This window comes from Protopterus annectens, chromosome 9.part0, assembly GCF_019279795.1.
Source record: "Protopterus annectens isolate FY-2018-M chromosome 9.part0, PAN1.0, whole genome shotgun sequence".
NCBI lineage: Eukaryota > Metazoa > Chordata > Ceratodontiformes > Protopteridae > Protopterus > Protopterus annectens.
This window is the reverse complement of record NC_056743.1, coordinates 912,708,253-912,852,431: the sequence shown is the minus strand read 5'-3', so window position 1 is coordinate 912,852,431 and position 144,179 is coordinate 912,708,253. Positions and strand designations below refer to the sequence as shown.

General features: G+C 42.0%; 1 protein-coding gene across 1 annotated transcript; it reads left to right on the top strand.

Moving 5' to 3' along the window:
* The first annotated feature begins 31,400 nt into the window (after positions 1-31,400).
* Positions 31,401-130,103, top strand: LOC122810605 (uncharacterized protein K02A2.6-like). Its single transcript, XM_044082181.1, is given in 4 exon segments — positions 31,401-32,244; positions 32,350-32,758; positions 32,760-35,259; positions 129,876-130,103. Coding segments are annotated over 4 exon segments (3,981 nt in total).
* Positions 130,104-144,179: the final 14,076 nt, after the last annotated feature.

Below are 144,179 nucleotides of genomic sequence, written 5' to 3'. Positions count from 1 at the left end.
AGATATTTAGAGTGTCATATCACAATAGCTTTATTTTTTTTAGCTTAGTTAGTCAGGGAGAACAGGTAAGGATGTAAGGAGAGGATTATGGCAAGCTGACAAGGAATGAGTTGGCTGAGATGTGCCATGCCAAAGGACTGGTGCATGCCAACCTGACTAAAGTAGAAATTATTGCAGTCTTAACCACACCTGCATCACAGACCAGCAACCAGGAGGACAACTAGACTGGTCTTGGGGATGTACAACTCTCAGAAAATGGACGGTTCACCTTTGCCACAGAGGACTTAAAAATATGTCTGGAGTTAAAGAGACTTGAACTGGAGGCCAAACATTTAGAACTAGAATCAGGAAAGATTGGAGGTCAAAGCAGAATCAGCAGAGGGACTGTGGCATTTGGAATTAGATTCAGCTGAGAGACTGAGATGTCTGGAAGTTGAAGAAAATGAGAGGCAGAGGCAACATGAAAAGGAAATGCTGACAGGCTCATGGAGGTAATGGGGAAGGAGATAACCAAACCCCAGAAGCAATAAAAGGTCAGTACATTTCTTCCACAATTTACAGAGGGCTATAATTTCAATAGTTTTATTTGTATGTTTGAAAGGGTATGTAAATAGTATAATGTTGACCAAGGGGTCTGGGTATGGCTCCTGACCCCCTTATTCCATGGTAAAGCTGTAACTGCTGTTTCGAAATTGTCCGATACTGATTGCTTAAATTATAATAGAGTTAAAAATAGTTTTTAGAGTATTTTAAGTTAATACCTGAAGCTTACAGAAGAAAGTTTCATGAGCATAGATGCAAGAAGATGAATGTTAGTGTGAATATATTGCTGAGTTAAGCACTTATTTTCATAGGTGGGTGAGTGGGTGTCAGATCACCACTTTTGAAGGGCTGGCAAACCTTTTGGTGAGGGAACAAGCCCTTAACACTTTACCAGTGGACAAAATAATATGGTTGGCAGAATGTAACACTAGAGATGAGTTGGGGAAAAAGGGAGACTTATACCTAGCAACAGGGCATCACTACACAGGAAAGGGATACCCAGTGCTGCACATGGGTCTAAGGGAACCTATGGTGGGTAGCCTAATCCTACCCAACAGAGTCTGCCAGTAACAGGGGAAGCCACTAGTTCAGGTACACAGCCAGGAGCAAGGGTTAAATGTTTTAAATGTAACTAGTGGGGCCATGTAGCATATAGATGTCCACGGAGGCAAGGTAGGGAACAAAAGTTAGGGGAGACAGTAAGTGGGAATGCCAGAATGCCAACAGTAAGTTGTCTGGAGATAACAAGGCTACCAAACTACCACAAGAGGTTCTATTCTATCTTAGTAGATGCAAAACAGGTCACTACTAAGAGAGACACAGCCTCTGACCAAACCATTGTAAAGCCTGCAATGGTTAAAGAGGAGCACTACTTGCTTGGGTAGTCTACTCCAGTCAGAGCTTTAGGAGGGACCCTATTCCAAATACCTTTGGCAAGGGTTCACCTTGACTGGGAGGGTGACAAAGGAAGCAAGCAAGTAGGTGTGCTTGAGGATATCCCTGCAAATGTCCTGATAGGGAATGATTTTGATAATGCAGTATCTTGTGTGCATGCGGTTGCACACAGTCAGGCTTGGAAACGGGCATGTGGGTCTGGTAGCCTGGGGGGGACCCTGACAGACCACACACTTGAAGCCAGGACTGTTGATGTGGTTACTTCAGAGAGGGAGCTACCCTGTGGCAGTGAGACTGAAGGTGAGCCACAATTGCCAGTGGGTACTAATGTTCCCTTGGACAGAGTGACTGCAAGGGCAGAGGTGAGTAGTAGTAGTAGTAGTAGTACCCAGGCTGACAGTGAGGCACCACTGTCAGGGGCTACTAGACTTCCTGTGAAAAGTGGAGCTGGGAAGGGTTACAAAGAGAGAGTTGAGGCAGGCTCAGTTCTCAGACCCTACATTACAAGATTTGAGGGAGGTAGCCAAGGAGGTGCCTGATTCTCAAGGAAAAGAGGAATCTGTATATTCGGAAAAGGGTTGCTGTATAGAGAATGGACCCCTGAGGGAGGGCTAGAGGGTGAGGTAATACGGCAGCTGGTAGTGCCCACAGCCTACTGTCTGGCACTTCTAGCCATAGCCCATTACATTCCCTTTGCAGCTCATATGGGCATAAAGCATACCAAGAGATGTATTATGCATACATTTTATTGGCTGGGATTTTCAGGGATGTAACAGGGTAGTGCAGGACCTGTGAGCAGTGTCAAAAAGTAGGCAAGGCAGGAGACAAGGTTAAAGCCCTTTTGATGCCATTGCCTCTGATTGACGAGCTGTTTCAGAGGGTAGCTATGGATATTGTGGGGCCTCTGAGTACCCTAATTTCCACAGGGAAGAAGTATATCCTGGTGCTAGTAGATTATGCTACCAGATACCCTGAGGGAGTGACTCTTTCCTCCGTCAAGGAAAAAATGTGACAAATGCTTTGTTAGAGATTTTCAGCAGAGTAGGTTTCCCAAAAGAAATACTGACTGACAGAGGTGCCAATTTCATGTCAGACCTGCTGACTTAGCTGTGGGAGCGCTGTGGGATGAAGAACCTAAAGACCACTGCCTACCACCCCCAGACTAATGGCATGGTGGAGAGGTTAAACTCTACACTAAAGACCATGCTACAGGCATTCACAGACCAATTTAAGAGAGAGTGGGACAAATATTTGCCCATCTGTTTGCTCACAGAGAGGTGCCCCAGGAATCCATAGTTTTTTCACCATTTGAGTTGCTGTATGGGCATAGTATGAGGGGGCCTCTAGATTTGATTTGTGATGAGGGTGAGGGGGAGTGTGAATCCCACAAGGAGTCTGTTGTGGCATATGTCCTAAACCTCAGGTCAAGGATCAAGGAACTCATAGGCCTGGCCCAGGAGAACCTGGCAGAAGCCCAACAGCAGAAAAAGGTCTGCTATGACAGGAATGCTCGAGCCAGAGAGTATGCTGTGGGCCAGCAGGTTATGGTTCTCATTCCTGTCAGACACAATAAGCTGCAGGCAGCTTGGCGGGGACCCTTCAAAGTGGTAAGGAAGTTCAGTGATGTTAACTACATGGTAGAACTGCTCATCTGGAGGCAGGGCACAAACTGTACCATGTTAACATATTGAAACCTTACCATGACAGGGAGGTCCTTGTGCTAAATATTTGCAGTAGAAGGCAGGAGGAGTCTGAGGGGGATCTATGGCTACAGGGAGCCAGCCAGCAAAATCCCAAGTTACTATGGTGGAGCCTAGGGTTGCAGGCATATGATATGACAGTGCATCAGTGTACTGGGGTCAGCAATGCCAAGGCAGCTGGAGTCTCAAGACAGAGAAAGGGGTAATGTATTCCCAGATAGGCACATCCCTGTCAAGCAATGTTTCTCAAGGGTCACTTGAAAAACTAGCTTGAGTCTTCAAAGGGGTGAAGAAGTGTGACAAAAGTGATACTGCCAGCACAGCTAGCTGGAACTTTGTAAATAATTATATGTCATTGGTGAATATTGAAATTATTTATACAAAATGCTTGTGTTACAAATGTATTAGAACTATATGTTATGTGTATATCAAACTGCTTGGACAGATGTGTGTGTTGAAAAGGTATTTGTAGAGTGCTGTGTTTGAAATGTAACCACAGTGTGCCCTACTGGAAGAGAACAGAAATGTACCTGTACTACTATAACTGTGTAAATATATATACTTAACAGAGAAAACAGGAGGGTTAACCTCAGTCCAACAAACTTTAGAAAACTATCTGAAATTAAATTACTTTATAGGCTACGCAATAAAGAGGCTATAGCTAGAAATACAAAGTCTGTACTAACAAGGTTTCTGTATTGTCCTTGGAGTGAACTAATTGCTACTTTTGAAGCATGAAGGAATGCAATTTTTATGACTTCCAACATCTGCCAAAGATCTGAGGAAATGCCCTTGCCTGTATATTTTACAGGTAGATGCTAAATGCTGCCAGCTTCTAGCAATGGGGGGTTTGGCCTAGGAACTACAAGTCAGATGACCAGAAATGATGTCATTCTACAAGCTATCCCAGCAGTAATATTTTAGATATGAATTTGAGAAGTCTCTTAGTGAGACAGAGCATTCTGCATTGTCTTGGACCTGACAACAACAAGATCCACTCACCACATCTGCCTTGCTCTAATGAGGTAAGTTTCTAGGGACCAGTACAACTTGCTTAGACACAGTCAGGAATATAGTGAAGCTTAGTTTAGATTTTATTCTTCTTTATTTGTGTGAGCCTGTACTGCAATGTTATTTTAAATTATTATAAATATTTCCTGTGTTTTTTAACTCTGATGTCACTGTAAATATATATTTTGTATTGCCTTGTTCTTTTATTATTTATTATTTAAAATATTTAAACCTTTCATTGTGGCTGATCTGTGTAGCAATATTTAAGTTTTGAGAGTACTTGCATATTTATTTGGTGACACTGTGTGGGCCACTCCTAAGAGCCTTGCTCTTGGTCAAACTACCATTTGTATTAATATTAATATTACACAGTAGGACTGGACACCCTTTGTTAAAGGCCTTAAAGTAGCTGATAAGGAGTGACTGATGACAGCGAAAACTACATTATAGTCTGGGCAAAAGGGGGTATAGCTAGTAAACATGTGCCAGCCTTTCCTCAGTGTGTGTGTGTGTGTGTGTGTGTGTGTGTGTGTGTGTGTGTGTGTGTAAATCACACCACAAAGAGTGTGTGTGTCAGCTACTTGGGTAGAGATACGATGCACTGGTTGGACAGAGAAGGTGCTGGAGGTCTTGGCTTGGACACTCAGCTGAGATCTCAACTCTATTCCTGTGCCAGTGGGGAGTCTTATTGGGGATCTGAAGAAAGAGGGAGAAACCAGCCCTGGACTGACTGTGGTCTTTGTGTGCTCTTAAGGGAAATTGCACTTGATGCGGAGAGCTACATCTGGAAATACTGTGCGTGGACTTGTCATCCTCAATGAATATCATCCACAGGTGCCAGTGGTGAGGATTGAAGCTCCTTGATTACTGGTCCAGTGGTGGGTCATCACACATAGAACCATGTATTCTCCTTCAGTAGACCCTTTTGTGGGGCAGCTGCCAAGTCCCTTTTTAGAGAGGCCAGAATCTCCTTCAGTCTTTTTGGTACCTTCCTCTAGGAGGCTGATGGAAGTCGATGTTGTGAGGTTGGTGGATCAGCTCCTCATGGTGAGGGGTCTTTCAACTTCTTACCAGGCTTCACTCCCTTCTAGAGATGGGGACTATTCTCCCAAGGACTCTGCTAGACATTCCTCCTCTGACCACTGCTGCTTTAGAGACCTCAGCTCCAATTTCCCTGACTCTGGCTGTCATGGTGCTGACAGCTCTCATGTCTTCAGCCCCAGTCTCTGCCCTGAGTTCCTTGGTTTCTTCAGAACCGATGGAGTCCTAGGGTCATAGCTCCATAATGTTGTTTGTGGGTTCTTCCTTGGCTTCAAACTTGATGGCAGTTTCCTTGGAGCAGGATGGGACCATGGTTCCAAGGTTGTCTTTCCTGGTTCTGGTCTCCCATCCCTCTTCGGGGGGCCTGCCTTTCAAGTTATAGAGAGGGCCTTGGCATCTGCAGTGTCCCAACTGGTTTCTTTCCCATCGGAGAATTTTCCTACAACTCCCTCTCGACCAGAGCTTCCACCAACCTTCACACCAGGATAGTGAGCACTAAGCTACAGATCCCCTGTAGAGGGCCCCACCTCTTCTGATTCCTCCTCAGATGCTCCCACTGAGAAGATACCTTGGAAGAGGTTGTGTAAGAGGAAGCATCTTGATTCCCTGGAGGAATATTAAAACAGAGAGGTGAGTGGAAGTCCCAAGTCCCATCCTCAGAGGAGTCTGTGTACCTGCAAGCCTTCGGTGCTCACCCATCTACCTCTTGGGTGACCAAGCTGCCTGACAATCTTATTAAACTGATCGTCCAGCAGGCATGGAACCCCCCTGACTCCGTAGAGCCAATCAGCTGGAGATCAGATGAAATCCTTTTAGCTCCAGAGGGCCAGCAACACTGGGCCAAAGGTTTAGTAGTGGATGCCATGGTGGTTGCAGCAGCCACCAAAAAAAAAGTAGCAGAACAAAGTTCCATTGTTCATTCCCCTAACCGGGAGTCTAGGGTGATAGACAGATTTGGGAAGTAGGTCTACACTTCTTCGACCTTTGCCTTTGTAGCCTTTGAATTTCTTGGCACATTTCACTAGACTTCAGAGGGATCTGATCAAGGAGCTCTCAGATACCCTCACAGGAGCTGTGTCTAATGAGACACAAGGTAGCCTCCCAGCTTGCCACCCTAGACTCTATTTTTAACTCATCCATTAGGCTTATTGGACAGGCAGCCAAAGGGATGACTAGGGCAGCTGGTTCAGGTGTAGTCATAAGGAGGCATGCCTGGATGCACTTGTTTAAGTTTGCAGAGCCATTCAAGTCTTCGTTCATCAAAGGTCCATTTGACAGATCTTCCCTTTTTGGTCCCAAAGTGAAAGACAAATTAGCCAGGTATGAAAAGGATAGAAAAACTCTGTCTGCTATGGTTGTATGTTTTTCTGCTCCCCAACACTCCTATTCCAGGAATCATACAAGTGGAAAATGTGGTTAAAGATGATCCGAGGCCCTTTCCAGGACACACATGGTAATGACTCCCCCCAGGCAGAGGGGGGAGCTATAATGGAAGATGCAGACCATGCGGCAGAGGTGGCCCACAAAATCAGGATTCTAGAGATTCCTTCTCAGGGAAACCCTACCAGCACTCCTGAAAGGAGGCCAGATTGCTTGCCTCTGGAGGCAGTTGGGGAAGACTATCCTTACACCCACTAGCCTGGCAAAAGATAACCACAGATGCTTGTGGTTCTAAGGATCATTACCAGAGGTTACTATATTCCATTTGACCTTATCCCAAAACTAGGGAAAAGATCCCCAATGTTCCAACCAATCAGAGGGATCAGACAGCTCTGGAAAATCAAAAGCTGCTAGAAAAAAAAGAGTCATCCAAAAAGTCCCGCCAGACCAGATAGGATCCAGATTCTACTCAAGGTTCTTTTTGGTGCCAAAAAAGAGAGGGGACTGGAGACCAGTTTTGGATCTCAGTGTTTTGAACAAGTTTGTTCAACAGACAAAATTCTGGATGGTCATGGTTCAGGCTATTCTTCCCTTCTTAGGAAAAGATGATTGGATGTGTTCTGTAGACCTCCAGGACGCATATTACCACATAAAAATGGATAAATAGTCCAGGAGGTTCCTCTTCTTCTGGCTGGGAGCGAGTCATTATCAGTTCCAAGCTCTGCCCTTTAGTCTCACCACAGCCCCCTGGGTGTTCACCAAATGTATGGCAGCAGTAGCAGCTCACCTGAGACTGCACAGATTTCGAGTGTTTCCATATTTGGATGACTGCCTTCTTACCACTCCCACCAGGCATCTACTCGAATAGACAAGACATTTCACCCTAAGTATTTGCTCTTATCTAGGTGTAATGGTGAATCTTGCCAAATTTCAGCTAAGCCCAAACCAACAATTGGAATTCATAGGAGTCTTCATGAATATGACCTCTTGTATAGCCTCTCTTCCTTTTCACAGACTGCAGAAAATAAGATCACAGGTAGACATCCTTCTCTCCAATGACAAGGTTCCCACCTCACTAGTTCTACAGGCTCTGGGATCCATGGCAGCGGCCATTTCTTTAGTACCACTAGGAATGTTCCACATGAGAATCCTACAGTGGTTTCTATCCTCCCAATGGTCATCTGAAGTACCAATCATTGCAAGAAGGATTTATCTTGGTGGATAGAATCCCAGGAAAATCTTTTGGGTTGACCGTTTGTGTCTCCTCATCCTCAGGCCATAGTGACCATGGTTGCCTCCCAGATCAGGTGGTGGGGAGCATTTTAAGGGAAGGACTGTCCAATGCACTTGGTCCCCAATAGAGGCCAATATGCACATCAATTTTCTGAAACTGAGGGCAGTGCTCTTAGCATTGCAAGCTTTTCAAACTGTTGAACCACTAAGAACGATTGCAGTTCAGTCAGACAACATGTCAGTAGTGTGGTACATCAACAAACAAGGCAGAACCAAGTCTTACTCCTTTGTTGAGAAGCCCTCATAATGTAGCAATGGGTAATCTCTTCAAACTGCTTTCTGGTAGCAATGCACATCCCAGGGAGCTTGAATGTGATAGCAAACTAAGCAGATGCATCTTTCTGCCTCATGAGTGTTCTCTCAATTTCAGAGTGGCGAAGAAGATTTTCCTTCACTGGGGCCAGCCTTGCTGCAACCTATTTGCATTCCCCCAGAATACCAAGTGCAGCAGCTAGTTTGCCTTAATCCCCCCTCAGGGGGGAGTCCCCAAGAGATACTATCCTTTACAATTGGCCCTTGGGACTACTCTGTGCCTTTCCCCCTGTTCCTCTAATACCCCTTTTCTTGAAGAACTCCATAAGGTTGAAGAGCAAAGTGATTCTCATTGCTCCATTTTAGCCTTGGCAAGTCTGATTCCCCTTTCTTTGGCCTTATCTACTTCAACGTCCATGGACTCTGGACCCGGATCCAGATCTCCTGTCCCATCCTCAGAGACTAGTTCATCCCATCCTGAAAAATCTCAAGCTTACAGCTTGGTTGTTCCATTTCCATTAATTGCCAGGTGAAATAACTTATCTTCCCCAGTTCAAAACATTTTGCTAGCTTTCCATAAACCTTCCACAAGGAGACTCTACCTCAGTAAATGGAAAAGATTTTCCATAAGTGCAATAACAAACTTGAATCTTCCTCGGCACTAGTTGAAGAGGTTTTGCAAATTTTGTCTACGTTCATCAGACAAAGAGCTTCTTCTTCTACCATCAGAGTTCAGTTTGCTACTATTTCTAATTTCCATAACAGTTTTGAAGGACAATCCCACAAATGGCAACCTTTGGCTTAGTATATGAAAGTCCATATTCAGTTATTTAGTTTCTATATTTCAGGACTCTGCATTGTGAGTTCCAATATTTCAAATGGTTATCATTTCCACTGCTTTACTACATACTGAGCAAGTCACTTTGTCAGACTAAAGTTATTCAGCCACCCTGACAAAATGACACTGTGTGTAATGGGTCTTACCTGATGATTAAATAAATAAATTAATTAATAACCATTTACAGTGGTTTATCACTCAGTGCAAATGACTGGAAGGTTTATGAGAGCCTCATGATGTTGTTTTTCCCATTCCACACCTGAGCATTCCTAACTCCAACATTACAGTCCTTCTGTAGAGAAGACAGCAACAGTAACACACAGCTGTCTTCCCAGACAGTGCTTGTTCTCTTTCTGAAACCCTTGTAATGGATGGTGGTAAATGTTTTACAACCTGTAACTTCAATCCTACCTCATGTGCCATATTTCCTACCTTAGTGATGTCCTTGACTTACTACAGATCTCATTGTACCATCTTAATTTATGTGGAACTCTGCTGCACTCTAACTGTAAAACCCTGATATTTTTTGAAGTGACAAACAATCCATGTATGTGTAGATAGGTGCCTTAGGATCATAATGTAAAACCCTGGTATTTTTTTTCTGCAACAAAAGTTCAGTTGACATGTAGGTACCTTTTAGTTTCCATATTACAACTTAATTTTTTATGCTTCTTGGTTTGCCGGTGCCACACACACTCAATGAACTAAAGTGCACATTCTCATGCAAAACTGTTTCAGGATACCTTGATTCTCTCTGAATGCTGTTAAAGATTTTATTTATGCATTTATTTATTTTCCTCCCTGTGCTATTACCAGCTCCTGTCCTTCATAGGGTCTGCCAGATCTGTCTTAACCTGTCCTTATGGACTTAATCTGATGAACATTTGTGGAGGTTGATGAGGAGATTGAGGATACTATTGTAGCATCATACTGCTTCCAGGAAGTATGCCTTGTGAGCTCTACTATAGTTTGCTTCAGGAGGTGCATGTGTTCTTCTGCACATGCACAACCTCCTGACCAAGCAGTATACAGCTTGCAGTGCTGAGATTGCCAGGCTCCTAATGTTTCTATTGAAATAAGTCTAGGCTGACTCCTGCAGCCCCCCCGATGAGTGAGCTGTTATCGGTTGCTTACTTCCATCTTTTTCTGCTCAGCCTCAGTAGTTTTCCGGGTCTATATTATAACATTGAAGTCTTAAAACTTTGAATGTTATAATATCGACCCCAATTCAGTGAACGCTTGAAATAGCGAAGCTGCAGAACACCAAATATTTTCCTAGGGAAAGTATTTGGTGGGCCGTTTCTGTGGCTTCGCTATTTCCTCGACTGTGGTGCGAAGGTGATGGACCGGGTTAAGGTAAGTGTGCGAACGGACTGAGGTAAGGTGAGTGTGTGATAGTTAGGGACCTTAGGGATAGGGAACGGGTAAGGTGAGTGTGCGATAGTTAGGGACCTTAGGGTTAGGGAGCGGGTAAGGTGAGTGTGCGATATTTAGGGACCTTAGGGTTAGGGAGCAGGTAAGGTGAGTGTGTGATAGTTAGGGACCTTAGGGTTAGGGAGCAGGTAAGGTGAGTGTGCATTAGTTAGGGACCTTATGGTTAGGGAGCAGGTAAGGTGAGTGTGCGTTAGTTAGGGACCTTAGGGTAAGGGTTGGGTTAAGGTAAGTGGATAGCTAGTAGTGTATGTACGGTTTAGTGTAGGGTTCTGTGAAGTGTTCTTCTTCTTTCGGATTTTCCCGGTTAGGGGTCGGCACAGTGGAACTCCAGTCCGCTAATGATTGGCAGTAGATTTATTTACAGGTGCCAAGGTACCAGCTCGACGCCCAACCTTCAACGAAGGCACGCCCATTCTACGCATGTCTTTCAAACGCCACTTAACTATGGGGAGGACATGCAGACTCCACACAGAAGGCGCTCCAGCCAAGAATCGAACGGGAGAACCTCTTGCTGTGAGGCAACAACGCTACCACTGCACCATCCCAGATTTTGGTTCTGTGAAGTGTGTATGTGTGGATTATGTATTTTGGTGTGCTTGTGCTGTGTGTGTGTATTCTCGGAACAGCAAATTTTTTCCCTTGCAAAAAATTTGCTGTTCTGAGCGTTTGAGTATATCACATTTCGAGATTCCAAGGTCAAGCTTATGGTGTTCAATATTTTGGAATTTTGATAATGTGATATAAACCCCTAATTTCCATGTCGTTTGTTGCACACAGGTCATCTAGGACACAGTCAAGGCTTTATCCCTCAGCGCCATCAGTCTGGGTTTGTTTGTTTGTTAACTGGATTAGAATACTGATCCCATAGACCTTTTTCAGTTTTTACAGACTGAGTCACCATATTAACAGTTTAACTAGAAGCACATAACACATTAACAATAAGGAAGTTGTAGCCATAAATTTCAATTTAGCAATAAGCAAATTAACTGCTTATAGTTAAACGCTTGCTAATTATCAAGAAGATAAATGCACTTTAAATCAATCCCTGTGTAGTTATATGGATAACTAATTGACTGAGAGACAGAACCTACACTGTGAGGGTGGCAAGCAATACCTCAGAGTGCATGAAAGTAACCAGTGGGGTATCACAGGTTTCTGTATGTGGCATATTCTTCTCTGATCTCCAAATCAAAAATCAGGAACTCTGATTAATCAGATTTGCAGATGATTGTAAACTGTGTGCTTTACTTGAATTACTTGCTGATATGCAGAAGTCACAAAGTGAAATTACACATGTTAATAGGCAACGTGTTAACAATGGGCTAAAACAAAATGCTTAACAGTGCAATATTGTTGCATTTGGCAAATGTCTACTCAGCTTATAGTCTAAAAAGGACCCCACTTCAAGATGAAGATACTATGAGAGACCTTCAAACATGGATAGATACCTCCTTGTCATTTGACCATTATGTTGCAACTGTGGTGAGGAAATCCCTCGATGTGGCACAGCTGATCACATGTGGTATTTCCTTTAAGTCCAAAAAAGTCCTGACCCCTCTGTATTCCACACTGATCAGGCCCATCATAACATAAAATACACATTTTGGGATATATCTTACTAAACATATCAAGCAGTTACAGGGACCCCAATGGTTTCTAACCAAAAAAACGATCATGGGACTAAAGGACCTAAGTCATCAGGAGATGCTGAAGGCTTTGTACCTGTATTCAGTGTCCTACAGACTCCTGATGGGTAATCTGTGCCTTGCATTACTGGCCATTAGGGATCCATTAGTCCAAGACCTGTTATTTCTCCACAAACAGTCCTGTGAACACTAGAACCAGAGATCTGAACTTGTTTCATCAAGTACATAAATTACAGTGGAGAGACAGATTCATCATGGCTACCCCTTTTCTGGAACAAACTTCCTCTCCAGATCAAGCAATGTGGCACACTGTCTTCCTTTAAGAAGGAATTAGACAACTGGATGGAAATTCATAAATTCCCCTCTAGTATGACAGACCTAGCACTTCTTAAAAAGGCGTTAATGTTTAAGGGTGAGTACTGGCAAGGCATAAATAGCCATATGGCCCAGTTGCCTTGTACATTCTATGATTCTATGAATTAGCAACCTATATGCAAAACAATGGTTTTAAAATTTAAAGCAGCATATTAATTTACAGTATATACAGAATTCCCAAGATATGGAAAGACTGTAATTTAATGAAGTTAGTATCATGCACCTGGTCTTCTGTTTAATGCTTCTTACTGCCAATAAGGCTAAATTATTAACCAGCTTGTTTGAATTCTGAGTAACCAAAAAGGAATTAAAACCTCTGCTGGTTCCATTGACAGATGAGTCAGAATAAAAGTATGGCACATTTTAATGAACCAGTAAACAATTTTAAAAGTGAAATATATTTTTATTGTAACGTATTGGCTGGCCTATTGCAAAATATTATACAATTATTTCCCATTTTTATATTCTGGGTAATAATAACTGTTCCAACAGATCTGTATGTGTTAACAACTTCTCAACTGAGAATGAAACACTCCTGTAAACATAAAGCTTGAACATTTTTAGCTTTGTAACACTTTTGTTGTTCCTCTGAAAGTATTTTGCTGCTTTTTTTATGATTCTCCTGCCCACAAGGGCAGGAATTCTTTTGATGTTTTTTGTTCTTTACTAGCGTCCCAAGTGGCATCTTAGAGTTCCTATTAAGGCTGCTTGTGAGTATTGTAATCTGAAAGGTGTAGTAATTCTGTCTTCTCAGGTGCATTTAAAATGTCTGCATGGAATTCTGCCCTTCCTTATGTAGCATAGTGGTTAGGGTGATTTGCTATTAATGAGGTGCTTCCTGTTGGTATGGTGTGATGCAGTCAAGTGGTGCACTCTTGGAATAAGAAGGTGTATCTAAGACACTCTGGGTACCTAAGCTCTTATCACATACTGTGCACTGCTCTTCTATGTAGTAAACTAAGATGTTAATGAAATTGCCATATTTACTCAACTAAAATACCTCAGCATTCTATTAGATTCATTTACCCTCCATGCAGAGATGATAACAAAGCCTATCACAGCTAATACTCAGTTAAGAATGACACATCTGTTCTTACCAAACACCCAGTGTGCCGTTGCTAGGAATGGATTAATTCCCAGAGTGCTCTGCCTGTACTCATTCTTTAGTCCATCACCTATAATCATACTTCTCAACTGTACAGACTTTCCCAGAATGTCCACATCTTTGCCTAACATTTTTGGTCTGTTCCTGTGTAAAGCATTGAAAATTAAAGTCACTAAATAATGACAGAAGTTTGAGTTTCAGACTTCTTGTCCATCAGAAAATGCATGCTAATGCGAAAGCTGTCATTCTATCAACTTTCTAAGTTTATGAAAGCAGTGTGTCCCTATTTTTGAGCTTTTGCCCCCACTGTTATTTTTGGCTTTGATTACATTTCTTGTGCTACGAGTTTGAGAGATATGCCTATAATGGAAAGATTCAAATAACAAAAATAGGATTTATGTTTGTTCTTCTAGCCGACAATTGAACACAGCATTGTGATTTACTTAAGAGCTTCCATGGCTACCTGTACAAAGCTATACAGCATTTATTCTCATTGCCACCTCTTCAATTTTTTTTCACTTGGTCAATGCCCACCCCTTAAATCCAAACTGCTTATTAGAGACCCATCTTAATTGCTCAGAGGCACCCAACCAGATGCCATATTTCTCTCAAGGCTTTGCTTTAAAACAGTAATTAGTGAATGTGCCTTCTCCATTTTGGTGCAACTACATGGAACTACCTTCCTTCAGAAGTAAACTGTTTAAGCACAGTGAAAAGTTTCAAAACTAAACTCAGACAGCATCTACTCAAAGTATGTTTATGTTCTTACAAGTTCTTCTAGTGGAATGTACATGGTTTTGCTTCAGTAGCTGACCTACTACAATCTCCCTCTCGGGTATTCTGTCAACACGTGCTTTAGAGTCTACCCATGTTTGCTGTAAATAATTGTAAGTCTGTAACTACTTTTTCCACTCACAGTTCTTATGTTATGAAGGTACTTGTATGTAATAAAAAGACTGTACACAAGTCGTGGATGAAAAGAGTCTAATAACCAACCCACCCAGTTATCAAATTGCAAATACATAAATTGTGACAAACTGTGTAAAAGTTTTTTTTATTTTAGAATTGTTTTAACTGAACCAGTATGTAATACCTGTGCTCTGCAAGCTCTGCTTGGGTAGCACATAATGCTGAGTAAATCACCTTTTCAGTGCAAAGCTCCTATGTCACTCCTGAAAACAGGTATTTTTATCAAACAGACAGTGACAGAGTCATTAAGGGCAAACAGTAGCAGACATTTTGAGTAATCTATGAAACTTCAGTTATAATAGAAACCATAGTCTCTCAAGACAATCTTCTAAGGAGCATATGAAATTCTGTTCCCCACCATGGTATTTCAAAGTCAATATTTCATACCAGTTCCTGAAAGTACAATTTAAAGGACCACATGTGTAATTCAGTAGTCCCAGAGTAGCTTCCATATCAGGAAGGTTAATTGTGAAGTCACTGTTATCAGAATACTGATGGTAGCCTGAGCTTTTTTTTTTTATTTTATTTTAATAAAATATTTATTGCAGATTGGCCAGCTCAGTGGTACAGATGGAGAAAGCCCTCACTATGACCCAGGTGACCTACTATCGAGAAATATCCCAGGTATGGGAGGAGCTTGAGGGAAAAGAGGAAATGTGTAGCTGCAGCTGGCTCACCAATGTTGGTGGGGGTGTGGGGGGGTGGCCCACTACTATAATGGCCCCAGCAGAGAGTGGTGTAACTGCAGAAGTGTGAAGGGTCATGGTGGGAACTTGCTGTACACCAACAGTGAATAGCACTGTAGCCAGAACCACCATATCCACGATGGATGAGATCAAAATGTTAATATTAAAATTCCCTCCTTCACTGCATTTTGCTGTACCTTTGCTATTGGGTAATTCCCTATTAATCACCTGTGCTGGCCTTTGCTATTGGGTAATTCCCTATTAATCACCTGTGCTGGAGATATGAAGCCAGATCCTGAAAATGCTGGGACAAAGGCAACTGTGTTGCAGTACACAGAGTAGTGGGGGACAAACTTCCTTCATGCCTACCTGAATGCAGATCCTAGGGGTCATCTGTAGTTAAGCTCAAGATTGTGAGATGTCTGATGGTTGGCAAGCCTGAGGAGGAAAAAACGACACAGGAAAAATATTTGTTACAAATTAATATGACCCCTACCCATTTCGCAGAATGTTGTGACAATATACATTTTGGAGGATATGATATGCATCTTGTTGTAATTTTAGATTTGAAGAGGGTCATATATAGCTGCTAATGCAACTGTGTAAATATGAAAGTTGCTGTAACTGAAAGCATTTTCATGGAAAATATTTCTGCTGATCTATTTAATCTCAACACTTATTCTTAAAGAGGTGGGAGGGCTGCTTCCTCAGTAATGCCAGTATGATTTAATGGTGCTTAAATTAGACAGTCGTGTGGATGCTTTAGGTTCAAGTGGAAGAAACTGGAATAGATATTAAATCAATCTGCCTCCCTCAGTCCAGGGAGCTGCGTGTACTATTAGGCGGGTGATGAAACAGAACATAAGCTGATGAGAATAAAGGTGGAATATCATCCAATGAAAATGAAGTACAAGGACATTAAAAACAGAATATTGGAATTTAAAACAGCTCTGGATTATAGGAAACTGCCATATGATGTAGTATGTGAAAATAACCTTTTAACCCCTCAATAATATCATGATATTTTTGTCTACACTAATTATCTTGGATTCTGATGCAGTAATGTATGCAATAAATGTGTATTTGTGTAGTGTGTATATATATATATATATATATATATATATATATATATATATATATATACACTACACAAATACACATTTATATAGGTCTACTTCATATAGTCGACTTACCATTTCGTTGACTTTCACATCATCGAGACCACACCTGGAAAATTATATTTCCCTCCAGGAAAGTAATCACTTGGCCACCAATAACTAAAATAGAAACATAACACAATTAAACCCACTGAAGTGGGGGGCTGCACCCCCCACACCCCCCAGCTAAACATACCAACCCCAGAGATCGCACAACAGTGGAGAAAATTGCAGAGTTCACCATGGTGGCCAAGTGGTTACTTGCTTCTCTGTAGATTCTGCTTGTTTTGTTTATGTCTGCTTATGTTTTCTTAGGCTGTTCTGGTTTGTTCCCACTCCCACATCTCAGACATGTACTATCCTTGTAATTTGCCATTGATGTACGTGCAGTAGGGTTGCCACCTTTGGAAGACACAAAAAACTTGACAAGAGCTCCACAGATTGTCCTGCCCATTTCAGTGAATAAATGTACATTACTTGTCTTTCAAAGCTAATAATCATGCTAGCAATAGTTTTGAGGAAGCAGTAAATAATATGTCAAATGCAACAGATAAACAAATGCATAAACATTCTACAAATGTTAAAAGATATTTGTAATATTGTTTTGGGAAATAGTTTGTTTGTTTAAACTATTACACTAGATAAGCATGGAGATGGTACAGTTGTGTACACTTACCATAAATGTAGGTGTTTGAGTGTATTCACTGTTGCAGTCATCACACTTGGGTTATCCTGCCAGGAGTGGCCCTCAGTCAGCCCGAATATCAGAGGCTTAGTATTTCTGCATCGGTTGCTGTCATTCCAGGACTGACATCAGGTCGTCAGTGGTATAAAAACAGGCAGCTGACGCCATTACATCAGTTTTTCTTGCCACAAATTTCAGGATCCCCCAAATAGGGAGCTAAGTTATGGTGGAGAAACACCACCAGTAAAAAGTAAATACCAATAGCCCTGTAAGGAGTGAGGAAGAGAGAGAGAGAGAGAGAGAGACAAGGGGCCTGGAGGGTAGGAAACCAGGACTGCAAAAGTGAATACACTTGAACATCTACATTTATGTTAAGTGTACACAACTGTACTATGTTCTTCACGATTCACTGTTGCAGTCATCACACTTGGGTTGATTCCCAAAGCTGAAGAATGGGTGGAGGCAGTCAAGAAGAAGTGGGGCTGGCTAGTATGCCCTTATGGACAGCAGGGACTGGACTTGGTTTTGTGCCTCTGCCCACTGGTTTGGAGGAAGGTCTGGGAACCCTTTTGGGGTTGGCAGTGTGTGGAAATAAAATCTGCACCCCTGGGATACTATGTTGAGGACCCATCAATCGTTGGTGATGGAGGTCCAGTTTTTTGCATGGTGGGTAAAGTTTTCTCTTAGGGGCACAAGCAATTGGGCAGAGGTGAGGGGAGGAGTTGAGAAGTCATTGTGAATTCTTCCCATAAGAGGGTGGCTTAGCACTCCCTGTTTTAGAAGTGGAGGTACTCCATTGCTTAGCTCTCTGCATACCCTGAGACTGTAGTCTGGATGGTCTGTTTCCCCTAGGTCTAGTTTGAGGTGGCCTTGAGGGGGCTGGAAAGGACCATTGGAGGCTGCACCTACAAAAAATCTTTGACTGTCTGCGTAGACTTAGCTTTTTCTTCCATCTTTTTTAAAACCTTTTCTGCTTTGGTGCCAACCAGATTGTCCTTGTTCAGAGGTGCGTCCAATAATTTTGATTTGACATGGTCTGGCAAGGTCTGCTCTCAAGCCAGGCATGCCTTCTGAGCACAGAACCTGTGACTGCTGCCCTGCAGGATGCTTCTAGGGTGTCAAACCCACATTACAGAGTATGCTTCCTGACTTGGCTTGCAGAGTGCATAAGCTCCTGTAATTCTTTATTTTCTGCACAGTCAGTGAAGGTAGATCATTTTTGCTTAATAAGTTCCATAGTATGTTGCTGGTATTTCAGCATGTGGAACTGACAATTTAATGCTCTAATGGCAAGAGTTGCAGAGGTGTATACTTTTCCTCATCTGTCTAAAGCTCAGGAATCCCTGTCCATGGTGGGGGGGGGGGGAGATTCTTAGCTGTAGTGACTTTTATTCCTTTAGGTCCTTGGGAGATGACCTCTGGGTCAGCAGTAGGATTTTTGAAAATAAATTTTTTGAGTCAGAGACTCTGTAGTACCTATCAGGTTTCCTGGGAGTAGGGGGCAAAGTATCAGGAGTTAGACTGGACTCCATTAAGACATCATCCACAACATCCAGAACAGGAGGGTTGGCTAAGGGTCTGTGCTGTGGTAAGTCTAAAAATTCCCTGAGTCTCTTTTTGGACTGTGGATAATCCTGGCATTCCCAATGGAAATGCTTTCTCAAAGTATGTAGGGTTTCACTAAAAGAAAAATCCTCTGGAAGGGAGGCAGAAGGAATGGATTCCTCTGCAACTGAATCCTCATAGGCAGATAAGGGCATGTCTTCATAATCAGAAACCTCAGAGTCGTCGGACTCTTGGTCAGATAAAGCTGCTGCGGACAAGTCTCTTTTTCTTTTAGCAGGGGAAGGTTGGCTTCCCCTAATCAGCATGATCAGGTATTCTGCCATTTTAAGCATCTGTGATTGTGGCAAGGATGCAAGCGCTTGGGTTTGGGTCGTCGTTTTTTTAGGCTTAGCTCGTAGTATTGGCCTTAGAAACTCGGTAGTTTTAGAAAGAACTGAAGATGCGAAAGAAGTCGTCGGTTTGTGGTGAATATCGGTAGTGCAAAGAACTTCTTCAGAAGCCGGTGCCTGCACAGCGGCTCCAGACCCATCCAAGGTAGAGACATCTGTAGGTTCCATAGTCAAAGAAGAGTTTCACGGCATACCGGACTCCGAACGGGTCTTGGTAGCAGCCTGTGAATCCATTGAAGTGGGCATCAGGGGCTGCGAATGTGCCTCACTGAGTACCGGTGAACTGGTGATTAGCTTAACGGAAGCATAGTTGGCAGTTTTGGACCTGTGTGGTCTGTCTCTGTCTTTATCCTTATGTTTTTTCGGAAGATCGGTAGTCGGATGGCTTACCGAAGCCATTTTGGAAAATGAAGATTGAGAACGAAAGTATTTAGCTGCAGTAAGGGCCCGACGACGAATAGTTTGGGTGTTGAACAAAGCACAAAACCGACAACGAGGTACGTCGTGGTCTGGGACTAAACAGGTGACGCAGTAAGAATGGAAATCTCGGTGTGGTATTTGCTTTCCACAGGCGAGACAATTGTTAACTTTTTCTGACATCACATAGAGCAAGGAAAAAGGATCCTCAATGGGGTACTTAGCTTTAGAAGACTTCAAGATGATTCAATTTCAAAAACGAAAACTCAGGTAGCGGCCGACTGGCACTCATACGAACTGCTTCTGTTTTGGGCTTATCGGCAAGAAAGACTGATGTTATGGCGTCTGCTGCCTGTTTTTATACCACTGATGACCTGACATCTGTCTTGGAGTGACAGCAACTGATGCAGAAATACTAAGCCTCTGGTGTTCAGGCTGAATGAGGGATACCCCAAGCAGGATAACCCAAGTGTGATGACTGCTACAGTGAAACACGAAGAACATCTAAAAAAAATATCATACTAAAGAAATGAGGAAAGAAAAAGAATGACTATTTGTAGGTAGTTTCCTGAAATGTGTACTTCACATTTATTTCTGAATCCAGGTTTTATTAATATCTACAATATTGTTTATCCATCCATCCGCAAGCTTTTATTCCCATTTTTGTAAATGGGATCAGGGTGTCACTTCAACAGTGGCAATCATCCAAAGCCAATATTCACAGTGTTGGGTGGCACTTTCAAGCCACAAATTCAGACTCACATGTATGGCCAGTTTAGAATTTCCAGTCCACTTGCTGCAAGTCTTTGAAATGTGAGAGGAGAATGGAGCAATCGGAGAAAATCCATGTGTACACAAGGAGGGCATACAGACTCTGTATAGAAGGCCTTCCAGGTGAGAATCAAACTGTTAAACCTCTTGCTGTGAGGTGACAAATATACAGTGTCACAACAGATATCGTGTGTGTGTGTGTGTGTGTGTGTGTGTGTATATATATATATATATATATATATATTATAATCATTACAATACTATTTATACTGAACATAAAAAGTATATATAATATTACAACAAAGAGCATAAAGTTTAACTGGAGGAGAGAACCACTATTCCACTTTCATAAAAAAGAATGAGGAGGAAAAAAAAACAGAATGCTCAGACTTTTTGTTTACTTCTTGTAAGAGAAAATGATTCATGTGAAGTTGTACTGTCTCGCCGTTCATTCTTACAGATGGGTTTGGAGCTGATCCTTGGCTGCGAGTTGGTCTACTATAAAGCTCAAGGTCTTCAGACAGCTCAAGGCCAAGTAACTATCCCATGATACACCTGGAGTTACCTCAGATCTAGTTTGTCACTGCAATAGATCGGAGGTTCTTCAGCATAGCTCGGGCCAGTAAAACTTTATTCTAAAAACTTTTTCTAATAACTTTGTTAATTCCAATTCTTAACTTTAGCTTCTTTAGCATTTAAGTCTCTTTAGAGTGTATTCCTTGGTGTGCCTTTTCATATTTAAATATAGCTTTTGGCCTTCGTTTTTTTCTAAAGGCCTTTATAATTAGTGAAGTTAGTGTAGTTATGTAGTTCTTGTGTGCCTTTGATAACTGACATTTTTGTCATAACTTTTTGATATTTAGAAGTGCTTGGATATATAGTTAAAGTGTGTGTGTGTGTGTGTGTGTGTGTGTGTGTGTGTGTGTGTGTGTGTGTGTGTGTGTGTGTGTGTGTGTGTGTGTGTTTAAAGTGACACTTTGTCACAGGATATTTAGCCCAAAGTTTTTGTCAGGGCTTATTTCAATAGTTTTTGGGTGCGTCTTTAGTATATTGTAGTAGTTTTTCACTTCATACTGTGCTGTTCATTATGGCTGACCAGGATAGAGATAAACATCCTAAGTCAGGTTTCAAAAAATGTCCAAATTGTGGACAGAAAATGTCTTTAACAGATAGCCATGTTAACTGTCTGGGAGCCTTACACCTTCAGGAAAGTTGCTCCATTTGTCATTCCTTCTCTTCTAGGGTCCTTCAGGAGAGAAAGAGAAAGCTAATTGATAGAGGACTATTCAACCGCCTTTTCAGGAAGCTTTGATTGACCAGAACATGTCTAGTAAACCTTCAAAGTCTTCCAAGACTTCTACTTCTTTGGAAGTAAAAAATAAAAAGAACTTCGACGTTGGCTCCACAGCCCTCGGAGCCTAACATCTTGTCATTTCTGAGCCAGTCCCCAGTCCTGGAACTGGTATCTGAAGTGCCTAAATCACCACTCCTGCAATCTGTACCTCCGTCCATCCACTCATCTCGGTCCTCGATATGCCTTTCCAATTTGGATGTGGATCATGTGGTGCAGAAGTTGTTACAGGCAGTAGCGTTTGCTAAATTGTTATCGTCTTTGACCCAAAAGGTTTTGGAACTGAAGACTGTTTTGTCATCTATTACTTTTCCTCCTCCGAGCCATACCAGTCCTTCGGAGCCAGAGGAGTCAAACTTGATGATTGCTGAGCCTTTGAAACTGACGCCTGTTCCAGTGTCTTTGGTCCCGTTTACTCAAATGCCCTCGGCGCCGATTGAGGAGTCTAGGAGCCGACACTCTCTGGTCGGGTCCAGGGAGGCTAGTTGGACTGACTTGTCAGTTCTGATTTTGCCTCTCGGGCTTTCGATTCGGATGAGCGCAGCTCCTACCTCTGGTTCGGAGCCCACTGTCCTAGTGCCGGGGGTATCGATGGTTTCCTCGGATCTATCGGTCCCTTCTCATAAGAGCAGAGGTGCCTTCGAAGCCATGAGGAGAGTTATGTCTCCTAAGACATCTATGACTTCAAGTCCGGCTACCTCCTCCACAAAAGCGCCTGTGTCCACTTCTGCTTCACAGATCCTTTCTAAGCATAGAGACCCAGAGCCTCAGGAAGCCCTATTAGGTGGCCCCTGCTCTTCCGAGACCTCACCAGAAGTTCCCACTGATGAGGTTCCCAGGAAGAGAATCTGTAAGAGGAAGCATTAAGACTCCCCATAGGAGTCTCTCACATCTGATACCAACTTGGGTCCCCACGGTCTCCGCTGAGGATATCTAATTTGTTGAGATATTAGAAATCATTAGGTAGAGGGGAGACTGACAGTCCACCAATCCTACTGAAGATGAGTTGGTTCTCCTGAGGGCTTTTGAGTCTCAACCCTCCAAATCCTGGGTGTCTCCGCCCTTCGATGAGCTTATGGAGCTGGTCTCATGAAGGGCGTGGGAGTCTCCGGACACCATGGAGCCTGTCCCCAGGAGGCCCAATAAATTTATTTTTGCCCCCCCAAGAAAAGTCCTTTCTTACCAAGGGAGTGCCATTTGATGCCATGGTGGTGGCGGCAGCCACCAAAAAGGATATTTTGGAAACTTCTTCCTCTATCCAGCCTCCTAACAGAGATTCTAGGATCATGGATAGATATGGGAAGCGCATATACAGTTCAGCGACTTGTGCACTGCGTTCACTGAACTATCTCACCCATTTTACGAGACTGCAAAGAGATCTCCTATAAAGAGCTCAGAGGTACTCTTTAGGGTACAGTAGCTGCAGGAGCTTCAGATAAAGTTGCCTCCCAGCTTGCTACCCTCAATTCCATAGTGAACTCGTCCATGCGCCTCATTCATATGCAGCTGATGGAGTGAGTAGGGCAGCGGGTACAGGAATTGCTCTTAGGAGACACTCCTGGATGCGCTTGTGTTCCTTCATGGAGCCCTTTAAGTCATCCTTTGTCAACACCCCTTTTGATGGCTTGTCCCTTTTCAGGCCCAAAGTTAAGGAAACTTTGACAAGGTGTGAACAGGAAGGAAAGACTCTGTCTGCCATCGTGGTCCGTTTTTCCACTCCTACCAGACCCTACCCCAAGGGTCAAAGGGAAGGAAAGATGTGGTTCTGAAAAGCCCAAGGATCCTTTCAGGACACACATGGTGAACTCCCCTCCAGGGGCAGAGGAGGGGGCAATAATGGAAGATGCCGCCCTCGTGGCAGAGGGGGGGGTCCATAAAACCAGGGCAACAGAGATCAGTTCTTTGGGAAGCCCTACCAACTCTCCTGAAAGGAGGCCCAACTATCCTACTCTGGAAGCAGTCAGGGGTTGCTTATCTTTGTATCCAGATGCCTTGCTCAAAATAACAAATGACAACTGGGTACAAAGTATAATTTCCAGAGGATATTTCATTCCTTTCGCCACACCCCCTCCATTAATAACAAAAATCCCAGACGTTCCACCCAGTTAAAGGGAAAAAGGCAACAGTAGAGGTCCAAATGTTGCTAAGAAAAAGAGTCATCCAACCAGTCCCAGTAGACCAGATAGGATCCGGAACTTACTCAAGATTTTTTTTAGTTCCAAAAAAGACAGGGGAATGGAGACCTATTTTGGACCTCAGCAGACTAAACAGATCTGTCAAGAAAGAGATGTTCCAGATGGTCATGCTTCAGTCAATACTTTCCTTCTTAGGGAAAGACAATTGGATGTGCTTGATAGATCTCCAGGATGCATACTACCATATAAAAATGGCCAGATCATCCAGGGATCATCTGCACTTCGGGCTGGGAGCCAATCATTACCAGTTTCGAGCCCTGCCCTTTGGTCTCACTACAGCCCCCAGAGTGTTCACCAAATGTATGGCAGTGGTCACGGCTCACCTGAGGCGTTTAGGATTCCAGGTGTTTCTGTACCTAGACGATTGTCTCCTCACCACCACCACCAGGCATCAGCTTATACAAGCCAGGGGCACCACAATTTCTCTCTGCAGTCATCTGGGTATTACAATAAATTCAGAAAAATCTGCCTTGTTGCCATTGCAACATATCATTTTTATCGGAGCAGAAGTAGACACCACTATCACCACTTTGAGACTTCCAGCAGACTCTTACTACTCCATCAGCAGGTTTGCAATATCATATCCAAAGACTAGGCTTCAGCATCAGAAGTACTAAAACTGTTAGGCATGGTGACAGGTGCAATATTAGCGATACTGTTGGGTCACATGCACATGCGGATTTTACAGTGGCTGTTATTCCCTCAATAGTCTTACCAAGAGCTTCCAATGTCTTATCTCATAATGATCACAAACACATGCAAAAAGGATCTTCAGTGGTGGTTGACCTCTCTTCATGTAATGATAGGTTGTCCTTTTGTTCTACCCCCACCAGTGGCCACAGTGACCATGGACGCTTTCCTGATAGGGTGGGGGGGGGGCATTTTCAGGGAAGAACAGCCCAAGGTACATGGACCGAACAGGAGACACATCTGCCTATCAATGTCCTGGAAATGAGAGAGGTACTTTTAGTGTTGCAGTACTTCGAGGATTCTCTTCCTCTGGGAAGTATTGCGATTCAGACGGACAACATGCCAGTGGTCTGGTACTTGAACAAACAAGGAGGAACCAGGTCCTACCCCCTTTGTTGCGAGGCCCTAAGAGTATGGCAGTGGGCTACATCCACCCAGCTCTTCTGTTAGCAACGCACATCCTGGGGAAATCCAACTTGATAGCAGACAAACTGAGCAGAGCAATTTTGTTGCCTCTCGAGTGGTCCCTCAAGAAAGAAATAGCGGAGAGAATTTTCTGCAGGTGGGGCCAGCCTTGCTGTGACCTTTTTGCCAACTACATGAACACAAAATGCAGAAGCTACTTTGCCCTCATTCCCCCTCCGGGAGAAGCCCCAAGGGACACACTTGTACATGATTGGCCTCCGTGTCTCCTCTATGCATTCCCACCAATTCCCTTGATACCCAAAGTATTACAGAAAGCAAAAGCCCTGGGAAGGACCATGATACTAATAGCCCCTCATTGGCCTCATCAGATTTGGTTCCCCTTCCTTCTACTTCATCAATTGGAAGACCCTTGGATTTTGGACCCAGTACCAGATCTTCTGACCCATTCGTCGGGGGATCTTCATCTCTCTCTCTTCAGTCGCTGAAATTGACAGCTTGGCTGCTCCAATTCCCAACATAGCCAGGTTCCATAACCTCTCTAATGAAACATAGCAGATTCTAATATCTTCTCACAAATCCTCTACTAGGAAGCTATATCTTAGCAAATAGAAAAGATTTTCTATATGGGCCTCTTAAAATAACATTGATCCCTACCGAGCCCCTATTGCCTCCATATTAGAGTTCTTGACTATGCTTTTCAATAAAGGGGCTGCAGCAGCAACAATTCAGGTTCAGCTTGCTGCTATCTCTAATTTTCACCTTGGCTTTGAAGGATTGAACATAATGTCACAAAGACTATCCAAAGCCTTTCTCAAAGGGACTTTTCATCTCAGACCACCTGTGAAATCCCTTTATACCCCTTGGAATCTAAATTTTATGCTTTCATGCATTATTCTCCCACCTTTCAAAGCAGCTTCCTCCTGCGATTTGAAATGTTTATCATGGAAGACTATCTTTTTAGTAGCCATCACTTCTGCCCGCAGAGTGTCAGAACTTCAGGCCTTGTCCATAAAGCCTCCTTATTTGATTTTTCCATGCTGACAGAGTCTCCCTACGAACAAACCCTTCTTTCTTGCCCAGAGTTTGTACTGAAACTAATCTGAAGCAGATTATAGATTTGCCAGTGTTCTTTCCCTAACACACCAACAACTTAGAGTACATGCTGCACAAGCTTGATGTTCATAGACAACTCCGATTTTACTTGGATAAAACAAAAGATTTCAGAAAATCAGAACAGCTTTTTGTTTCCTTTGCAGATTCCAGAAAAGGTATGCCAGTAGCAAAAACAACACTGTCTAAATGGTTATCTGATTGTATCACATTTGCTTATTCAGCTGCTAATATGCCCTTACAACACAAAATTAAGGCTCATTCTACCAGGGCAGTGTCCACATCTTCTGCCTTTTCTGCTAGGCTTCCTATAGACAACATTTGTGCAGCAGCCACTTGGTCAAGACTTCATACCTTTATCACTCATTACAAAGTTGACAAGGCCTCCAGGGACAGGGCCTCCTTTGGGTCTACTGCCCTGAAAAATATACTTCCGTGATCCACCCGACAAAGATGGTGCTTGGAACGCTACCCATCTGTAAGAATGAACGGCGAGATATAACAACTTCACATAAAGAAATTATGTACTCATCATAACATTCCATGTGAGTTGTTCATCTCGCCTTCATTCTTACTACCCACCCCCCTACCCCCTCCAGGGTTTTTCGAGGACCAAGATACTGGATTCTTCCTGGTTGCTCAATCCTTCTAAAGCTTTCTCCTAAAGAGTGATAGAATGACATATGGTATTATTATACGCAGCAAACAATATCTGAGGTAACTCCTGGTGCATCATGGGATAGGTACTTTGCCTTGAGCTGTCTGAAGACCTTGAGCTTTGTAGTAGGCTGACTTGGAGCCGAGGATCTGTAAGAATGAAGGCGAGATGAACAACTCACATGGAACGTTATGGTGAGTACATAACTTCTTTTTATGCTTGGTCATTCCTTTTATGGTCACATTTCACATCACCCAGGATACCAGCTAAAACAAAAGATTATTCTCACAAAACAATTAAAATTCAAATCAGAATTTGAAGTCAAACAGTAAACATTTTGGGAAATATATTTCAGAAATATGTTAGCTCGTATAATGACCCAAAACACCTGACAAGTACACACTCACCAAAACAGAATTTTCTGTCAGATATCCTGATTTCCAGATTATCTGAAGATCCTGATAGGTGGTGACCATAGCATACAGTGTCTTGCTCATGTGTGCATGTGGAGATGAACTGAATTCCTGTCCAGGATTACTTCCCTGCTTTACACCTGCAGAGTGCCAGGATAGGCTCTGATTCCTGCATGACTGTGAACAGGATAAACTGGGTATTAGAAAATGAATGAATGAAAAGAAAGCTAGATTCTCCCTTGACCTAGATACAGCCTCCAAAATCACTGCACTGAGACAACAACAAATCAACCCTATCACTGTCCATCTTGATTCTGCTATAAACAGGAGATAGAAGAGTAATGAAATATCAAGCCATATGAAATAACTTTGTTTTTTAACTCATTCATTCCAATCATACCTCTCAACCTCTTAAAACAAGAAATCTGGACAAAGCCATACATAAAAGTGGGACAAAGGCCCAAAAATAGGGACAATTTTTAAATATTGCTCATACTAACTTAGAAAGTTGGTAGAATAACAGATTTTGCATTAACATAAATTTTCTGAAAGGTATGAAGTCTGAAACTCAAATGTCTGTCATTATTTTTCTAACTTCAATCTTTAATGATTTGCCACTAATTTGCCAGAAAACCACAATTTTATGAAAAACTGACCAAAAATATGAGGCAAAAATCGGGACATTTTGTGAAAATCTGTATAGTTGAGAGGTATGACTCCAATGGAGATCAGGAAGTTAGCACTATAACTTCCAATGGGTGGAGCCTAAGACTTTTGACAGAATTAAATTATGTCCTCACATTTCAAACAAATGTTCATATCTCTGGAACCATAGGGGATATGAAAGAAGTGTAAATGGCAAACCTTTCAGCACAAACCATTTTTATAGTACTAGTGGGTACTTGATCTGAAACTGAATTTTATAAGTCACAGTAACTATTACATTTGTAATATTTTTTAAAACTTACAATATCTCAGCAACCACTAAAGTTACACACATACTGTCAGCAGCATTTTATTCACCTAGCCTAGCGCTTCCATATGAGGCTAGGGAGTTCTGTCTGTTATTTGGTTGTTGAGATATTTAGAAAAATGTGAAAATTATATCTATATAAATTAATATAATGAAAACAACAGTTAATATCTCTTTACCTGCACTAGACAGAGGTCAAATATGAATCCAATTGAGTTTCCCATCATGTAAGCTTCAAGATGAAATTTTTAAAAACCTTTTGCACAGAATGGTTTGGAATTATTGATGCAACTATGAACAAGCAATATTTGATGTCTAGAGGCGTCAGTAGGAGTTAACCGCAGATGCACCTGGAGGCGTCACTCGGATGTAATGAGTAAACTTTATTAACACAACATCTGAATAGCAGAAAACAAGACACATGCTTCAATATCTAATAATAACTATCAGCTTTAAGTAAAAAGAGCAAATCCACATGGGTGTTATACAATATATTACGGTTCATGAGTGCTTAAGAGCAGTATAATTGTCTGATATAAAAGCAGTCCAAGGAGCCCACTTCTCAGCTGCCATCCTGTTTAAAGCAGTGTCTTCTATGCACAGTTCATAAGAAGAAATCTCATCCATCAAAATAAGGATATCAGTAAAATGTTGGTGAGGACACAGATTTCCAGTGTTTAGTGATACATTTCTTTGCTTCTAATAAAAACAGATTTAGTAGTGTAATAAAAGAACTTAATGAGGTCGACTGAGTACAGTCCACCAGGAATTCTACTTCTGAGACTGAAACTTGACCTGGCCACATTACATATATGTTGAACCATTGTTTTTAAATGCCCTTTATTACAGGTCTAGCTAGAATTGGTAGCACGGCACCTAATATTCCCAAATGTTGTGATAGTGAAGATAGCACTTTAGCACAATGAGTAAGTCTGTTACATTAGTATTCCAAGTATGAGACTGAACTTGAATAATTCATCAAGAGGCTAGTCACTGTTGGTGGAAGTGCACATACAATGGCAGCTCTACTTTCCTGGAAGAGAGGTACCAACTGTCTCCAGTACTTTGGTAATCAGTGATGGAAGATGTATGCCACATTACCAGTATGCAGTTAATATGGTGGTGGAGAGACAATGGATGTCACTGCATACTTTGCCTAAAGGCAAGATCACTGACAGACATGACATATAATTGGAAGGTTATTATTACCAGGTATATATTCTCTCCTTAAACACCCAGGACTGCTGATCACACTGTCAGCAGTCTTATCCTAAGGGGTGGAGATGTCAGCAGGCTAACATTTATGGTGAAGGTCAGATGCTTTTGTTCTGCAATAGCATACAATGCCTCTGACAGCAAAAGCAGATGGTTACAGTTAGATGCCAAGGAGGATACAGATAAATATATAAATAAACATAAAAGTCCATAAATAAAACAATGCAGGTATATAGTGTCTCATTCTAGAGAAAATTTAGATAGCTAGATTCTTCCTGCATCGAACTGATGCAGAAACAAATATGTGCAATGTGACAATTTAAAAAATCTATTTACCACCTAGGCATGCTACAGTAATGCATGTGTATATATATATATATATATATATATATATATATATGTATATATATATATATATATATATATGTAGATATTCATGCATATATGCATGCGCTAGATGTTAGAGCATTTGCCAGTATCTGATAAGCAACCTAAGAAAGGAGGTAAAGATTAAATGGAAATTAAAATAAGGAGCAAGAAAAAAAACATATTTGTATTGCAAAAGCCATGTGACATCACAGAAGATCCAGTATGTAAAATGAGAATAATTATCCATTCAATAAATCTCTTACATAAGTCTGCACACTCAGACCTTATTTTAAATTCCATTTAGGAAGAGAGACTCAGTTCTGTTCACATAAAGACTGTGAGGGCGCACCATAGGCATCTGTGGTACAAGCACATGCAAACATGTAGACAGGTGTCTAAAATACTTCAAATGCCTGAAATTGTTAAATGACCCAAAAAATGTGAATGCAGTGTCTCTGGTCTGTCCCTTTCCTTGAGGAGCAGCTACATCAGAGGTAGTTTATTTAAAAGAAGGAGATATGGGTTTATTGGGGGCACAGCCCCCTGCAAAAAATGTCAGAATACCCACCCAGATGGAAGCCCAAGTGTATGCTTGACACTTGCATTCTTTACCTCATTCAGTCCTAAGCAGCAGGACACTAATTACTCCACTTGCTTCCTGAAGTCTTTTAAGCCAGTAAACCATTTCCTTCCTGCGGGGTTTACTGTGATTTATATGATTCACAATAGCTCAGAAGTGGTGTGAGTTACAAAAAAAACACAAAATACTAAACTTGTTTGTTAGATGATGACTACACTCTGGTGTTAGTATAAAAAGTCTGACTGTTGGCATTGAATTTATAGTGCAAACTTATGAAAGAAAAATGGTATTTTGCATGTCAAAAATGACTAGAATTATGGTCAAACAAAGGTTATTTTTGTAAGTGTGGAAGGCAGACCCAGTATCCCAGTATATCAGAGAATGGATTGTTTGTTCAAGGGCTTTTCAGTGATGTATGATGAGCGACTAGCACACTGTGCTTAGTTATACTGTACAACCAGTGCAAACAATGCATATAAATTTTCATAATATTATAAAACAACAGTATTAATCTAAAAAAAAAACTGTACACGTTACCTGACAACTATGAGTGACAAAACCGAGTCATAATGTTGTGGATAAGATAGCAGCATTTGTTTGGCTGTAGACCATACTGTTTTTACAATAGTAATTCTGATGTGAAAATATAGCTAATAATCGTAACTGATTTACTAAACAAGCATATCCCTGCAGACCTTCACATTACCTGTTTAATTTACATGACTGTTCTGACTGGAGTGCTTCTCAAACAATCTGGAAATATATTGCTGATAAGTATATTTCTTGGCACTTTTCAGAGTTCTGCATTGTCTTAATTTTTTGCCTGACTGAATTATTTTTGTAGTATAGGGCAGGTAATGTTGTTATTGTGCTGTAGGGGCGCTGTGGGGGATTAACAACATGTAGTGTTGGTTCTGTATTCTCTGGTCACTTGTTGGTTCCGTGTATGATGGCTATGGGGAAGATGTGAACATGTAACATGGGTGCGCACCTGGAGGTTCTTATTAAAGAAAGGCCTTACAACTCCAGAACCGTGTGGTCTCCTTATTTACCAGGATATAACATATTGGCGACGAGAGTGGGATGCCTCAGAGTCCGCTGAGAGTGAAAACGGCGGGGTGCAGTTAATGTCGGATGACGAAGAGACTGGGGCTGCCGGAGTTATGTCTGTTTCCATGTTAGGGTCGCTGGTTGCATATGACTGTCGGACACAGACCTGGGAGGAGTATTGTGAAGTGTTGGAACATTTTTTTGAAGCAAACCAGATAATGGACGCGGGCCGGAAACGAGCCATATTGCTGAGCTCGGTGGGCAGCAAGACGTACAGTCTGATGAGGAACTTATTGAGTCCTGATAAACCGGGGGATAAATCGTTCACGGAGTTGACGAGCTTGCTTCAGTCACATTATAACCCGAAGCCGAGTGAGATAGTCCAAAGGTTCAAGTTAAATTCAAGGACTAGAATGGCCAATGAAACGGTAACGGAGTATGTCACAGTGCTGAGGGAGCTGGCGCAACACTGTAATTATGGTGACAGACTGACAGAAATGCTACGTGATAGGCTCGTATGTGGCATTGCAGATGACCGCATACAACGCAGATTGTTAGCGGAGCCTGAGTTGTCGTTTGAAAAGGCCTTGAAGCTGGCACAGGCCATCGAGACAGCGAATAAAGACATTCGTGATTTACAACCAAGAACAATCGAGGGGGTTGGGAGCAGGAGTGCTACCCCACTGCCAGTGCATAAAGTGGTAATGGAGCATAAACCACAAGGGAAGTCTGGTCAGTATGCCTGTTACAGGTGTGGCGGTGAACATCTGTCACGGAACTGTCGTTTCTTAAATGAAAAATGTCATGCTTGCGGAAAAAAGGGCCATGTGAAGAAAATGTGCAGGTCAATGCCCTCTAGGGACCAGCAGAGAAAGGGGGAGGAAAAAAGCAGCATAACGGACAGAAAGGGAAACCGGAAAATAAAACAGCAGTATGCACACCACATGCGTGAAGGTACAGATCAAGAAACCAGGGAAGAAGAGGAAGTGTTTACTATGTTTAACATGAAAGAGGCAAGGATGGAAAGAGTCGATCCCATTACAACCCAGTTGGACTTAAATGGTAAAATGGTGCAGTTTGAAGTGGATACTGGATGTAGTGTGACAGTTCTGTCAAAGGCTGAGTATGGGAAGTTATGGCTAAAAGAAGCTCAGGAGCTGCAGGACTGTTCAGTGACTTTGAAAACATATACAGGTGAAACAGTTCCCACACTAGGGATGGCAAAAGTAACTGTAACACATAAAGACAAAGTCAAACAGTTGCCAGTCATGGTGGTGGCAGGTAATGGACCAAACCTGTTAGGCCGGGCGTGGCTAAAGGAGCTGGAAATGGGCTGTCTACAGCTCCATAAAGTAGAACAGCATGTGCTGACCTTGCAAGATGTGCTGGAGAACAACGAAGAAATGTTCAAAGAGGAACTGGGTACCTGGAGGGGTCCACCAGCAAAGATACACGTCAAAGAAAACGCAACGCCAAGATTTTACAAACCAAGACCCGTACCATACGCAATGAAGAAGAAAGTGGAGACTGAGTTGGAGCGACTCACCAAGCAAGGTATAATTGAACCAGTAAAGTTTTGAATGGGCGGCACCCATTGTTCCAGTATTAAAGCCAGATGATACTGTACGCATATGTGGTGACTACAAGCTAACGGTGAACCAAGTTTCGAAGCTGGAGCAGTATCCAATACCAACGGTGGAGGATGTATTTGAAAAGCTGTCGGGAGGTGAAAAGTTTAGCAAACTGGACCTCAGTCATGCATATCAACAAGTCGTTCTGGAGGAAGGGTCTAAGTCATATGTCACCCTTAACACACACAAAGGTTTGTTCCAAGTAAATCGTTTACCCTTTGGTGTTTCCTCTAGTCCAGCTATTTTCCAGAGAATAATGGAGGGACTGGTGGCAGGAATTCCGAAGGTGGCTGTTTATTTGGACGACATCCTGTTGACGGGTAGGAACAACCGCGAGCATCTGGAGACTCTGAACGAGGTGCTGAGGCGACTGCGAGAGGCTGGTCTGCGGGTGAAGCGGAGTAAATGTGCTTTCATGGAAAAGGAATCAGAGTTCCTGGGTTACAAGGTGGATGCATCGGGCCTACACCCCCTGCCAAACAAGGTAAAAGCCATCCAACAGGCACCTGCACCCACAAATGTTACAGAGCTGAAGGCCTACTTAGGCTTACTCAACTATTATAACAGGTTCCTACCAAATCTGTCAACGCTGTTAGCTCCTTTACATAAACTATTAAGGAAGGAGACCCTGTGGACGTGGCAGGAGGAACAGGACAGAGCGTTTGAGCAGTCCAAGGAACTAATGCAGTCCTCAGAGGTTTTGGTGCACTACGATAGTCACAAGGACTTAATTCTGTCATGTGATGCCTCACCTTATGGGTTAGGGGCCGTGTTGGCACACCGTATGCCAGATGGACAAGAAAGACCCATCGGGTTCATGTCACGAACCTTAACACCAGCGGAGTCAAACTATTCCCAGCTAGACAAAGAGGGTTTGGCTGTAATTTTTGGAATTAAGCGGTTCCACAAATACCTTTATGGCAGGAAGTTTACTGTTTGCACCGATCATAAGCCCTTGTTGTCACTGTTCAGCGAGATGAAAGCCGTGCCTCAGATGGTTTCTGCCCGCATTCAGAGATGGGCTGTAACATTGAGAGCTTATGAATATGAGATTGTTTATAAGCCCGGGAAACACCATAGCAATGCGGACGTGCTGAGCCGTCTGCCGCTACCGGGGCATCTCAAGGAAGAGGAAACGGAGGACCGAGTTTTGATGATGGAGGACATCACGTTGGTGTCAGCGAGGGAACTGAGTGAATGGACACGAAAAGACACGGTGCTGGCTCGAGTGTTTCAGTGGGTCCAGCAAGGCTGGACAACACAACAAACTGATCCAGTTTTTCGGCCCTATGAGGTGAGGAAAACAGAGCTGAGTGTGCAAGATGGATGCATGTTGTGGGGGGCACGAGTGATAATTCCGCCCCCAGGAAGACGTGCACTTTTACAACAGCTGCACCAGGGTCATGTGGGCATCACCCGAATGAAGGCCTTAGCACGAAGTTATTTCTGGTGGCCCAAGTTGGACCACGACATTGAAGTCGCTGTGAAAGAGTGTAACACCTGTCAACAACATCGCAACTCACCTGTGGCGGCACCACTACACCCATGGGAGTGGCCGAGTAGACCTTGGCAGAGACTTCATATAGACTATGCAGGGCCTTTTATGGGGGCAATGTTTTTGATAATAATGGATGCTCATTCTAAATGGATGGATGCCTACCCAGTCAAAACAACTACTTCCACCACTACCATTGAATGCCTGAGGAAGAGTTTCAGTAGCCAAGGACTACCAGAGACTATTGTATCAGATAATGCTTCATGTTTCATGAGTGGAGAGTTCAAGGGTTTTCTGGAAAAAAATGGCATCGTACATGTCACATCAGCACCATACCATGCGGCTTCAAATGGCTGTGCTGAAAGGGCTGTCCAGACCTTTAAAGCAATGATGACAAAGGCTGGAGATGGAAGTATGGCAGCAAAAGTGTCAAGGGTGTTATTCAACTACCGCATTACACCCCAGTCTACGACCGGATTGTCACCTGCCGAGATGTTGCAAGGACGGAGATTAAGGTCAACATTGGATCTGGTGCATCCAAACATCCGAGCTAAGGTGGAGAGGACACAGTGGAGGCAAAAAGAACATCATGATCGACGACGGAGAGAGAGAAGTTTCCTTGCGGGAGATGCAATGATGACTCGAAACTTCAGCTATGGACCTAAATGGATTCCAGGGTTCATTGTCAAGAGCACAGGTCCACTGTCGTACCAGGTGAGGTTGAATGGAAGTTTCTTGGTGAGGAGACATGTGGACCAGATTCTGCGGAGCGAACAGAAGAAGGACTTCATGGAACTGCAAGCCCCGGAAATACCATTAGTTTCGGGAGAAGGGCTCGCAGAGGCAGGAGGATCTCCAATCCTGGGTCCCGAGGAAGACCGCCAGGACTCGGAAGGAGAGGTTCCCGAGGACCCAACCTTTCCAGGGATGGACACACCTGTACCAGAGGTGGTAACTGTGACACCGGAGTCACCTAGTGTGGTACCATTGCGCCGTTCTAAGCGTGCACTGGTTAAACCTAGTTACTTGAAGGACTATCAGTGTTAAAAGTGCATGTATAGGTTAGAAGGACAACATAACTTGATTGCATGGTAACCGTTTAATAACTAGCCGGTTATTTAGAAATTAAGTGACTGGATGGATTGTTTTTTTGACTTGCTCCCTCGTTTCTCTTATGTAAGGAGGCGTATGTCACAGCTTAAGAGGGGAGGAATATAGTATAGGGCAGGTAATGTTGTTATTGTGCTGTAGGGGCGCTGTGGGGGATTAACAACATGTAGTGTTGGTTCTGTATTCTCTGGTCACTTGTTGGTTCCGGTGTACGTATGGCTATGGGGAAGATGTGAACATGTAACATGGGTGCGCACCTGGAGGTTCTTATTAAAGAAAGGCCTTACAACTCCAGAACCGTGTGGTCTCCTTATTTACCAGGATATAACAATTTTATATATTTGCTAACATTGTTTGCTGTTCTCTCATCTGTTCTGAAACTTGTCCCCCCCTCTCCCCTCTCCCATTCCTGTGGTGGTTTTAAAGTTTATAAAACTGGCCTAACTGATCATTTGTAAGTGTTTTTCAACTGTTGAGCTGTTGAGGGCTACACACTCAATTGATAGCCATTTTTCTGCTTTAAAGGTGTTTGTTTTACTGTATCTATTTTAATTATTGAAAAAAAATCCTATCTCTCTTCCTGTTTCCCCTTCTTTCTATAACCAGTAGAGTCCAGCTTTCAGATTTTGCTGAATTCTGGGCTATTTTGTAGTTTCTGTGTTGCTCAGACCTTACTAAGATAGAAGGAAGCGTCTCTGTTCATCAGTGAGATGGTGAGCCTTGAGCAGCCTATCTGTTGCTGGAGGAGTGGTTTCAGTTCAGAATTTGTAGATGTTCTTCGTCTCCCATTGCTGCAGTCCTGACATATGGGTATTCCGCTGTCCACCATCGGCCTGAATACCAAAGGGCTAGAACCGGCGTCGGTCATCGGCGCCCGAGACTGACGTCAGTATGTGTCAGTACAAATGCGCATGACCGACGCCATAACCTCAGTCTTTCTTGCCGCATGGTCCTAAGCAGAAGCAGCATTTGCAAGTGCCGTTCGGCATTCTGGAATTGTCGGTTTTCGAGTTTCAGACCGGAGACCAAGTTGGGCTAAGTACCTCGTTGGGGACATTTTTGTCTTTTTCTTGCCTCAGTATTGACGGATGTCAGAAAAAGTTAATAACTGTATTTCTTGTGGGAAACAGATTCCTCATAGGGATTACCATTCACTCTGCATTCCTTGTTTGGGGCCTGAGCACGACGTTGTTGGGTGTCACTTTTGTGCTACTTTTAACAAGCGTACTATTAAACGTCGGTTGGACTGTGCTAGGCTGGTGTTTGGTAAACGTTGTAATTATAACATGCCGTCGGATTCTCCGACGACTGGTTCTTCTAAGAAACGCAAAGAAAAGTCTTTGCGGTCCAAACAGGATGAGGCGTCCACTCCGGACGCCGGTTCTGTAGTACCACTGGCTACTTCAGTGGCTCCTTCTGAAAGTTTACCTGAGTCTAAAGGGGAGCCTTTGTTACTGCAGGAAGTGGCTTCTCCTGTGTTAGGCCAGGCTGAGGGTGCTTCTCTGATGTCAGTGGTTCCCTCCCCTCATAGGGTAGTTAGGCCTCCTCCTTCTCATAGGAGAGCCCATTCTAAGTCTAAGTCTGCCCCTGCTGGTGCTAGTCCCCAGGGTCCAGCTCCTAGGAAGCACATGTTAAAGATGGCTGAAGATTTGATTACTTTAATTAGGGGTTCTATGCCCCCCCCCTGTGAAGAGGCCCAGGGTAGAGACAGAGTTGGAGGGTTTGGTTCAGTCTTCCAATGAGTCAGATTCCTCTGTAGAAGAACTTCAGGATTTCCCTCCTTATTCTGATTCGGAGGCTGAGGACTCTACTCCCTCTGCGTCCCCTCCAGGAGATTTTTCTTTCTCTGAGACTTTGCATTCCATGAGGGAACATTTCAAATGGGAGGGCCAGGATTATTCTGATTCTCGTAAAAGACTAAGAGAATTCTTGTTTTTGCCTCAGCATAGGCCCTTGGCTATTCCCCCTGTACTGGATGTTGTTCAGGATGTGTTTTCTGAAGCTGCCCTTAACCCAGATTCTCTGCCTCCTGCCCCGGTTAAACCAAATAGATACTACAGGGTTCCGGAAGCTCACAAGTACTTATATAAGAGTCCTAGGGCTGATCCAGAAACTATTACTCAAGGCCCCAAAGGGGTTAGGGCTTCTGTGGTTAGGAATCCAGTTCCTCTGGACAAGGATGCTAGGGCCCTGGATAGGTGGGGTAAAAAACTGTATACCTCTTCGACTTTGGCTATGAGAGCTTTAAATTGTCAGTTTCATATTCTCCGTTATCAAAATTATTTGCTGGGCCAATTGAAATGTAAAGTAGATGCTTTAGCTGAAGGTATTGAATGTAAGGAGCTTCAGGATTTAGTGCATGCTTCAGACCACGTTGGTAAGCATTCTTTGCAGTGTGGTTTTGATGCTTTACAGGCTTCTTCCAGGGTGGCTGCAACTAGTTCAGTTATTCGTAGGCATGCTTGGCTTAAAGATCAGACCTTGTCAGAGCATGTTAAGGCTCGAATTATGGAGGCTCCTCTACAATCTGATGTTCTTTTTGGCCCTCCAGTAGAATCAGTTTTGAAAAAAATGGAGGAAAAAGCTAAGTCTATGCAGACAGTTAAGAATTTTTTACAGGTTCAGCCCCCTAAGTTCAGTAGGAATTGGCCTGCTAAGGGATGGTCTTTCCCCTCTTCGGATTATCAATCTAGGGGCAGGTCGAGGCGAGGTAGAGGTAGGGCTTCCTCTCAGGGCCCTGTTACTTCTAGGTCTTTGAGTTCTTCTACCCCTTCTGCTGGGGAGGGCAGGGGTCAGTCCTTTCGGAAACAGTCCCAATGACCCGTGTCTTCAGCTGCCGGACTCTGCCTTGCTGGCAGCCCCTCTAGGAGGAAAACTGAGACTTTTCAAAAGAAATTGGCATTTGGTTACCCAAGACAAATGGGTATTGGACATAATAAATCGAGGCTACAAATTTTATTTTCACACATTCCCTCCTTTCAAAGGTATGCCGGATGTGCCTCGTCAGCAAAGACTGGAAGCAAAGACTCAAATTTCTTCTCTGCTTCAGTTGGAAGCAATATAGGCAGTACCTTCTGCAGAAAGAGGCACAGGGTTTTATTCCCGTCTTTTCTTAGTGCCAAAGAAAGGAAATACTTGGAGACCAATTCTGGACTTGTCCATTCTAAATACCTTTCTGGAAATTCCAAAATTCAAGATGTTAACACTGCAACAGCTGTTACCTATGCTGGGCAAAGATCACTGGATGGTGACTCTGGATCTCAAAGAGGCCTATCTTCACATTCCTATCAGGCCCAGTTGCAGGAAATTCCTGAGATTTCGGAATGGGAATTTGCATTATCAGTTCTCTGCATTGCCCTTTGGCTTGTCTACTGCGCCCAGGGTATTCACAAAAGTCCTGGCTCCAGTAATAGCTTTTCTCAGGCTACAAGGAATTCAAATTTATCCTTATCTGGACGACTGGTTGATTCTGGGTCAAGGCAAGCGAACTTCTTCAACATCTGCAGTATGTAATGACAGTTTTAAGATGCCTAGGGTATTCTGTGAACGAAATAAAGTCCAGTCTAGTACCCTCACAAGAGATGTGTTTTCTGGGTGTGAAACTGAATACAGCTGCTCAGATGGCATTTCTTACCCCGGACAAACAAAGGAATCTTCACCTATACTTCCAACAGCTATCAGTAATGTCCAGGCTGACTGCAAGGACAGTCCTTCAAGCCTTGGGGTTCATGGCATCTTGCATTCTAGTACTTCCCAATGCCAAACTGCATATGAGGAAGCTACAATGGTATCTCAAAAGCGTTTGGACTCAACACTGCCACGATTTGGACACTGTCATTCGGATTCTACCTTGCATTCAGAGAGAATTTCTGTGGTGGGCTCAGGAATGTCACCTAAACAAGGGGCTCTCTGTGACCCAACCAGAGGCAAGTCAGATATTAACGACGGACGCCTCGGAGTCAGCCTGGGGAGCTCATTTCAGAGGGAAATGGATTCAAGACCTTTGGGCCCCAGAGCTACTTCACTTGCTTATCAACATGAAAGAGATGCTGGCAGTTCAATTTGCTTTGGAAGGATTCAAAAGCCTACTTCAACCAGGACTGGTGTTGATTCGAACAGACAACACGACTGTCATGTGGTACATCAACAAGCAAGGGGGAACTCATTCTTACCCTCTTTGCAGACAAGCAATGCTGTTATGGGAAACTGCTTTGAATCTGCACATCACTCTTCGAGCACAGTTTCTGCCAGGAGCACAAAATTCTTTAGCAGATGTTCTGAGCAGACAGATTGTGGATCCTCACGAATGGAAATTGGACCCTCAGGTATTTCTTCAGTTGACAATGGCTTGGGGAACTCCGGACATAGATCTGTTCGCTTCTCCTCTGAATTTCCAACTGCCACTGTTTTGCACAAGGCTATTTCATCCGAAAGCCTGGAAAATAGATGCACTATCCTTCAGTTGGAGCAACCTTCACGTGTATGCTTTTCCTCCTTTGCCTCTTCTTCCGAAGGTGCTGTTGAAAGTCAGGAGGGACAAACCTTGCATGATCCTTATAGCACCGGATTGGCCTCGTCAGCATTGGTACCCTCTGTTGAGGAGCTTGATTCATGTACCACCTTGGCCATTACCACAGATTCCTCACTTATTGTCTCTGGAAAACAATAATTTTCTCAATGTCAGGGTGCAATCCCTACACCTGACAGCCTGGCGCATTCTGTTTTAGAGAAGGAGGACCTTCAGCTCCCTCAACAAGTTTTGGATGTTATTTTGGAAGCCAGGCGTCCTAGTACTCGAAAAGTTTATGCGGGTAAATGGAAGAGATTTTTTCTTTGGAGTTCAGCTAAAGGCTTTGATGTCGAATTGCCTAATTTGAGTTGTACATTGCAATATTTGACTATTTTATTGGACAAGGGTTTGTCCTTCTCTTCTGTAAAAGTGTATTCTGCAGCTATTTCTGCTCACTATGATTGTGACCCAACTTTATTTTCACATCCATTGGTAAAACAGTTTCTTAGAGGGGCAAAGAATATCAGACCCCCACGGAGGGCTCCTACTCCTACCTGGGATCTTAATTTTGTTTTGGAAAAGCTGACTCTGCCTCCTTTTGAACCTGCAGCTACAGCTGAATTGCAGTTGTTGTCCTGGAAGACTGCTTTTTTATTGGCTGTTACTTCTGCTAGAAGGGTATCTGAATTACAGGCCCTCATGGCAGTGGAACCTTTTCTGATTTTTCACAATGACAGAGTTTCCTTACGTACTAATCCTACTTTTCTGCCTAAAGTGATTTCTAATGTGGCATTGAACCAATCTATACATTTGCCTACTTTTTATGCTAACCCCCAAAATGAAGGGGAAAAAGTTTTGCATTCTTTGGATGTACATAGGCAGTTGAGGTATTATTTGAGCAGAACCAAAGAGTTCAGAAGATCTCAACAATTATTTGTTTCTTTTGCTTTGACTTCACGAGGGAAAGCTGTCTCAAACAAACTATTTCCAAGTGGATTGGCCATTGTATTGCTTTTGTTACACTCATGATGGAGAGGATGTTCCGGCTGGGATCAGGCCTCATTCTACTAGGGCTACGGCCACTTCTACTGCTTTTTTGAGAGGGGTAGCTACTAAGGACATTCTAGAAGCAGCTACTTGGAGTTCTGTACATACCTTTACAAAGCATTATCATTTACCTCTTTATTCTAGGTCTAGGGCTGGGTTTGCCACTGCAATCTTACAGGGCATGTCAGCAGCTCCTCATGCTATTTAGTTGACCAGCCTCCCTTTTTTCCGTTGCTCTGGGATTCTACCCATATGTCAGGACTGCAGCAATGGGAGACGAAGAACATAGTACAGTTTTGTACCTACCATACATGTAGATGTTCGAGGATCTCCATTGCTGCAGTCCAATTTTCCCTCCCTCCTTCCCCCTTTTTCTTTTTAGGTTGGGGTTTGGGTGGTGTTTTTTGCATTCTGACGTCTGAGGCAAGAAAGACTGAGGTTATGGCGTCGGTCATGAGCATTTGTACTGACACGTACTGACGTCAGTCTCGGGCGCCGATGACCGACGCCGGTTCTAGCCCTTTGGTATTCGGGCCGATGGTGGACAGCGGAATACCCATATGTCAGGACTGCAGCAATGGAGATCCTCGAACATCTACATTTATGGTAGGTACAAAACTGTACTTTTTATTGGCCATTTTGGGCTATTTCTATCCCTTTCATTTTTCTGTTTAAAAACCCATGTTTGCGCGTTGTTTGCATTTGTATTACCTCAGCAAGATCCTGCCTGGGTGTCCTGCAGAGTTCTACAGCAGCAGAGAGAGAAAATGGAGGCTTTGAGTGGATTAAGTACCTCTGTTTTGCTTTTTATTGCTTATTTTCACCAGCCGCACTATTCAGAGTGTTTTTTATTAACTTTGCAACTTATTTGAACTGTTTTTTAAATTCTGATATTGTTTGCACTTTAACTGATCGTTTTTAAGTGTTTTTTCAACTGTTGAAGGCTACACACTCAAGTGCAATAGCCATTTTTCTGCTTTAAAAGTGCTTGTTTTACTGTATCTGTTTTAATTTTTGAAAAAAAAAAATTGTATCTCTCTAGTCATTTCCCGCCTTTCCATAACCAGCAGAGTCCGGTTTTCAGATTTTGCTGAATTCTGGACTGTTTTGTAGTTTCTGTGTTGCCCAGACCTTACTAAGATAGAAGGAGGCTTCTTTGTTCATCAGTGAGTATGGTGAGCTTTGAGCAGCCTATCTGTTGCTGGAGGAGTGGTTTCAGCTCAGAATTTGTAGTTTTATTGGCCAGTTTGGGCTATTTCTATCCCTTTCATCTTTCTGTTTAAAAACCTATGTTTGAGTGGTTTTTGCACTTGTATTACCTCAGCAAGATCCTGCCTGGGTATCCTGCAGAGCTCTACAACAGCACATAGAGAAAAGGGAGACTTTGATTGGATTAAGTACCTCTGTTTTGCTTTTTATTGCTTATTTCCACTAGCCACACTATTCTGAGCATTTTTTATTAACTTTGCAACTTATTTGAACTGTTTTTTGAATTCTGATGCTGTTTGCACATTGTTTTTAAGTGTTTTTCAACTGTTGAACTGTTGAGGGCTACACACTAAAGTGCAATAGTCATTTTTCTGCTTTAAATGTGTTTGTTTTACTGTATCTGTTTTAATTTTTGAAAAAAAAAAATCCTATCTCCCTACTCATTTCCTGCATTTCTATAACCAGTAGAGTCCAGTTTTCAGATTTTGCTGAATTCTGGGCTGTTTAGTAGTTTCTGTGTTGCCCAGACATTACTAAGATAGAAGGAAGCTTCTATGTTCATCAGTGAGAGTGGTGAGCCTTGAGCAGCCTATCTGTCACTGTAGGAGTGGTTTCAGTTCAGAATCGGTAGTTTTATTGACCATTTTGGGCTATTTCTATCCCTTTTATCTTTCTGTTTAAAAACACACGTTTGCACGGTTTTTGCACTTGTATTACCTCAGCAAGATCCTGCCTGGGTGTCCTGCAGAGTTCTACAGCAGCAGAGAGAGAAAATGGAGACTTTGAGTGGATTAAGTACCTCTGTTTTGCTTTTTATTGCTTACTTTCACTAGCCACACTATTCCGAGCATTGTTTATTAACTTTTCAACTTATTTGAACTGTTTTTTTAATTCTGATACTGTTTGCACTTTAACTGATCATTTTTAAGTGTTTTTAACTGTTGAACTGTTGAGGGCTACACACTCAAGTGCGATAGCCATTTTTCTGCTTTAGAAGTGTTTGTTTTACTGTATCTGTTTTAATTTTTGAAAAAAAAACAAACAAAAAAATCATACCTCTCTACTCATTTCCCACCTTTCTATAACCAGTAGAGTCCGGTTTTCAGATTTTGCTGAATTCTGGGCTGATTTATAGTTTCTGTGTTGCCCAGACTTTACTAAGATAGAAGGAAGCTTCTCTGTTCATCAGTGAGAGTGGTGAGCTTTGAGCAGCCTATCTGTTGCTGGAAGAGTGGTTTCAGCTCAGAATCTGTAGTTTTATTGGCCATTTTAGGCTATTTCTATCCCTTTAATCTTTCTGTTTAAAAAACAGCGTTTGCATGGTTTTGCGCATCGCGCAGCGCCGTTTAACTAGGGTTAAACTGTTACCGATTCCAGAAAGTCTGCTCTTATAATTTTCCCCTCAGAACTAGCCAGTTTTCTAGTTTTAGCACTCAAAACTGTTTCCTTGTGCTCAGCACTTGTCCAAAACTTGTTGCAAGCACTAAATAATCTACAAATTACTGTAGCACTCAACTTTCCTCACTTGCTAGGAGGAAAACAGTTTAAGCACCTATCCAGGCATGTCTAAGGGTCAGCTCCCGGTATTTTCCCCTATCCACCTGATGAATCTGGGCATCTTGGGGCAATGTAGCAATTGCCTCATGTACTCTGACAACCCTCTCCTCCTACCACCCAGCACTACAACCTGTGATAGATGCACTTATATAGCCAAACTGGAAGTCAAGCTCTCTCCAGCTAAGACTGTACTGGACAGTCAAGAGGAGAAGGTAAACACCTGCACCACACCACACTCAAAACATAGTCCATCAAAACCTACACCACCTAAACCCACACATAGTAACACAAAACACACACCTACAATAAAAATCTGCCCAAACAACAGAGACCTCCAAAGCTGAAATGCAAGCAACCCCCCCCCCCTAACACTACCCAAATGACAAACAGCCCACAAAATCAGTGTGCCACTCAACCTCAGCCCATAAGGCAAAACAACGTACCCAACACACTAGTCATAGGTGACTCTATACTCAGACACACTGATGTCCCACTCACAAGGCTAAACAAGGAGAAAGTTATGTCAGCTGCCTATCGGGTGCCAGGATCCACCACATAATGCAAGCTCTCAGGTCACTCCACAACAAGTACAAATATGACTCTGTCATTGTCCATGTTGGTGTGAATGACCTGAGATGTACCTCTTTGGACTACATGAAAAGAGACATGGAGGAGCTCTTGGATCAAGTCGCCTAGGCAGGTATGACTCTAGCCCTGAGTAGCATCCTGCCAATGCCCAGAATGATACCACAATACAAGGACAAAATGATTGACTTCAACAATTGGCTAAGCTTCTGGTGTCATTCTAAGCGGATCCAGTGTGTGTCTGCCTGGGACGATATGATCGACAGACCATGATGCTTTCTCAGAGATGGCCTGCACCTGTCGCCCCTGGGATTCCGGATACTGGCTAAGGCTCTTGCCACCCCTATAGTGCCTTTTTTAGGCAAGGTTCAAATGACAAACTCACCACCGTAGCAGGTATAAGCAAGCAAAATCTGAGGGTAATGCTACTCAATGCTAGAAGTCTAAACCTCAAAATGCACTCACTCGAGGCACTCCTTAAAATGGAGAGCATTGACACCTGTGTAGTGACGGAGACCTGGTTCAAGGCTCCAGAGAGCATCCCTGCATTACTAGGCTATAACTCATACCACACCTATCGACCATCTAACCTGGACTGAAACACTAAAGGAGGAGGCTTGTCCATATTCATTAAGGATATCCACACCTCCAGGATAGTTGCTCAACATAATGCATCTGAAATTATCCAAGTGCAACTAACACTGGGCAAGACTGCAATCCAGGTTGTAGCTTGTTACAGATCCCCCGCCATGTCCCAGGATGCCCACATCATGTTTCTTGACATACTGGGTATTATTAAGTTACAGCCCAATACCCTAATAATGGGCGATTTCAACTACGCCACCATCAACTGGGAAAACTACTCATGTACTAACTCATTTGATCAAAGCTTTCTGGAATTCATAAATTCCAATGCCCTGGATCAGCTTGTCCATACCCCCACCAGGGACAGCAATATCCTGGACCTAGTCATTACCAATATGGGCAACCGATGTTCCATGCCAGAGGTCAACTCCTTACTGATCAGATCCGACCACGAGCTAATCACCCTGGACATCAATATCCCGCCCCCACCCCATTGAGGAATCCACTGTAAAAAACTTCTGCAGAGCCAACTTCATGCTTTTTAAGACAGAAGTGGTAAGCCTCACAATACCCATACAGACGGAAAATAGAGGTACGACTGCTGAATCCTATACAAATGCACTGTATAAGCACATACATGAGTGCATGGATCATGCCATCCCTAACAGAACCAAGATGCTATCCTCCAAAAGAAGGAAGCCAATCTGGTGGTCCCCTGCCATAAACAAACTCTACAACAGAAGGAAGAAGCTGTTGCATACAAGAATAAAATCCCCTGAGTGCAGGAACTCCCTGGTCAGCCTCAGTAAGAAGCTGAGATCCCTCATAAAATCCTCCAAAGCTAGTAACAAAAATAAAATCTCCACTGATTCTAAAGACAGCCACAAAGCATTCTACAGCTATGCCAAGAATCTCAATGGCGACACTCAGATCTGCTCTGAGCTACAGCACAATGGCACTAGATATACAGAACCAACTGATATTGCCAACATTCTGGCAGATAGGTTCAGTGCAAACTTCACCCCCCCCCCACACCCCCCAAAGGGCCCATGACTATACCAGAAGAATGCAAAGCTGCTGTAATTATAGCTGCACAAGTAAAGACCGCATTCTCCAAAGCTAAGAACACAGCATCCATGGGACCTGACAACATCCCAGGCTGTGTTTTGCACGAACTACAGAATGAACTGGCACCCCACCTAAGTACCATGTTCAGTCATAGCCTCACTTCAGGCTTTGCACCTACTGAATGGTGTACAGCAATGGTTATCCCACTCCACAAAGGGGGTGCCACCACAGACCCCGGGAACTACCGCCTCATTAGCCTGACGAGCCTTGTCTGCAAGGCCATGGAACATATCATCTTGGAGCTTATAAAGAAGGACATAGGTAACCTCCAAACTCTGGACCCAACTCAGTTTGAGTTTGTAAATGGTAGATCATGTCTCCTAAACCTGATTGACTTCTTTGAAGCAGTCACCAGAAACGTGGACAAGGGTAAGGTGGTGCACACAGCCTATCTTGACCTCGCCAAGCCTTTCAACACCATCCCTCACTCTGGAATTATAGATAAACTCACCAGACTGGGCATAAATCCCTATGTCATAAGACTGGTAGATAACTGGCTCACTGACAGAACCCACACAGTGAAAGTAGCCAACTCCAAATCCAACTTCAGACCAGTGACAAGTGGAGTATCACAGGGCTCAGTCCTGGGTCCTCTCCTGTTTAGCATCTACTTCTTAGAAGTCCAGGCTAATACAGCAGGTCTTTGGCTAATGAAGTTCCCAGATGACTGCAAACTAGGTGCCATAATAGAATTGCCTAATGATGTGGACATTCTACAAAGGGGCCTCTCTGAGACTGAGGCTTGGTGTCAAAGTCATGGCCTCAAGCTCAATGCCAATAAGTGCATTGTCATCCCCTTTGGGAAAAAGACTGTACCCATGAAGTACCACATAGGCGGTAGCCTCCTAAACACCAAAAGTGTGATAACAGACCTTGGGACACAGGTGGACATTAGTCTCAATGTCATCCACCCCATCTTTTAAAATCTTTACCCTATGGGGAATTTCTTTGGGTTCAGCGGCTTTGTAATAATGGTCCAGATCTCATACAAGAGCTTAATATAACAGCTGAATTATTTCTTAGAAGGGGCTATTGTAATAAAAACTTATATGCCTTATTGAATAAGGTTAAAGGGAGCCCTAATAGGAAGACAGGTAGGTCACAAATTTGGCGACCTACTAATATAAAAAATAATAATACAGTATCCAATTTAAGAAAAAATTATGTAGTCACTACTTATGATGTTCTCTCCAATGAGGTAAAAGGTATAGTCAAACATTACTGGAACTTTCTTTTAAAATTTAAAGAACTCTCTGAGAGAATATGTAAAACTCCTATGTTTTCATACCACAAAGGGAAAAGTATTAAAGATATTTTAGTACATGCTTATTTTTCTACTCCTAGTTGTCGTATTAGTCCAATGCGTAGTGGCAGAACAGGTAGCTTACATCCTTCTAAGTTGGGAACTGCTGATTGAGGGCTCAGTGTCTGTTATTCTAAAAGTGTATTAATTCTGGTTTAAGCACTTGGGCATCAGGCCAGTTAGTTTACATTAAGAGGGTCCGTGGTCTGCACTCTTGTGGGAGGAGAGGCTGGACTCTGCCCTTCTGAGCTGGGAATTCCTGGTTAAAGGCTTATAGTGCCTGCATATTTGAACTGCTTCTTACTGAAATTGGTACACCTTGTTTGCTGTAGCATAGACTAGATCCAGGCCTGCTGAATCTAGCTTTGTTTGTATAACTTGAGCACTAATCCAGGCATTCTTTAAAGTATTCAATTGTATTTATTACTGCTTGGTAGTAACTTGATTAAAGTGTAGCTATCATTCTAAGTCTTTTGGATTAAGCACTTGGGCTTCAGACCAGTTGTTTTACATTAGGAAGGTTTGTGGCCTGCACTGTGGTGGCAGGACACGTAGCTTACATCCTTCTAAGTTGGGAACTGCTGATTGAGGGCTCAGTGTCTGTTATTCTAAAAGTGTATTAGTTCTGGTTTAAGCACTTGGGCTTCAGGCCAGTTATTTTACATTAAGAAGGTTCATGGTCTGCACTCTTGTGGGAGGAGAGGCTGGACTCTGCCCTACTGAGCTGGGAATTTCTGGTTAAAGGCTTATAGTGCCTGCATATTTGAACTGTTTCTTACTGAAATTGGTACACCTTGTTTGCTGTAGCATAGACTAGATCCAGGCCTGCTGAATCTAGCTTTGTTTGCATGCTTGTTATTTCCCTGAAACGCTAATTCCACCTAAAACGCAGCTTTTCAGCGCTTCTGTGGATCCCTAGTGATATCTGCATTGCTTACTGTACTTATTTCCTTGTTTCACTTGAAAGAAAGATACTGTTTGTCATTTTTGCATTTAAGTTACCTGTAACACATTGCATTTAAGTTACCTGGCACTTGCTCACTAAAGCAATTATATAAGTCAGCACTAAAAACTTAAAAGCACTACACCCTCACAAATTCCCCTTGAGTACCTTGTTCCCCAATGGCCCTTTTTTTCAATTATAAAGGAATTCCCAATACTATTCTAGCATGTCCAAAGGTCAGTTGTCAATCTCCTCTCCGGTTCAGCTGGTGAATCTGGGAATCTTGAGGCAATGTTACAACTGCCTCATGTACACAGACAACCCTCTCCTCCTCCCAACAAATTCCAACACATGTGAGAGATGCAACCATATAGCCAAACTGGAGGCTAAGCTCTCTCAACTCAGTACTGGCGTAACCAGTCAGGAGGAGAAGGAAATCACACTCACTACAATTCCAGTCTCACATAGACCTACCACGACAGTAAACTAAACACATAAACACACAAAAACATACTCAAAGGCTCTAAATAAAAATCTGCCTAAGCAGCAGAGACCTCCAAAGCAGACACCCAAGCAACCGCTACCCCAAAACAAAACACGTGCAACACATAGCTCACAAAGCCAGTGTGCCGAACAGTCACAGCCCTTAAGGCTAAACAACACACCTGATACACCTGTAATAGGTGACTCTATCGTCAGGCACACTGGCGTCCCGCTCACCATGCTGAACAAGGAGAAGGTCACGGTGAGCTGCCTGGCGGGCGCTAGGATCCACCACATAACACAAGCACTCAGGTCACTCCAAGGCAAGTACAAATATGACTCAGTCATTGTCCATGCTGGTGTGAATGACCTGAGACGTACCTCCCTGGACTACATGAAAAGAGAAATAGAGGAGCTCTCTGAGCATGTAGCCCAGGCCAGTATGACCCTGACCTTGAGTAGCATCTTACCCTCACCAAGAATGATGCCACAATATGAAGACAAGATGATCAATTTCAGCAATTGGCTTAAGTATTGGTGTCATTCAAAGGGGATCCAATGCCTGTCAGCCTGGGATGACATGCTCGACAAGCCACGATGCTTTGCTAGGCACAGCTTGCACCTGTTACCCCTGGGCTTTCAGATATTGGCAAAGGCTCTTGCTACCCCCATAGTGCCTTTTTTAGGCAAGGCTCAAAAGACAAACCCACCTCCATAGGTATCACAAGGGATAAAAAACTAAGAGTAATGCTACTCAACGCCAGAAGTCTAAACCTCAAGATGCACGCACTCGAAACTCTCCTTAGCATGGAGAACATCGATATCTGTGCAGTAACAGAAATCTGGTTCAAGGCTCCCGAGAGCACCCCAGTACTACCAGGTTATACCTCATACCATGCTTTTCGACCCCAAAACTTGGACCAAACCACAAAAGAAGGGGGAGTATCAATATTCGTCAAAGATACCCACACCTCCAGGTTGGTGGCACAGCACGAAGCATCAGAGAATATCCATGTGCAACTAACAGTGGGTAAAACTGCCTTCCAGTTTATAGCCTGCTACAGACCACCCTCCCAAACCCAGGAACCCCACTCGGCCTTCCTGAGAACACTGGAAAATATGAAGGTCTCTCCAAACACCATTATATTGGGCAACTTCAACTACCCAAACATAGACTGGGAGCATTACTCTAGCTCCAACACCCTAGCCCAAAGGTTCCTAGAATTTATAAACTCAAATGCTATGGAGCAACTTGTTACCACTCCCACAAGAGGGGAAAACATACTGGACCTGATCATCACCAACATGGGGACTCTATGCTCCAGACCAGAAGTGTATCCCTCACTGGTAAGATCAGACCATAAACTAATCTCACTGGATATTCACATCCCGACCCCACCCCTGCCCAGAAAACCACAGTGAAAAACTTCTCTAAAGCAAATTTCACACTCCTCAAAACTGAGGTGGAATCCTTCAAAGCCCCCGGGCCTGTGGAAAATATGGCCCAGACCACAGAATCCTTTATAAACGCATTCTATGAACACCTTCAGGAATGCATGGATCATGCAATCCTAAATAAAACCAAGACCCAATCCTCCAAAGGCAGACGTCCTGTCTGGTGGACCCCAGCCATAAACAAACTATACAATAGAAGGAGGAAGCTACTACATGATAGAGCAAAATCCCAAAAGGGAAGGCATCTCTGATCAGTATTAGCAAAAAACTACGGGCACTCATAAAATCGTCTAAGGCCAGCCTAGAGAGAAAAATTGCACAGGACACTAAGGATAATCACAAGGCTTTCTTTAGTTATGTTAGGAACCTGGGTGGGAATTCCTAGATATGCTCAGAATTAGTCCAAAATGACAAAAAATACACTGAACCCACAGACATTGCCAACATCCTAGCTGACAGGTTCAGCGCAAACTCCCCACCAAAAGGGCAAATATCTATCCCAGCAGAGTGCTGCCCCCCTGACATCTCAGATGTTCAGGTAAGAGCTGCCCTCTCCAAAGCAAAAAACACAGCATCAATGGGACCAGATGGTGTCCCGGGCTGCGTCCTACATGAACTCCAAGAAGAGCTAAACCCAAACATAAAACTACTGTTCAATCTCAGCCTTACTACAGGATATGTACCCAAAGAGTGGCATACAGCAACAGTGGTCCCTCTCTACAAAGGTGGTGCCTCAACGGATCCTGGAAACTATCGCCCCATAAGCCTGACTAGCTTGGTCTGCAAAGCTATGGAAAGGATCATCATGGACCTCATAAATAAAGATATTGGGGACCTACAGACACTGGATCCTACCCAGTTCGGCTTTGTTAAGGGCAGATCCTGCCTCTTAAACCTGGTCAATTTCTTTGAGACAGTCACCAAGGCCATTGATGAGGGGAAGGTGGTCCACACAGGTTACCTGGAACTCGCAAAAGCCTTTGATACAATACCCCACTCGGGCATTATAGATAAGCTCACCAGCTTAAATATAAACCCCTATGTCACTAGATGGGTTGCAAACTGGCTCAAGGACAGAACCCACATGGTTAGAATTGCTGGAGCCATGTCAGACTCCAAACCAGTTACAAGTGGCGTCCCACAAGGCTCAGTCCTGGGACCTCTCTTGTTCGGTATATATTTCTCGGAAGTACAGGCCAACACGGAAGGACTGTGGCTGACCAAGTTCACAGATGACTACAAACTGGGCACCATAATCGACTCTCCAGCCGACACAAGCATCCTCCAAAAGGGCCTCATAGAAACAGACAACTGGTGCCAGAGCCATGGCCTCAAGCTAAATACCAAAAAGTGTATAGTCATCCCCTTTGGCAAAAACAAAGTGCCCACAAATTACCACATAGGTGGTAATCCATTAAGTACAGAAGAAGTAATTAGGGACCTGGGGACCCAAGTTGATAGCAATCTCTCATTTGACAACCACGTGGCCAAAGTGGTTAGAAAAACATTTTATATAGCCCACCTAATCATGAAGGGATTCACATCTAGATCAGGGGAGGTCATTGTGCCTCTTTACTCATCCCTCATCAGGCCCATAATTGAGTACAATGCCCCTTTTGGGATGTACCTTACCAGACACCTGCAGCAACTGGAAAGACCCCAAAAGTACCTCACCAAGAGGATCAAAGGGCTCAAACAGATGCCATATGCTGCCTGGTTAAAGAAACTCCAGCTCTACTCAGTGGCATACCGCCTGTTCAGAGGCGATCTGTGCCTGACGTATAAAGCCATGTCCAACCTGGAATTAATGGACATGCTGCACCTCAGAAAATCCAAATCCCATCAAGCTACGTGCTCAAGAGACTTGAACCTCAGCACTGAAGTAAATAGGACATGCTGGAGGGACAGATTCATAACCCCAAGGCTCCCTTCACTCTGGAATAAAATCCCAGTCCAGGTTAGGCAGAGTCCCTCATTGACTCTCTTCAAGAGGAATCTTGATGAGTGGATGGGAGATCGTAGGTTTACCCCGGGTATCACTTCTGTGTCACTGTTAGACAGAGGCACAGTATACTAACCTCGAAAAAGGGCATAGCAAAATTAATTTAAAATGGGTGGCGAAAGCCAAACACACTCTGGCTAGGCTTATAAATGCCCTAGGGCAGATAGCCTAGTATGACCCTATGAACCTATGAACCTATGAACATACAAGGTACTAATAAAAACATATAAATAGAACTTAACTATAAACACAAAAACATAAAATATTCTCAGATAAAATCCAAAAGAAAATATGTGCTAAACAAAAGATTGTCTAAGTTTCAGAATAAGTTTAACACTATTAATTCAGTCCTAAAGTAATTTATCCATCTATATTCTATAGCTTCAGTTTTCATGATGACATTCCCTCTCTATAGTTAACATATACTTTTTGTAAGACTCTAAATTTGAACACATGTTCATTACCATACTGATTAATATGTTTATATAGGGCATTTATGTCATTACCCCTATGACTATCAGAAAGGTGTAATGCTATCCTTTCTTTGAGTTTTTGATTTGTCTTACCTATATAGAAACATGTACATTTCATACAATTGGCAAGAAAACTACATTATCAGTATTAAAAGTAACAAAGGTGTTAAACATGAACTTCTCATTAGTAATTGGATGCACAAAATCTATGTCAGGGTTAATATGCCTGCAAAAAGTACAATTAAAACATGCAACTGTATTTAGATTCTGATACACTGATTTCTCAGCTTTGCAGTATTCTATGAATAAAGTTTTATGTGCAATGATCAAACTGTTGGTTTCTTTTGGATTCGTTTAATTTTACCTTTTAGTCCATTCAGCTGCTTATTCTGGTTTCTACTTTGTTGCTGTTCTTTTACTTGGATACACAGTATGTCTCACATCTTATATACAGCCAGCCACTATTAGATATATGAATTATGGATACACAATCCAGGAGTCACACCGACTTGCTTCAAAGTTTTTTAATGGTGGGTGAGAACCCCTTTTTAGCCTTATCTTCTCCTCAAAAACTGGTATGATTGTTACACATTTGTCTAATACCAACAGAGAAGAGACTTTAAGAAAGTTTTATGCTCTAGAATCCACTGTTCACAGATATAAGAAATATTTTTGGAGGACTTGACAACATCTCTAATTTGTTTGTTTAAGCTAAAGAGGAATGTCTTCATCTGCTGAGCCAGTTCCTGCTTGTTGTTGGACATTAGTTTCTTTCTCATGTTGTATAATATATTTTTACTAGGAGTCCACCAGGGTGGCTTGCTTTTTTGGGCTAGACCTGGTTTTAAGCTGGTCAGGTACAGCCAATTCTGTACAACTGCTTAAGTGATTATACAGGGCATTGGTGTACACCTCTATATAGGAGTCTGTGTTATCTGTGTTCGAGGGGGCTTTGAAACTTCTTGTATCATCACTTAGTAGGAAGTAATTTGCCTTGGAAAAATTCTTGTGTTTTTGAGCTTTATGGGGTATCTGGTCTTATAATTACATTGAAAAAGACTGATTTATGGTCAGATCTTACCAGTGAGGACATCACACGGGGGGTGCAATGCTTTCCCATGTTAGTGAGTACTATGTCCATGACATTTGAGCCTGTTGTGGGTGTGGTGATTAGCTCTTCCAGAGTGTTTGCACAGACAAAGGCCAAGAACCTCTGAGCCAGCATGTTTGAAGTCATATCTGTTTCTCAGTCAATGGTAGGATAATTAAAATCACCCATGACTAACGTGTTGAGCTGTATGGCAAGTGACTCCAGTAAGTCCAGGTATGCGGTATGCATTTCCTGGTTCATGGTGGAGGACCTGCTGTAGCTATGATGTGGTAGGGGGCTTTGCCTGTAGTTAATTGGACATGGAGTAGCTCAAGAGAGTCGTACTCTTTGACCAGTCTTGAGGTATACTTGTCCTTAATGAAGATGGATACACCTTCTCCTTTGGTTCTTTCACTCTCAGTTTGTGGTCAGAACATATGGAAGGCATTGAAAACATGTATGGCTGGGGTGCTTTCCATGCCTTTGAACCATGTCTTGTTTACTGCACAAATGTCAGCATCTTCCAAAGTGAAGAGTGCTTCCAGGGAGTGCAGTTTCCTGATCAGACTCCTAGCATTAAGCAGCAGTACCTTGAGTTTAGAGAGGATTTTGTTATTTTGGAAGGTTGGTTATTTTGACACTGCCTACAAAAGGCACAATAGGGGTGGCTAATGCCTTTGCTAGTATCCGAAAGCCTAGAGGAGACTGGTGCAGACCATCTCTGGCAAAGCAGCATGGTTTGTCTACTATGTCTTCCCAGGCTGATAGGTAGTGGATCCCTTTGGTGTGATACCAAAAGCTATGTTAATTGCTAATGTCAATCATTTTTTGTTTGTATTGTGGCATCATCCTCGGAGAAGGTGGAATGCTGCTTAAGGCTAGGCATATACCTGCCTGTAACACATAATTTGAGAGCTCAGTCACGTCTGTCTTCATATAGTCCAGTGAAGTCCATCTCAAGTCATTCACCCTCACATGAGGTATGCCAGAGTCATACTGGTAGTTGTGGTTGAATGACCTGAGTGCTTGAGTGACTTGACGGATACTGGCATCTGATAGGCAGCTAATCGTAACCTGCTCTTTATCCAGCCTGGTGAGGGAAACATCTGTGTGTCTCACTATGGAGTCTCCGATGATCAGTATTTTAGGTTTTATGGTGTTACACCTTATGGGCTTATTTGCTGAGACACTGGTGTATGTGTTATTATGTGTTATGGTTTCTTCTTGTATAGTTGCGTGTGTAAGTGGTTTCCATTTGAAAGGCCTCTGATCTTTTGGTAAGTTACTAGTGAGTACCTCCACATTTGTGGGTTTATATGTTATGTCCTTATTTAGTGTCAGAAGTGTGTTTGCTGACAATTTGTTTGGCATTTGATTTGGCCTTATGTGAGAGTCTTGCCTCCAATTTCGTAATGAAAATACATCTCTCACATAAAGTATTTGTTTGTTTCAGGAGTAATTGGTGGTCAGTATGCATGAAACAATTGCTACATTGCCTCAAGATGCCCATGCCCTCAAGCTGGCCAGAGAGATGACGAGAAGGTGCTCATCCATGATAGCAGGTTCTTATTGTACATTTTAATAGGGAAGAGAGTGGGTTAATTTGACAGGACTGTGCTGGTCTCTCTGAGACTACAAGAGGGACCTATTCTTTGTATAGGATAAAGTTGATCAATAAGGCAATGCTGTTCAGAGCACAACTGAGTTCCTCTTAGAGCAGCAGAAAAGCTTGGAATGGTTTTACTGATAGCTGTTTAAGGAAAAACTGATCTTCAGTGTTTTTGCATTTATACAGGCCACTGCTAAGCACCGCTGCATGAAGAGCAGCACCTCACAAATGTGAGACTTAAATATGATTAAAGAGAAACAAGTTTTAAACTAACTAGCAATCAGGAAAGCACACAATTAAGCCTTCCACCAGCAATCCTCAACTCAGACAGGTTAGTTCAGCACATGTCTGCCACAAGGGTGCAGAAAAATATATTCTTAATGTATAATAGCTGGTTTGGAGCCCAAGTGTCACAAGACCACACAAAGTACCTACAACAGCTCTACAACTATCAGATACAATGTAATACAGTTCAATTAACTACTTAAAGTAGCAGTAGACAGTACAGTTTCTTTTTATAAAGTGTGGAAAGAACAGCAAATAGCTTAAGAAACTACTAAAATACAGTCACAATATATAAGAGAAGTGCAAAAAATACTTATTTTTGTTTTTTCCGTAATGGGCTGCTCCTGGTGAAGGCAGTTTCTAAGAGTTAGACGATCATACCGCTCAACCTCTTAGAGCAAGAAATCTGGAATAAGCCATAAATTAAATTAAGACAAAGGCCCAAAAATATTGACAATTTTTAAGTATTGCTCTTACAAACTTAGAAAGTTGATAGAACAACAGGTTTGACATTAGCATGAGTTTTCTAAAGGGTATGAAGTCTGAAACTGAAATGTCTGTTATTATTTTGTTCAGATCTAGGGCTCTGACTCCTCCCCTACCCATAATTTCCTTTCCAATTTTAAAATACTTCTGGTCTCGTTTGCCACCTGAATTGAATAGTCACAGGTCACTGATCTTGCTGATAGGATAAATCCTTTTGACATTTTTGTCATATAGCTATAGAGATAGGTATTTTTTTTCTGAGCTTTAGCTGCTTTGTGTGCCTTTTTTCTTTCCATATCTGTTTCCTTGGCTATTTTATTTAGGATTAAAAAATATTTGTCAGGGTATTATTCTGTATTTATGAGTAATTGGTAGTTTGTATATAGTTATCTTCGTAATAATTTAGAGTACTTATGGGGTATCTTTTAACGGTTACAGATTTTTCTAAAACCATAAGGTTAAGTGTGGGTGTGCATATCTGTACTTAGCACTTCCCTTTTTCACTAGCATGACTGATAAAAATTTCAAAAAATGCCTGAAATGTGGCCATAAGATACCTCCACAAGACCCTCACTCCCTTTGTGTTTATTGTTTGGGAGCAGCACATTTAGATACAGCCTGTGAGGTCTGTGCTTCCTTTGGGCCATGAGACCTTTCAAAGTAGAAGAGAACATTTAATTCTGAAGGGTCTTTTTCCTGTTCAGTTGAGCAAACCAGTGTGATCTCCTTCCCCATCAACCTTAAAAAGAAGGATAAAGAATTCTCCAAACAGAAAGAGTTGACTTCAGAGAGCAAGACTCCTGAGAAAGATCTTGAGGAAGCCAGAAAATGTTCTCCAGACCACCAGTTTCCATGGGTCCAGTGTAGAAAGTGCCAAAGCCTTTGGATCTGAAGCCTACATGGATCCGTTCACCTTCTTCTATGCTACTGTTGTCCCTGGAGCCAGTTAGTCCTCGGCTTTATTCACTGATACTCCAGTATCAGTCCAGGGTTTCTTCAATCACTTTTTCCTCCCATTCTTCAAAAAAACCTTACCAAAGCCAACATCAGCAGAATGATGCAGAGATTTGAATGCCAATACAGTTGGGCATCCTCTCGGCTCCATCCTCACAGTTTGAGCTGAAAACAGTGTCACTGATCACCTCACCGATGAGACTGTTGCAGGTCTGACCTTCAGAATTGAAGCACTTGGATCAGAACATCACCAGAGGACTGTTAATGACACCATTAATGTCTTTCACTTCAGCCCCAACTATCCCCATTCTTTCTTGACTCCAACCTTGGCGAATTGAGATGACTGTCAGAATTGAGGTGTCAAGGCTTGTGTTTGAGAGGACAGGTCAACTCTGAAACTTTCAGAACCCTCCCTCCTGGGGCATCATTTCTTGAAAGCTCAGCTCAGATGTTGGGCTCTGAGTCAGAGCATGTCTGAGCCTCAAAATCTCTTAGTTTTCTCCCCATTAAGGAGACTTCCTCAACTCCAATTTCCACTTCAGCTTTCTAGGCCTTCCAGCAGGTTCTCTCCCAGCCAAGAGAAGAGGTGCCTCTAAGTTATTCAGATCCAACCTGACCTCCTACTTATACTACTTCAGACTCCACTCTTTCTCATTGACAGGAACAGTCAGTCATCAAACTCCTCAGGGAAGTTCTGTCACTGAGCTCCCAGTATGATCCAGACCCATCTCCGGAGGTTCCCCAATGACAGGTCCATAGAAAACAGACTTGCAAATGGAAGCATTTAGATTAATCAGTGGAATCTGTCACAGAAGACACAGAGTTTGATGAAGGGGTGGGTTCCCCTAGATCCTTCTTCAGAGTTGTCTCCTTTGACAAAATTCTAGAAGTGATGAAAGAGAAAGGGGGATAGTCCACCGATACAGTTTCCCTGGCAGAATCCATGTTCCTGGAGGCTTTTGGAGCTTGCTGTTCTACAGCTTGGGTGGTCCCCCCTCCTGAAGCCCTCATTAATTTGGTGGCTTAGAGGGCCTGGAAGGAGCCTGATATAGCAGAGCCAATCCCTAAAAAAAACAGACAAGATTTTGGCTCCACTCAAGGATGGAGTTTAGTGGAGTAAAGACCCCCTGTAGATGCTGTGGTTGTAGTGACAGCCACAAAGAAAGAGCTCTCCTATGAGAGTATGCATGCCCACCTCCCTAATAGGGAATCCAAGGATCTGGACAAATTTGCAAAACAGACTTACTCTTCAGTGACCTTTTCCTTGAGATCGCTGGACTATCTTGCCCACATTACACTTTTCCAAAGAAACGTGACCAAGGAGATCAGCAATTCTCTTTCAGGAAATTTGCCTGCTGATATCCAGAAGAATGTGGAATCACAGCTATCTACCTTAAATTCCCATTCTGAAGTCTCCATGTGCCTGCTTTCCAATGCAACTGAGAGAATGGCTAGGGCAGCAGGTACTGACATAGCTGTACACTGCCATGCCTGGATGCGGTTGTGTGATTTTGCTGAAAGCTTTAAGATGTCCTTCATTAACACCTCCTTTGATGGTTCCACTTTGTTTAGACCTAAGATGAAGGAGACATTCACCAGAAGTGAACAGGATGGTAAGACTCTGTCTACTGTGGGAGTCCACTTCTCTACTCCTCAAAGAACCTTTTACAGGAATCAACAACTAGGAAAGAAGATGTGGTTCAGAAAATCACAGGATTTTAGCAAAGAAGGTTCCTTGGACATCCCCCATGGCAGTAGAGGGGTAATTAGAGGGGTACTTTTAATGGATGTTGCCTAGGGGAAGAGGCGGTCTGCAAAATCAAGGATTTCATGGTCCCTTCTTTGGGACATCCTTTCAATGCTCCTAAAAGATTGCCTGACTGCTGCACAATTGCATTTCTCTCTCTAGTTAGTGAGATTTGTGATTCTGTTACCTTGTCTACCGTACATACTTTTGTGTCTCAAATAAGCTGATTGTACAAACCAGGTCTTGTACCTCCTTTGGCTCTGCTGTTCTCAGGAACATCCTTTCTTAATACCACCCAGACATTTCCTCATGTAGGGAATCTCTCCCATCAGTTGAATCAGATGAAAATGGACAACATTGGATATGAAAGTTATGTATTCACTATAACAATAAATCCTTGTTGTCTTGTATTTGTCTTGTTCAACACCCCACCTACCCCCTTCCAAGTTGTCACCTGCTGTACCTTGAAGAATGGATGATTCTCCAGGAAAGTCTTACTACCGCAAACCTCAACAGGTTGGTTCCCTCTGTCCTTCACATGGGATCCCTCTTCCCTGTTTTGTTGCGTTGAATGTGATCTTTAGTGGAATTCTTAATGCTTGAAACATTTATTCTTATGTTAGACAAACTTGATCTGAGGTATTTTGAAGGTGGAAGGGGAATTGTGGGTAGGGGAAGAGTCAGAGCCCTGGATCCCAAAGTTTAAAGTTGCTGAATCTGGATCAGAGTCAGATCTGAGTCCCTTAAATTGAACCAGATGAAAATAAACAACACGGATCTATTGTTAATGTGAGTATCTAATGTACATCTCTGCATTATGCAACAGATTCAAGACAACATAATTATTCTGCTGTCTGGACTGTAGCCAGGAAATTTGTGAACCATAAAACCCATGGATTAGAGAGTATCCCACTGCTGGTTGGAATCTGTAATTACTACTGCAGCACTGCTTAAGTAGTACAAAGATCTAGAGCCCATAAGGTACTTGAGCTAACTTGTACTTTCACCTTAAATAGGAAAAAGCCTCTTTCATATTGGGATTCAGGGGAAGTTCCTCATTCTGGCTCCTTTGTTTCTGTCTAGATCTCGAATATTTCCAAACACTGAAGAGACCAAAGCTTTGACTTGACTTCTTCAGCTTGGGTAAAGTTAATAAATTTAACAAACTAGACTTATACCTTGAAGCTCATGTAAACATTCTTTTAGCTTAAGCCCTCTTACTCCTACCCATTTCACCTGCTTATTAGGAAAAACAGTGATAAAAACATCAAGCAGAGCAAAATAACTGGTAGTGGCTAGTGGCATTCTTCTCACCAAAGAAAAACAAAACATTTGCCCCGTGTAATGCTCTGCAAAGAAAAGTCAATGTCTGAGACTCACCATGACCGACTTATTACAGAGATGCTATTAGAAGGTCACCTGGATCTTACACTTTTAACATGTTGTCTCCCTCAACTACCACCATTACAAAATAGGTACTGCTAATAAACAGTCTTCTAGTATCCACTACTGAAATGTGCTCATGCTTAATTAGTTTAACTATCTGGGTGAACATGGATTTTTTGATGCATCTGTTTATTTTAAGCTTTGTAAATGGGTAGTATCACTGAGCCATGGGCCTTTTTACATGGAGAACAGAGTAGTACCAAGGACCCATGGGCCTTTGTACAGGAAGACCAGAGGAGTACAAAGACTCATGTGCCTTTGTGTATGGAGACCAGATGAGAACACAGACTTAATATAAAAGATAAATAAACAATAGTACATGACTGTTCTGGATGTACTGTGATTGCAGACCCATAAGTTACCATAACTAGCATACTGCAGATCAGTATACTGCTCTACCCCTAACAACTCAGATTACAAAGTATACTTCCTTTGAGGTCATGCAACCGCAGAAAAGATTCCTTTTACTCTGAGTTAGTGTAGTCAGTATAACAGCATAACTAATTCAGCTCTACTATATTTAATTTTTTTGGTGTTCAGTTAGATCAGCATATTCAGCATCAGCCTCTTCTGTGTTGGCAAACCAAAATAGACCCATTGTTCTGCAAAAAGTTACAGCCAATCTGCATATTATTACAAATACCTAAAACTCACAAAATGTTCTGACAGATAGAAAGAAATTAAATTCATTAAAAGACTGGACTTAGTCTACATTAGTGCAGACCCTATTATGCCAATACTTTTACCAGAAATGATTCCATTGTTGATGCATTCATCATGAATACGGTTAATATTTTCCCTTCCACCCTTGGCAAATATTCAGTAGTCACTTTCTATTGATTTACTAAAATAAAGGAACCACTACCTGCTATTGTGACTACAGATTCAAGAAACGCAGTGAAACCAGCCACTGCAGTAACCCTTTGAGATGCAGTTCTTAAATATTATTGAAGAAAGCAATTTCAGTGCTGCAGATGGCAATTTGCTTGAGGTTCTGACTTTTTCACAAGACAAATACTCCTGGTGACCAGAAGATTTAAGGGAAGCAACTAACAATAGTTAACCCAGAAATTAAGCAATTAATAAGACTCAGGAATGAGAGATGAAGTATTAGAATGTGAGCAATGATCTTCTTATGAAAGCTAGTTTCACACTCTAGTGAAACATGACAATGAAGGCTGTTCATAGGTTCATAGGTGTGTAGTAGGCTAATGGCCCTGGAGCCTTTACAAGCCTAGGCCAAAAAATTGCCCTGCCGTTGTGCCACCCGATGTTAGTTCACAGAGCCTCTATCCAGTAGGGCAACTAGAATGATTCCTGGGTTGAACTTTCTGTTACCCATCCACTCGTCGAGATTTTTCTTGAAGAGGGCTAGCGAGGTGCTCTGCTTGACATGAATGGGAAGCTTATTCCAGAGTATGGGCAGTCTCTGGGTGATGAACCTGTCCAACCAGCATGTTCTGTTGATTGTGGTAATGAGGTTGTGATTTCTGGAGCGTGTGGTGCGGGGGGGATCGGAATGTAGACGTAGAAGTTATCATCCTGAGAAATTGTAAGGTTACCTTACTTTCAAAATTTTGGACTTTCCGGACTGATATCAATACCCTGACTGGCAGAAGTCAATGTAGTACAGATTTTTAAACCTGTAGAGGTAAGCTCTTGCTTTTATGTATTTAGAAGTCTGTAATCCCCCGCTCCATTCACTCACTGTCTCAGTCACAGGTGTGCACTGTCCCCATATATGAAAAACAGTTAGCAACTCTTATTTACTTATGAAGCATGAAAGGGATCACAAAACTGACTAAAAAATAAAAATAAAGGTTATCATCACAGCTATAAATGAACAAGCTTTCAAGTTGACATCCTTAGGGATAGCTAAGCCTTTCTTTTCCCAGAGTGTATTTTCCTCCTTACAGGATGACCACATACTTCCGCACATTCAAAAATAATGTCTTAGCAGTGTCCTCCCGTCAGTGGTATTTCTGTTCTAGGCAGCTTCCTCTGACTTGCAGTGGAGTGAAATCTCAAGATAGTCTAAGAATTTCTCTTGCTTGCTCTTTTATCACATCTGAAAAGCTGTTACTAAAGAGAAGACAGCTTGCAGGGCATCTCTATTAAGTTATTGAGGCTCTAAGGAATTCCAGTTCTGTTGTTATTTACAGCTTCCCTATAAGGCCATAAATCCAATGAGTCTTTGCTTACTTTTGAATGCTTTGTGTACTTCAAATCTAATGCATAATTAAACATTTGAAAATATGTGCAAATAAAGCAACAGTTATAGAAAGTAGAGAGTCTGCCACAGGTTTGAGAATCATGTCATAAGTTTATGAGCTAGTCACTGTTAAGAAGAGGCACATTAAAGCATTTGATTGTTACAAAAAGCTCTGAAATTGCTTGCTGCAAAATGCTATTATTATACAAGATATCTGAGTGAGGATCAAGTATGCATTTCAAATGACATATTTTACTGAGAGCATTTCTACAGTTACTTTGACCTCTGCATACTCAGGATTGAAAAAAATACTGTGAAACTGCTGCAAAAAGAAGACATAAGAAAGAATAGAAATGAACAGCTTTACAGGACCACACACAATGACTGTTGTGAGGTGTATTGCCATTTATGATTGGCAAATAAGCTGAGTTTTACTAAAGCAGGAGCCTTAGCTGAGGGAAGGAAGGTGGGGGAGCCTGTCTGGGACAGGACCTGTAACTCAAAATTCCCACTTTATCTCAACTACTTACTCACACCTCAACAAACATTTTTATGGAATGTGTAGTTCATATGTAGGAAAACAAATCTGTAAGTCACATTGAGCCAGTCCCTGACACTACTGAGGATTTTCATTCCTAGCAGTATTTCTCATTACTTTCATTCCAGGTAAATGGAAATGTGATCAGACATGAGTCTAGGGCATTAATCTCATCAGCTGTGCCTCACAGTGCATTATGAGTAAGAAGCTGTTCAGGAAAACAAAATCATATCAGAATGTCCTCATGGGGGCATTCAGGGCTAGAAAAAAATATTTACAAATAGTTACTGCGCTGCTGGCAGGTTTGGACTACGTGAAACTTTATGACAGTAAAATATAAGTAAAAGTGCATTGAGCTGTTTCTGTGATGTACAGAGATGGAGCCCTTACTATGATTCATACACCTCAGGTTCGGGTAGTGGGCTGAGTGCTGGAAGTGCCTGCAGGGCCGAAAGATGAGGAATAACAAGACTGAGTCTGTTGTAATTTTTCAGGGGAGAGGACTGGGCACGTGTCCCAAATCCTTGATGGAGACTAGAAATGAAATGGATAGCATTCTTCTACAAATAGCATATCTGTTGAGGGTGGGGTTAGTATCATTTGTAGAACTGTCTGACAAAGCCCTCATACTGTCTTGTTGCATGCTCGCTGTTTGGGTTCTTTCAGCTGTAAATGAGTGCATTAAAGGAAGAATAAGTCTAAACCAAATAACAATGTTGCCATGTCATTATGGATCAGAGTATATTACAAAATCATGCTAACAGCTAAGACTAGTGTAGAAATATTATCACTGCACAGAAAATCAAATACTTTTTCTCTGTTTGTGGCCATTGCATTCTTCTAAAAAGCACAGTAAAGAGTGTCTCAAGAGCTAGTCAAGGAAAGTATGCGTTCAAAGGACTGGAATTCAGAGTCAATGGTGACAGGCCACTAAATGAAAAGAAAAAGCATGCACATTGCTGTACTGTGAGGACATAAGGAAATTGTTTCATAGGATCATAGGAAGTTACTAGGCTGTTGGCCCTGAGGCCCTTACAAGCCTAACCAAGAATTTAGCCCATGTTCCAACAAGTCACCATCCATTGCCACTGTTCATCAGGGACATAGGTGGAATCCCAGGGGTGTATTTACTGTTCCCCATCCAGTTTTCAAGGTTACACTTAAAAAGGGTTAATGAGGTACTCTGCGTGACATAGAGAGGGAGTCTATTCCACAAAAGGGGGAGTTTCTGGGACACAAATCTGTCCCGTCAACAAGTCCTATTGATGTCACAGACTAGGTTGAGGTTGCACGTGAGTTACTCAAGTGGGGCTTGACTTGCAGATATGTAGCAGTCCCATCAAGACGGTGTCTGAGATTGCTTTGTATGCCAGACAGAGGTCACCTCTGAGGAGTCTGTATGAGACTGAGTAGAGGGACAGGACCTTTCTTTAGCCTGTCTGTGTAGGGTAGATATTTGAGGCCTTGGATTCTCCTGGTGAGGTACCTCTGTGGTCTCTCCAGCTGCTGTGTGTGCTTTGTGAGGTACTTACCGAAAGGGGCATTGTATTCAATAATGAGTCTTATAAGGGAAGAATACAGGGATGTTATGACCACCTTGTCCCTGGATGAGATACTCTTACTAATTAGGCGGGCCATGTAGAAGGCTTTCCATACAATGGAGGCAATATGGTGGTCAAAAGTCTGTTTGCTATCAACCTGGGTGCCCAAATCCCTCATAACTGATTGCATGCTTAGGACTTTGTTATTAATGTGATAATTTGTGGGGATGTCACTCTCCCCAAAGGGGATGATGATGCATTTTTGTCATTCAGTTTGAGGCCAGGTTTCTGGCACCAGTTATTTGTTTGGGTGAGACCCACTTGGAGGATAGCCACATCACTAGGAGAATTGATGACAGCACCCAGCTTGCAGTCATCTGCAAACGTGGTCAGTCATAGCCCACTGGTTTTGGCCTGCACCTCAGAAAAGTATATTCCAAACAATAGAGGCCCCAAGACTGATCCCTGGGGTACACCGCTCGTTACGGGTCTACTGCTTGAGATGGCTTTCCCTATTTTGACTAGGTGGGTTCTATCAGTGAGCCAGTTTGCTACCCATCTGGTAGCATATGGATTGATGTCTAGTTGAGAGAGTTTATCTATTATACCCAAGTGGAGAATAGTATCAAAGGCTTTGGCTAAGTCCAGGTAGGCAGTGTGCACCATCTTCCCCTTGTCCATGGCTTTGGTGACTGTCTCAAAGAAGTCGACTAAATTTAATGGGCTCAAGCTCAATGCCAAGAAATGTATTGTTATCCCCTTTGGGAAAAAACATGTATCCATGAATTACCATATAGGTGGCAGTACACTGAACACAGAAAGTGTGATAAGAGACTTAGGGACACAGGTGGACAGTGGTCTCACCTTCGATAACCACATCGCCACAACAGTCAGGAAATCCTTCTATGTGGCACACCTCATCACGAAGGGCTTTTCATCCAGAAAAAAGGAGGTCATTGTCCCACTGTACTCATCCCTCATTAGACCCATTATAGAATACAACGCCCCATTTGGTATGTACCTCTCAAGACATCTGCAACAACTGGAAAGGCCTCAGAAATACCTCACTAAAAGAATCACAGGCCTAAAGCAGATGCCCTACGCTGACCGCCTTAAAAAACTCCAGCTATACTCTGTCGCATATCGTCTACTCAGAGGCGATCTCTGCTTAACATACAAGGCCATGTCAAACCCAGAGCTGTTGGATATGCTACACTTAAAGAAATCCCAATCCCTCAGAGCTACAAGCTCCAGGGATCTAAACCTTGTCATCACAATAACCAAAACATGCTGGAGGGATAGGTTCCTGACCCAGAGACTCCCCAGACTCTGGAATAGATTGCCCATACATGTCAAGCAGAGTGCCTCTTTGGACCTCTTCAAGAGGAACCTTGACGACTGGATGGGAGAAAGGAAATTCACCCCAGGGATCACGTCAGTCGCCCTGCTAGACAGGGGTCCAGGAAAGTAAATAGTGTGGGAAGAAATAGCCAGGGAATTGTTATGGCTAGGCTTGTATAGGCCCTAGGGCTGATAGCCTAGTACCAACCTATGAACCTATGAACTATGAACAGGCATGACTTCCCCTTGACGAAAACAAACTGTGTGGGGTTGAATATTTGGAAGTTGCCAATGTCCTAGTTAATGAGGTCCATGATAATCCGCTCCATGGCCTTGCAGATCAGTCTAGTTAGGCTGATGGGTCTATAATTTCCTGGATCGATGGACACTCCACCTTTGTGCAAAGGGATGACAGTGGTTGCCTCCACTCAGCTGGGACAAAGCCAGTACAGAGGCTTTGGTTGAATAGGGTGCCTAATGGTGTTGCAAGTTCCTGCCTGAGTTCATGTAGGATGCAGCCTGGGATGTTATCAGGTCCCATGGAGGCTGTATTTTTTTGCCTTTGAGAAGACAGTGATGACTTGCTCCATAGAGATAAGGGGAGGGGACAGGTGCTGGGAATGTCCTGATTTACTGATGGGGGGGACAGAGGGGGTTAAGTTTTCACTGAACCTGTCTGCCACCAGGTTGGCTATATCTATGGCGTTTGTGTATGTGGTGTCCCTGACCACAAATTCTGAGCAGATCTGGGTGCTTCCTTTGAGATTGCAGACATATGTGAAGAAGGCCTTATGACTGTCTTTAGTAGATGTGGCCAGTCTGGACTCGAAGTTTACTTTGGAGGATTTCACAAGTGCCCTTATTAGCTTGTTCAGGCTAAGGAGAGATTGCTTCCAATTAGGCAACTGCGCCTTCTTGGTCCTGGACAGCAATTTTTTTCCTTTTATTATAGAGTTTATTTATTGCAGATGTCCACCAGACAGGTTTACTCTTCCTTGAGGAGGATGATTTCATCCTGTCGGGTATTCCTGATTCCATGCAGCTATATACATTCTTGTATAGTACTTTGGTGTAGGTTTAGACATATGTACCAGTTCCTATGGAGGAGGGAGGGGGGCTGTGTAACTGTTTATACCTTCCCTAAGGAGGTTGCAATCAGCATTGGAGAAGTTTTTCTGTTTGAGCCTAGCCGGGGGGGGGGGGGGTAAGGGGAGATGGTGACTTTGAAAGTGGCCACTTTGTGGTCGGATCTTACCAGGGATTATGACACTGAAGGGATGCTGCAGTGGTTACTCATGTTAGTTAATACTAAGTGCAAAATATTTCACCTCTTGTGGGGGTGTCAACCAGCTGGTCCAAGGCATTTGCATTGACAAAATCAAATAATCTCTGGGCATTTGTGTTTTGGCATGAGTATTTCTTCCAGTCTATGGTTGGATAGTTAAAGTTGCCCAGGATCAGGCTAAAGGGCTGAATCTTGATAGATTCGAAGAGGTCCAGATAGGTGGAGTGGGCCCCTTGATTCAAAGTTGGGGGCCTATAGCTAGCATTGATTTGAATAGGGGTCTTGTCAATTGTTAACTGCACCTGGAGTGTCTCCTGTGCATCATACTGTTTGACCAGCCTGGAGGTATGTATGTCATATATATATATATATATATATATATATATATATATATATATATATATATTGCAACTCCACCTCCTTTTGCTTTGCTGACCACAGTTTGGGGTATGAATGTATGATACGATGAGTAACCTGGTATGGCTGGGGTGCTTTCTGCAGCTTTGAACCAGGTTTCTGTGACTACCCAAATGTCAGCATCTTCCAGGGTTAAGAATGCTTGCAATGAATGCAGTTTCATGTTTAGACTCATGGCATTTAGCAGCATGACCTTTAATTTACATTTTGATGACATTTTTATGTTGATAGTTTTGACTTCATGGCATTCCCTAAAAAAGCTACTATGGGGGTGGCAAGAGCCTTTGCTAGGAGCCTGAAGCCCAAGAGGGACAGATGCAGGCCATCTCTGGCAAAGCATCGTGATTTGTCAGTCATGTCATCCCAGGCTGTCAGGTACTGGATCCCCTTGGAATGACACCAGAAACTAAGCCAATTGGTAAAGTCAGTCATTTTCTGTTTGTATTGCGGCATCAATCTGGGTGACAGTAGAATGCTGGTTAAGGCTAGGAACATACCTGCCTGGGACACATATTCAATGAGCTCAATCATATCTCTCTTCATATAGTCCAGGGAGGTACATCTCAAGTCATTCACACCAACGTGGACTATGACAGAGTCATAACAGTACCTGTTAAGAGACTTGAGTGCATGGGTGATATGGCGGATTCTGGCACCTCACAAACAACTAATCGTAACTTTCTCCTTATCCAGTCTGGTAAGGGGCATATATGTTTGTTTCACAATAGAGTCTCCTATGAATACTATGTTGGGTTTATGTTTAGGCATTAGTGGCTGTGAGACACAGGTGTGTGCACTATGTGTGTTGTATGGTGTGGTGGGCAGTGGAGTTCGTGTGTGTTTTTGCTTTGGGAGTCTATTTTGTTAGGGAATGTTTTTGTTGAGAACCCCAGCATATGTGGGGTATGTTGTGTAGGTATGGGTGGTGTTTGAGCTGTGGTGTTTGTGTTGACAGCCTTCTCAGTGCCAGATATACTGGCTTGTGGGAGTGAGAGCAATGATTCTAGGTACATACTTGATGTAAATGCATCTCTCACAAATTGTATTCTTAGATGGTAATAGTAGAGGGTTGTCCGTGTACATGAGGCAGTTGCTACACTGTCTCAGGATGCACATATCAACCAGTCTGGCAGGAGAAAACATAGGAAATTGTCCATTCATAGAAACTGAGGGAGAGAGGCCAGAGAGAGCTAAGAGGGGAAAGTGTGGAAGAGTAGATCACACAACTGCTACTAAGGGAAAATTTGTAGATGTAATGCCTCAAAAAAGTTCAAAAACAGTGCAGCTGCAGCTCTGGATGTAGCAAACCTGTATCCAGTCTATGCTACTCAATTTAAGGGTTAAGAACACAGTAAAACTCACAAAGAAGCACAGACAAAAAAACCCAGAACTCATAGTATAAAAAATACAGTTAAACAGTAACGAAATGCAGTTAAACAGTAATGAAATTCAGTAAATAGCAATGAAATATAGTAGGACAGGTGATCCGCCGTGGCGACCCCTAACCAGGAAAAGCCGAAAGAAGAAGAAGAAGTAATGAAATGCAATTAATCAGTAAATTGTTTTAAAACAGAGCAAACGTGATAAATTAGCTCACAATCACAACAGTAAAAACAGCTCAAATAATGCAGCACTTCAATGACAAGCAGTAACAAATGCGACAAACTAAAGTTGAACTCCTAAGCACAAGCAGCAAAATGAAGTATGATTTGATCTGGGACATCCCTCCCAGTCTAGTGTTCACTCTACTTAATACAGAGAGAACATTTGAGAAGGCCATCCCACTTCCTCTCTCCTTGCACTTTACTAACAAATAAATTGCACTTTATTCATCTGCTTTTACTGTATTTGTGTTTCTTCCTACTTTATTACCTTATCTTGCTTTTGCCTCTTCTTAAAAGTACTCAATTATATTTATTCTGCTGCATTTATTACTGCTTGGTAGTAGCTTGATGAAATTGTAACTGTTATTCTAAGCCTGTTGGTTTAAGCACTTGGACTTCAGACCAGTTGATTTACATTAACAAGGTTTGTGGTCTGCACTGTTGTGGCAGGACAGGTAGCTTACATCCTTCTAAGTTGGGAATTGTTGATTGAAGGCTCAGTGTCTATTATTCTAAAAGTGTATTAGTTTTGATTTAAGCATTTGGGCTTCAGGCCAGTTATTTTACGTTAAGAATGTTTGTGGCCTGCACTCTTGTGGGAGGAGAGGCTAGATTCTGCCCTTCTGAGCTGGGAATTTCTGGTTAAAGGCTTATTGTGCCTGCTTATTTGAACTGTTTCTTTCTGAAATTGGTGCTCTGTGTTTGCTGTAGCATAGACTAGATTCAGGCATGCTGAATCTAGCTTTGTTTGTATAACATGAACACTAATCCAGACCATCTTTTTTAGAGAAGGTTCCCCTGCACCCTAGTGGCAGGAGTGTGCAGTTAGAACTTATCTGATTGAAGACTGCTGGAACACGGCTCAGTATTGAGCTTTTTTACTGGTTAATTGGGTTATTTGTTTAAATCAGTTTGCTCATTTTCTATTGTTATATAAAAAAATTACACTTTATTCATTTGCTTTTACTGTATTTGTGTTTCTTCTTACTTTATTAATTTATATTGCTTTTGCTGCTTGTTCTTAAAAGTACTTAATTGCATTTATTCTGCTGCATTTATTGCTGCTTGTTAGTAGCCTGATTAAATTGTAACTGTTATTCTAAATCTTTGGTTTAAGCACTTGGGCTTCAGACCAGTTGTTTTACATTAAGAAGGTTTGTGGTCTGTATTGCTGTGGCAGAACAGGTAGCCTACATCCTTCTAAGTTGGGAATTGTCAATTTGAAGGCTTAGTGTCTGTTATTCTGAAAGTGTATTAGTTCTGGTTTAAGCACTTGGACTTAGGGCCAGTTATTTTACATTAAGAAGGTGTGGTCTGCACTCTTGTGGGAGAAGAGGGTAGATTCTGCCCTTCTGAGCTGGGAGTTTCTGGTTAAAGGCTTATTGTGCCTGCTTATTTGAACTGTTTCTTTCTGAAATTGGTATGACTTGTTTGCTGTAGCATAGACTAGATTCAAACCTGCTGAATCTAGCTTTGTTTGTATAACTTGAGCACTAATCCAGGCCATCTTTTTTGGAGAAGGTTCCCCTGCACCCAAGTAGCAGGCGTGTGCAGTTAGAACTTGTCTGATTGAAGACTGCTCCGTTTTTAGCTTTTTATTGGTTAATTGGTTAATTTGTTTAAATTGGTTTGCTCATTTGCTACTACTATATTAATAAAAAACAAAAAATAAATAAATAAATACACTCTATGCAGCACCACTTAGCTAGGTTTAAACTATTCCCGGTGGCATAAAGTCTGTTCTTCAAATTTTCCCGTAGAACTAGACAGTTTTTTAGTTTTAGCACTCAAATCTGTTTCTTTGAGCTCAGCACTTGCTCAGGACTCATTGTAAGCACTAAATAAGCTACAAATTACTACAGCACTCAACTTTTTTCACTTGTCTATGGGAAAACAGTTTTTAGTACTTAATAAATAAGCACCTATCCAGGCATGTCTATGGGTCAGCTCCCGGTGTTTTCTCCTGTCTACCTGATGAATATGGGCATCTTGGGGCAATGCAGCAATTGCCTCATGTACACAGACAACCCTCTGCTCCTGCCACCCAACACTACAACCTGTGAGAGATGCACTTATATAGCCAAACTGGAAGCAAAGCTCTCTTCACCCAAGACTGGACTAGACAGTCAAGAGGAGAGGGTAAACACTTGTACCACACCACACTCATCACATAGTCCCTCAAAACCTACACCACCAAAACACACACATAAAAACACAAAACACATACCTACATTCACAGAGGCTCTCAATAAAAATCTGCCCAAGCAACAAAGACCTCCCAAACAGAAACACAAGCAACCTTCACCCCCCCCAACACAACCCAAATGACACATAGCCCACAAACACAGTGTGACACTCAACCACAGCCCATAAGGCATAACAATGTACCCAACACTCTAGCCATAGGTGACTCTATAGTCAGGCACACTGATGATCCACTCACCAGGCTAAACAAGGAGAAAATTACTGTCAGCTGCCTGTCAGGGGCCAGGATTCACTACATAACACAAGCACTCAGGTCACTCCACAACAAGTACAAATATGACTCTGTCATTGCCCATGTTGGTGCATGACCCGAGATGTACCTCCCTGGACTACATGAAAAGAGACATGGAGGAGCTGTCCAATCTTATAGCCCTGGCAGGTATGACCTTAGCCCTGAGTAGCATCCTGCCATCACCCAGAATGATACCACAGCACAAGGAGAAAATAATTGACTTCAACAATTGGCTAAGATTCTGGTGTCATTCTAAAGGGATCCATTATCTGTCTGCCTGGGATGACATGATCAACTGACCTCGATGCTTTGCCATAGATGGCCTGCACCGGTCGCCCTTGGGATTCCGGACACTGGGTAAGGCTCTTGCCACCCCTATAGTGCCTTTTTTAGGCAAGGTTCAAATGACAAATTCTCCACCATAACAGGTACAAGCAAGCAAAATCTGAGGATAATGCCACTCAATGCTAGAAGTCTAAACCTCGAAATGGACCCACTTGAGGCACTCCTTATATTGGAGAACATCGACATCTGCGCAGTGACAGAGACCTGGTTCAACGCTCCAGAGAGCACCCCTGCATTACCAGGCTATAATTCATACCACACCTTTCGGCCACCTAACCTGGACCGAAACACTAAAGGTGGAGGCGTGTCCATATTCATTAAGGATATCCACAACTCCAGGCTAGTTGCTCAACATAATGCATCCAAGATTATTCAAGTGCAACTAACTCTGGGCAAGACCACAATCAAAATTGTAGCTTGTTACAGATCACACGCCATGCCCCAGGATTCCCACTCCTTATTTTTTGATACACTGGAAAATATTAGGGTGCAACCTAACACTCTAGTAATGGGTGATTTCAACTACCCCACCATTAAGTGGGAAAACTACTCATGTACCAACTCTTTTGCTCAACGTATTCTGGAATTCATAAATTCCAGTGCCTTGGATCAACTTATCCACACCCCCACCTGGAGCAGAAATACCCTAGACCTGGTCATTACCAGCATGGGCGACCGATGTTCCACACCAGAGGTCAATTTCTTGTTGGTCAGATCTGACCACAAGCTAATCACCCTAGACATCCACATCCCACCTGCACCCGCCATTAGGGAAACCACTATAAAAAATTTCTCCAAAGCCAACTTAACGCTTCTTAATACAGAATTGGCAAACTTCATGACACCCATGCAGATGGACAATAGAGGTATGACTGCTGAATCTTACACAAATGTACTTTATAGGCATTTACACGAGTGCATGGATTGTGCTATCCATAACAGAGCCAAGATGCTATCCTCTAAAAAAAGGAAGTCAATCTGGTGGTCCCCTGCCATAAACAAACTCTACAACAGAAGAAAGAAACTGCTGCAAAAAAAGAGTAAAATCCCATGATTGGAGGAACTCCCTGGTCAGCCTGAGTAAGAAGCTGAGATTCCTCATGAAATCCTCCAAAATTAGTTACAAAAACAAAATCGCCACTGTTTCTAAAGACAACCGCAAAGCATTCTATAGCTATGTCAAAAATCTCAATGGTAACACTCAGATCTGCTCTGAGTTACAGCACAATGGCACTAAATATACAGAACCAACTGATATTGCCAACATCCTGGCAGATAGGTTCATTGCTAACTTTACCCCCCTTTCACCCCCTAAAGGGCCCATCTCTATACTGGAAGAATGCAAAGTTCCTGTAATCACGGCTGCACATGTAAAAACCACACTCTCCGAAGCCAAGAACACAGCATCCATGGGACCTGATAACATCCCAGGCTGCGTTCTACACAAACTACAGAATGAACTGGCACCCCACCTAAGTACCATGTTCAATCATAGCCTCACCTCAGGTTTTGGGCCCACTGAATGATGCACAGTGACAGTTATTCCACTCCACAAAGGAAGATCCACCGCGGACCCTGGGAACTACCACCCTATTAGCCTGGTGAGCCTGGTTTGCAAGGCCATAGAACATATCATCATGGAACTTATAAATAAAGACATTAGTAATTTCCAAACTCTGGACCCCACCCAGTTCGGGTTTGTAAAAGGCAGATCATGTCTCCTAAACCTGAGAGACTTCTTTGAAGCAGTCAACAAAGACGTAGATGAGGGTAAGGTAGTTCACACAGCCTATCTAGATCTCGCCAAGGCTTTCTACACCATCCCCCACTCTGGAATTATAGATAAACTCACTAAATTAGGCATAAATCCCTATGTCACAAGATGGGTTGCCAACTGGCTCACTGACAGAACCCACACTGTGAAAGTAGCAGACTCCAAATCCGACTTCAGACCAGTGACAAGTGGAGTACCACAGGGTTCAGTCCTGGGTCCTCTCCTGTTTGGTATATACTTCTCTGACATACAGGCTAACACAGAAGGTCTTTGGCTAATGAAGTTTGCAGATGACTGCAAACTAGGAGCCATAATTGAAACTCCTAACAATGTGGACATCCTATAAAAGGGCCTCACTGAGACAGATGCCTGGTGTCAAAGCCATGCCCAATGCCAACAGTGTATTGTCATCCTTTTTGGTAAAAACTCTGTATCCATGAACTACCACATAGGCAGTAGTCTACTTAACACTGAAAGTGTGATAAGAGACCTTGGGACACAGGTGGACAGTAGTCTTTCCTTTGATAATCACATCACCACAGCAGTCAGGAAATCCTTCTACGTGGCACACCTCATCACAAAAGGTTTCTCATCCAGGAAAAAAGAGGTCATTGTTCCCCTCTACTCGTCACTCATTAGACCCATTATAGAGTACAATGCCCCTTTTGGTATGTACCTCACAAGACATCTACAACAACTGGAAAGGCCGCAGAAATACCTCACAAAGAGGATTACTGGCCTAGATGCCCTATGCAGACCATCTCAAAAAACTCCAGCTTTCCTCCATCACATATCGCCTACTCAGAGGCGATCTCTGCCTAACATGCAAAGCTATGTCAACCCAGAGCTGTTGGACATGCTCCACTTAAAGAAATCCCAATCCCTCCGAGCTACACGTTCTAGGGACCTAAACCTTGTCACCACAATAAACAGAACATGCTGGAGGAATAGATTCCTGTCCCAGAATTTTCCCATACTCTGGAACAAACTACCTATCTATATCAAACAAAGCTTCTCATTAGCACTCTTCAAGAAAAATCTTGATGATTGGATGGGAAATAGGAAATTCACCCCAGGGAGCACTTCTGTGGCTCTGCTCGACAGGGCCACAGGTAAATAATTTTCTTGGGTGGTGAAAGCCAGGGTACCTTTTAGGCTAGGCTTATATAGGCCATAGGGCAATAGCCTAGTACCTACTTATGAACGTAAGAGGCACAATATATATATATATATATATATATATATATATATATATGTATGTATATATATATATATATATATATATATATCTATATATATATATATATTTATATATATATATATTTATATATTTTTTTTTTTTCTTTTAGTAGAAAGTGAGGAGACAGAAGATAATTCAACAATAAGAAGCTAAAGGGGTGGACCTTCACAATTTATCTCACTGTACACAGTAGAATGAGCTGATGTAATGGAACTGGGGTGAGTGTCCAATATCAAATTTATACAAGAGGCGGGCTACTCAAAAGCACACCTCCCTGTCTCTTACTTTATGTTACCCACTGTATTAGGTTTTTAGTCCAGAAAAAAAGCCCACTGAGAAAGGTACTTGTAGGCCTTCCTTCATTCTCCTCTGTTGTCTTAAATATATTGAGTCTCTGGGGATTTACCTCTTTTTTCCCCATATACTGTTATTCTTTGCCAACAGCACCAGCTGGGACAATAATCAAGGTGAAGGAATCAAGAATTTCACCTAAAACATGGACAAACAATCCTTGGGAAAAAAAATTAACTCTTATTGAGACGTTAAAAATGAACCCTAAATAATTAATGTGTAACTTTATACTTTATTAATTGAATATCATAAATCTTTGTTACTAATTTCATATATTTTATTAATTCCCCCCCTCTTCTTTGTTCAGGTCAATTGTACATAGTGTATATAAAGGTGTATAATACTTGTTTATTGATGATTGTATTGTTAAACATTATATTATTTGGAAAATAAAAAAAATATTTAAAAAAAAAAGAATCCTATCGTCCTTGGAAAGTCAGTTGTTTATGTTAAAATATCTGAGAGTAGCTGAAGCTGGCATGTCAAGTGTCAAGAAAACTGGCAGCACTGAAAGAGAGAGAGACATGAAGATAAGTCATTTCAACTGTTTACAATCTTTACAGAAAATCTGATTTAAGCAATGAGCAGAAGTTGTATTGCAGTATAAGAAAGGGTGTTTTAACGCGTATTTAATTTTATTTAAAACATAAATAGGAGACGCCAGAAAGTCTCAACGGAAAAATGTTACTGACACTCTGTTCAGAAAATCCAAAAGAAAGCAATATTCAGAGTACTGACATTCTAAATAGACTAAGACTGTCATGCATGAAAGAGTAAGCCATTAAAATTTTATTTTTTTTTTGTCGATAAGGAATGCATTGTGGAAAAGAAAAAGTATAAGAGAAGAATCACATCAGTATATTTATCCTCTCAATCATTTGGGGTTGGAATTAATAATTACTTGCAGTGCTAGACAGCAGTATGGCTTAGCAGTTAGCACTGCTGCCATACAGTTTGTTTCTCAGCTGTGGCGCCTTCTTTACCATTTGTATGCCCCTGCCTGTATCCACTGGAGTTTTCATGGGACATCTTCACGTCCTCCCACATCCAAACGTCATGCTGTATGTAAAATCCTGAATTGCCAAATCAGAGGTAGGTCTGCCTGCCATTTATGTTTGTGTGTATGTGTGTGCGTGTGTGTGTGGGGGGGGGGGGGTCTGCCATTCATTAAATAGTAACTCCTGGAAAGATATCTCCCTAGTCCCAATTTCTCAAAATCACAAATCCATAAATTGTTTTATACATGTATTGACTCTACTGTGAGACTGCAGTCAAATGAGCTGTTTTTTTCACTTTTTGGGGGTATCTGTTTTCTCCACAATTGTGCAACTATGGAGTCAGTATATATGAAATAGTGTAATTCCAAAGCCCTCCATCTGTGTAGGCTGTGGGGTTGCCTTCCATGCAAAAAATGCTTTAATCGGGATGTTACCTGCAGTTTTGGCAAGAGTGTTTCAGTGAGTTTGACACATCTGGTTTTCTATCTGAATTTAAACTGTTGACAACTCACTGCGGATCCAAATGTGAGACTGTGTGTGTGTGTGTGTGTGTGTGTGTGTGTGTGTGTGTGTGTGTGTGTGTGTGTGTGTGTGTGTGTGTGTGTGTGTGTGTGTGTGCGTGCGTGTGTGTGTGTGTGTGTGTGTGTGTGTGTGTGTCTGTGTGTGTGCGTTTGTTCATCCTGTGTTGGACTGGTGTCCCATTTCACACTAGTTTCTCTGCTTTCAGCCCACATACTGTTGGCATATGCTGTTTCTTCCCTGTAACCCTGAGTAGGATTAAGCAGGTAATCAGAGAATGAATGAATGGATGAATAAATGAATGGGCATTGGTATTGGAATAGGACATCACATTCATAATAAAAAAAATTTTTGTTATTTTTTTACTATAGCAGTCTTTTGAATTGCAATACTGATACAGCTGGAACAAAGGTAGAGGCTGAAGGGTGTCTAAGAAGATTACTGTCGCAAGAAGGAGATGCGATTACTTCATTTCATATTTCCTAAACAAATTTGGCAGTGTGATAGTAAGTATACTTTTGGGCACCTATGCATTCTGAACTTGCATTTGAGGACTGTAAAGAAAAAAAGCAATTTAATGCTGTTTGTTATAAGTATAAATGGTATTCCATTCTCTTGCAGATTATAAGATGATGACTATAAATTAAAGCAAGTGTGTGTGTGTGTGTGTGTGAGTGTGTGTGTGTGTGTGTGTGTGTGTGTGTGTGTGTGTGTGTGTGTGTGTGTGTGTATGTGCATATGTGTAATATATACACATACACAAATGCAGACACACACACACACACACACACACACACACACACACACACACACACACACACACGACAAATGATCAATGGTAGTTTAATTGAGAACTGCTCCATTGATTACCACAGTGGCAAAACATATCTATTGAAATGAAACACATAAACAAGCACACTCCTTTAATACTTTAAAAACACATCAATACACACTCAGCAAGGCTTATATATGGGGCAAGCCCCCCATTCACCCCAAGCAGGGGAATATGCCCCCAGACTTCCCATCTCTATATGTGCTACATCTGAGATTGTACTTCCACCACCTCCCTTCTCTGTATCTACTAACTCGAGGATCATTCAAAAGTGAGTAAGAAACAAAACTCCATTAGATGAGGCTATTACATTACTCAGCAGTTATTTGACGAACCTACTCATCGACTAAATGTTTTTAATAATTGTAGGATGAATAGATACTTTGATCAAAACGGAGTCCTCCATATATGCATAAAGAATATAAAGGAACTCCGGCAGCAAATAATTAGTGAAAGTGGCTCCATTTATAGAATCCTGGGCACTGCAGGCCATGGTTTCACCCTGTGACTTTATCAATGTGTAATTTAATGCATTATATAATTAGCCATGATTTCCCTCAGTTTAAGGCACTATAGAAATTATGGGGGGAGGGAGCACAGTTAGATAGTTTGTGGCCAGAATATACCACTAGTAAAATCTGAGGAGAACATCAGCATGATACACTGTTAAGTATACACAGTTACACTGTTAGCAAAACACATTCTTGAAAAAGAGAGAGATAGATGCAGAAATTTAAACTAAAATCTAGCTTTGGCTAGAAGTGGTAGAGAACCTGTGTGTTATCAGAAACCTGAGAAAGAGTCGTACTAGAAAGCCCCAGTTGTTAAATTAATAAAATAAGTCGTTTTAAGTTACTGAAATAAGTCAATGCAGAAACTGAAAGGAAGAACCAATAGTGCATGATATGCAGCTTTGTTTGAAGATTCCAATAATTAAGGTAGTAAAGGATCGGTGTACCTCTGCAACTTATTTATTGTCTTTTGTTTACTGGGAAAGTCCGACTGGGCACAAATCCATTTTTCAGCAGAGGTCTGGGGAGTAAAGCTTCAATGTAAAATAACATTTTTACAATGAACAGCATACCTCTCAACAGTACAGATTTTCACAGAATGACCAGATTTTTGCCTCATATTTTTCATCCGTTTTTCATAAAATTGTGGTTTTCTGGCAAATTAGTGGCAAATCATTAAAGACTGAAGTTAGAAAATAATGACAGGCATTTGAGTTTCAGACTTCATACCCTTCAGAAAATTCAAGCTAAAGCAAAACCTATTATTATGTTATTCTATCACCTTTCCAAGTTTGTAAGTGCAATATTAAAAAATTGTCCCTATTTTTGGGCCTTTGTCCCACTTTTATTAATGGCTTTGTCTAGATTTCTTGCTGTAAGAAGTTGAGTGGTATGATGAACAGTAAAAAAATTAAAACATTTTAAGCAGTACTTTGCAGGTAATATTGAGACAAACAGTAAATACATTTATCATATACTTTAGAAATTATATTATTGTATACAAGTCAAAGATGTTAACATGTGATAGCTGAAGATACATGAGCAATGATAATGCATATGGGGTCAGTATATATATTGACATAAATGAGGCTGAATGCCATGGAAACAGAAAACAGAATAAGAGCTGAAAGTATATAAGCATAAATAATCAAGAAAAACATAGGTAGAAAACGTTCTGGTAGCGGAGAGTTTGAGATAACAGTAGATAGTTAAGGAGAGGAGGTGGGTAAAGAGGGGTTATTAGTAGGAGATGATTAAGAGTATAGGTTTGTTTTAGGAGCAGTAGTGGGAATGAAAGAGAAAGAGACAGACAAGATAAGAAAGGTGAGATTAGATTGATTGATTCGTAATGGAAGTGGGTTTAGTCAGGATGGGAGCATGAGCACAGCCATGAGGAAGTTAGGTGTTGTTTTAAGTCGTGCTTGAAATATGTGATAAAGTTTCTTGTTTTATGGCAGGTGAAATGGAGTTCTAGTGCTTAGCAACATAGGCTGAGTAAAGCGATATACCTGCACTGTTAAAATACTTAGTCCTGTTTAGGGGATATTTATTTATTTAAGTTTGATGACCTGGGAAGTCCACTGGGCCAAGAAGAGCCTGTTTTCAGTGAAGGCCTGGGGAGAAAAGCTCCACGATAATTGCAAGTCACGTTTCACATGTTACAAAAGGACATAGTTCATACAGCTAATTAAACATTTACAGATGAGCTCCATGATATTTGCAATTGGCTTGTCACAATGCTACAAAAATGAAAATACATAATTCAATACAGAAATTTCAACATTTACATAAAGTGAATATTTTTGTTATAAACTTAGTTGTAGGTTTAACATTTCAAAATATATAGCTACTAGCCATTAGTAGGTTAGGAAAATATGCATGGGGAGGTAATAGTATATTTGAGATTGGAGAGTATAGTACAATAGATATTAGAGAGAAAATTAGATTTTTGGTAGGGAAGGGATTGTTTTGGGTGGGATGAAGTAATAGTAGAGGTAGTTGGATGAGTCAGTGCAAGGTGGAATGGGGGGGTTAAGTTGGAGTATGGCAAGGGCATTCCCATTTGGAAGAAAGATGAAAGAGTAGCTGAAATTTGAAATTTGTATGGTTAGGTAGGTTGCATAGGTGTGTGGGGAAAGAGTTCCACTGTTTAGCTAAGTAGTGGGACAGCAGTAGATGGCCAGGAGGTCGTGCATGTTTGTGGACCTGAAGGAGATTTTGTTTTTTGGATCTGAGTGAGCAGTTGGGAATGTAAGGTTTTAAGGAAGTAGCGAGAGCTGGGCAGTTGGCAGGTTTAAAGATGAGCTTGTGGGCAATGGTGAGTTGTAGGTAACTGAGGTAGTTGGGTAGTTCAAGCCAGTTGAGGGTGAGGAGGGAATGGCAGTGGTGGGATGAGTTTTTTGAATTGGTTGCAAATTTGGAGATCTTGTGGTAGCAGGATTCAAGTTTGGACTGAAGGCTAAGATGGAGATTGGTGAAAAGAGGGGTACCATACATAAGGGAGGGAAGTAGGAAGGTGGATACAAGAGTTTGATGGGTAGAGGGGCTCAGTTAGCGGTTGTGCCTGTAGAGGAGACCTAACTTTTGCTGGGTTTTCTTGATTGCGGAGCGGATGTGGGTGTCATATTTTAGTACTTCATCAATAATAATGCCAAGAAGCTTGGTGTTGGGAACAATTTCAAGGAGGGTGTTGTTTTGGCTCTGTATGGTGAATGTGGATTTGTCAATGGAGTTTTTGGTAAGGGAAAAAACATTAGTTTGGTTTTATTTGCATTTAGTGCCAGATGGTTAGACTGCATCCAGGTTTCTGTTTTGGAGAAGGCTAGTTGGGTTTTTGCTAGGAGTTTGGAGGGGGAGAAGACTTAGCAGATGATTGTTGAGTCGTCTGCATACAGGATGATAGAGGAGTCTGGGATGGATTGGTGAAAGTTGTTAATGAATAGGTTGAAGAGAAGAGGCCCAAGAACAGAACCTTGTGGGACACCTGTGGGTGTGGGAAGGAAGGGGGAGGTGGAGGTTTTCCATTGGACAGCTTGTTGGTGGTTGGACAAGTAGCTGGAAAATCAGGTGATGGTGGTGGGAGAGAGGTGTAGGGTGGAGAGTTGGGATATAAGTGGGGTGTGTGAGATGGTGTCAAAGGCCTTTGACAGATCTAGGAATAGTGTGGATATGAACTTGCCTGAGTCACGTTTGAGGTTTATGGTTTCAAGAAAGGAAAGAAGGGCAGTCATGGTGCTGTGGCCAGGTCCACATATTTGCTCTGTGAGTGAAGATTCCTAGGATGTTTTAAAGTGATAGGCAGGTGTCAGGTTTGTGTATTATTTTGTGAGCAGTAAGCAGATGGGAGAAGGTAAGGTAATTAGGTAGTTTGATACAGTGTAGGTGCTTTAGTGCTAGGCAGTGGTGGAATGGTTTGGTAAGTTGGATGCAAACTTTGCTTTTTTTATTGTAGCAAACCTCTAACTTATTTGTTTAAGATGGAGTGAACAGTAGTCAGGATAGGTGCTGCATAGACAAGTGAAGGGTGAAAGTAAGATGTTGCTAAAGAATTCCTAGAGCGGTTAGTGAGAAAGGGTCTATTTCATAGCTTTTGGTGAGTTTTCCTGATGGCTTGACTGATATGTTGATCATATTTTAAGTTATTATCAATTATGACACCAAGGAACTTTGTTTTGGAAACTATTTCAATTGTGGTATTAATTGTGGTATTATTTGCTGATGTTATATTGTAGGATTGTTTCTGTGCTGATAGAGGCCTGGGTAAAACAGCAAACTTTTTTTAGCATTTAAAAGTAGTTGCTAGTCATCTAGTCAGGCCTCAAATGAGGAAAAGTAGTCCTGAGTCATCTTGTGGAGTATCGATATATTTGAGGCAGAGCATATGAGAGTGGCATCGACTATATATTGTACTATGGAGGCTTCTTTGGTAGCTTTGTGAAGATTGTTAGTGAATATGTTAAATAGAAAAGGCCTAGAATAGATCCCTTAGGTATGTCAACAGAAACAGAAACAAATAAGGAGAGATCTCATTTCCATTTTACAGCCTGGAGTCTGTTGTTGAGATAGCTGTGGAACCAACTTAAGGATTAATGGGAGAGTCTTGGAGAGGATAGCTTATGGAGCAAACCTTGGTCTGAAACTGTGCTAAATGCTTTTTACATGTCTAAGAAAAGGAAGGATACTAGGTCATTGGTGTTTTTATTATAGAGTTTATGATTTTGGTAAAATCGAATAGGACAGTAGTTGTGCTGTGGTGAGGCTGGAAACCGTGTTGAGTGTTGGAAAGGAGATTGTTATTGTGAAGATGGAATAGGAGTTGGGAATGAATGCATTTTTCTAGTATTTTGGAGAGTGGAGATAGAATGGCTATAGGTCAGTAATTGGAGAGGTTGGTGGATGTTCCTCCTTTATGCAGAGGTATGCTGTGGATTTTTTTTCCAGATGGATGAAATGTAGCTTTCTGTAATTAATTGGTTTATGAGTATAGACACAGGGTATGTAATAGCATCTGCAGTGATTTTTGAGATATTCAGATGTCAGGCTGTCAGCAGCTGGGTGGGATTTTTTAGTTTTAGGCAGTGTGTTTTGATAGAAGAGGTTGTCAGTGGTTGGAGAAAGGATTTTGGTGGTGATTAGTATTTTCTGGGGCAGTAAAGCTAGAAGGTGGTATGTTGTTAAGTAGGGAGAGGACAGAAGGTATGAAATGTTGGGTAGCTACAGGGTCAGAGTTATTGGTGGTAGCTGGTGAAGAAGTGGTTGTTTGACTTGGGTATAGTAGTCTTTTGACTATGTTCCTGAAAAGCTTAGGATTCTGTTGATGTTGTCTTGGAGCTTGGAAAAGTATTTAGATTTATCTGATCTGATTTTTAGTTTAGCTTAGGAAGGTTCCTAAGTTGTCAAAAATATTGCCATTTTTGTGGTGGTTTACTAGTAGAGCATGTTTTCCTAGCTTTATCTCTGTTTAGCATGAGTTGCCACTGTGGGGTGGTGTTGGATTTGATTTGTTTGGATCTGATGGGAGCTAGTTCATTTAGTATGTTAAGGAATGTGTAGTTAAAGTGAGTTAAGGCATCATCTAGGGATAAGTATTTTAGAATATCCCAATTGTATAATGTCAAAAAAGGATTAGTCAGAAAGAGAACTCTCAGCAGCAGGTACTTTAAGTGACAGAATTTATTGAGAGAAAAATAAAGAAATTGCCAGAAAAAAAAACAGAAGTTGTCACAGGCATGAGTTGTATAGAAGAAGGGATAGAAGAACCTGTGTTTGTTGGTGAAGAAGCTGTGTCCTCTACTTCACATTAGTGTAGTGATGAAAATGTTCCTAACTTGGCCAATTTGTAAATAAGCAATAAAAATTTTTATGACAGCGCAATGAGAGGATGATACAATTAAAAGGACCAGAGATATGTAGCCAAAGTACAAGTGGCAACAAATGAGTAGAGAAGATTGCCCACATCCCATATACACAGTTAATTTGAAAAAAATACTTGCTGTACAAGGTAAAAGCAGACAAAGAAAAAAAAACTTTTGCACCAACTGTTATTTCCAATATCTATTAGAACACTTTCAATAAAACTGTTAACAAGTACATGAGGGGGCTAAAAGGTTTATATGGCATCTGACTGTGTGGATCTCAGGATATCAATAAAAACAGGAAATAATAATTAGAAGGGAGTAGAATAGCACTGGATAATATGTGCATAAGCTCTATCATCAGCTTCAAGTATCATTCCCTTGACTGTGTCAGTGCTGAGTTGATTTGAAAAGGGACTGAAGATCAGCAGTGGAGGTGGAGGTCTCAGTAGAAACACATAAGTAAATAAATAAAATGTCTTCCTTGGGTTACTTATGAATTTCTGGGGTTATTAACATAAGTCAGGCAAACTGAGAAAAGTGTAGGGCTAGAAATATATGTTATACAGTGTGAAGATGCATAGTCTGGTGAAAAGAATGACTGCTAACAGAGTAATGAATCAAAATGATGAGTATACTATACGAGGTGAAATGGCAGATGATACACCATCCATAACATAATGATAGCTGGTTTCTGTAGGAAACACACAATGAACAGAACACACAATATGGCATATATGTGATTGTGTAAGATACAGTACAATTATGACTCGAAAGAAAAGAGCCAAAGGTATGTGCATGTATAAATGCATACATACTTGTATGGACATATACTGCATGAACAATATCATGTGTGGTATAGAATGTTAGATGGTACAGAAGTGAAGAAATCTGAAAAATTCTGTGCACAGTGTAAATGAATATGCAATACATTGCTTATTCCTTAGTCTCTCAGCATCTTGTAACCTAGGTTTGCATGCTTATTGCAACTTATCAATGTATTGCAAATCATTTTGGATACAGTTTGCTTCAAAGGCACTATATAAAACCAAAGAGCTTACTGTTGCTCCTTCCCGCCTGCATGTTTAGGATAAAAGGTATAATTTGGTTACCAGGTGAGTACTAAAGTGCTTGCAAATTGAAAAAGGCGTAGGCCTAGAAATATATCTTTTAGTTTACCTTTACCAAATATGGTGTGCAGACAGAAAGTCAAAGAGCCACTTAAAGGGAATTCAGACTTAAGTATTATTTTTTGTTGTGACATCCCACTCAGTGTATATTGCATATGGATGAGTAAACATTTAAATTTAAGATGACGTCTTCCATGTATGTGTGGGGAGAGAAATATTTGGGGGTATGATAAAAGAAAACATCACACCCACACAGATATCATGGATCATCCACAAACTCTTTAACTGAGAATTTTTTTCTTTTCTTTTTAATAAACTCATGCATTTATTCTGTTTATTAGTAAGGCATGCAGTGAGGAAGCACAATGGGAGGAACAGGTGATAAACTCACATAAAATGTACAGGTTTTTACCAAGAATGAAGACTGTTCAAAAATTGCAGGTGGTTGGCAGAATGTAATGTTTATAACATAGCATCAGTGTTAAAATCTTAAATATCTGATATTCTGTGGGAATTTCACTTTAAATATTCTTTATGAGGTGTGTAGTTAAAAAGAACTGAAGAGGTGATATATTTCTAAATAGTCAGGCAAGAGGCATAGACAAGTCCTGCTGCATTCAGCAGTGTTCCTCGTCCTCCACAATTATACATTTCAAACCATGTTTTCTCACTTATAAATTACATTTTTTATTCAGAAATATGTAATTTAGCTTTAATAAGTAGTTATCAGAAAACCGCCAACAGCCACTTGCATTGTTTTTAAATAAAAGGTGACAGAATTTTCAACTACTATTTATGGGCATTTATTTGTCTCTTAAGATACATATTTCATGCTTAGAAGAGTTTAAACCACTGTCTTATTTCCACAATAGCTAGGTATACTATATATATATATATATATATATATATATATATATATATATATATATATATATATATGCATTTCACTAATTGTTCTATTTGAAGTGTTTGCAGTATTTTGCTCAGTCATAGAACAAAAGCATTATGTATTTCCAAAATGTATTATGAAGTCAAGTAAGTGGAACTACTGAATATATTGCAATAAAATGACACTTTTCTAATGGCTGTGAAACAAAAATGTCATAAGTTACTCAGGCACAGGAAGGTGTGCACAGCATTGCCTCACAGAGGAGTTCAAGATGGGGTAGCTGCTTTATGACTCTGATCCTCAAAACAAACATGGGCATTGCTAATGCTGCAACAATACTTGCTTATAGAAATCATGGCACCATTTTATCCTTTTTCAATAGCTAGTGCTGATTTTTCTTTTCAAAATACTTTGACGTGTGTTAAGAAAATAGCAGGGATAGTTGGGCAATAAATCCAGCTGCATCATTTAAAAATTAGTGGTCACTTCTGTGGTCACCACAAGAAAATACAAAACAGGAATGTAACAAGGCATTTCCAGTTTGTACTCATAGCTTTATGTTGTTGCCTACCCCACTAAAACTTAAGAAATATATACAGCTGTTCAACAAGATATTTTAACCAAATACGGCAGTTTTAAAACACCCTTTAGCTTACTACTGAGCCCCTTGCCGTTTATTCAGATGGCAGGTTAAATTGAGTTTTAGAACTATTTCCATATTTGGTTAAAGATTCTTAGCATGTTTTGCACTTAGCTGGAAAGCTGGACTTTATGCAGGACATGTGGTTTATTATAGCAGATATCAAGGATCTTTACCCTATTATACCGCATAACATTGGTATTAAGTGATTTATTGCAGCCATCTCTCATTATCCTCTTTTGGACAGTCATGATTTGACAACTGCAGAATATTTTATGGACATCAGTTTGAAAAGTAATTACGTTTTTTGAAGGATACCATTATATGCTAACTTTGTTTTAACAGAATGGGAAAAGACTCATATTTTCATAGTGGTTATATGACTTTTATGAAATTGTACCTAAGATATCAAGATAGGGTTTTTATGATGTGGACATGTACTTTAATCCAGTTAATTTTTTTAACATGCTAAACAATTTAACTGAGTTTCTTAAATTTACCTATAGGCCGGATTCATGAATGCCTACACTAAGTGTACACCATTCTGAGTGAATAGACAACACAAGCATAACTCCCACCTTCTTCCTCTTAATTTTAGTCTTCCTACTGATTTTCTTGCAGCCTTAAATATCAACGGGGAGTCATAAAGGTTACCATAATGTGCAGACTATGTCTACACTTAATGTAATCTTTCTGAGTGAATAAACTGCACAAAAATGTGGTAGGGATGTTTTTGAATAAAGATTGTGTACACTTAGTGTAGGTGTTCATGAATCCCAAGTTTTATAGCCATTATTTGGATGTTAAAATTTATAAAACTTTGATTAATATTACATATCAGTCAACCATTTACAGAAAACCTACATTTTCCAACTCTTAGTTACATTGTACCAGCTGTTGTCCCACCTATCATAAGCTTGGAGCAATTAAAGTTCATATGGTTCATTTATCGAGAATCATTTCTGTTGACCAGATATTTCTGATTGAAATAGATAAGCTGAAAGAACTGCTGTTCAGTGGAAGATATTGTAGTGAAGCTATCATCAAAATCTTTGCCAAAGTTTTAGAGGGCAGGAAGTCTATATACAGGCCTGTTTTGTTCGATTGTGAATACACAATAACTAGAAAAGAAGCATGGAATAACAACTTGAGCAGAGCATTTATTTTCACTTTTTCTAATGATGCTAATACCTTTTGTAACAGTTTAAAAGAATCTGGTTAGATTATCTTTCCTGAATGGATGCTTAAGTTAGGTATAGAATCCAGATTGGTATATAGAAAGGATATGAATATCAAACAGATTTTGGAAAGAACACCTTCAAATTATTTGACTAATAAATTTAAAATGAATAAATGTGGAAGACTCAAACAATGCCGATATGTTTTAGATGTTCACACAACTTTTTTAAGAACTATGATACGGTGAAATTATGCCATGAACATTTTGATTGTAACACCAGAGAAGTTGTTTGTTTAGGGCAGTGTGTTTCTTGTGAAAACTACTACATAGGTAAGATGGAGCGTCCATTGAAGAAGAGAATCTATGAACATTGATTAGATATTAAAAATAATAATGAAAATAATGCTCTTTGGCTAAGGTTGATGTCACTGAATGAACTGGCACTTGGAGAAACAAGTTGGGAATGGAAGAACTGATGTGGCAGTTTAAATTAGATGCTTGTACTTGTCCACAGCATTAATGAGAATATTTCTATAGTGCCTGTTTTAAGATTTAAACATAATTATTTTTACTGTTTTAACATTTATATTTCCATGATGCATTTTGCTCATTTTATGGGATGCTTTATTTTTAAAACTAAGTTAAATATTAGGAAGTTTCATTGGATGGGTGAATTGTCGTGATCACAAAAGGTTTTATAAAGTCTGAGTTTCATGTATAAAGGACAAAAGTGCTTAAATGCTTTTCATTGTTAATTAAATGTTGTTATCTGTGAAGTTTTGAGGTATTTTGTTACATATGTAGAACTCTCCCTTGCTGGCACAAAGCAGTCTAAAGCTCTACTCAGCATGCTTTCTGACCCAAAGATAGTGATGGATGTACATAAAGAGCCAGCTAAACAGTTAATAGCATTACCTCTACAACAAGATACCTCAAAACATGCTTTCTTCAATGGATTTCCATAAGAAATTCCAGGAATACTATTCTTTTGTGTACATAAAGCACCCTAGAAAGAATTACTCATTTATTTATTCCAGTTTGATGACCGGGGAGGTCCACTGGGCTCGGGGAGCCCGTTTTCAGTGGAGGCCCGGGGAGAAAAGCACCAACAATACATAGTTACATGAATAATTACTAAGAAACTTTGCATTACTGACAAATAAACAGGTAATATTTATTTATTTGTTTATTTATAAATTAATTAATTAGCAATTGTTTACCAAGATTGCCCATCTGGGAATAAATTGCCCATTTTCAGAGGAGGCCTGGGGGAAAGCTCCAAATATAAATTATATGTACAAAAGGTACAAATCAGATAAGAAAAATTACAATGACTTTTAAACAATTTAACAGAATGAATGCAAATAGTACAGATAATAAAACACAGAGTTTTACAAAAAGGCAACAGTAATTCTGTCAAATTTGAAAATACATATTTTACTTTTGTTATAAAATATCAATTTAGTTAGTGTGACTATTGGAATTAGTTTATTTGACAAGATGTCACTGTATCTGATGTCCTTTTCATTCATTCCTCAACTGATGGGTTTCGGATCTGTCTCGGAATTGACTCGGCTGCTTCTACCAGATGCTTGGATCCAAACTCTCGAGCTCCTCCCTTTGCCCGCAATGCCTGACCAACCTAACATACCTCAGATTTGGTTTTCTGCCTTTCAGCTTCAGACATGGATCCTCTCGCTCTCGAGCTTTTGGGAGTTCTTCTAGTGTAATAGTGAGTTTAATTTAAAATGTCCACTAACTACTTTAATTCCATTCTCTCACCTACTTCCCTTGTTTACTTATTAGTTTTCTCATGTTTCTTCCATATGGTTATTACTAATTTCTCAGTACTTTTCTGTAATACTATTGCTGGTACATTGCTATTTAAACTTTTTATATTTTAAACCTTTCATCTGAAGTAGGAACTTCATTTGTCAGCAACCTTTGGGATACGGATCCGATCTCGGATCCGAGCCGGCAACTTCTACCACAGCATAGATCCGAGCTCCCAGCTCCTCCCTTTACCCATAATCCCCTGCCAACCCTGACTGACCTCAGATCTAGTTTGCCGCGCTTCAAGCTACAAGCTGGATTTCGAGCTCCTGACAGTTGGATAACTTTTGTGAGGAAAACTTTGCATTTTTTCTTCCCTTTTCTTGTGTGAGTGTGTACGAGTGTTTAGGTATCCTATATTTGACTTATTTAACTTATTTTGTGTTTATTTTTCCTCCCTGCCCTCGCTGGTACGTAGTGTGTGTTTGTGGTGTGTGTAGGGGCCTAGTGAGTGTGTTTTCTGTATACTATGTCGGAGGCCCCTAAAGCCATCTTTTCAAAATGCACCGAGTATGGCCATAAGCTTCTACCGGCGGATGGCCACACCCGGTGCGTTAGGTGCCTTGGGATTGAACACCTCTCCTCGGGATGCGTGATTTGCGCATGGTTCAACCCCAGGGCACTTAAGGACCGGAGGTCGAAGCTGATTCTGCCAGGCCTTTTGCCCCTGGATTCGGCTCCGGCCTCCGGTACTTCTGTGGCCGCTACCCAGCGCTCGGTGGTAGCCACTCCTGTCTCCCTCCCTCCGGTTGGGACTCAACCTCCCGCTTCGGCTCCGGAGGAGAGGGAGGCCGGGAAAGCCAAACGGAAGGAGAAGCACCATAAGCGGCGGGCCGAGGACTCCTCCTCGGCCCCGCCCGCCAAACGGGCTTCTCCATCCAGAGCTTCTGGATCACCTCCTCCTCGGCTCCGGTCCCCTTGTTTCTCACTGGGACCCGGGGAGGAGGGGACCCGGTCCCCATCGAGGTCATCGAGGTGACACTCTAGGTCTGCCTCAGTGGCCTCGTTGAGGTCCACCTTTAGCATGTCAGATGCAGACATGGACCGGATGATGAGGAGGTTCATCCAGGCCCAGCTGCAGATGGGAGTGCTCTTGCCTCCCCCCCTCCAGGGGGGACCTCGACCCCATTTTTTGCTCCAATCGCTCCTTCTCCGACCCGCTTTCTGGGTTCGGAGCATTCGGAGCCGAGCCGCGTTGGATCCGGGGGTGGGTCGGAGCCGATAGCACTGGTTACTTTGGCTCCGACTGGTCCCTCGAGCTTGTCGGATCCGACCTCTCGGAGCCGTGGGTTGAGCTTCGGATCTGAGGGATTCTGTGTGACTTCGGCTCCATTCCGGTCGGAGCACACGGGTCCTTCGGATCAGAGGGTCTTGGCCCTGGATCCGGTCCCTGCTTCGGATCCGAGTGGGAGTCGACTCTGGGATCCTATCGAGAGTGGCTCCCCCTCGACTTTCACGGTGGTGGAGAGGGCACTGTTGAGTGCATCCGGGCCTCCGGTCCTGGCTTCGGCTCCTCCCTGCACTCCCTCTCAGCTGGTCCAGGCTCCCATCACCCGGCCTTCGGGGCAGCCTGCTTCAGCGCCTCTGGGTGTTGCTTTGGAACGTGACATTGCTGGTGAGTCTTCCTCGGACAGCCACCATGAGGAGGTCCCTCACAAAGCTAAGTGTAAGAGGAGACACGTGGACTCCCCCGAGTCCCTTACGGAAGATACAGACTTAGATGAAGGGGAAGGCTCCCCAAGGTCACCCCTCGAGGATGTCTCCTTTGGAGACATCATGGAAATGCTCAGGATTAGGGGAGGGTGGTCTGCCCCCAAGGCTTCCTCCGATGAGTCCGTATTCCTAGAGGCGTTCGAAGCAGGGCCATCTACCTCTTGGGTGTCCCCTCCCCCCCCGACCCCCTGGTGGACCTTATTTCCACCAGGGCTTGAAAGGAGCCAGACACTGTAGAGCCAGTCCCCAAGCGCCCGGATAGAATCCTGAGTCCCCCTGCTGAAAGAACCCACTGAAGCAGAGGCCCCCCCATGGATGCCATGTTGGTGGCGGCGGCCACTAAGAGAGAGTTGGCTCAGGAGAGCTCCGCGGTCCACCCGCCGAGTAAGGAGTCTCGAGCGATGGACCGCCTTGGGAAGCAGGTCTTTAGTTCAACAACCTCCTCCATGAGGGCGCTGAACTATATGGCACACGTCATCTGGATGCAGCAAGATCTAATAAAAGAATACGCTGCATACCCCCCAGAGTCCATGTCGGAAGGGGACAAGCAGCTGTACTCCTCCCGAATGTCCACTCTACATTCCGTTTCCAACACCTCTATGCGGCTTTTGTCTCACGCCACTGAAGGAGCCACTAGAGCTGGTGGAGCCGGCCTGGTAATGAGGCGCCAAGCCTGGCTCCGACATTGTGATTTCTCGGAACCCTTTAAGGCGTTATTCGCGAATGCCCCCTTTGATGATTCCGCACTGTTTGGCAAAACCATTCGCGACACTTTAGTCCAGAGCGAGAAAGACGGGAAGATGTTGTCTGCCATCGGAGTCCGCTTCTCTGCTCCCCAGAGATCCTTTTCCAAGAACCAAAAGGGTCAGAAGAAGATGTGGTTCCGTAAATCGCTTCAGTCCCAGTCTGCTCCGGAGAACCAGTCCTCTCATGGCAGAGGAGGACAGGGAGGATGCCGCCCAAGCGGCAGAGGGGGTCCCAGAAATTTTGGGTCCAGAGAACCTTTCTCTGAGAGGCCCACGCAGAACCCCTGAGGGGTTGCCCGGCTGCTCCACTCTGGAGGCAGTCGGGGGGCGTCTTTCAAAGCACCTAGCAATGTGGGAGTCCATAACAACAGATCGCTGGGTGCCTCGCATCATATCCAGAGGCTACCAAATTCCCTTTATTGTAACCCCCAAAACCAGAAGCCTCCCCGACGTACCACCCAATCAGAGGGAGGCGGCTGCTACAGAAATTCAGCAGCTTTTACAAAAAAGAGCCATCCAACCCGTCCCCCCAGATCAGTTCGGATCAGGGTTTTACTCCAGGTTCTTTCTGGTGCCAAAAAAGACGGGGGACTTGAGGTCCATCCTCGACCTCTCTCTCCTGAACCTGGCAGTACCCAAAGAACCTTTCAGTTCATGTGAGGCAGAGCACCTCACTGAATCTCTTCAAGAAGAATCTCGATAGGTGGATGGGGGGATCGTAGGTTTGTCCCAGGGATTACTCCCGTGTCACTATTAGACAGAGGCACAGTAAACTAAACCTTAAAAAGGGCACAGTATACTCAAATCAAGGGGTGGCATAAGCCATACAGAATCGGGCTAGGCTTATAATTGCCTCAGGGCAGATAGCCTAGTATGAACCTATGAACCTATGAAAAGTTCCGAATGGTCACGCTACAATCTATTCTCCCCCTATTACGGGAGAACGACTGGATGTGCTCGATAGACCTCAAGGATGCATACTACCACATTCTGGTGGACAGACGTTCCAGGAGGTTCCTCCGCTTCCGGCTGGGAGCCAGTCACTTTCAGTTCAGGGCCCTCCCCTTCGGTCTCACCTCAGCCCCCAGGGTGTTCACCAAAGTGTTGGCAGTTATAGCAGCCCACCTGAGGCTTCAGGGAATTCAGGTCTTTCCATACCTGGACGACTGGCTCCTCATCGCCCCAACAAGGCATCTGCTCCATTCAGGCAGGGATTATTTCCTCAATCTTGCTCCACGCCTAGGGTTGACTATCAACATGGCCAAATCCTCTCTGGCTCCTACACAGGTAATAGATTTCATAGGGGCGAGATTGGATTCCAGACTAATGATTGCCTTCCTGACTCCCGATCAGCTTCAGAACCTGAGGTTGCATGTTCATGCCATTCTCCGACTTCCTGCTCCACCGGCGGAATTGATCCTAAGGGCTCTAGTGTCCATGGCAGCAGCAATTCCTCTGTTGCCCCTAGCCTGTTTAAATATGAGGGTCCTACAGTGGACCCTCCAGGTACAATGGTCCCTGTCTCGCAACCCCCTGTCCCATCCTATTCCCCCTAAGCAGGGCTTGCAGAGGGTCGCTCATGTGGTGGCTCCAGTCCCCGAGTCTCCACACGGGACGACCATTCTCGATGCCTTCCCCCATCGCCATAGTGACCACGTACGGCTCTCGCCTGGGGTGGGGGGGGGCACTATTCAGGCAGAACGGTCCAAGGCACGTGGAACGACACAGAGACCTCCTTGCATATCAATGTCCTAGAGATGAGGGTGGTGCTTTTGACGTTGCAGGCACTTCACAGCCTTCTTCCGATTGGGACGATTGCAGTACAAACGGACAACATGTCAGTTGTCTGGTACATCAACAAACAGGGGGGAACCAAGTCTTATCCTCTTTATCGCGAGGCCATGAGAGTGTGGGAATGGGCGATATCCACCAACCGCTTTCTCATTGCAATGCACATTCCGGGACGGTCCAACATCCTAGCAGACAGGCTCAGTCATTCAATTCTGACCCCGTACGAATGGTCTCTCAATCCTCTAGTAGCAAAACAAATATTTGCCCAATGGGGGCAACCCTGTTGCGATCTTTTTGCCTCTCCTTCAAATACCAAATGCAACAGTTACTTTGCTCTAATCCCCCCTCAGGGGAGTCCCCGAGAGACTCTCTAGTACATGCTTGGCTTCCCGGTCTCCTTTACGCTTACCCTCCATTGCCCATGATGCTAAAACTCTTACAGAAAGCCAGTCGGCTGGGGAGCAAAATGATCCTCAGTGCCCCATTCTGGCCTCATCAAACGTGGTTCCCGTACCTGTGGTCTCATCTGATTCATCCTCCCTGGATTCTGGATCCCCTTCCGGATCTCATTACTCACCCTCTGGGTCTTCAGACCCCCAACCTGGTCAACCTCAAGCTGACTGCTTGGTTGCTCCAGTTCCACTCCTGATAAGGACTCCCGGAATCTCCTCACCAGTCAAAGCCATCCTAGTAGCAGCACATAAACCTTCCACCAGTAGGGTCTATCGAAGTAAGTGGAAACGTTTCTCCATTTGGGCGGAGCACCATCACTTAGATCCTTTCACGGCGCCTCTTACGTCGGTTTTGGATTTTCTAACTGCCCTTTTTCATCAAGGGGCTAGCTGCTCTACAGTCAAGGTACAACTAGCAGTGATTTTGCATTATCATGTAGGGCATGAATCGGGCCCTCTAATTACTTCCAAGCTTTGTAAAGCTTTCCTCAAGGGTACCTTCCTTCTCAGACCCCCGGTCAGGGAGGTAGTACCCCCATGGGATTTATCTTTGGTTCTTCAGGCCTTGACAAGCCCCCCTTTCGAGCCGGCAACTACGGTTGATCTTAAATACCTCTCTTGGAAGACGGCCTTCTTGGTGGCCATTACTTCAGCTAAAAGGGTCTCTGAGCTTCAGGCTCTATGTGTTAAACCGCCGTACTTAGCCTTCCATCAGGATAGAGTTTACCTCAGGATCAGTCCATCCTTTCTGCCTAAGGTATCTTCGGAAGCTAATATTAATCAATCTATTAATCTTCCCTTGTTCTTTCCCAATTACCAGAACAAAGGAGAGTATAAACTGCATTCCTTGGATGTGCACAGACAATTACGCTTTTATATTCATCGAACTGCTGGTCATAGGCAATCTGACCAGTTGTTTGTCTCCTTTGCCAAAACAAGTTTAGGCAAGTCAATTTCTAAAGTTACCCTGTCACGTTGGATAGCTAGTTGTATCCTCTTGGCGTATCAGAGTTCGGGAAGGCCTGCACCTCAGGAAGTCCGAGCTCATTCTACTAGGGCCGTCGCTACTTCGGCGGCTTTTAAATCTAGGGTTCCCTTAGATGATATTTGTTCCACAGCCACTTGGGCCTCATCTCATACCTTTATCAGCCATTACAAACTGGATGTTCTCTCCAGAGGTAGGGCGTCCTTTGGCTCTGCATTGCTCTGGAATATTCTTCCATAAAGGCCACCCAGGATTCAGGTAGCTGGGGACTCTGTCCCAAAGGTTGCTGACAAATGAAGTTCCTACTTCAGATTAAGAAGTTATGTACTCACCATAACGTTCCATCTGAGTAGGTATCTTCATTTGTCTGCAACCATCCCCCCCTCCTTCCCCCTGACCTAAAGGATCTGTCTTAGATAAGCCCCTTCTGGAGCACAGTAACAATGGTTATATCAGGCAAACTTGATCTGAGGTCAGTCAGGGTTGGCAGGGGATTATGGGTAAAGGGATGAGCTAGGAGCTCGGATCTATGCTGTGGTAGAAGTTGCCGGCTCGGATCCGAGATCGGATCCGTATCCCAAAGGTTGCAGACAAATGAAGATACCTACTCAGATGGAACGTTATGGTGAGTACATAACTTCTTATTCTGTACTCATTGGAGTAATTGTTGCACTACCATTATTGGTAGTTACTTTTTTCCTTTCTTTTTTCTTCTCTTAAAAATAAATTAAATTAGTAGTTTTTGTAATTTATTTCCCAGCTTAGCTTAGTTAGGGCAGTATGGTTGGCAAGCCTACTTGTTTTAAAAAAATGCATCACCTGCGGGCATAAAATCCCAAATTCAGATGCCCTCAGGGAATGTGTATATTGTTTGGGAGCTGCACATTTAGGTGCAGATTTCTCTATTTGCTCTGGGTTGAATTCCAAGACTCTCATTGACAGGAGGAACAAGGTGGTATTGAAGGGCCTTCGCCCTTCTACTTCCTCTTCTTCTGCTTCAGTAGCTGGGGCTCAAACTCCCACTAAGAAATTGGATAAGGGGAAGTCAGATCCGGCTCCCAAAGATAAAGAATCTCGCAAGAGGTCTCTGGATTGCCCATCCTCTTTGGTTCCTTCTTTAGACACGTCTGCTAAGATATCAAAAAAATCAGATTCAACCACCTTGGATCTGACTACTTCAAAATCAGAATCACCCCAGATCCGATCACCTTCCCCCAACACCGGATCTGGTCACTTCTCAGCTCCCTTTACCCTTCTTGGAGGGATTGCCCCATAGGCATTCAAGACCTCCTTCCTCCACATCTTCTCTCACATCTTCCAGAAGTTTATCCGAAGCTGACATGGATAGGAAGATGAGAAAATTCCTCAGAGCTGAGATCCATATGGAGGTACTCCCAGCTCCAACTCCCACTGGATCTGTGAGCCAGCTTTTGTCTACTTCTCTGATCTGACCCAGTGTTTTGGAGCCCACAGATCCAAGACCCCTAGGGGTGTTGTCATTGGATTCAAAGACTGTCTGTTCTTTGACTCCGGTGACTTCCCTGAGTTGCCTGGCTCCGAGCCTTTACAGAGTCAGAGGACTGTCGGAGTTGAAGCATCAGTGCCAGATCTGAGGGGCTGGGATCAACTCTGAAGCTATAGGAGCTGTCCCTGCCCTTTGGGGCTTTGGCACTGGAAGACTTGGGTCTGACTGCTTCCTCATGTTGAGTGCTTGTGGGGTTGCAGGAGCCGACAGTCCAAGAAATATCAGTTCCTTTGCTATCAACTTCACTTTTCCCCAGGTGCTCTGAATTCGAGGTTGTGGAGAGGACCTTCTCTTTATCTATAGAAAGACATCTCTGCCCCTTCAGATCAGACAAGTATACCTCCTTCAGATCTTTGCTCTGAGCCTCATTCATCCTTTCCACTGGGACAGCTAGCCTGATCAAGTCTCTAGTCAGTCCCACAGGGCATCCTCATCTCTTCCAATATTTCTCCAGACCATCCCAATGAGAATGACTCTCAGAAGGAGACACCTAGCTTTCCCTCAACAATCTCTCATGGAGGACACTTATTTCGATGAAGGGGAGGAGCCCCTCAAATCTCCACTTGCAGACATCTCAGGTTTTAAAACAGAAAAGTGGTTGGTCTTCCAATACCCCTTCCCAGGAGGAATTAGTGTTCCTGGAGGGTTTTGGGTCTGGTCCAACCACATCTTGGGTGACTCCCACAGCTGACAAACTCATAGATCTCATTTCTCACTGGGTGAGGAAGGAATCAAATACAGTGGAGCTGATCCTTAAATGTCCAAACAAAATGTTAGCTCCTCCCAAGGACAGGAAATACTGGAGTGCAGGGGTCCCAGTTGATTCCATGGTTGTAGCAACGGCCACCAAAAAAGAACTTGTGGAACAGAGTTCTTCTCTCCATCCCCCTAACAGGGAGTCCAGGGCCTTTGACAGATCGGGCAACAGCATGTATGCTTCACCGACCTTTGCTCTGCAGTCAGTGAATTACCTGGCACGTGTTACAACATTACATAGAGAGATTTGACTAAAGAACTTTACAAATCTCTTTCTGGGTCCATATCTGCCAAGGACAAAAATAGAGTGTCCTCACAAATGGCCACCCTCCAGTTGATATCTAATGCATCCATGAGGCTGATTTCCCATGCAGTGTAGGGTACCTCACAGCTGTTGGGTTCAAGCATAACCATTAGGAGACATGCCTGGATGTGACTATGTGATTTTGCAGAGCCCTTTAAGTCTTCATTCGTTAATGCTCCCTTTGAAGGATCTTCCTTATTTGGTCCCAGAGTAAAGGACATGCTCTCCAGATATGAGCAAGAGGGAAAGACCCTGTCTGCCATAGGCATACATTTTTCTGCCTCTCAAAGACTCTTCTCCAGGAATCAATGAGGAGGTAGAAAAATGTGGTTCCATAACTTTTAGGGTCCTTTTCAAGATTCATGAGAAGATAGCTCTCCCAGGGGCAGGGGGGAACTCAATTGGAAGATTTCGCCCTCACAGCCGAGGTTTCTTGCAGAACCAGGGCTTCCAGGACTCCTTCTCAGACAAGTCTTACCAGTGTTCATGAAAGGGGGCTCGACTGCTACCCTCTGGAGACAGTTGGGGGAAATTTTTCGCTGAACTAAAGAGCCTGGCTATCCATAACAAAAGATTCCTGGATGCAGAGGATTATATCCAGAGGTTATATCATACCATTTTGCCAGATTCTACCTACAAGAATGAAAAGAATCCCTGATGTTCTACCCAATCAGCGAGAAGCAGTGGCATTAGAAATAAAGGTGCTAGAAAAAAGAGGCATCCAGAAGGTCCCCCCAGACCAGAGAGAATCCAGAACCTATTCAGGATTCTTCTTAGTCCCAAAAAAGGCAAGGTACTTGAGACCCATACTGGATCTCAGCAAACTAAATCAGTTTGTGCAATATTCAAGGTTCCAAATGGTCATGGTTTAGTCCATTCTGCCTGTGCTGCGAAAGGACATTTGGATGTACTCAATAGATCTTCAAAACACACACTATCATATGAAAATGAACAGGCATTCCAGAAGATATCTGCACTTCTGGCTGGGAGCCAGTCATTACCACTTCAGAGCACTGCCCTTTGGTCTCACCACAGCCTCCAAGTTGTTTACCAAATGCATGGTGTTGGTAGTTGCTCACTTGAGACTGCTGGTATTCCAAGTGTTTCCATACCTAGACAACTGGCTCCTAATTGTCCTAACCAGGAATCAACTCTTGCAGCCAATGGACTACTTACTCCAGTTGTGCCTGTATCTAGGCATCCCAGTCAGTTACAGCAAATCACAACTGACACCTATGCAAAGTCTGGAGTTCATAGGTGCTCATCTGGACACAGTCAATCAGATAGCCTCTTTTCTTCCAATTCAAATCCAGACACTAAGATCTCAGGTCAGGACGGTAATTCAAAATTCTTCTCTTCCAGCTCAACTAATTTTTACAAGCCTTAGGATCCATGTCAGCTGCTGTCACCCTCATTCTTCTAGCCAGTTTTCACATGGGAATTCTTCAATGGAGTCTTTCAGTCCAGTGGTTCATTCTTCAGCATCCTTTGACTGCCCTAGTCAAAATCACAAAAGCAAAGCATGCAAAAGATGTATTCTTTGGTGGATTCATTCAACATACTCTTCGAAGGCCGTCCATTTGTTCTTCCCCTGTACACAGCAACAATGACCATGGATGCTGCCCAACTGGGTGGGAGGGGGCACTACTTAGGAAAGACAGTCCAAGGCATGTAGTCCCCTGAAGAGGCCAAAAAGCATATCAATGTCCTGGAAATGAGAGCAATCCTCCTAGTATTGCAGGCCTTTCAAGACGTTATTCCCCCCAGGACAATTGCTATTCAGACAGACTATATGTCAGCAGTTTGGTACATCAACAAAAAGGGAGGAACCAAGTCTTAGCCGCTTTGTTGAGAAGCAATGAAAGTGTGGCAGTGGGCAGTCTCTTCTGGTTGCTTTTTAATGGCAAAGCACATTCCCAGGTCAATTCTGATGCCTCACAAGTAGTCTATCAATGCAAAAGTAGCAGACAGGATTTTCAATTGATAGAGCCAACCATTCTGCGACCTAATCACTTCTTCCCATGACAACAAGTGCAACAGTTTCTTTATCCTGATCCCTCCAACAGGGGAGTCACCAACAGATGCTGTAGTCCATGATTGGCCCTATGGTCTCTTTTATGCTTATGCACTGATAACTCTCATTCCCAAATTTCTACAGAAAGCATTCTGGTTGAAGAGCACAGTTGTCCTCATTGCCACCTTTAGGCCTCTTCAGATTTGGTTCCCCTTTCTCTGGCCCTGTCTTCTTCCTCCATGGATACTGGATTCCAATCCAGATCTCCTGTCTGACCCGACAGGATAACTCATCTGGACATAACTGGGCTCAAACTGACTGCATGGTTTCTCCAGTTCCATTGATTGGTAGACAGCCCAGGCTCTCTTCCCATGTCAGTCATATTTTGTTATCTTCTCAAAAAGCTTCTACTAGAAATATTTACAAAGGTAAATGGAAGAGAACTGTATTCTTGACAGGGGTCTGGACCCCCTTTCTGTCCCTGCACCAGATATACTTGATTTTTTCACTTCAGTTTTCAATGAAGGGACTAGCCTTTCCACAATTAAGGTCCAGTTGGCTGCCATTTTGAATTTTCATCTAGGTGAAAATAATTCCACCTTAGCTTCTTCTAAATTATGTAAAGTCTTTCTCAAAGGGGCCTTTTTAGTTAGACCTCTGCTAATGGATCCTACCCCTTTTTGGGATTTAACTACTGTGCTACATGCCTTCATTCAAACTTCCTTTGATCCTTCAGCCAGGTCAGATGTAAAATTTTTGTTTAGCTGCTATCACATCAGCTAGACAAGTATCTGAACTCCAGGCTCTATCTTCCAAATCTCATTACCTGGTTTTCTGCAAAGACAGAGTGTCTATGCAGACCAACCTGTCTTTTTATCCCAAAGTAGTTTCTGAGTTCAACATTAATCAGGTCATTAACCTCCCAGTGTTCTTTCAAAACGTTTCAAGTTAGGGAGAGTACATGCTCCATCTTTTAGATGTGCATAGGCAACTCTGTTTTTTTTTATCTCCCTAGAACCAGTGATTTCAGGAAGACTGGCCAATTGTTCATCTTTTTCTCTCCTGACAAATTGGGCAAGCCAGTTCCCAAAGTTACACTGGCCAAATGGTTAACTGATTGTATCTCCTTTGTCTATAGTAAAAGAGGATTATCCTGCCTAAGACTCTTAGACCTCATTCCACTAGGTTTATGGCAGTCTCTTCGGGTTTTTGGCCAAGGACTTTCATAGATAACAGTTGTGCAGCTGCAACTTGGACTAGTGCTCATACATTTATTGCTCATTACAAATTGGATTTTGTTTCCAGGAACAGAGCTGCCTTTGCTCCACAGTACTCCAGAATATCCTTCCATGAGGGCCACCCAAGGTTCAACTAACTGGGGACTCTGTCCAATCAGTTGAGGAATGAATGAAAAGGGCAAAGTCAGATAAAAAAGTTATGTACTCACCATAATATTCCATCTGTGTTGTCCATTTTCATTTTTCCTTAACTTCCCGCCCATCTAACCACTTCCATTTGCTCCTGGAAAGACCTAAGACTTTTTCATAGGGAACCCTTATTCCTTGTTTGAGCTCCAGCTCCTTTTCTTATTCTATCTTGTATTATTTTCTTTAAGGTATTGTTCCTTTATCTCTAAGGGCAGCAAACTAAAACTGATGTATGTTAGATCAGCAAGTCATTATGGGTAAAGGGAGAAGCTCAAGAGTTTGGATCTAAGGATCTGGTAGAAGCAGCTGAGTCAGATCCAGGTTGGATCTGAAACCCATCAGTTGAGGAAGAATGAAAATGGACAACACAAATGAAATGTTATGGTGAGTACATAACTGTCTTTTTCTCTCCAGTCATGGTTGTTGACCTTTGTAATTCAGTTCTTCTTACCTATAGTGATGTCATGCAGCATTGTAACAGTTAAGTTTGCCTTGTTCAGCCAAATGTAAAAGTCAAAGAAAAAGAAAGTGCATATGATATGCTTCAGTTTGGCTCAGGATGATAATGATATAATAGCTTCTGTTCAAATGCAACCTGATGGCCTTTTGTTATTGTTTCAGCTGTCAAGACACTTTGTTACAGTTTACTGTCTTTGAAGTCCTGTTTATGATAGATTACACCCTAAATTCATGAACAAGGAAGTTGAATTTAATTGCTAACAAATTTGTATTTGTTTTCTACCTTTTCTTTCTGCAGCTTGAGATTATACTGTATTTGTGCCAGTCATGGTGTATAGTGATATCCAGAAGATTGGCAGTCACATACATCTCTCTCTTTCACTTTCAGTTGCTGTTCTCCTGCAGTTTAATGTACAAGTTTTACATTGGGGTGTAGCCAGAATTTCTGGACTTACACTCACAATTCCAGGCTTTTATTACTCCCTCCTTCTGAGGATTAGTCATACATTTCAGATTTTTTTTGGTGCACTCCTATGCTATGACCTGTCCGTAATATAAATACCCATTTGTGTAAGGTAATATAGCAAATCCAGATTACTCATGAAACAACTATCTTCTCCGCTGGTTCAGTTGTACTCTTAGTTTTATTTGTGTTTGAAGATGGCATGTTTGTGCTGGACAAATTAAAAAACAAAACAAAAAAAAAAAACTATAGTAAGTGAGGTTAAAAAATATTTGTTGAGGTTAAATATATGCAACCTCTGAGACCTGTAAGGGACCGGAGACAATTTTGAAACATAAATGGCCTTTATGAGAGTCAACAATGAAAAATTATCTTGAGCAAGATTCTGACACACAGTGAGTTATTAACTCATTAGTTTAAGTGACATGAAGGCCCAGTTCCATCCTTTCTGGTTGGCTGTATGTTCAAAAGTAACCAGATAGACTTCCAGGTCTTCCTCATATGCTAACAAGTTTCATTGGAGGCAAAGTTCATGTTTCAGTCATTGACTTGGCTATCACTACCAACCATCGAGAGTGGTAGCTGTTGCCTCTGATAGCTGCTCTGACATAGTCATCAAAGTACATCAGGTGAGACTGGAACTTGTAATTAAAGGTCTTAGCCTCAATTTCCCCCTGCATTGACAAGTGCGGAATTTAATATTAGACACTTATAAGCATTAAAATCAGATGCTTTTTTGTCCATATCTAAAACTTCTGACTGGCGTTGTAGTAAAAATAAAACTACTGATGTGGATTCAGCAAATAGTTACACTTTCTGGAGCTGACAACTATTAAACAGAACATAAAGAATCTGATAAGTGGTCTGTACACCAGGACATTTCACAAGGTTTTACCACTAGGATGTTCAATGGCATTTCAATCTCTCTTGTGCAGATACCATCTCAGAGTCAACACTCTAGCCTTGGTTTGTCTGTTCTTCACAAATGTACGCTACAGACTCTTCCAGGCCTCCTTTCCAAAACACTCTCTCTAGGATTCAGAAACATCTTCACCACTCATGGAAATTGCCTAGTGCAGGTTGGTCAAGTGTCACAATGGTGAGAAAATGTAACTCAGAGACAACTGTGGTGACAACAAGAAAGACCTCATTATCAGCTCATTACCATGTCTCTAAATAGCACTCTAGCTAACACTAACAATGTCACGCCTGACAGTGGCAGTGTTTTCCCTCATGGCTCATATATCACGTTGACAAAGATACCCTCCAACACACACACACACACACACACACACACACACACACACACACACACACACACACACACACACACACACACACCATACTTCTCAACCTCTTAGAACAAGAAATCTGGGCAAAGTCATAAATAAAAATGGGATAATAGTCCAAAAATAGGAACAAATTTTGAATATTGCTCTTAAAAACTTAGAATAACAGGTTTTGCATTAGCATGAATTTTCTGAAGACTATGAAGTCTGAAACTCAAATGTCTGTCATTATTTTCTAACTTAAATTGTTAATGATTTGGAACTAATTTGCCAGAAAAACACAATTTTATGAAAAACAGGCCAAAAATATGAGGCAAAAATCTGGATATTCTGCGAAAATCTGTACAGCTGAGAGGTATGACACACACACACACACACACACACACACACACACACACACACACACACACACACACACATTCTGATATCCACTCACTACCCCCCATGCATACAAAAACACATACTTCCAGACATTCCACACACTCCTAGCCATTCCCACAGCCACAGACACACACACACATTTTCACCAACAAGCACCCCTCTCACTTTGGATTATATTCACAGAAACACTCACCACTTCGCCCACTTGCATACTCCAACATATGCACACAGACACACACACACACACACACACACACACACACACACACACACACACACACACACACATTCCAAGAGTCATACACACACACACACACACACACACACACACACACACACACACACACACACACACACACTCTAACCCCCATACATATACACACACACACACATACACACTCCATCAGTCATATACACACACACACACACACACACACACACACACACACACACACACACACACACACACACGCGCACACACACACACACACACATACACACATTCTGATATCTACTCAGTACCTCCCACACACATTCTGATATCCGTTCACTACCCCCCACACATACAAAAACACGTACTTCCAGACATTCCACACACTCCTAGGCATTCCCACAGACACACACACACACACACACACACACACACACACACACATACACACATTTTTACCCATCAACAAGCACACCTCACACTTTGCATTATATTCACAGAAACACTCACCAGTTCACCCGCTTGCATACTCCAACATATGCACACACACACACACACACACACACACACACACACACACACACACACACACACACACACACACACACACACACACACATCCAGACTCCCTAATTCCTATCTAATCCCTCTAGTGTGACCACCCAGGGGACAAGCACACACACACACACACATTCATGTAGCTTCTTTAATGCCTATATCATTTTTGACTTTTATGTTGTCATTTTAAACTGTTTTATAACTGAGGAATGTGACTACTGTGTAGGCTAACTTTAAATGGCTATCCTTGGAGCAATTTGTAGAGAAATTTTGTCAATTTATACTTGATATTTAATTCAAATGCAAACAAAGAATGGCAGTTTTGAGTAATACTGTTCCCACAGTATTTATTTGGTGATTGTATTTAATGCAAATTTTGAATGACTTTGTTTCATATTATTTACTGCTTGGCATGATTTATCTAATGAAAATGTGTTATGCAATGCTTAGCTACAAAGTTGGGTTCAATATTGTTGTGACACTATATGAATTTCTGTTTTGCAGTAAAGTGCTTAGATAAAAGCACTATAATAAACTTAAACTTGAACATGTCATTACACACATGCACATAAACGTCCACATGAATGCACACACTAACACACCCCTACTCTCACATCTTCACTGAAGTTACCTGCACCATGATGGCTTCCATAGGAGTAAATGGGAGACCGCTGTCTTTTGATGGAGTTCACAGTTTCTCCCACCAGTGAAATTTTATCTGAATCACTTAGCAACATAAAGGGTCTATATCAAGTCAGAGAAATGACATAACAGCGAATGCTGTTTCGCTGACACATAAACAATGAAATCCCACAATAGCAAAACCCCAGGTCACCGATTTTTTTTTCCCAGGGAAAAAAATCGGTAGACCATAAAACACAACACACGACTTAAAACATAGCAGAGTGGGGGTCTTCACTCCCACACCCCCCAACTCATAAATTGCAATACAGTGGGGTAAAGGGCAATGTCACGGCTCAGGCCAAACAATTTTTTTCCCTAGGAAAAAAAATCGCTGACCTGAGCTGTTCCTGTTGTAAGATTTTGTTCTATGTGTTGGCGAAATGGCATTCGCTGTTATGCCGTTTTGCTGACTTAATATAGGAGCTGTTGGCATTTCCTGGGGAGGGCACATAGCTAATTGGCATTAACCTCTCCCCTGGCATGTTGGTCTACCCATGAAATTGCCTTCTGTGCTGAGGCCTCCACTAGCAGAAAGTCTTACCGGTAGGGGAGTCTAATAATCAGAAAGGCTTACCATGAGTGGGAAAATGGCCATGTTAAGGCTTCCTGCTCAAGGCAAGACTTTCTGAATCCCAGCCTCTGTATCTCTCTCTCTTTCTGTCTTTACCTTAAATAGGTGCAGGTTTACATCTGGAGTCGCTCTCATTCCTGTTCCTGGCATTTCCTCTTAAAAGGACTATCTTATCCTGCACTCTGCATTACAGTATGCTTTACAATAGACATACAAAACAGGTAGTTTTTTCCGGTATTATCTATTGGTATACTTAAAATTACACATCATGTATTCATTAGTAAACTAAAGTATGCCTGTCACATACCTCTCTACTATATCCTTATTACAAGGAGCATTCCTCATTTTAGATCTTAAAAAGATCATGTTCCTCAAAGTTCCACATTGGAAGTTTCTGTCACACATTCAGAGTTAGGAATTTTTTATACTGATATCCATGATAAATAGTACTGAATGATATTAATTCGTCAAAAGAACTTTTTATAAGTTTAAAGTAGCACATTTTAACCATCTGGCTTCCTAATTAAAGTTGCTAGTAAAGTATTAGTAGGTGTCCCACATTTTTGCCAGTTTGTTCCACATTATGAAAGGTAGTGCTCCTCGTTTTGGAAATGGAAGGTTGAAAGATATACCCAGTCATATAACAAATTTAGCCTTATACCAGTGACAAACACCATGAGGTGTTACACAACATCTGTAAGTCATGCTGTGGGTTACATTTCTCTGTTAAAATACCCTTTACTCTTTGCTAAGCACATGTTGGGTTCTTTACATCAAAATAAAGTAGCTTGTATGTATTCAAAATGCATTTTAACTAATTTAACTTTTCAGTCTTTAACATAATGATTAACTTTCATACTGTCTAATATATTTTTTTTCAATGGCATTCCATATCAGGAATATTTAAGAGGACTAATCACTCTGGGCACTTCATTTTATATGCTCATAGGTTGATAAGTTCTTACTAAACGTATGACCAAGCAGACCATCAGGAAACTCATCCACATCACCCAGTACTGGTGGAATACTAACAGAGTCCACCATTAAGCAGATTTTCCCCAGATATCACTGGTGAAAGTTTGTAATCATCCATGCAATCATCCCGTCTGTTTTTAAGGCAGTTAGTGAAGTACACTGCTTGATAAGCCTGGGCAGACTATTCCAAAAATGGAACACATTGGGTTCGGTGGCATCTTTGATGTCATAATAGAGGTTTAAGTCTCTAGATCAGGTGTTCATTTTACCACTGGTTCTCAAACAGTACTGGGCTGTCCATAGCATGGAAGGCCAAACAGAAATTACCCATCAAGAATCTGTACAAACTGAAGAGGGGAATGCCTGAACTAGCCCTCTGGTACACCACTGGTAACATTTTTTCTGTCAAGAGCAAACATGCCCAGCCTTAATGGTATGGTATCTATCAGACAGCCAATTACCTGTCCATCAACCTGTGTACGGCTTAATGCTGGGATGAGCTCCTTTTGAGGTGTTTCTTGCTGCACTGCATCTTTTCCTCTTGGAGACACAACTTCAAAACCATCAAAGTTCAGAGTTCAAATTTAGGCATGAACCTGAAGTCCAGAAAGCCTGTCTCAAACCTCAAAACAGTTAATTCATGTCTGTACAAAAACTCAGTTTGTTTTTAAAAGTTTCCATGTCAGAACTATGTCTAATGCCCATGGGTACCTAATTTTATTTACTAAAAATTCTCTTAGCAAACCAAGTAGTTGATTTGCAGACATCTCAGTTTTAAGGGTTCTGTGTTCTGAACTCAGTGCAACACACAATTTTCAAATAAAAATTCATCAGAAAAGACTTAAAAAATATTGTTAAGATTGTCTCTTAATCTGCTGTACATCACTTAAAATAAACAATGAATTTACATCCATAGAATAAGACATTCTATTTATGTTGTCCAGATTTTTTGAAAGTTCTTATACTCTCTTGATCTTACTCATCATACATTTAGGAGTAGTGGACAACAGAGTGCTGCTGAGCTCCAGTTAATATTTTATCTCAATCGGTGTGTTCTATTCAGGTTAATTATTTATAACTACTGCCGTAAATTCTAATTCAGTTTATGCATGCTGTAAATGACAACATGTGGTCCAAACTAACATTTAAAGGCCCAAATTCTCTAATCTATCCATCCACAACACATTTTCCCATTTCCATTCAACAGTAACAATAATCTAGAGCCAAGTTTTACACTGCCAGGTGGCTAGCTGTGCCATGGCAGTTCTTTTACACCACACACTTGAATGCACACTCACACCTATGGCCAGTTTAGAGTGTCCAATCCAACTAGTGCATATCTGTGGGAGGAAACCAGAGCACCCAGAAGAAACCCATGCAAACACATGTAGGACATGCAGACAATGCACAGATGATGCCCCAGATGAGAATTGAACTGGGGAATATCTTGCTGTAAGGCAACAACACTATCCACTGCACCACTATGCCCTAAATTCTTTAACTTACTCTGGAATAATGCCCTGAACATTGTATGCAGTGCTTTTTTCTTCAGAAATATCAGGTACCTGTATTTGTTAAGTAGGGTTCATAAACTGAGAAACCTCATCAGCACTTGTAAAGATACAGCCCATTTGATGTCATCAGTATATGTGATGTAAAATTATGATTAGCTTCTAGCGAGTTAAGCACGTAGATGCTGAGCAAATACAGTCCAAGAACTGATCCCACTGAAACCTGTGTCTGACTTTAAATCAAGTTGAATGATAACCCTTATGTTCCACACTCCACTGACAGTTTGAGAGCCACATATACCATACAGTTTCACACATCAAAATGTCATAGAGTTCCATCTTAAGACACTGTATGTATATAGAAATGAAATAATTTAAAAAGCAATGATTTTTCAGCCTTCAACTTCAGCTGCTAAACTAATTCATAATATTTTGTTAGTTCTCCCAAGGTCCACCTTTCAGGTTCTCAAAAACTTTCTGCAACACCCATAAAAATGTTATGGTATATGTTTTAAAAATAATTGCATGTTTTAACATAACCTGTATTATCAAAGAAATGTCTTAATTATAAATTAACTGGTTTGCACATCATGTAGATTAGGATATTTAAGGTTGATTGTTAATGTGTTTTACTATCCCGAGGAAGTCTTGCAATACTTAAGATTAAAGCACTTAGTCAAATAAATGGTGTGTTTGCTGTAAGAGCTTTGAGCATCTGAATGTTCTTTAAGAATTACTGTTGAGATTTTGTATGCTTTTCAAGCTGTGCTTTTGTCTTTAGAGTGTTTGGAGGCCTGAAAGTTCAACACTCATTTCCTTCAATTCTCTGTTATTAAATCGATATGTGGGAACTTGCTAACACTAACATACTTCAGATTTTTAAATTAAGCACTTTTTCTGAAGTAAAAAAAATGTTGCTTAAACTGTAGGTAACAGGGTCTATATCTCTATATCAGAAGCTCAAACAGTCAAAAGAGCAAACACTCTTTGATTGAGCTTTAAAGATCAAAGGCACTAAACAGCGATGACACGGAACAGCACTTTTTTCCCAGGGGAAAAAAAACACATCAGGGGGTATGGGGCACAATACCTCCCACTTTTTATTGTGTTTACATTTGATTTTTTTTTTTTTTTTTTGTGGAGCAGCGATTTTTTCCCCTAGGGAAAAAAAAATCGCTGTTCCGTGTCTTTGCTGTTTAGAAGTTCTATCTTTAAAGCTCGTTCAAAGAGCGCTTGCTCTTTTGACTGTTCGAGCTTCTGATTTAGACCCTAGGTAACAGATATCAATGACATGGACTTGTCATGTTGAAAGTGTTATTGTAGTCATCTGTAAATAACATTACAATATCATTATGTCTGAAATTTTAAAACCATTGTTTAAGAATATGGAGATCCTGTTTCTCTTTAGCTGCTTTTAATATGTAATATATTTACATATTTAATATAGTTAAAGAATGTATTATCTTTGGTGTTTTGAGCCTGTAATATCCTGCATTTTATTTTATTTAACAATTAGATAACCAGGTAAGTGAACTAGTCTACTGAAACTTTTCAGCCACAACCTGGGCAGAAAAAGTACAGTAAAAAAATAATTGAAAAGTGCATTAGTGCTGTGGTAGCGTTGTCGCCTCACAGCAAGATGTTGTCCCGTTCGATTCAAAGCTAGAGCGTCTTCTGTGGAGACATGCGTGAATGGGCGTACCTTCGTTGAAGGTTGTGCATTAGGGCCGGCAACTCAGCACGTAAAAATCAACTGCCAATCATTAGCGGACCGGAGTTCCGCTGTGGCGACCCCTAACCGGGAAAAGCCGAAAGACACAACAACATTAAACTCAATATGCAAAGTAGAGTAAAATTCACTTGGTAGATAAAATCAGTATACAAAGTACAGTAAATTTGACTCTAATGTCTTCTCAAATCTTTATAAAACTTAAGTATCGCAGTACTCATGTCTCTGTTTTCTTGCAGCAATACTGCTGGAGACAATTCTTGTAGGTCAGCTCCCCTGGACTTTGATATATTTTCCTTATACAAATATCTGTGATTCGTGCAGTAAGTTTTCCACCTTTCCTATGGGCAGCATGAATCTTGGTTTAGCTACCTTACAAATTACTGTAACCTTTCAATGGCATTTGTATTTTAACTCTGTTTGCACCTGTTAATGTGGTTGTTTTCTGCAGTTCCTATCACAGTAGTAATTTTGCTTCTGTTGATTTCTCTCTCCAGCATTTCATTTACTTTGTGTCAGTTTTCAGGCATTAGTAATGTAACTGAAAAAAGTAATTTCCTTTTTGTTGTTCTGTCCATTAACATCTTAGATGTTGAAGGACTAAGTCCCTACAATGGAGAATTTCTGTAACTTTTGCTATTGTTATTTTTCATGACATTTTTCACTGTCTGGATAGTTTTACCTACCTTTGTTCATCGTAATCTGATGGACCTGATGCCAAATATTTGAGTTCATAGGTAGGTACTAGGCTATCGTCCCAAGGGCCTATGTTATTCTAGCCAACAAGGTTCCCTGGCTTATGCCACTCAAGGAAGTTAATTTCCTGTGCCCCTGTCGAGCAGAGCCACAGAAGTGATCCCCGGGGTGTATTTCCTATTTCCCATCCACTCATCAAGATTTTTCTTGAAGAGTGCTAATGAGGAACTTTGCTTGACATAGATGGATAGCTTGTTCCAGAGTATAGGAAGTCTCTGGGACAGGAATCTATCCCTCCAGCATGTCCTGTTTATTGTGGTGACAAGGTTTAGGTCCCTAGAGCGTGTAGCTCAGAGGGATTGGGATTTCTTAAGGTGTAGAATGTCCAACAGCTCTGGGTTTAACATAGCTTTATATGTTAGGCAGAGATCTCCTCGGAGTAGGCGATATGCTACAGAGTAAAGCTGGAGATGTGAAGTTGTTCTATCTCGCCGTCCATTCTTACTGATGGGTTCGGAGCCGATCCCTCAGCTCGGAGTCAGCCTATTACAAAGCTCGAGGTTTTCAAATAGCTTGAGGCCAAGTCCCTATCCCATGATGCACCTAGAGTTACCTCAGATCTAGTTTGCCGCTGCAACAGATCTGAGGTTCTCGCTAGCTCAGGCCAGTAAAAACCTTACTATTATTATATTTCAAAATATTATTGATAATTTCTTCATAATATAGTTAGATAGTTAGTTAAGCTCTTACAGCTTTATCTGTAGTTTCCCTTGTATGCCTTTTTCATAGCTTAATAGTTGGCCTCGTTTTTTTCTTAGGCCTATCTAAAGTCTGACTAAAAATTTGTTTAAATAGTGACTTTCTGTCACCCTTTTTCTTAGAATTGGTATTGTGTGCTTAGTTAGTGACCTTTGTCACAGCTTTATAGTTAACTTTAGCAGTGTATAGCTTGGTTATTTGTATGTAGTGAATTTGTCACTAATTGATATTATCTGTTTAGATAAATAGTGTGTGTGTGTGTGTGTGTGTGTGTGTGTGTGTGTGTGTGTGTGTGTGTGTGTGATTTGTTAGCCTTAGTTGAAAGGCTTGTGTGCTTATATTTAGCCTGTTTTTTTTATTAGAAGGGTTATTCATATATTTGATTGTTGTTAGCCTTAGTTTGAAGGGCTTGTGTACTTATATTTAGCCTGTTTTTTATTAGAAGGCTTATTCTTATATTTGATTGTTGTTGGGTGTGTCCACATTTTCTGTCATGGCTGATGACAAGGACAAACACCCTAAGTCAGGGTTTTAAAAAATCCCCTAAATGTGGTCAGAAGATGTCTGTCACTGACAGCCATGTCAATTGTGTTTATTGCTTAGGTGCATTACACTTGCAAGAAACCTGCTCCATATGTCATTCCTTTTCTTCTTGGGTTCTCCAAGAGAGAAAGAGGAAACTCATTGATAGGGATTTATTGAGACCTTCTTTCCAGGAGGCTTTGAGTGACCAGGATGGATTTAGTAAGTCCTCAAAGTCTTCCAGGACGTCCACGGAATCAAAAAAATCAAAAAAGTCTGTGACATCGGCTCCACAGGTCTCGGGGCCGACTGTCTTTTCTTTTTAGAGCCGGTCCCCGGTTTTGGAACCGGTATCAGAAATTCCAAAATCTCCTTTGCTTCAGTCGGTACCATCGATCCATTCATCTCGGTCTTCTGTTAGCCTTTCAGATTTGGATGTGGATCTTGTGGTGCAGAAGCTTTTACAGGCACCGGCCTTTGCAAAATTGTTATTGGCTCCAACCCAGGTGGCTTTGGAGCCGAGGACCCTTATGCCAACTACAACTCTTCCTTTTCTGAGCCATACCAGTCCTTCAGAGCTGGAGGAGTTGGACTTGTTGATTGTGGAGCCTTTGGAGCCAACACCTGCTCCAGTGTCTTTGGTTCCGTTCACTCTGACATCCTCGGTGCCGATCGAGGACTCTAGGAGCTGACACTCTCTAGTCAGGTCCGTGGAGGATAGTCGAACCGACTTGTCGGTTCCGACTCTGCCTCTCGGGGCTTCGGCTCAGATGAGCTCGGCTCCTGCCTCAGGCTCAGAGCCCACTGTCCCGGTGCTGGGGTATCGACGTTTCATCAGATCCATCGGTCCCTTCGCATCGGAGCAGGAGTGCCTTCGAAGCCATGAGGAGAGTTATGTCTCCTAAGACATCCTCAACCTCAGATCCAGCTTCTTCCTCCCCTAAAGCGCCTGTGTCTGCTTCTGCTTCACAGATCCTAACAAAGCACAGAGACCCAGAGACTCAGGAAGCCCCATTCGGTGGGCCATGCTCTTCCAAGACCTCACCAGAAGCTTCCACTGATGAGGTTCCCAGGAAGAGAGTTTGTAAGAGGAAACATCTAGACTCCTCTCGGGAGTCCCTAACATCTGATACTGACTTGGATAAATCAGAAGGGTCCACACGGTCCCCCTCTGAGGATATCTCATTTGCAGAGATACTTGAAATCCTTAGGCAGAGGGGTGACTGGCAGTCCACAAACCCTACTGAAGACGAGTCGGTTCTCCTGAAGGCTTTTGGGTCTCAGCCCTCCACCTCTTGGGTGTCTCCACCCTTCGATGAACTTATGCAGCTGGTCTCATGAAGGGCGTGGGAGTCTCTGGACACCATGGAGCCTGTCCCTAGGAGGCCTAATAAGTTCATATCTGCTCCCCAAGATAAATACTTCTTGACCAAAGGTGTGCCAGTTGATGCCATGGTGGTGGCAGCAGCCACTAAAAAGGAAATGTCAGAAACTTCCTCTTCTATCCATCCTCCTAACAGAGACTCCAGGATCATGAATAGATATGGAAAGCCCATGTTTAGTTCAGCGACTTTTGCACTCCATTTGCTTAACTACTTAACCCATTTCACGAGACTAAAAAGAGATCTCCTTAAAGAGCTGGGAGATACTCTCCAGGGTACAGTAGCTGCTGGAGCTACAGACAAAGTTGCCTCCCAGCTTGCTATCCTCAGCTACATTGTTAACTCATCCATGCGCCTTATTTCATATGCAGCTGATGGAATGAGCAGGGCAGCGGGTACAGGAGTTGCTCTTAGGAGGCACCCCTGGATGTGCTTGTGTTCCTTCATGGAGCCCTTCAAGTCATCCTTTGTAAATACCCCTTTTGATGGCTCGTCCCTTTTTGGGCCCAAAGTTAAGGAAACTTTGACCAGGTGTGAGCAGGAGGGAAAGACACTGTCTGCCATCGGAGTCTGTTTTTCCACCCCCACCAGACCCTACCCCAAGGGTCAAAGGGGAGGTAAATTGTGGTTCCTAAAAGCCCAAGGAGCCTTTTAGGACACATGTGGTGAACCCCCCTCTAGGGGCAAAGGAGGGGGCAATAATGGAAGAAGCCGCCCTCACGGCAGAGGGGGTCCGCAAAACCAGGGCAACAGGGATCACTTCTTTGGGAAGCCCTACCAGTGCTCCTGAAAGGAGGCCTGTCTGTCCTGCTCTGGAGGCAGTCGGGGTCGCTTATCTTTGTACCCAGACGCCTGGGTCAAAATGACAACTGGGTACAAAGTATAATTTCCAGAGGATACTTCATTCCATTCACCACACGCCCTCCTCCGACAAGATAAATCCTGGACATTCCACCCAGTTACAGGGAACAAGCAACAGTAGAGGTCCAAACGTTGCTAAGAAAAAGAGTCATCCAACCAGTCCCAGCAGACCAGACAGGATTCAGAACTTACTCAAGATTCTTAGTTCCAAAAAAGACAGGGGACTGGAGACCTATATTGGACCTCAGCAGGCTAAACAAATCTGTCAAGAAAGAGAAGGTTTGGATGGTCAAGCTTCAGTCGATACTTCCGTTCTTAGGGAAAGACAATTGGATGTGCTTGATAGATCTCCAGGGTGTGTACTACCACATAAAAATGGCCAGGCCATCCATGGATCATCTGCGCTTCCAGCTGGGAGCTAATCATTACCAGTTTCGAGCCCTGCCCTTTGGTCTCACTACAGCTCCCAGAGTGTTCACCAAATGCATGGCAGTGGTCATGGCTCACCTGAGACGTTTAGGATTCCAGGTGTGTCTGTACCTAGACGATTGGCTCCTCACCACCACCACCAGGCATCAACTCATTCAAGCCAGGGAATCCACTCTGTCACTCTGCAGCCAGCTGGACATTACAATAAACTCAGAAAAATCTGCCTTGTTGCCATTGCAGCATATCATCTTTATTGGAGCAGAACTGGACACCACCACCATGCTAAGACTTCCAGTAGAAAGAGTCTTACTACTCCCAACAGCAGGTCTGCATTCTGATATCCAAAAACAAGGCTCCAGCATCAGAAGTTCTAAAATTGTTAGGTATGATGGCAGCAGCAATTCTGGCCATACCACTGGGACCTATGCACATGTGGGTACTACAATGGCTGTTGTTCACTCAATGGTCTTACCAAGAGCTCCCCATGTCTCACCTGATAATGATCACATACTCCTGCAAAAAGGATCTTCAGTGGTGGTTGACCTCACTTCATGTCACAATAGGACATCCCTTTGTTTTACCCCAAAAGTGGCCACAGTGACCACGGACACTTCCCTGATAGGGTGGAGGGGAGCATTTTCAGGGAAGACCAGCCAAAGGCACATGGACCAATCAAGAGACACATCTGCATATCAATGTCTTAGTGATGAGAGCAGTACTTCCAGGACTCTCTTCCTCTGGGTACAATTGTGATTCAGACAGACAACATGTCAGTGGTCTGGTACTTGAACAAACAAGGAGGAACTAGGTCATACCCCCTTTGTCGCGAGGCCCTAAGAGTATGGCAGTGGGCTGTATCCACCCAGAGCTTTCTGTTAGCAACGCACATCCCAGGGAAATCCAACATGATAGCAGACAATCTGAGCAGAGCAATTTTGTTGCCCCACGAGTGGTCCCTCAAGAAAGAAATAGTGGACAGGATATTCTGCAGATGGGGCCAGCCTTGCTGCGACCTTTTTGCCAATCACATGAACATGAAATGCATAAGCTACTTTGCCCTAATTCCCCCTCTGGGAGAAGCCCCAAAGGATGCACTCATTCACGATTGGCCTCCGGGTCTCCTCTATGCTTTTTCACCAATCCCATTGATACCCAAGGTTCTACAGAAAGCAAAATCTCTGGGAAGGACTATCATTCTAATAGCCCCTCATTGGCCTCATCAGATTTGGTTCCCCTTCCTTCAACTTCATCTTTTGGAGGACCCTTGGATTCTGGACCCAGTTCCGGACCTTCTGATGCACTCATCGGGGGAACTTCATCCCTCTCTACAGTCCCTGAAGTTGACAGCTTGGCTGCTCCAATTCCCATCATAGCCAGGTTCCATAACCTTTCCAATGAGACCAAGCAAATTCTCTTATCCTCTCATAAATCCTCTACGAGGAATCTATACCTTAGCAAATGGAAAAAAATTTCTATATGGTCCTCTAAAAACAATATTGATCCTTACCAAGCCCCTATGGCTTCTATACTAGAGTTCTTGACTATGATCTTCAATAAAGGAGCTGCAGCAGCAGCAAGAGTCCGTGTTCAACTTGCTGCCATTTCTAACTTTCATCTTGGATTCGAAGGATTGAATATTATGTCACACAAATTATGCAAAGCCTTTCTAAAAGGGACTTTTCATCTCAGACTATCTGTGAAATCTCCTATTCTGCATGGAAACTAAATTTTATGCTTTTCTGCATCATTCTTCCTCCATTTGAACCAGCTTCCTCATGTGGCCTCACATTTTTGTCATGGAAGACTATCTTTTTAGTGGCTATTACTTCTAGGGTTGCCACCTTTTCAAATGCCCAAAGTGGGACATTTTTGGTACAAATGTTAGATTTTGCAGGGCGAAACATACCCACCGCCAGTACAAAGGGCAGAACTTCACTTTTTTGCCTAAATAAAAGCTTATACTTGTAGTATTTTAGTTGCTTATTCTGTTTCTTATAATATTTAGGTATTTCAGATACAGAATAACTGTTTTATGCAACTATTACACAAAATATAGGAAATAATTTTGTCCTAAAATCTCAGGACATTTGCCATTTTTACAATTTTTTTGCAGGACACAACTGCCCAAAGAGGGACTGTCCCTTGCAAAGTGGGACGGGTGGTAACTCTAATTACTTCTGCTCGCAGAGTGTCAGAGCTTCAGGCCTTGTCCATTAAACCTCCTTACTTGATTTTCCACGCTGACAGAGTCTCACTTCGAACAAATCCCACTTTTTTGCCTAAGGTTTGCACTGAAACTAATTTTAACCAAATTATTGATTTGCCAGTTTTCTTTCCCAGTCATTCCAACAATCTAGAATACATGTTGCACAAACTTGATGTTCACAGACAGCTCAGATTTTATTTAGAACAAAAGATTTTAGGAAATCGGAACATCTTTTTGTTTCCTTTTCAGACGCCAGGAAAGGTATGCCAGTGGCTAAAACAACTCTGTCTAAATGGTTATCTGATTGTATCACATTTGCTTATTCAGCTGCCAATATGCCTTTGCAACATAAAATTAAAGTTCACTCAACTAGAGCAGTTTCTACATCCTCTGCTTTTTCAGCTAGACTTCCTATTAATAACATTTGTGCAGCCGCCACTTGGACAAGACCTCATACCTTTATCACTCATTACAAAGTTGACAGGGCCTCCAGGGACAGGGCCTCCTTTGGATCCACTGTCCTGAAAAATATACTCCCATGAGCCACCTGAGATAGATGGTGCTTGGGATGCTACCCGTCAGTAAGAATGAACAGCGACATAGAACAACTTCACATAAAGAAGTTATGTACTTACCATACCATTCCATGTGAGTTGTTCATCTCGCCTTCATTCTTACGTCCCTCCCTCCTACCCCCTCCTGGGCTTTTAGAAGACCGAGAAGCTAGATCCTTCCTGGTCACTCAACCCTTCTATACTTTCTGTTATGGAGGCATAGAATGACATATGGTATTATTATATGCAGCAAACAAGATCTGAGGTAACTCTAGGTGTATCATAGGATAGGGACTTGGCCTTGAGCTACTTGAAAACCTCGAGCTTTATAGTAGGCCGACTCGGAGCCGAGGGATCAGATCCGAACCCATCAGTAAGAATGAAGGCGAGAGGAACAACTCACATGGAACGTTATGGTAAGTACATAATTTCTTTTTTTTTTGAGACGGTCAGTGTAGGGCATCTGTTTGAGGCCAGTAATCCTCTTTGTGAGGTACTTCTGTGGCCTTTCCAGCTGCTGCAGATGTCTTGTGAGGTACACTCCAAAAGGGGCGTCATACTCTGTAATGGGTCTAATGAGTGCCGAGTAGAGGGGAACAATGACCTCTTTTTTCCTGGATGAGAACCCTTTTGTGATGAGGTGTGCCACATAGAAGGATTTCCTGACTACTGTGGTGATGTGATTATCAAAGGAGAGACTACTGTCCGCCTGGCTCCCAAGGTCTCTTATCACACATTCGGTGTTAAGTAGACTGACGTTTAGTTCCACCTATTCACAGATCTTCAGGCTACACCTTGATCTGACAGCGCTCTTAGAAAGATAGTTATCTCAGAAATACTAGGTACAAACCTTTCAAGAAAGTGAACCTGAAAAAAGGTCCACTATCACATATAACATCATCAGATTCTCTCTCTGAAGTATAGACTTTAATATCATAATAACACCTGCACATACCTCTCAACCTGGAAACATCGAAATCTGGACAAGGTCGATGAAAAATAGGTACAAAACTGTACGCTGATTAACATACAATTTGTATACATAATTACATAACCCTGCCCACTCCAATGGAATTGTGGGATACCAACTTTCAAATGCAAACGGAAGAACAGACAACTAAACTATGGCACTAGAGTCCCCCTGCAGCTATTCCAATGTCCCACTACCTGTCTGTTTTGCCCCATTTACCATAAATACTAATGTGTGCATACTGCTTTACTTCTACAATGATTTGGATTTTATAGGTTCATAGGTTGGTACTAGGCTATTGGCCCTATGGCCTATACAAGTCTAGCCATAACAATTCCCTGGCTATTTCTTCCCACACTATTTACTTCCCTGGACCTCTGTCTAGCAGGGCGACTGACGTGATCCCCGGGGTGAATTTCCTTTCTCCCACCCAATCATCAAGGTTCCTTTTGAAGAGGACCAAAGAGGCACTCTGCTTGACATGTATGAGCAGTCTATTCCAGAGTCTGGGGAGTGTCTGGGTCAGGAACCTATCCCTCCAGCATGTTTTGTTTAGTGTGATGACAAGGTTTAGATCTCTGGAGCGTGTGGCTCTGAGGGATTGGGATTTCTTTAAGTGTAGTATGTCCAACAGCTCTGGGTTTGACATGTCCTTGTATGTTAAGCAGAGATTGCCTCTGAGTAGACGATATGCAACAGAGTATAGCTGGAGTTTTTTAAGGCGGTCACCGGACAGCATCTGCTTTAGGACTGTGATTCTTTTAGTGAGGTATTTCTGTGGCCTTTCCAGTTGTTGCAGATATCTTGAGAGGTACATATCAAACGAGGCATTATATTCTATAATAGGTCTAATAAGGGATGAGTACAGTGGGACAATGACCTCCTTTTTTCTGGTTGAAAAGCCCTTAGTGATGAGGTGTGCCACATAGAAGGATTTCCTGATTGTTGTGGTGATGTGGTTATTGAAGGTGAGACCACTGTCCACCTGTGTCCCTAAGTCTCTTATCACACTTTCGGTGTTTAGTATACTGCCACCTATGTAGTAATTCATGGGTACATGTTTTTTCCCAAAGGGGATAGCTATACATTTCTTGGCATTGAGCTTGAGCCTATGGCTCTGGCTCCAAGCATCTGTTTTTGTAAGGCCCTTTTGTAGAGTATCCACATCATTTGGGGATTCAATAATGGCTCCCAGTTTGCAGTCATCTGCGAACTTTGTTAGTCAGAGTCCCTTAGTGTTGGCCTGTACTTCAGAGAAGTAGATGCCAAACAAGAGCAGTCCCAGGACTGAACCCTGAGGTACTCCACGTGTCACTTCTCTGGAACTGGATTTGGAGTCGACTACTTTTACAGTGTGGGTTCTGTCAGTAAGCCAGTTGGCAACCCATCAAGTGACCTAGGGATTAATGCCCAGCTTAGTAAGTCTATCTATGATTCCAGAGTGGGGGATGGTGTCAAAGGTCTTGGTGAGGTCCAGATAGGCTGTGTGGACCACCTTACCCTTGTCCACGGTTCTTGAGACTGATTCGAAGAAGTCAGTCAGGTTCAGGAGACAAGATCAGCCCTTCCCGAACCCAAACTGGGTGGGGTCCAGTGTTTCAAGGTTGCCAATGTCTTTGTTTATAAGTTCCATGATAATACATTCCATGGCCTTGCAGATCAGGCTCATCAGACTGATGGGGCAGTAGTTCCCAGGATCCAAGGTGGATCCCCCATTGTGGAGTGGGATAACTGTAGCTGTGCGCCACTCAGTGGGCATGAAGCCTGAGGTGAGGCTATGATTAAACATGACACTTAGGTGAGGTGCCAGTTCATTTTGTAGTTCATGTAGTACACAGCCCAGGATGTCATCTGGTCCCATGAATGCTGTATTCTTAACTTTGGAGAGTGCATTTTTTTACCTGTGTGGCCGTTATTACCAGAATTTGGCAATCTTCCAGTATTGAGATGGGTTTAGGGGGTGAGAGGGGGGTGAAGTTGGCACTGAATTGATCTGGCAGTATATTGGCCATATCCTTGGGATCAATATATTTAAACCATTCTCCTGTAGCACAGAGCAGATCTGAGCATTGCCATTTAGATTATTGACATAATTATAGAATGCCTTGTGGTTGTCTTTGGAATCTTTAGCAATTTTATTTTCGTAACTAGCTTTGGAGGATTTTATGAGGGATCTCAGCTTCTTACTGAGTCTGGTAAGGGATTTTTTTGCATCTTGGGATTTTCTTCTTTTCTGCAACAGTTTCTTCCTTTTGTTGTAAAGTTTGTTTATGGCAGGGGCCACCAGATTGGCTTCCTTTTTTTGGAGGAGAGCATCTTGGTTCTATTTGGGATGGCGCAATTCATGCATGAGTGGATGTGCTCGTACAGTGCCTTAGTGTAGGGTTCAGCAGTCGAACTTTCAGTTCTCGTCTGTATGGCTGTCATGAAGTTTGTCACTTCTGACTTGAGTAGCATGAAGTTGGCTTTGGAGAAGTTTTTTATGGAGGTTTCCTTAATGGGGGTGGGGATGGGATGTAGATGTTAAGGGTGATAAGCGTATGGTCAGACCTGACCAACGAGGGGGTGACCATAGGTGTGGAGCATCGATTTCCCATGTTGGTAATGACCAGGTCTAGGATATTGGAGCCCCTGGTGGGACTATGGATTAGTTGATCCAGGGCATTGTAATCTATGAATTCCAAAAACCGTTAGGCAAAGGTGTTGGTACAGGAGTAGTTTTCCCAGTTAATGGCAGTGTAGTTGAAATCACCCAGTATTAGGGCGTTTGGTTGTATCTTAATATTTTCCAGTATGTTTAGAAAGGTGTAGTGAGAATCTTGGGGCATGGTGGGGGATCTGTAGCAAGCTACAATTTGGATTGCAGTCTTACCTAGTCTTAGTTGCACCTGGAGAATTTCAGATGCATTATGGTTGGGCAACTAGCCTGGTGATGTGAATATCCTTGGTGAATATGGGCACTCCTCCACCTTTAATGTTTCAGTCCCGGTTTGGTGGCCAAAAAGGGTGGTAAGAGTTCTAGCCTGGTATTGCAGGGGTGCTCTCTGGAGCCTTGAACCAGGTCTCAGTTACTGCATAGATATCGATGTTCTCCATTTTTAGGAGTGCTTTGAGAGAGTGCATTTTGAGGTTTAGACTTCTAGCATTGAGTAACACTACCTTCAGAATTTGCATGTTTGTACCTGCTACAGTGGTGGTTTTGTCCTTTGAACTTTGCCTAAAAATGGCACTATAGGGGTGGCAAGAGCCTTAGCCAGTAACCTGAATCCCAGAGGCGACAGGTGCAGACCATCCCTGGCAAAGTATCGTGGTCTGTCGATCATGTCATCCCAGGCAGACAGATACTGGATCCCCTTTGAATGACACCAGAAGCTTAGCCAATTGTTGAAGTCAGTCATTTTGTCCTTATATTGTGGTTTCATTCTGGGCAAAGGCAGGATGCTACTCAGGGCTAGGGTCATACCTGCCTGGGCCACATGATCTGAGAGCTCTTCCATGTCTCTTTTCATGTAGTCCAGGGAGGTACATCTCAAGTCATTCACTCCAACATGGACAATGATAGAGTCATATTTGTACTTGTTGTGGAGTGCCTTTAGTGCATGCATTATGTGGTGGATCCTGGCACCCGACAGGCAGCTGACTATAATTTTCTCCTTGTTCAGCCTGGTGAGTGGGACATCAGTGTGCCTGGCTATAGAGTCACCTATGACTAAAGTGTTAGGTACGTTGTCTTGCCTTAGGGGCTGCTGCTGGGTGGCACACTGGTGTTGTGAGCTATTGTTTGTGATTGGTGTTTGCATTTCAGCTTCAGAGGTCCTTGTTGCTTGGGCAGGTTACAGTTAAGGGCCTCTGCATATGTGGATTTAATGTTGCTATGTGTGGGTGTTGGTGGTGTGGGTTTAGAAGGGCTATGTGTTGCTTGAGGTGTAGTGCAGGTGTTAACCTTCTCCTCTTGACTATCTAGCACAATCTTGGGTGGAGAGAGCTTTGCTTTCAGTTTGGCTATGTAAGTGCATCTCTCACAGGTTATAGAGTTGGGTGGTAGGAGGAGAGGGTTATCTGTGTACATGAGGCAATTGCTGCATTGCCCCAGTATGCTCAGATTCACCAGGTGGACAGGAGAAATAACCAGAAGCTGACCCTTGGACATGCCTGATTTGGTGCTTTTTTTGTAAAGTACAGGAGCTGTTTTCCCTTGCCTTAGCAAGGTACTTTGCAGTTATAGGATGTTTAGTGCCTATGAGTAATTTCTCCTTATTAACAAGGAAAGTTGAGTGCTTGTATCAGTTTAAGGCTTCCTAGTTCTTTCCAGCAGGTATTAGAGCAAGTGCTAGTCACAGGGATGCTTAAAGATAAGATTAAAAAAATGGTTTATCCTAAACACTGCAGTGTGCACTAGATAAGTTAGATGTGAAAGTAGGTAACTTAAGTTTTACCTGTCTAAAAAGTTAAGTTTTAGTGGAGAGTCACCATTTTTAAAATAGCAAGATAGATTGAAAGGGACTGGTCACTTTTGTATTCTGGTACTATGGAATACAGTAGGATGGCCAATAAATTTAAATAGTTGAAGGGAAGTGATTTCACAAAATAATAATTTTGTGCTTACTCACACAAGCCAGTGAAAGCAGAGATGAAATGAGATATATGGTCAAATTAACATGAGAGGCAGGCAGCTAGAAAGACAGTGGTATTTAAGAGCATTCTAGTAAGTGGGTGGGAGGGTGGGGAAAATGTCTGCCTGACTCACAAGAGACAGAACTGTGGTCTCTTTTGAAGTTTTAATATGCAGTTAAAAGCAAAATACAAGTAAAACACAAGGTAAAGAAAACAAATCACATAATTAAAAATATAAAAAGGCAAGAAAGTAATACAAAATACAACAAATAAAAAGCAAACTAACCTTTCCTTCACAGCAAATTATAGCAGAGTCTGGGTGACCCTTTCTAGTAAAGCTCTGAAATGTTTTATTTTACCCCTTAAATAGAAGGTTTAGTTCCTAGCTCCACCCCCTCAGTTCACAAATGATTAACCTTAAGTGATCTCTTCTATCTTATGTATGAGTCCTTAATTGATCAGTTCTAATTTCTGCCTGACTCACAAGAGACAGAGCTGTGGTCTCTTTTTAAGTTTTAATATGCAGTTAAAAGCAAAATACAAGTACAACACAAGGTAAAGAAAACAAATCACAGTATTCAAAATATAAAAAGGCAATAAAGTAATACAAAATACAACAAATAAAAAGCAAACTAACCTTTCCTTCACAGCAAATTATAGCAGAGTCTGGGTGAGCCTTTCTAGTAAAGCTCTGAAATGTTTTATTTTACCCCTTAAATAGAAGGTTTAGTTCCTAGCTCCACCCCCTCAGTTCACAAATGATTAACCGTAAGTGACCTCTTCTATCTTATGTATGAGTCCTTAATTGATCAGTGCTAATTTCTGCCTGACTCACAAGAGACAGAGCTGTGGTCTCTTTTGAAGTTTTAATATACAGTTAAAAGCAGAATACAAGTAAAACACAAGGTAAAGAAAACAAATCACAGTATTCAAAATATAAAAAGGCAATAAAGTAATACAAAATACAACAAATAAAAAGCAAACTAACCTTTCCTTCACAACAAAGTGTAGCAGAATCTGGGTGAGCTTTTCTAGGCTATTTTTTACATTTTAGCACAATGCACAAACACTTATAGACATCTGCTAAACAAAGCTACCAATCAAAGCAACACTGTCTCAATGAAAACAGACTTGGCATTAAAACTTCTCTGCCCTTGAAACTCACGTTCATTGAAACAACATTGAAACCCACACCACATCCAAAGAAAATGCATCTGACCAGTGGTGGATAAAGATTACCTTTGGGCTGAACTTGGGACAGACTCTAGACTCCCAAACATGAAAAAGTTTAACAGGTTGATCATAGAACGAATGAATGAATGCAGTCATACCACTTCGATTAATCATATGTGTTATAGTGTACCACAAAGTAACTACAAGGACATAATCTGATTATATTCTCATGATCAGGTTGATGCAATTCAGTCCACTGCCCTTTCTGACAAAACAAAACGATTATCCAGTCAAGAACAGCTAATCAACAAACATGTTTTGTGATGTTGCTAAGCTCAAAGGTTCAAAAACTGCTGCTGGACTTCAAAATAAAGTCCATCTACTTAAAAATTAGTGCAAAGTAGAGTAGTGCAAGATTTCCAACATGGGCAGACTCAGTTCTGCTGATAAGAAAGGTTACCTACCACCTTCATGACATCACCAAGACAAACAAACTTGGTAAAACATAAAAACTAGTATAGAGAGGTGAAATACAGCTGTGTACCTCTGCAGTTTTGCCCATCTCAGTGCAAGATAAAAAAAACAGAAATGGGTTTTAATTATCATTTTTATAAACCAAAGATTTCTAGAACAGGTTTTAGTTTGTATGACTTTTTTCTAAAAGATGTACAATTTGAAACTCAAATGACTGCCATTATTTTTAGACTGCTATCCTCAATGAGTTGTTATAGAACACACACATACATTTTCGATTATTGAGCCCAAAATATGAAGCACAAATCTGATTATTCTGCACATTTCTGGACAATTGAGAAGTATGCACCCTACCCCCCTCCCCCGAATGTCCCTATGTGAAACAGCTAGGCCGCTTTATGAATGCGCAGGGCAGTTTGTGGAAATAGTTTACAGAAAGTGTGGAAGAACCAGTGATCAAATAAAGCTACTCAACAAAATAAGCAAATGAAGACTGGGAAGGTGTGTAAAAATGGTAACCAGCTACTAAACGCAAGATACCAACTTACACCCAGTGATGCATTTTTGCTACTCAGCAACACACTGTTAAGCAAATACACCATAACAGATGCTGTGCAGAAATAAACGACCATGCACTACACTGACTTCTGTTTACAAATGCATACATAGAAAATCCCCTGGTACTAAAGGACGTTGGACTTTCCAGATTAGTAAGTTTACGATGTCGGGGTGGGGAGTCTAAAAATGAGCCATGCTTCCATCTACAACCCTTAGGAGAAGTCAACATTAAAATGTGTTGTTGCTAAAAATGACACTATGTAAATATGTTCACTGGCATTTACTCCTGCGCTTTCCACTGTTGCCAAAAGATCTAACTGTTATACTTAATAATGTGCTTTTCCCCCAGCATAGTCCTTGATAAAGAAGTTAAGCCCAATTCCACAATGTTTACCGGATGGTGAAACGCTCATGTAATTCTCACTCTCATCAATAGTCAATATATACCATTAAGTTAAAACCTTCTATGCAGAAAAGGTAAAGCAAACATCATGCTCTCTAACTCTTATGTTAAGTGACAAAGGATGTGAGCATGGAAGTGCAGACTGACTGGTACGCCGATAGCTATGAGTTGTGAGACAGTTCTTCACACACCCACACACACACACACACACACACACACACACACACACACACACACACACACACACACACACACAAAACTGTTCCTACCTACTTCATCTGTTCGTGTCACCCTGGACGTCCCGCTTGCAAGTGTAGCCTAAGCAGAGTCTGACTCTGTTCTAAAAAGGACTCTGTTTCATTTCATCCTGGACCAGCAGCCAAATAAAAAGGGAATAAAGCCAGTCTGTTCGTTTCACAGACCACTTGCGAGGACTTCTTTCCGTAAGATGTAACCCGCTTGCAAATAGATGCAACTGCAAGGACTTTCCACATGTAACCTGCTCACAAATAGATACCAGTCCAGAAGCCATATAGTTTCCCGCTCACATCCAATTCAAAGTGAGACAGCCGGAAATATGTGCTGAGCTCAATTCCGACAGGCTGCTAGCCCCGCCAGAGCTGATGTCATCGGGCACGTGATGACATCAGCTAAAACAGGGAAAATATTTTAAAAATTAAAAAAAATGCTGGGAAAAAGTCGGAAATGAAGGGGTGCCACTCGGGAATCATGGCACCCAATTATTTGGACCCCAAAACTCGGTAAAAACTGAGTAATTCGGTATGGTTGGGAGGTATGCACCTGCATTTGCAGTACCTGTCAATCTGATTATTATTATGGGGAATTTGGGATAATAATCTACATATATGGCTTCACACTCAGCTCCACAGATGATCTGGCTATACCAGCATTTTTAATTATTGTTATGGCATTCCCTGCAGATGGTAAAACTTTGTGCTTCTTGCTCTGAGTTAGAATTCCTGGCTAATGCATTACATCTCATGCTCTTTCTCTGTACTTTATTGTTCCCAGATGTGATTCATATTTTCTCAAGCATTTGTCTTTTCATTTGATTGGCAACCATTATTTGGTCAACCTTATACCTTAAGCCTTAGATGCAGTTCTTTCTTGAAAGAGAAATAAGACAAATTTTCTTTCCCTAATGATTATTTTGGTTAAAGCTTCTTTGCTTCCGTTGTTGCACTTCTGAGTAACTGCATTTCTATATTAACACCAGGACATGGTGGGAATTATTTTATTACTCTTCTGTCACTGGTTACTGCAGTATTACCGAAAATAATCTCTTAATTCTTCTTTCCATAACTGTTTGTACATCATTGGTAATTAGGCTATATTCAATGTATCTACTATGTGTAGTTTCTTGTCTGTTTTTTTTGTAGTTTTAGATTAAACTTCTGTAGCTCAAGTAATACCCTTTGCAATCCTAGAGGTGTCTTGTACAAAGACTTCCTGAATATTTTTTGTCTGTTTCCACCTGAATGTCTTTACCATAGGCATTGGCATGGAAATTTTCACATCCATACTCTCTTTCATTTTTAGAATTCCTTTTATATATCTGTTTTATGCATATGTAAACCATACTGATCTATAAAAATAGGTTCTCTTGTAAGATCACAGCTCCCAGACTATTTTGTCATTAGTCTACAGCATAATTGGTTTGTTTGCACCAATTATCCTGATGTTGGTGTATCTGTAACACGTTTAGTATGATTTAAAAACATGTTCCTGTTCCTTGCTAGGCATGTTGTAGTTACTAATTCTACCCATAGATTTATGTTTCTAGTACTATGGTTGATTAAGAGTAGTAGTAGAAGAGGTGACATTAAGACTAAGACTGAATATGTAGAGACTAAATGGATTTTAGAACTGCATGCTCCCTGTGGGAAAGGTTTAAATGGTTCTGACCTTTAAGATCTGTGCTGAGATCTAGAGCCTTACCTAGTCCAGATTTAAAAGTGAATACTTAAGGAATGTTTTAATTTATGTGTATTAGATCTGAGCAAATGCCAGTGATAGGCATGAAAGCGCTCATCTTTTTATTGTTTTATTGTTTTTCTGTAGTTTTAATAGTTGTTTTAATAAACCTGAGTTCTAGTGAAATTTCTGCTGTGTTGGATGGATATACTTGTTTTGTATGATTTTCTTCTTCATATCTTCATTCCCAGGTTACATCTTGCTGTGACAGCTCTCCTAGAAATATTAGGTATAAACTTTTCAAGAAACTGAACCTTTCCTAGATGGCTGTGTAATGCTTTCTTGTCTTGTGTCTTTGGCATTTGCAGAATTCTTTTGACCTTTTCTGTATGAGGCTTCATTTCCTCTGACATTAGAATATAGCTCATGTGTTTCAGATGTGTCAATCTTTTTTATATCTACTTTTATTTAGTCAGAAACACCACCTTTTTGTGAAAGGTCTTCACTTGGTTAGCAGCATACTGCTCTTCAAGTCTATGTGTGGCATCCAAAAGGCAGTATAGCTCCATTTTGCACAAGCCTCCATCCCAGTCTCCCAAGCACAAGGGGATCAGCATCATATAGGGCTCATAAAAAGATCAATTAGATAGGACATACAAGAGTGGGGCAAGTAAATCTGATGTTGATTATTAATTTTTATTAAATGTGGAACATACACTTTATTGCTGGTCGACTCGAGTTTTATAATCATGGTCTCTGGATGGATTGAACTGTTTTGGTGTTTAAGTGTTTTTGTGGAAACATTGTGGAAACCTGGTGTTGGTATTATGGCCATATTACAGGCTGGCAACATCTGATATGGGTTGATATGGGCCACCTGCACTGGACACCAAGAGGAACCACTAACGAAAGGAGTAAACTAATTAGAGCATTCAGATTCTTGTATTACACCAGTTCAGAACCAGGTGAAGGTAAAACAATTGTGAAACAAACAAAGTGCTGTTTTGACCAAGGCAAACAATTAATCACTAAGCCAGAAATGACTATACCAAATTGGAACATCAAGTCAAGAGGATGTCCAAAATAACTGGCAAAAGAAGAAAACACCTGAGTAAAGTGCAAAACCACCATAATACAGAGTAGTTATTTAGCTAGAGCTATGAACTCATTATCCAGTCAGATATTGGAGTCACTCAATACTAAACAGTTTGGGTACCAAGTTGACTAAGAAGTCTGTGAAATCCTTGAGGGAATATCTACAAACTAACTAGTAGCTGGTGCATGAAGAAAAACCCACATTTTGCTGCTGCTGTTCCCATGGTTGACTGAAAGGAGTTGGTAGCCGCAGCCTTTACCTTGGGCAGATGTAGCAAAGGCCAGCAACATATTGCTGCTTTACCCCTGACATTTTCTACCCTTTTGCCCTGAATTATGGACAACCTGGAACACTGCATTCATGAAGTAAGGAACCTAATAAATGAGGTCAGAACAACACAGCAAGTCCAGATAATATTGTTTTTCTTGCAAGTGGACCATTTGCATGAGCAAAGTGCCATCAAAGGAATGTCCAGGCCATGTTTGTCTGATATAGCATCTGGTACTTTGTTTCTGTGGTGCAGAACAGAAACTGAGTGTGTGCACTGTGTTTCACCCCAGTCTGCATGTGGACACCAAAATAAAAAAATAGTAAAATTCCTCATGATAAATCACCTTTGGTGCCCTCCTGTATGCTGCTTCACAATGTGATTCTTGCTGCAGGACTAAAAAAATATCAGGTGTAGCACTAGCAGGAGTAATATATTATCCTCTGGCCCATGGTGTAAAACTAATAATTATAAAGGAATAACACTCGAGTAATACCCAGCATTACCCAGCATTAAAATACAGTTCTAGAAACATAATTTAAAACAGTATTTAGTTAGTTAATGGTAGTTCAGTAACACGGTGATAATCAAAAGCAGAACTGAATCAAAATGCTTATGCAAATAATTATATAAATATATGAACAGAAAGTGGGACTGTGAGAGAAGGAGCTTGGCAAGTAGTGCATCACATTTCAGCTAGTCAAACTAGTTAACTCTGGCAAGCTGGCAAAATTAGACATATGGGTTATCCATTTGCAATCAAAGGAATTGTGCAAGAACTAATATCTAGATTTAGTCACATTCACTGGAAAAGAGCGGTCATAACACCCATAGAAAAGCAGTTATTTAACACGTTAACATCAGTACGGTGTGTATAAAACAATTTAACAGATGTCATTTCCAAAATGAGCCTCTTCTTCAAGGTGAAAAATTCTTACTCCCTTAACCACAAGGTAAAAATCAGTGCAGGCAACCATGGAGACAGAAAGAGGGGGCAGTAAGCTAACAATAACCACAAATCTCAAAAGCACTAAAATCTAAAAAAAAAAGAAAAAGTACTAAAATCTGTATAAATATGTTTCAGAGAAAGTCCAGTGTAGTTCCTACAGAGCAAGGTCAAATTAAGGAAAACACAAAACAATTAGAGTACATTAAATTTCCAGTGCAGACAAGTAAAACATGGGTTCTCTTTAGCCAACATCTAATGCTGAAAAACAGCAATCATGATGTTACCAAGTCTGGATATTTTGTAATAGCAGTGTTCCAAATGAACTTGGAAAATTGTGAAATACAGCAGTATACAAAGCTGTAGCTCTATCAGACAACAAAAGAGAAATGCACTAAATGTAGAGGCAGAAGTGAATACAATCACATAATTTTGTTGAATCAGTTCACTTAAAGGATACACTGAAAATAAAGAGTGCAACTAACTAAGGATCATAACAAATAGTATACTCATACAAGGCAAACCAATAGACAGAGCAACAACATTTTTACAAGTCCCTATAAGCCAGTAAACTCAGGGCTGGGATAACCAATTTCCATATACAGTCAGTGTACTCATATCACAATCAGAATGTCTACACCTCTGGCATGCTGAGTTCCAAGAATGGGCACAGGCTGCTGACAGGGCTGGCCTGGGGGAATTAATGCAGTGGCCAATGGCCAACTCTCCTAACTTGGTGGGAGGGATGGGGAACCTGATACCTACATAACCTCTAGTGGAGACCTGGAACCTTACAGGATATCTTGTAAAATAAAATGGTGTGCCGATGATATCCTGTTGTGATAGCAGTAGCCACTCCTACAGCTAGGGAAGGTGACTGGCCACCACAAGAAAGATGCCTCCCTGCACCATGCTCACAACCCCACATTGGATCAACCATTCTACAGTGCTAAATACTGAGATGCTGCAAGGACAACTTTTCAAGGAGTCATGTGGCTCACCTATAAAATGGTCACATCCAGGTGTGCCCAAAAGGAGCCCTTTCAAAATCCAAAGCTGGGTGAGTGTGAAAGACAGGGGGTATAAGCCAAATGCAATGCGGAATCAGTTGCAGAGGATTAATGATTGAATGAATTAGTGAATGAATGAGTGAATGAATAACTAACTAACTAACTAAATAAACAAACATAAATAAATAACTCGAAGCTAGGATGGAAACACATGCTGCTCGAGAAAAAAAAACAGAGTTAGAAAATAAGACATAAACCATTGAAAAGAAATTTAAAACTAAACCAGAGAAGAGGCAATAATTCCATTTAATTCTTCTTCTTCTTTCGGCTTTTTTCCCAGTTAGGGGTCGCCACAGCGGATCACCTGTCCCTCATGATTGGCAGTGGTGCTTCCCTAGTAAAACACAACAAGATAATCCAAGTGTTATAAGTACACCATAAAACAAGCAAAAAAGCGAACGCTGACACCACACTATGTAGCTTGAGAAACTGAAAACAATGAAGCAAACTCGTGCAAACCAGCAGGGCTAAATAAAAACTAAAAAAAAACTAAAACTTTATAATATAATATAATTGTTTATTTCTGTTACCTATTCATTTTGGAATGTTTTTGTTTATTGTTTATGCAGAAAGTTTTAGTGGAGTATGTTGCTTTAAAATTTTTGGAGCCAAAACATCTATTTAAGGGCTGTAATTCAGAATTTTTTTTGTTCTGAGGAAGCCTGTATTGTAACAGGTGAAAGCGCTCAACTGTTATTAAAAGTATTTTTATTTAGTCCTGCTGGTTTGCACGAGTTTGCTTCATTGTTTTCAGTTTCTCAAGCTACATAGTGTGGTGTCAGCGTTCGCCTTTTGCTTGTTTTATGGTGTACTTATAACGCTTGGATTATCTTGTTGTGTTTTACTATGGAAGCTGATGGAGAAGCTGGATGTGCCACACCCAATAATACTGAGCTGACTTCTTTACAGCAACTACAAACAGAAGTGTGGGACTTGAAAGCAGAAGTGAGCAAGCTTACTGCTTTGCTTTTAAACTTCATTGGGCAGCAGCAGGAAGCCAAATTAGTGTCTGCAGTTCCTGAGATTTCATCTTCAAACGCCCGGGCAGAGAAAACTAATGTTTCAGGTACTGTAGTGGGGAGAGAACCTTGTGTTTCCCCACCTTTATCATTTAACTCCACTTGCATTCCTAATGGACAGGGAGTGGGTCGTACAATCTCTAACTGTATTGATTTGCCTTTGGAGCAAGGACATAATGAACTTAAAAATAGTGTTGAATTAAACAACAGTAGTAGAATTGTTTTTTTTGACTACACATTTGACTTCTCTTTAGTGGATGTACAGGAAGATGGTAAACGGACAGGGGCCATCCCTAAGAGGAAGTTACCTAATAAAACTTATGCACAAGCAGGCAGAGAACCTGCAAGAAAAGGTACTGAGCTGTTTTCAAAAACTGACTCAACTTCTAACAAAATTGACAAATTTAAAATGTTTATGAATACTAATTGTTTTTTAGATAATGATGCTTTTAGTGGAAAAAGTAAAGATCCTGTTATTTCTAACTGTTCACTTAAAGACATGATTTATTTATTTGGTAAAAAACTGAATAATATTAATACATTGAAGTTAGAAAATGCTTATTTATCTAAGTGTTTGAACATTAATGTCATTCCTAAAGGCTTGAGATTTTTTAAATTTCCTATGGGCATAGATGTGAATGACAATACAAAAAAAGAATTTAACTTGTTTTTTGATAAATGTGGCATTGAGTTCATGAAGCTGTTAATTAAATGTAATGATGAGAAATTAGTTAGACTAATGGATGTAATAGAAAAACTGAATGAAAACATTTTAAGTGATTTATTATTTGAACAATGGGAAAGGTTATATAATAAACAATTTGTTACAGCTGATTTAAATATAAAAAAATCTCTAGAAAGGAAAAATTCTAAACTTACTAGGGATATTCAGCAGTATGAGAGAGGGGCTATATATGGGTGGAAAGAAGGACAGTTTAAAGCTATCGACAATTTACACAATCGACAGCAGGTCCCCTCAGATTATGATTATAATTCTCAGGCTTAAAGTAATTCCCATTTTTTCAAGGACAGAGGTCAAGACAGAAGAAGGGATTGGAAATGGGGGGGGGGGGAATTGGAAGAAACCCCATCATCAACAATAGCCAATATAAATAATATGAATCTAGAGTTTGTTACTAATGTAGATTTGCAGACTACACAGCAAACTGCTACTAAACTTGACGTACATAACACCACAAAGTACTGTGAGATTTCTTCCACAGATGGTGTGACTTACAGGTACAAGAGCTTTAACATTTTTAACTATACAGATGTTGAGCTCGATATGTCTTATTTTAATTTACTTTCTAAGGGCTTGAAATACATACCAACTACTAAATTTGATGTGGTTGATAATATTTGTCAAGTTAAATTGTATACTAGGAAATTAAACTTGGCAGTAATGTTTAATAATCCCATTAATAATGTTACTGGCTCTAATAATGACTGTAAAATCCTGAAAAAGAAAAGTACCTTTATACCCCCATGCCATCCATCGATTGGTTTATTTGAAAAATGTATTGTTAAGCAGATTTATGAGCTTAACAACAAAAATAAGTTTAGGAGAATGGAACATAATTTATCTAGAGAAGAACAGGACACCCTACAAATGTTTAGGAAGAATAGATCAATAAGGGTGATGAAACCTGACAAGGGTGGGGGTTTAGTTCTTTTTGATCAACTTACATATACCTCTAAACTTCATGATATTTTACATTCTACTGACAGTTATGAGATCATATCTGTTAATGAACTTAATATAGCCTATAGAAAAATTGATTGTCACCTCGAGGACTTTCTTATAGACAGGCAAATTTGTTTGGATACTTACAACTTTGTCAAAGTGGAATTTCCTGTGTTAGCCAAGCTAGTTGGCATCCCCAAAGTTCATAAGAATGTGTCTGACCCGCCTTTTAGACCAATTGTTTCTGGCAGCAGATCTAAAACATTCCCTTTGGGTGTGGTCATCGACCATACTTTGAAACATGTGTAAAAGGTATTTCATCTTGCCAAGGATTCTTGGTATTTTTAGCTTATTTTCCTACACATTTATATAAAAGATTTGTTAGATGTAACTATTGATGTCATAGACCTTTTCTCCTGCATCCCCAAAAGTGAGGGGTTAGAAGCATTTAATCGTAGTATTACTAAATATGCAGGGTTGGATTGGGATAAGATATGGTTGATTACAGATATGATGAGTATGGTATTGGACAACAATTTCATCTTTTTTGAAGGAGAGATTTTTAAACAAACTAAGGGTGTAGCTATGGGTGCTGCGTGTGCTCCCATTTTTGCTAATATGGTCATGCTCGACTGGGAGGAGTCTGTAGTGTTCACCAGTGACTTCTATCTTCACATCAAATATTACACTCGCTACCTTGACGATATATATATATATTATGGGATGGTGACACTGAGACATTGACTGAATTTATAGAATTCATTAACACCAGTAATTCTTATCTGAAATTTACACACGCATTCAGTCATGATGGTCTGGCATACCTTGACACCCTTGTCTCTCTGGCTAATTTTGGGTTTAAATCTAGAATATACAGGAAACCCACTTTTTCTAACAACTATCTTGAATATTCTAGTAATCACCCAAAAAGTCTTTTAAGGAACATCTATAAGGGACAGTTGATCAGAGCAGTTAGAATGACTTCAGATTACATAGATATGATAGCTGAAGTTGAGTATATTACGGCTATGTTCAGTGATAGAGGTTATGACCTTGGTATGATGCAAAATGTAAGTAAGCAGGTTATTCAAGGCTGGGGTTCTAGGTACACACCTTTGTTAGGAATGAATTCTCAAGGTAATAATGTTTCCCTTGCTAGAGTTAGTCGTAGTGATTTAAACAAAGCTTGTGTAATCGAATATGGTCCTTGTAGTTATAAGATGAGGCAATTGGTTAATAAAAGTTGGTTTATTATTATGGCGGATGCTTCTATATCCAACATTTTAGGTGATAAACTACACTTTGTAAATAAAATGGGTATGAACTTGAAAAGGTTGTTAGAAAATACGATGTTTCTGACTTCTAACACTTCTAAACCTACACAGAAGTGTGGTAGATACAACTGGTGCTTTGCTATTAATAACAGTCAAGGCACTAGGTTAAGCAACACTACCAACACCTCTATTAGATTCAAGGCAGGTTATTGTACTACTAAACTTGTCATATATATCGCATTATGTTCAGCTTGTCCCTCTTTCTACATTGGGAAGACCGAGAGACAGCTGAACAAAAGAATATGCGGTCATTTTTACTCTATTAGAAAGAGAGATGAGAAGAATGCTCTATATAAGCACATAAAACAAGAGGGTTCTGAACACAAATTCACTTTTAGTATTATTGACCTTATACAAATAGACCCTACAGGGGGAGACTATAAGAGTTGGTTGTCTTACAGAGAAATGTGGTGGCAAATTTTTACTGATGCTGCCTCACCCCCAGGTTTGAATGAATCACTGTGTATTAAACCTCTGCTATATAAAATACGTTAGTGTCAAATTGTTTATAAATAAGTTGAGTCAGTGTTTTTATAGAAACATATGTTTTTAACAAATATGAATTTCAGAGGAATTTGTGTATTCATTTTATAGGATACATATGTATTTATAATATAATTGTTTATTTCTGTTACCTATTCATTTTGGAATGTTTTTGTTTATTGTTTATGCAGAAAGTTTTAGTGGAGTATGTTGCTTTAAAATTTTTGGAGCCAAAACATCTATTTAAGGGCTGTAATTCAGAATGTTTTTTTGTTCTGAGGAAGCCTGTATTGTAACAGGTGAAAGCGCTCAACTGTTATTAAAAGTGTTTTTATTTAGTCCTGCTGGTTTGCACGAGTTTGCTTCATTGTTTTCAGTTTCTCAAGCTACATAGTGTGGTGTCAGCATTCGCCTTTTTGCTTGTTTTATGATTGGCAGTGGAGTTTTACGGTGTTGAATTGCCAGCCAAGCACCCAACATTCCACAGAAGGCACACACACTCACGCACTCATTCCTAGGGCCAGTTTAGAGTGTCCAATCCACCTACAGCATGTCTTTGGGATGTGGGAGGAAACCGGAGCACCCGGAGGAAACCCACGTGACCACAGGGAAGACATACAGACTCCACACAGAAGGCACCCCAGCCAAGAATCGAACCAGAGAACCTCTTACTGTGAGGTGGCAATGCTAACCGCTGCACCACCGCAGCCGCCCCAGTCATTCCATTTAATAATGAAAAAAAATGACTTCCCACTAAAATATGTGCTTCACAGTATCAGTGTTAGGCTACTTATGAAAATTCAGCCAGCCATATTGAAGCAAGTGTTAAAGATATGCTCGTAAATCAAGTGGTCTGATAAAACATCTTTTGAAATATAATAGTAAATTGTCAGGTCTTAGGTTATATCTGCAGGGATAATGCCTCATAAACAGAGCTGGCTTTGTGACACAGATCTATGTCCCCTTTATGTAAGATAAAGGCTTAGAGCTACAGTTATGCTGCAAACTGCCTGCCTCAATTAGCAGCCTAGACACTGGGGGAGCAGACTGGTTGGGAATGGATAGTAGTAAGTGGCTAAGGCTGGCTTGCCCATCCTTGGGGAAGATTTTGGTCCTACTCCCACTGTAGTAGCAATAACTTTGGGTCAAATGACATATATCAGCTTCTTCACAGCAAATGGGCTGTGGAAGAATGAACATCAGTGAATGTATCTCATTCTAGCTAGGCATAGCAGGTGTTTGCAAGTGTGCATTCATGTTGGAACAAGCATAGCAGGCAGTCCATTTTTCCTGCCAACCCAAACAGGGAGAACATTACGAAGAAGAAAAATCTCCTAGCGCCATAAAAATGACAGACATCATCCACAGCTGTTACCTCCCTCACCTAGCATCCTTTGATGCCATAAAGTAGAATAAATGAATGAGCCAATAGGGAATGAAGGCTCAGTGGTCAGAGGATACTGGGAATCAAAAATAAATAAAAAGGCCTCTTCTATATGGAGCAGTGGATTCTCATAGCAGTTCTACCCCATGGTACTTGCAGCTCACTCTTTTAAATGCCCCTCAAATTTATGTTCAGGGAGATGGGGCATAATCCAGTTAAATGTATGGTTAGGATAGTGGCCCACCCATATAGGTACAAGGTTGATGTAAGCAGTTAGAAGCTGTCAGTTGTTTAGAGTTGTACAAATGTTTAACACTTTTACTAAGTGCAGCATGTTGTGCTTTCTTGGTAAAAAATGCACAGCTGGGAGTGGATTTAAGCAAGTAGGCAACCGTGTTAAGTGGAATCATAGTAAAACCCAAGGGGTAGAGTGGAATAAGAGCACACTAATGATATCAAAGGTATATATTTATTCAGTCAGTTAAGGGACATTAACATTATTAAGCTATATTACCATTTTTGTTAAAGAGTTGTGTTAGTAGTGTCAGTAGCATAACAGGTAGCACACTCGGCTTTGGTGCAGAAGGCTCTGGGTTCTATTCCAACAGAATGGTAGATGGATTTCTGACACTGCAGTGCAACCTCAGGAGGTACTGCATTCCTGAGTGTGTCATTCTTCATCTTCTTGAGCTGCTGGTAGCTCATCTGTATGTAAAAGATCCCACAGCAACTCTCGAAAACAGTCAAACAGAGTAGGACATGTTTCCCTAATGCCCTGGTCAAATTTCCCATAGTAGTATAAATACCACTGGGTCTAAATTAGAACATCGAAGTTTCAAAACTTTGATTGTTCTAATAACGAACCCTATTCAGCAAAGGCTGAAAACATTGAACATACAGAATAGCAAATTTTTTGCTAAGGAAAAAATTCACTGTTCCAAAACACATACACACAACACAAGCACACCAAACAAACAGCAATCCACACATATACACCTAAAGTCTTACACCTAACCCTACACTAAACTATACACACACCACTAATTATCCACTTACCTTAACCCAAACCCTAACCCTAAGGTCCGTCACTATCACACACTCACCTCACCCATGCCCTAACCCTAACTCACCTAATCAGCTATAACCCTCACGTCCACACAATCGCACACTTACCTGACCCGCGCCCTAACCCTAACTCACCTAACCAGCTATAACCCTCACGTCCACACAATCTCACACATACCTAACCCGCGCCCTAACCCTAACTCACCTAACCCGCCCTAACCCTCACATCCACACTATCGCGCACATACCTAACCCACACCCTAACCCGCACTCAATCGCACACTTACCAGAACCTGACTCATAACTTTCCACCACAGCACTGAAAATACCAAAGCAACAGAAATGGACAATGGAATTCTTTCCCTAGGAAAAAAATTGTTTTTCTGTTGGTTCGATATTTTCAGCTTTCACTGAATAGGGTTCGATATTAGAACATTCGAAGTTTTGAAACTTTGATATTCTAATATAGACCCATACCACCTAGGGTTTCCCCCCTGAACAGAGGCTACTAGCCAGTGGGACTACCTTGGTTAACCAAGGATAATAAATAAATAAAATTAACTTGTCAAAGCCTTACAGTATCTATATAAAGATAAAATTGTGTCACCCCATGAGAATTATGGGGTATAAGGGCTGACTGTGATAGTGGATGTGAAGACTGGTAGAGAAGGGTGAAGGCTGCCAGCCTAGCCAGATAGAATTTTGCAGATAATTCTGTCATTTGTAAATATGAATGTAAACTACAGGCTTGTTGTCTTAAATGAAAAAAATGCTGTTACAAAAATTTGGCAACAGTGCTCTCTACTGACCAAAGTAAAGCATGTGGTGACCCTTTGAAGTAGACAGTGGTGCCGAAAAGTCTAGATGAAAAAAATATTTCTATTGTTTTAACCAAGAGTTAAATGGCTATATTTAAACATGCAAATGTATTTTTATTGCTCTGTTCCTGACCAGCTGCAAGATAACAAAATGGAGATGTTAAGAATGCAAATGCAGTTAATGTGTAGCCTGGGAACTTCAGGAAAGTGAAAAAGAATGATGTAATGTTTATCAGAACTGCAACAGCAATTTAAACAGAGAGAATCAGAAGGCATTAAGCATTTTTGTCTTGATCATCCAACCCACAGCACTCTGCCTGTTGTCTTATGTAAGTTATCTTAGACTTGTGCTTTCTTTTAGGAATAGCTAGAAGCTAGAAAGATTAGACTAAGTGTTTTTCTTTGATATCAGAACTGTACTACTGAATTATTTTAAGTATTTCTGTGTGATCTCTGAACTCCTGACTAGCACTGACTATGTAGTAGAAAGTATTGTCTTGTGGTTTTAATTATTTATTATTAAATATTTTAAAACATTTTAACTGTGGCTGGTTTGTGTAGAGATAAGTTAAGCTCTAGAGTACATTGCATGTGTATAAGGATCCTGTACCACGTCACTCTAATAAGCCTTGAGACTGTTTAGTCATACTACCAATTGGATAATAATATTGCACAGTAATAATTGGACACCGTTTTAAGGGCCTTTGAGTAGCTGATAATTATTAGCTGGGTGGCGGCAGGGTACTACCATATAGTCTGGGTAAAAGGGGAACAGCTGGAGAACCTATGCCAGCCTTCCCCAGAAGTGTCTGTGTGGTTGTATAAACTCTTATCTCAAAGTGTGTGTGTCAGCTACTTGGGCAGGGACACGAAGCACTGGTTGGACAGAGAGGGTGCTAGAGATTTTAGCTTGCCCAGCTAGGCTGAAATCTGGACCATATAGCTGTGCCAGTGGGGAGTCTTATTGGGGACCTGGGAAGCAAGGGAGCGACCAGCCCCAGACTGACTGTGATCTCTGTGTGCTCTTAAGGGAAATTGCACTTTACTGTGTGTATTTGTTATCCTTTCCTCATATATGAGATGCCCTCTCTGGTGTTAGTGGTGAGGATTGAGGCTCCTTGATTGCTGGTCCAGGGCATGGGTGTCACATATTAATTGTTTGGCAGTGGTGGGATATCCACATCACATATTAATTAGTTGGCAAATACTAATTGGCTTGTAGTGGTGTGGGTAGAGTGAATCCTGTAGCTTGTGTACAGTGAGCTTTGAAGGTGTTTTGTACTCTAAAACAGCCACACAGTGAATACTCAGAGTTCAGATCACAACTGTATTATTTATTTTGTTAGCTTAGTTAGTCAGGGTGAGCAGGCTGCATGTCAGCAGAGGAGTATGGAAAGCTGACAAGGAGCCAGCTGATGGAGATGTGCCAGGCTTGGTGATTGGTGCATGGAAACCTGACTAAGGCAGAACTGATTGCATCCTTGGGTACAGCTGCATCAGAAAACAGCAACCAGGAGGACAATCCGACTGGCAGTGGAGATATAATTCCCTCAGAGAATGGACAGTTCAACCTTTCTGCAGTGGACTTAAAAATCCAGCTGGAGCTAAAGAGGCTTGAGTTGGAGGCCAGGTGTGTGGAATTAGAAGCAAATGAGAGACTGCAATGTTTGCAAGCTGAGGAGAATGAGAAACTGTTACGTCTGTAAGCTGAGGAACAAGAGAGGCAGAGGCAGCATGTAAGGAGATGCTGACTCTTCACCAGAGTCATGGAGGTAATGGGGAAGGGAGTAACTGGACCCCAGAAGCATAAAAGGTCAGTAAATTTCTTCCGCAGTTTAAAGAGGGGGATAATTTTGATAGTTTCATTCATATGTTTGAGAGGGTATGTAAACAGTATGAAGTTGACCAAAGGTTCTGGGTATGTATCCTGACCCCCTTACTCGTTGGTAAAGCTGTAACTGTTCTGTCCAAAATGTCTGACGTTGCATGTTTTGATTATACTGCTGTAAAAAATAGTCTTTTAGAACTGTTTAAGCTAACACCTGAAATGTATAGGAAAAAGTTTTTTGAGCATAGACACAAGTCAATGAAAGTGTGTGTGAATATGTTACTGAATTGAGCACTTATTTCCATAGGTGGGTGAGTGGATGTCAGGTCACCACATTTGAAGGGCTGTCAGACCTTTTGGTGAGGGAACAAGCCCTTAGCACTTTGCCTGAGGACATGAGGATCTGGTTAGCTGATAGGCAATGTGCTACTTCAGATGAGTTGGGGAAGAAGGGAGACCTATACCTGGCAAGCAGGGCAGCCCTGCACAGGAAGGGGACCCCCAGCACTGCTCATGGGTCTAAAGGAACCCATGTGGGCAGCACAGACTGCCCCAACAGAATATGCCAGTAGCAGGGGAAGCCACTAGTCCAAGTACACATCCAGGAGCTAGGGTTAAATATTTTGAATGCAACCAGTGGGGCCATGTGGTATACAGGTGTCCACGGAGGCAAGGTGGGGAACCAAAGGTGAGAGAGCCAGTAAGTGGGAAAGACAAAATGCCAGTAGTAGGTTGTCTTGAGACAACAGGGGTACCGAACTACCATCCTGCAGATGTCCTGATAGGGAAGGATTTGGATGAGGCAGTACCGTGTGCTTATGCACTTGCACACAGTGAGGCTAGGAGACAAGCATGTGGGTCTGGTAGCCTGGGGAGACCCAGACAGACTTCATACTTGCAGTCAGGACTGGTGAGGTGTTTACTTCAGTAAGGAGCTACTCTGTAGCCATGAGACTGAATGTGAGCCACAGCTGCTTGTGGGTACTGATGTTCCCTTGGACAGAGTGACTGCAAAGGTAGAGGTGAGTAGTAGTACCCAGGCTGACGGTGAGGCACCACTGTCAGAGGATACCAGACTTCCTGTGAAAGGGGAGCTGGGAAGGGTTACAAGGAGAGAGTTGAGACAGGCTCAGCTCTCAGAACCTACATTGCAAGGCCTGAGGCAGGTAGCTAGGGAGGCACCTGATTCTCAAGGAAAGGGGGAATCTGTATACTGGGACAAAGGGTTACTATACAGAGAGTGGACCCCTGAGGGAGGGCTAGAAGGTGAAAGAGTACAGCAGTTGGTAGTGCCTAGAGCCTACCATCTGGTGCTTCTAGCAATAGCCCGTGATATTCCCTTTGCAGGTCATATGGGCATAAAATGTACAAAGAGGCATATTATGTAGAACTTCTATTGGCCTGGAATTTCCAGAGATGTAACAGGGTACTGCAGGACCTGTGAGCAATGCCAAAAGGCAGGCAAGGCAGGAGACAAGGTGAGAGCTCCTTTGATGCCTTTGCCTGTGATTGAGGAGCCATTTCAGAGGGTAGCTATGGATATTGTGGGTCCCCTGAGTACTCCAAGTTCCACAGGGAAAATACATATCCTAGTGGTAGTGGATTATGCTACATGATACCCTGAGGCAGTGGCATTGTCCTCCATTGAGGCAGAGAAGGTGGCAAATGCTTTTTTAGAGATTTTCAGCAGGGTAGGTTTCCCAAAAGAAATACTGACTGACAGAGGTGCAAATTTCATGTCAGACCTGCTTGCTTGTCTGTGGAAGTCCTGTAGGGTGAAGCACATGAAGACCACCCACTACCATCCCATCCCCAGACTAATGGTCTGGTTGAGAGGTTAAACTCTACAATCAAGTCCATGTTACTGGCATTTGCACATCAGTTTAAAAGGGAGTGGGATAAATATTTGCCCCATCTGTTTGCGTACAGAGAGGTTCCCCAGGAATCCACAGTTTTTTTACTCTTTGAATTGTTGTATGGGCATAGGGTGAGGGGACTTTAGATTTAATTCAGGATGAGTGGGAAGGTGAGTGCGAGTCTCACAAAGAGTCTGTTGTGGCATACGTTCTAAACCTCAGGACAAGGCTCAGGGAACTCATGGGCTTGACCCAGGGGAACCTGGCAGAAGCCCAACAACAGAAAAAGGTGTGGTATGACAGGAATGCTCGAGCTAGAGAGTATGCTGTGGGGCAGCAGGTAATGATTCTCATTCCTGTCAGACAAAACAAGCTGCAAGCAGCTTGGGAGGGTCTCTACAAGGTGGTAAGAAAGGTAAGTGATGGTAACTACATGGTGGAACTGCTAGGCAGATGGCAGGGGCACAAATTGTACCATGTTAACATGATGAAACCTTACCATGATAGGGAGGCCCTTGTGCTGAGCATTTGCAGTGGACTGCAGGAGGAGTATGAGGGAAATCTTGGGACTGATCTCCTCAGTGAGGCTCGGGCTGACACCTCAGTGGAAGGGGTAGCAATATCCCAGCAGCTATCTCCTACCCAGGTTTGAGAAATCTGAGCAGTGTTGCAGGAATTTGGGGACATGTTCACTGGGAAACCAGGGTGCACCCACCTGGTGCAGCACCAGGTGGATACAAGACCCCAAAGGCCTATTAGGCAGGCCCCTTATAGGGTGCCTGAGAGAGTCAAACAGACTCTGAAGGAGGAGGTACAGGAGATGTTGGAACTAGGGGTGATTCAAGAGTCCAACAGTCCATGGGCCTCCCCAGTGGTACTGGTGCCAAAGAAGGATGGCAGCACCAGGTTCTGTGTGGGCTACAGGAAATTGAATAATCACACAGAGTCAGATGCTTACCCCATGCCTAGGACAGATGAGGCCTTAGAGCAGCTGGGTAGGGCTAAGTATCTTACAACCATTGATCTTACCAAGGGTTGCTGGCAGGTGCCCTTGACTCCCAGTGCTAGACAGAAGTCAGCCTTTGTGACTCCTTTTGGCTTGTATGATTTCACAAGGATGCCCTTTGGGATGAAGAATGCCCCGGCGACTTTCCAGAGGCTGGTAGATAATATCCTAGTAGGAGCAGGAGGGTTTACCCTTGCTTACCTAGATGATATTGCCATCTACAGGCATTCCTGGCCAGAGCACCTTCAGCATGTCTGGGAGGTGCTGGCAGACTACAGAGGGCAGGGTTAACCATTAAGCTGTGCAAATATCAGGTGGGTATGGCAGAGGTCTCCTACCTAGGACATAGAGTGGGGAGTGGTAAGATAAGGCCAGAACCTGCCAAAGTGGAAACCATTCTGGCATGGCCTGCACCTGTTACCAAAAAGCAGGTGAGGGCATTTTTAGGGACAGCAGGGTACTACAGAAAGTTCGTTCCCCAGTTTTAGTATCATAGCTGCTCCCCCTCACAGACCTGACAAGGAAGAACAGGCCAGATAAGGTAGCATGGACCCCAGCATGTGAGCAGGCATTCCAGAAGCTTAAAGAAGCTTTGGGAGGACCCCCTGTGTTATCCAGTCCAGATTACAGCAAATAATTTGTTGTGCAGGTGGATGCTTTGAATCGTGGGGTGGGGGCTGTACTTAGCCAGGTTTCTTCAGAGGGGGAGAGCAGCCAGTGGTTTATCTCAGTCATAGGCTCCAACACAGGGAGGAATGCTATGCAAAAGGAATGTCTAGCCATAGTGTGGGCACTGCAGAAACTTCAGCATTATCTGTATGGACAGCAATTCACTGTTATGACAGATCACAACCCCCTAATATGGTTAAACACAGTCAGCCAGCAAAATTCCAAG